At 37.0% G+C, this 144,179-nt stretch overlaps 6 protein-coding genes across 13 annotated transcripts; 4 read left to right on the plus strand and 2 right to left on the minus strand.

Moving 5' to 3' along the window:
• Window positions 1-9,291: 9,291 nt before the first annotated feature.
• Window positions 9,292-13,674, plus strand: LOC104106274 (GATA transcription factor 25-like). Its single transcript, XM_009614777.4, has 8 exons — window positions 9,292-9,910; window positions 10,716-10,799; window positions 10,876-11,009; window positions 12,032-12,112; window positions 12,483-12,588; window positions 12,924-12,983; window positions 13,083-13,268; window positions 13,363-13,674. The coding sequence occupies exons 1-7, from the start codon at window positions 9,641-9,643 to the stop codon at window positions 13,191-13,193; spliced, it is 846 nt and encodes a 281-aa protein (XP_009613072.1). The 5' UTR covers window positions 9,292-9,640; the 3' UTR covers window positions 13,194-13,268; window positions 13,363-13,674.
• Window positions 13,675-16,844: 3,170 nt separating this feature from the next.
• On the plus strand, window positions 16,845-22,429 carry LOC104105900 (GATA transcription factor 19-like). Of its 3 annotated transcripts, none has more exons than XM_009614328.4 (11): window positions 17,274-17,413; window positions 18,456-18,576; window positions 18,733-18,813; window positions 18,886-19,016; window positions 20,014-20,127; window positions 20,245-20,359; window positions 20,726-20,785; window positions 21,113-21,181; window positions 21,772-21,852; window positions 21,985-22,049; window positions 22,126-22,429. In XM_009614328.4, coding segments are annotated over exons 2-11 (756 nt in total). In that variant the 5' UTR covers window positions 17,274-17,413; window positions 18,456-18,537; the 3' UTR covers window positions 22,127-22,429. The 3 variants fall into 3 exon arrangements, with proteins under 3 accessions (XP_009612622.1, XP_009612623.1, XP_070056231.1); XM_070200130.1 differs by having other exon boundaries at window positions 17,276-17,413; window positions 18,464-18,576; XM_009614327.4 differs by lacking the exon at window positions 18,456-18,576 and having other exon boundaries at window positions 16,845-17,413.
• Window positions 22,430-26,246: 3,817 nt separating this feature from the next.
• Window positions 26,247-60,245, minus strand: LOC104099833 (protein SABRE). 4 transcript variants are annotated; one of them, XM_009606950.4, is made up of 23 exons: window positions 59,811-60,243; window positions 58,338-58,449; window positions 57,226-57,486; window positions 56,102-56,361; window positions 53,711-53,927; window positions 48,544-48,714; window positions 48,346-48,423; window positions 45,539-45,790; window positions 42,713-44,803; window positions 39,459-41,322; window positions 38,841-38,941; window positions 35,437-35,793; window positions 35,158-35,276; window positions 34,711-34,960; window positions 32,672-32,896; window positions 31,371-31,510; window positions 29,170-29,242; window positions 28,824-28,925; window positions 28,540-28,722; window positions 28,003-28,344; window positions 27,745-27,912; window positions 27,185-27,566; window positions 26,247-26,877 (listed from the first exon to the last, which is right to left on the minus strand). In XM_009606950.4, exons 1-23 carry the CDS (start codon window positions 59,879-59,881, stop codon window positions 26,768-26,770), a joined length of 7,929 nt encoding a protein of 2,642 aa, XP_009605245.1. In that variant the 5' UTR covers window positions 59,882-60,243; the 3' UTR covers window positions 26,247-26,767. The 4 variants fall into 4 exon arrangements, 3 of the variants coding, with proteins under 3 accessions (XP_009605245.1, XP_009605246.1, XP_009605247.1); XM_009606951.4 differs by lacking the exon at window positions 58,338-58,449; XR_011415583.1 differs by lacking the exons at window positions 26,247-26,877; window positions 27,185-27,566; window positions 27,745-27,912 and having other exon boundaries at window positions 28,117-28,344; window positions 28,540-28,718; window positions 59,811-60,245.
• A 4,306-nt stretch (window positions 60,246-64,551) lies between these two features.
• Window positions 64,552-69,216, plus strand: LOC104099832 (uncharacterized). The gene is made up of 8 exons (XM_009606949.4): window positions 64,552-64,731; window positions 64,829-64,916; window positions 66,976-67,155; window positions 67,260-67,433; window positions 67,615-67,788; window positions 67,872-68,026; window positions 68,220-68,343; window positions 68,842-69,216. The coding sequence occupies exons 1-8, from the start codon at window positions 64,685-64,687 to the stop codon at window positions 68,851-68,853; spliced, it is 954 nt and encodes a 317-aa protein (XP_009605244.1). The 5' UTR covers window positions 64,552-64,684; the 3' UTR covers window positions 68,854-69,216.
• LOC104099830 (transcription initiation factor TFIID subunit 7) lies at window positions 65,258-85,708 on the plus strand. Of its 2 annotated transcripts, none has more exons than XM_070200132.1 (6): window positions 65,258-65,263; window positions 82,076-82,189; window positions 84,086-84,219; window positions 84,321-84,440; window positions 84,688-84,757; window positions 85,242-85,708. In XM_070200132.1, the coding sequence occupies exons 2-6, from the start codon at window positions 82,078-82,080 to the stop codon at window positions 85,400-85,402; spliced, it is 597 nt and encodes a 198-aa protein (XP_070056233.1). In that variant the 5' UTR covers window positions 65,258-65,263; window positions 82,076-82,077; the 3' UTR covers window positions 85,403-85,708. The 2 variants fall into 2 exon arrangements, with proteins under 2 accessions (XP_070056233.1, XP_009605241.1); XM_009606946.4 differs by lacking the exon at window positions 65,258-65,263 and adding an exon at window positions 81,572-81,895 and having other exon boundaries at window positions 82,025-82,189.
• On the minus strand, window positions 71,148-78,752 carry LOC104099831 (protein CLT2, chloroplastic). 2 transcript variants are annotated; one of them, XM_009606948.4, is made up of 10 exons: window positions 78,311-78,751; window positions 76,302-76,447; window positions 75,975-76,012; window positions 74,716-74,831; window positions 74,362-74,461; window positions 74,243-74,278; window positions 74,046-74,096; window positions 73,183-73,306; window positions 72,024-72,149; window positions 71,148-71,907 (listed from the first exon to the last, which is right to left on the minus strand). In XM_009606948.4, the coding sequence occupies exons 1-10, from the start codon at window positions 78,703-78,705 to the stop codon at window positions 71,753-71,755; spliced, it is 1,287 nt and encodes a 428-aa protein (XP_009605243.2). In that variant the 5' UTR covers window positions 78,706-78,751; the 3' UTR covers window positions 71,148-71,752. The 2 variants fall into 2 exon arrangements, with proteins under 2 accessions (XP_009605243.2, XP_070056232.1); XM_070200131.1 differs by lacking the exon at window positions 71,148-71,907 and having other exon boundaries at window positions 72,104-72,149; window positions 73,095-73,306; window positions 78,311-78,752.
• Window positions 85,709-144,179: the final 58,471 nt, after the last annotated feature.

The following is a 144,179-nucleotide window of genomic DNA, read 5'->3' on the forward strand; positions in this document are numbered from 1 at the left end:
GTAGGAAAATACCCATTTCAAACCGTGGTAGAAATACTCGAGAATGCTTTGGAATCCATTTGCACATAATCAAGCCATCAGAGTTGAATCTATCTAACTCAACCAAGCCACGCAGGTCACCAAACCCAAGAATATTGCCACCAAAATATCTGTAAAGTCTTACCACGTCGTAATTACCCAAAGGACCGATCCTACCATTGCCATACTGGTCCAGTTTACTACCCAGTTATCCTATTTCTCCGAGTCCCTTCTGAATTTTCCTTCAAATTGATACTTCTCCTTGCTAAAACACCACGATCTTCAACCAGAACTCACTCCACAAACTTTAGCATAGAACTGCAGCGCCCTACGACCCATAAGCAACTGTATTCTTCTAAAACACCTTCAAAAATACCACAACTGTAACACTCACTCTGAGAATACCTTATGTGAATTGGAAATTGTTCTTCTTACCTTTCTTACACTAAAAATGTAGAATCCATAGTCATACAGAATTTCTGTAAGTCCAGGCACCATCAAATGTAAATCTCGGATTTCTATCCACACACAAGTCCGGTGAAATTCTCAATTACTATAAATAAACCTCGAACCTATTGGAACCTTCTCGAGAGTCATCCACTTTGCTCAATCCAAATTACACCACCCAAATGGGCCAAACGACACGTGCCCCAATAGCGCAATGACACTCAAAGAATTAACTCTACTTTTTAATACCACCGATCAATTTCATACTCCGTGGACACTACATCATTCACAAATAACAATTCACTCATCCTACGATTTTCATATACTCATAAAGCGCAATACAACCCGTATCCAGAAATTTCCTTACTCGAGTCATTTTCGAACTCCCCCTCTGCAAGTCATCACTGATTCCTAAGTATACTTCAGACCAAAACAAAAATTTCACACATAGTCATGAATTAAGTTGCCAATAACAGACTCCCCCACTTGGCTCAAAGCCATAAATCAAAACATTCGATAATTCACAATACCCATACTCTATTACTGTCATGATGCTACAGTCAGTTCAATAAAAATTCTTCTCAAGCTCATGTAACACCAACCATAAAATTCCTCGATCATCCTCTCAGCTCGCATTTATTCTCTTGACAGTCAAGTCAACTTTCTCAACCAGATTCAAATTCAAATCTCAACACATATAACTCGTTGGTAGAAAAGAAACTCTCTAATCAATATTATAAAGAACACACCTGTATAGATTACTCTGCAGGAAATAACTCACCTGCTTAGCCTCAAATTGGCATCTTGTTATACCCTTTCGCAGCCACAATTACTATAAAATTACTTAATCTTTTTGAGTCAAAACTCATTAACCAGATACGAGAATTTAATTTTCCCCAAAATTTAACAACGTGAAAGATCTTTCAAAACATTCACACACAAGACTGTACGTCACATCAAAATAAAAATCAAGCACCAAATGGCCTTCCTTTACACTTCAGGGAAACAGTTCTCGCCACATTCATATCGTCTTAACACATCATGCAGTTACATCATACTCATCACAAAGCCATTTCACCGCTCATCGTGTCACAAATTTCACTCATAGGAACATTACCAGACATATGAGTCCAAATGCACAAGTTACGACTAAAGCTATCGAGCTTAAGCTGCAGTCTAAACTTGGCCTCAAGTCCTCCAGATTGTCCCATCACCAAAACACAGAATACACATCTCGTACCTCGTTCATGAAATCACAAGATGACGATGCATAGCTGATACCGAGCACTCATTTGCGCATACGAATGCGTGGAAGGAATTCAAAGAGTTATGTCTCAAGCTGAATCAATTTCGCACGATAAGGAAAGAAATATTGGAAGTATATATCCTAAATGTCGCCATCATACCGATCCGCAAGACTCTACTAGACACTTGCTCATGACTTGTAGAACCTATGAACCTAGAGCTCGGATACCACCTTATCACGACCCAAAATCTATCTAGTCGTGATGGCACCTAACCCAACCCGCTAGGTAAGCCAACTTTCAACTATCCAATTCCAATAATAATTATTAAAGCAATTTAAGTAAATAAAGATCTTAATCTTATACAATCTCCAAGAACTGGTAGTACAAATCATGAGTTTCTAAGAATATAATTTACAAAGCTGATATGAAGTAAATACATCTTCAGTTTGAAAAGTACATAAACCGAGTTTTTATAATCTAAGGCTACCATGAACAAAAGGTAGCAACCATAAGAACGTAGGTACATCTTCAAATCCGACAACCCTCGAGCACAGAAACAACAACAGCCAACATCTGCACGCAATGTGCAGAAGTATAGTATCAGTACAACCGCCCCCATGTACTGAGTAGGTAACAAACCTAACCTTAGGTTGAAAGCAGTGACGAGCTTTTACCAAGGTCGGGTCCAAAACTAATAGACCACAACAGTCCATAACATCGTAAACAAGTAAGACCAAAAGTAACTCAACAATCAAAACATGATTTCTGAAAATAGTTCTGCCTTTCAAGTGCATCAATGAAAACCCAAATCGTTTACCGGAGTTGCCAAAAATATGAATAAGTTTGAAAACAATTATTTTTCCAAAATCCTTTCAATAATAAATGAGATGTTTCATTTTCTTTTCAGATAACCCGTGTAAAACAAATACATCACTATGCCCATCTGTCAGCATGTGTGAGAATCATGAATGATGTGATACTGTATAGCATAAGGAAAATACATCTCTATGCATATATGTCATGTGTGCATGTCAATGCGATGCAACTCAGTGATAACATCATATGCATACTCTCAGAGTATCATTTCACTCAATCCTCCCAATCATTCAATCCTCCCAGTCACTCAGTCCTCACATTCACTCAATCCTCTCAATCACTCGGCACTCGCACTCAGTAGGTACATGCGCTCACTGGGGGTATGTACAGACTCCGGAGGGGCTCCTTCAGCCCAAGCACTATAATCTGCACGGACAACTCACGTGCTGCACGGATAACTCACGTGCTATAATTATATCTGGATTCGTACGGACAACTCACGTGCTATCATAATATCTGGATCCGCACGGACAATTCACGCGCTATAATAAGCCAATCTGGCATGTTACGGCGTGTATCCCAATCCCATAATTATCCTCACAATCAGGCCCTCGGCCTCACTCAGCCATCAATCTCTCCAATGTCTCTCTCACGGGCTCACAATGTCATGAAAATAGCCCAAAAATGATGATATGATGTATCAATAATTAACAATAGAGACTGAGATATGATATGTAATGACATGAATATGACTGAGTATGAATTTTCAATTTAAAACAAATAATTCAAAGCAATATGATCTCTGTGGGTCCCAATAATACTGGTACCTAGCCTCAACATGATTTTTAATATACTTTTCAGCTCAATTTCTTTAACACATAAAACCGCATGGAAAATGCCAAGATTATTTAACTACAAAATTCCACAAAAACAATTATGTCATAATTTTTATAGTGCACGCCCACACGCCCGTCACCTAGCATGTGCGTCACCTCCCAATAATTCACATAATACATATATTCAGGGTTCATACCCTCAGCTCCAAGATTAGAAGAGTTACTTACCTCGAACAAGCCAAATCCAATGTCGAGCAAGTTAAGCAATGCTTCAGAAATTCTATTCTACGCGTATCAACTTCCAAACGGCTCGAATCTAGTCACAATTAATTTGATTCAGCCCATAAAAACTATAGGAATTAATTCCATATCAAAATACTAATATTTTCCAAAAATCTGAAATTACGTCCCAAAAATCACACATGGGGCCCATGTCTCAGAACCCGACAAAAGTTACGAAATATGAATGCCCATTCAACCACGAGTCCAACCATATAAATTTTACTCAAATCCGACATCAACTCGACCCTCAAATCTCCAAATTAAACCAAGAGGGTTTTCACAATTTTTCAATTTAATTCACCAATTAAATGTTAAAAACAACCATAGATTCAGGTAATTTAACTAATATTGAGTTAAGAACACTTACCCCGTTATTTTCTCTCAAAATCTCCCAAAAATAGCCTCTTCCCGTGCTCCAATCCGTCAAAAATGGTCTCATTTTCAGAACTTAAACTCTCTGCCCATTCATTTGCTCTACGCGATCGCGAACATTCCCACGCGATCGCGAAGAACAGTTTGCCACAACTCAGATTTAACTCTACTCGATCGCGGACTTTCCCACGCGATCGCGATGCACAACATCAAAGACCTACGCGATCGCGGACCTAACCACGCGATCGCGAAGTACAAACACGTGATTTCCATTTCTGTCCATTTCCTCTACGGGAACGCGGCCTTCGTCACGCGTTCGCGAATAACAGACTTCCACTGCTAAGCGGTCGCGGCCCTCTTCGCGCGATCGCGAAGAACAAATGTCGTCACTGTCTCAACAAGCCTACGCGATCGTGGTTGCCTTCACGCGATCGCATAGAACAATTTCACATCCGCCCAAACAACCCTATGCGATCGCGGACCTTCTCATGCGATTGCATAGAAGGAAACCAGTGATAGAAAAACCAGCATTCTTTATTTCAAATGCCAAGTCCAAAATTGATCCGTTAGCCGTCCGAAACTCACCCGAGGCCCCCAGGACCTCAACCAAATATACCTACAAGTCCTAAAATATCATACGAACTTAGTCGTGTCTTCAAATCACATCCAACAACACTAAAAATACGAATCATACCCAATTCAAGCCTAATGAACTTTGAAATTTCAAGTTTCCACAAACAACGCCGAAACCTATCAAATCACGTCCGATTGACCTCAAATTTTGCATACAAGTCATAAATGGCATAATGGACCTATTAAAATTTTCAGAATCGGATTTCGACCCCGATATCAAAAAGTCAACCCCCCGGTCAAACTTTCTAAATTTTTAACTTTCGGTATTTCAAACCTTATTCTACTACGGACCTCCAAATAATTTTCCGGACACGTTCCTAAGTCCAAAATTACCATACGGAGCTACTGGAATCATCATAATTAAATTCTGAGGTCGTTTACACATAAGTGAATATCCTGTCAACTTTTTCAAATTAAGTTTTGAATTATGAGACTAAGTATCTTATTTCACTCCGAAATCCTTCTAGACCCGAACCAACTAACCCGATAAGTCATAAATTAACTGTAAGGCATAAATTGAGCAGTAAATGAAGAAACGGGGTTATGATACTCAAAACGACCGATCAAGTCGTTACATGAGTAAAAGATACTTAATTCATATATTTATGCATAAAGTCTTAGTCAAACCCTCAATAACTAACTCAACACAAATCTTTTTTGCGCAATTTCGAATTTTCGATGTTTGGTAGTAATTGGTTGACTCAAAAAAAAAATCTTGGAAGCAGTAACATATTTAGGGCCCGTTTGGTTTATAGTGCAAGGTAGTATAATATGGGGTCGTTTGGTAGGATGTATTAAGGAAAATAATATGTGTATTAGCTTTGGTATTATTAATTTCTTGTTTGGTAATATTTTTCAACCTATATATAACTAATACTTGAATTAATTATACACCCTATTCAGTACTATTCTTATACAGTCAAACTTCTCTATAGCAACATCCCTATATAACAACCATTCACTATAAAAGCCAAGTTTTTCTCGTAACTGATTTTTTAAGTTATATTTTACCCCTCTATAACAACATTTTACCTATAACAACAACAACCATATTTATAGCAGAGCACTCTTTGTAAAATTACCCCTCTATAACAGCCATATAGAATAAGATTACTAATAATAATTCTAAAAATATGCACAACCTTTTTTATTAAACAAAGTTTCTATCTTGCATAAAATATAAGATTTGAAGATTTGCACATGATATCTTTTTCATTGAACAAATTCTAAAAAATATTTAAATAGAAAATTTACCGTTAAACTTTTAGATTGTCTTTAAGAAAAATCTATTGGATACTTTTTTGCTGAAAATATGGATACGAATATTCGCCAATTCAAGCGTTATCGCCAGTAAGAGAATGAAATATACAAAACAAGCTATAATTACATAGTTCTTTCATCAATCTTGAAAGAATTTATTTTTCTAGGTAGCTTTAAAAGGTCTGGCTTAGAGTTTAAATCTTTATACGTATAGTAATGAATTTATTGATAATGTATTAGCTTTCTTCAATATTTAATTTGTGAAATATACATATCTTTTGAGATTTTAAATTTGAATAATTTTCTTATCTTTTATATGTAACGTTAAAAAGAAAAAATAATTAATTTTTAGATAATTTTTATTTATAACAGCCAAAAAATATTTAAACGTCAAATGTTGTTATAGGTGTATAACAATCATTCACTATAAAAGCTAAAAAATATTGGTACAAATGAAGCTATTATAGAGAGGGCTGACTGTACACAGCAAATCATCGCATTAGCAATACCATGGTTTTTAATACATGAATGAGCATGTATAAAGACAGAATTGCCCTTTCAAAACCTTTAATCCACCAAATCAAACAGTCGATAAGAAATAATCTCAGTATTACTAACACACTATATTCAGTATTATTCTTATACACTCTACCAAACGATCGCTAAATGTTTTAAATTCAACATTAGTTATCCTTTTGTTTGGTTGCTTTTTTAGTATCCTACAATATCTGTATTAAATACAGCATTAGTTATTCTTTGTTTGGTTTGCTTTTTTGGATGTCCTCATAGATAATATTTACATGTGTTATACAGAAATTTATGTATTATTTTACGGGGAAGAGATGTGGAATAAGAATGTGGTTATTAGTAATAGTGAAGAAACTTTTATTTTGCTAAGAAGTAAATAAATATTTTAAATTGTATAGTATATACTAAGAGCCCGTTTGGATTAGCTGATTGTAAATAGCTGATAAGTTTGAAGTGCTGAAAAGCATTTTTAAGTGCTGAAACTGATTTTTTAAATAAACATTTACGTGTTTGGATAGACGTGCTGAAACTGATAATAAGCAGTTAATGTGTTTGGTAAAAAAAGCTGATAAGTAATTTTTTTTATTAAAATTACTCAAATATCCTTAAATACTTTACAAAAGATTATAAATTAAAAAGTTTTTTTTGTAAAGAAAAAGATGAACAACGAATATGGAATGAAAAGAAAGTTAGAAAATTTATTTTGGGAAAAATATTTTGTGAATTAAAAAATATTATTAAGGATAAACTAATAAAAATTTGGTCAAACTAAAAGTGCTTATAAGCTAAAAAACCATAAGTTGGGGGTGACCAACTTATGACTTATGGCTGATTTTAGTTTATAAGTACTTTTGGTATTTACCAAACGCGTAGATAAGCCAAAAAGTGCTTATAAGCCAGTATGACCAGCTTATAAGCTTAGCCAAACACCCTCTAATTTGTATATATCAAACTAAACATCCAACAAGAAATAATCTCTACTTTACCATCCTGCCTTACTAATCCAATAAGGAGATTAGAACTACTGATGTAGATGAATAAGAAAATTGAAACTAGTGATGATGAGTTATATCAGTTTTATTTTTCATCGTTTTTCCTCTCCGCTATTATTTATTTGATTAGCAATTTTTAGCCGTTTGTTTTCTTTACCAGTTATGGATTTTCGCAACAGAAAACTTTAAAATCTGAATCTTGATTGTTTTTGGTAAAGAGGACTAAGGAGACTGAAAAGGTTCATTTTCCAAATATATAAGACATACGTAATACCTCTCTTGACTATGTGTATTATCCTCTACAGTATTATAGAGGTAATTTTAGGCTATCTTTTTTCGCCTTTTGTATTGTTGCTGTAGCTTTAGGGATTGAACCTTCAGTCAATTTATTTTTTTGTGAAATTTTCTAATCCAAAATAGATATTGAACTAAGTTAAAATGTGCAAACCTGTGAATTTCATTTTAAACCATGTTTTCATACTTGATTACATTTAATTATTATTTATAATACGTATCTCTTTATTAGTGATATGAACTTTATTATCATAAAACTAACGTTTCAACTTCCATTTTATAGATATTTTTCACTATAGCATACTTACATAAAACATGAGGTAAATTAATAGCTTAGAGTTTATACTAAATCAAATGGGTCAAATAAATTGGAAGAAATGAAGTAATTAGTTAGTCTTCCTAGTTTCAAACAATTTGTAAACAAAGCTCGAATCGAGCAAGTTTGAGACTGGTTTATGTTCTCTTTCAACTTCACCTTTAGTTTTTTTTTAAATTTCAATCAAATATTTTTTTTTTTGGTGCAAATAGTATGCCCAAACGAATAATAGCATAAAACTGTTAGGCTGAATTTCGGCTTTTGGATCCAAATATATCAAGATCGACAGGTAGCAAACTATCGTTTAAGATAATATATCTAAAGTTATGAATGTAATTTCATGATTTGGCATGTCACGACGCTTGACATATGGCATGATTTTGTGGGTTATTTCGTTTGTTGTGGCCCCAATAAAATTTATCAAAAGTTATTTTTCATCTCATGCAATTGAAAAATAGTGCCGATACTATTACTACTATGGCGCCACGAAACATTTGACATGCGATTATTAACTTGGACTTTAAGATGAGTTAATAATTATTTGGACATTGGGCTTAGTGAAATAGACTCATATTTGGGAGTTCGACTAAATGAATTAGCCCAAATAAAATCGAATTTCAACTTAAAATAATGACGGATTTAAAATAATTAATCTTGATTTAGGATCAATATTTCTTGAATTAAAATTATTTTCAAATTTAATATGGACTTTAATCACATAAACTTCATATGACTACTAAAATATTTGCATAAAATTCAGCATTAGCAATGTGCTTCAGTTACTTGATACTTGTATAAAATTCAGCATTACATTAACACCATTTGATTCTCATTTTTGTTGCTTGCGTAAGCAAAGACACAATTGGTTTTTTGGCTTTTTACAAACTTGTTTTTAGTTTTATGATCCTATTTTTTTATTTTTTTTTACACATTGGAGATTTATTTTTACACGTAAGAGATCTAAAAAGGTCATTTTCTTAAATTCAAAATTATAAAGGGGCATGATTTATAAATAGCACTTAAATAAAACCTACTAGAATGACCAAATTAATTCTCATGTTTTAAATAATAATTTCTAATAACTAAAAAAAACACATTTTAAATTGTACATTAATACTCGTGTAGTATTTCATGTGTTACAATTCATGTATTATTAATACTTAGCATTACAATTGCTACATTAGCAATTTATATATTTCAATCCAAGTTAATATAAAGTCACTGTGATACTATAAAGTATTCTATTGAATTGAAAAGAAAGAAGGAAGTAAAAACAAGCGCGGAAAGGCACTCTGTTCTTTGCAGTACGGAAGAGAAGAATTTTCCGTTCACGCATTGTTCTCGAATTTCCAAAAATATCCCCATTTTCCCGCTCTAACAAGTTGGTCAATCTCGTAATTATCTTCAAATTTCAGGGTCAAATTCTTTCCTCTCGCTTCTCACACTCTTCTCTTCTATTCTTCTCTTTCCCACACAGCAACCAAGATACACACACACACACACAGCAAAAAATAATGTCTGTACGAAATCGACATTTGTATATAGTAATAAAGTTTTTTTACGAATAGGTTTCATTACATTCTGTAAAGTGCGAAAAAAATGAATTCTCATATTCAAGCTATGAATGTGGATAACCATTTTTCCGCCGCCGGCGAGGAAGTTCCCGCCGACAGGGATAAGGCGGTTGACGACTTTCCGATTGGGTATGAAGGTGAGGTGGGTGGTGTTGAGGTTACAATGCATCATAATTACTCAGTTTATAGTGCTTCTGATCATGTTGCTTTTCAAAATGGAGAGGCTAATTTGAACCAGCTCACACTATCGTTTCGTGGCCAAGTTTTCGTTTTTGATGGCGTTACTACTCACAAGGTGAGTACTTTAACATTCTTCTTTCGTTTTATTGTCTATTCGACGGGTACTTTGTATAGTGTCTATGTATAAGTTGACGGTCAGTAAAAAAAATACTGTCGTTAAAGACTTTAGAGTATGCACAAAGGATTTATATATGACACAAACTAGTTTGGGATTCAGGGGCAGTTAGATTTGATATTCATTGATTTTATTAATCTGTTTTCTGATGTGTTTCAGTCTTTTTCTCTGTTTTATTTCATAGCGATTGAACTAGTGTACTTAGGGCGTTTGATGTACTTAAATGTGTTTGAAAACCGGTCTCATTTTGATCAATCAGATTCAAGGAAGCCAAAATATGAGATCAATAATCAATGTTAGCTTATTCTTGCAAATGTAGCTTGATTGTCTCAGCCTGAGACAATCAAAGCCCTAAAACTCTCAGGGCTTTGCTATTCTTTTGATTCAATAAAGGAAAGTTTTTATGAGCGGGATTGATATTGAGGATTCATATGACGACTTCAATTACTTTCGATTAAGCTGTAGTAGCAGTTGGTGTTGTTGGACATGGTGGAGAAGGGCGGTACTGGATGAACAAGAAACTTCTTTGATGACCCTGCAACAGTTATACCTATAGCTAATTATTCCTCTATTGGGTAGTTTCTTGGCTTTAGCCTCTAATGGCAATTAGAAAACTCACTAGTTGCATTTGGCTGAATATCTGTTTAATTTGATCATGAAGCTTTTGGCTCCCCAACTTTGTTCGGGACTGAGGCGTAGTTGTTGTTGTGTGAAGCTTTTGGCTAACGATGATTCATTGTCATAGGTCCAATCGGTCTTTCAACTTTTAGGTGGATTTGAGTATTCTCCGGGCATGCAAGCTGTAGGTTTGTCAAGTCCAAATCAGGAGGTATCCTTTCCCATGCAAGTTTCTTCTTTTGGTTTGCTTCTGCACCCTTGTAATATTTGGCTTCCTTTTGCCTTAGGACTCTGTGGACTATCCATTGCACTGTGCAGATCCAAAAAGACTTGAATCCCTCATTAGATTTCGTGAAAAGAGGAAAAGGCGATGCTATGGAAAGAAAATCAGATATGACGTCCGCCAAGAAGTTGCATTCAGGTAAATTGACTTATTTACTGCCTAACTGGAATTTCTATCTCCTCTTTTTTGTTTCAAGAAGAGCAGAAATCTTAGTAGTCTAATGAACTTATGCACAAGCTTGCTCTTGACATTAAGCCCTAACTGGGCCAGTCAAATGCGATCAACAAAATCAAATTACCACTGATGGAAGTGAGGTCAATCTCCCAATACCTGGGTGATGAATAACATGTTCAAGACTGCAAAATAAAAATATGTTGCAATCACTCCATGACTTGATGAAGCCATTTTTTGCAAAATTAGTGTCCACGAAACCATTATCACTATATAAGTCTCCCTTTACCTTTGTGTTTATATGGGAGTGTTCTTGTGGCTATCTTCCTTATTTCTCATATTTTGTTATTGGTAAACCATGATTCTGTCTTTTGCCTCTAATTTGGACGAAAAAATAGTAATGTATTTCTGATTCAATGCTTGGAAACTTCTTCATTCCAAAATTTTCTGTTTTGATTTTGATTTAGGAAAATAAAATGGTCAAAGATAGTTTTGCCTGATTCAATTAAGTGGGGACATCCATCTTGAGCCAAAACTATTTGAACTGGCTGTGTAGTATTCTAGGAAAAATACACTGATTTACTTCTGTAGCTGAACCGAGTCTATTGATTGACGAAGATGTATAAGTGATATGGTATTCTGCCACGACACTGGATTCATCAAAGAATAATTGTTTTAGAAAATTGATTATCAAAAGTAACACTCTGATGATTATGACATTTCTGTTCATTACATGTGTTTTAGTCTACAAGATGATGTGCAAGAATTTCATTGTTCTAAGAAGTGAAATGCTGCAATACGAGGCAAAACATTTCCTAAGTGACAATTGCTCTTGCGTATGCACACACACATATCTACCACCTTCTGCAGTATTTTGTCCTTGTTTTAGTAGGTTGTGGAGTGTTAACAAAATAAGAAAGGTTTAACAGCTGTTCTACTATTTCAGTTTGATTTTCGTCTGCTTCTTATTCACATTTATCAATAATCAGGATGCAGCGCAAGAATGGACAATTTGCTCGAAAAGGTTCAGGTGAACCAAAACCGGATGACAACCCGCCAGAAGAAACTTGGTATGTTTTGGAGTATGAGCAAGAGTCCTGCTTTTTTCTTGAAGAATAGTCTCCTCTAAAAAATTAGTTGATGTGTATGGTTTGGTTAGTGTTTAACTACTTTGTATGCAAGAAATAGTTGGTTGATATTGGGTGAGTTATTTTGCAAGCTATAAGTCTCTGCTCTTAAGAGATGTTCTGGCTTCTACTTAGTCTTTTAACTATAACCTTACTAGCACTATTCTTCTCTTAATTTTGATGTTTAATTGTTTACCCAAAGCAATAGTGTTTTGGAAATGTTAACTCTCTCTCTCTCTCTCTCTCTCTCTCTCTCTCTCTCTCTCTCTCTCTCTCTCTCTCTCTCTCTCTCTCTCTCTCTCTCATTTCTTAGGTGTGTCCATTGCGGAACTAGTTCAAAGGATACACCTATGATGAGGCGTGGTCCTGCTGGCCCAAGGACTCTTTGCAATGCATGTGGCCTCACTTGGGCAAATAAGGTTGGCCTCACTAAGTGTAATGTTCTTTTCCCTTGATAATAGTCAGTTATATGCATCTTAACTGCCAGACTTCCTGTTAAATTACTAGGATTTGGTTTATATGGAAAGAATGCTGTCCATATCTGGTAGGACTAGGAACTAGATCGTGACTTGTCTTCCCATTACTCAGTCTGAAAGTGTATTAAACCAAATCTAATCCTTGTTCTATATGTTTTGACTTTTGCCAGCCTTTCTTATGATACATGGCTCCTCTAGCATCCTTTGGAGCAATTTCTTGTTAGGAAGAAAATAATTGCAACCTATTGCACCTTACTTGTTATTGTATCACTCTGCAGGGGATCATGAGGAATCTCTATACGGCATCCTATGACAATACTCTGCTCACAGAACTGGAGGTGATTGGTTTATTGGTTGCTGTATAGTGGTCCTATGTTGCTGTAAAAATTGATTCTTTTTAAAGCTATTTTGCATGGCCTAATTCTTAATCCATGTAGGATGAAGATCATAGAAACCATGACTATGGAGCTCCTCCCTGTTCCCTCTCTTATCAAGTTTCTTCCTCGGCCAGTGATTCCTCCGTTCTGGCAGCTCGACAAAGACTTTGATGCCTTAGAAAGAGAGTCAGTACATCAACATGCCATCTGATCATCCGACTGAAGGATTTCATGTACTTATTACAGGTAGATTTCTTCACTATAACTTCTTAAACAGCTTGACCATACCGTTGAGAACTTTCACTGACTTTCGCCTTTCTTTTGAATTTCATATTGACAGATTAACAGCTTAGCGAGAATTGTTGGTGAAAGCAAAGGATTTGTCATGCCCTTGTAAACATACCAGTGTTGTTTATCTTAAAGTCCTATACTGAGTTGTAGTTCTTGACATCAAGACCTGCTATATTAAGCTGTCTGTTCATCTTAGGTTAGCTCTTGTTACGTATGCAGCATCTAGATTGAACTTCTCACTAACATTAACAAACGTGTTTTGACCTTTAGTATATATAACTTTCCTTCTTTGTATAATCAGAAAGTATTGGCTACTAACTAGTGATGAATGGTCATATTATCTATCCTCTCCTCTTATATGTGATGTATATTTTATTTTCATATCCTCAACTCCCCTCCTCCCAAAGACCGAGTAAAGGAAAAGAATACTCTAAATCCCTACAGTTCCCTTTCATTGTATTGTATATATTATTTTAGTAGCCGGGAGTCTATTGGAAACAACATCTCTACCTTGAGGGGTAAGGTCTGCGCTATATACTACCCTCCCCAGACCCCACTTGTGGGAATTCACTGGGTTTGTTGTTGTTGTGTTATTATTGTTATTGGTGTATAACAAGAGGAATTTAAAGTACCAGAAAGCAGTCAGTACATGAGATGTTCCCAAGCATGAGAAGTCCAGATGTCATAGGAAATTCTGTTGGGCAGTTCCTTCTCTCTCAGACTGCATTTGCTGGCCCTTTTCCACCTTTTTTTATACTTGTTTTCCAGTATCAACTTAAAGAAGCTAGAAAATGTGTTTTATCAAAATCGATAAGTTTAAGCATTTTCGTCGAATTAAGTCAATAGAAAGAAAGAAGCAAAACTAGTTAGAAGCACATCTTGGATGATTTTAATCAGGTAAATAGATGTTCTTTTAACATTAGGTTTATTGGATGTCATCAAATAATAGTCCCTCGAACTTGAGAATATTCAATTATCTCTCAAGAAACATACACAAAGATTATATATTTTTTAAAATTTATTAGTTTACAAACACATTTGTTAACTATCTCTTCCTTTGCTTTAGATCTTCGGTAACTAGACCATCCATAGTAAAGCGGTTGTAGCATACTTAAATATAGCTCAAGCTTACCAAGCTTAATCTACTAAAATAAGGTTACAACAAGCAAACTAAGTTTTCTCCCTTCGTTTGTTGCGCGCCGCAACTCATAGCAAGAACTGAATAAATGAAATGAGTGGAGATCTTCCTTTTCCCTTACTAATTACCAAGAAATTAAACAAATATTTAGTATTATAACTTTTCAGAGTTTAAATACCATCAAATATTACTTTTTCTTTTAATTCGTTTTCTACTTTTCACCACAAGCCATGCACAGAGGCATATATGACCATAAATTGCCACTAACTCAAATATTATTTTATCTATTGACTTTTGTTGTACAAATATTATCGTTCGACTATAGAAGCTATACACCTTGTTAGAAGGTTGGTGGAACTATACAGAGTGAGGAAGAAGGATCTGCACATGATGTTTATTGACCTAGAGAAAGCGTATGACAAGGTTCCTAGAGAAATTCTCTGGAGATGCCTGGAGGCAAAAGGTGTGTCGGTTCCGTACATTATGGCGATTAAGGACATGTATGATGGGGCTAAGACTCGAGTTAGGACAGTAGGAGGCGACTCTGAGTATTTTTCGGTTGTAATGGGATTACATCAAGGTTCTGCGCTCAGTCCGTTCTTATTCGCCCTGGTGATGGACGCGTTAACACACCATATTCAAGGGGATGTGCCAGGGTGCATGCTATTCGCCGATGACATAGTTCTGATTGATTAGTCGCGAGCCGGTGTTAACGAGAGGCTGGAGGTTTGGAGACAGGCTCTTGAGTCTAAGGGTTTCAAGCTGAGCAGGACGAAGACGGAATACCTGGAGTGTAAGTTCAGTGCTGAGCCAGGGGAAGTGGGTGTGGATGTGAGGCTTGATTCGCAGGTCATCCCGAGAAGAGGCAGCTTCAAGTACCTTGGTTCGGTTATCCAGGGGGGAGGGGAGATCGGCAAGGATGTCACACACCGTATTGAGGTAGGATGGATGAAGTGGAGGTTAACATCTGGAGTCATGTGTGACAAGAGAGTGCCACCGATACTCAAAGGTAAGTTTTATAAAGCGGTGGTTAGACCAGGCATGATGTATGGGGCTGAGTGTTGGCCCGTTAAGAACTCACATATCCAGAAGATGAAAGGAGCAGAAATGAGGATGTTGCGGTGGATGTGCGGGCACACTAGGATAGATAAGATTAGGAATGATGATATTTGGGAGAAGGTGCATGTGGCTCCCATTGATGACAAGATGCGTTCGGACATGTTCAGAGGAGAAGCCTAGATGCTCCGGTACGGAGGTGTGAGCAGCTGGTTGTGGAGGGCACGAGAAGAGGTAGAGGGCGGCCTAAGAAGTATTGGGGAAAGGTGATCAGGCAGGATATGGCGAGACTCCAGATTTTCCGAGGACATGATACTAGATAGGAAGATGTGGAAGTCGAGTATTAGGGTTGTAGGTTAGGAGGTAGTTGAGCCGTGCCTTACTTCGTACCATTGTGGGACTAGCCATATAGGGTTTTTGTCTAAGATAGCTAGTGGCAATGTTGTGGCTTACTATTTCGCTTTTCAGTGCATGTCCTATTTACTAGCTATCGCTTTTTCTTTGCATCTTTCTTCTAGATTTTATGGTGTTCCTATTGTTCTTATGATTATTGTGGCGATACTAATATTTACTAATATTGTCTCCCTTTGCTTTGCATCCTTCTTCTGGATTTCATGGTATTTCTATTTATCCTATGATTGTTGTTGTGATACTAATAGTCTCCTTTTTGTCCTTTTGTCTTCTTTTTTTTTTTTAGCCGAGAGTCTTTCGAAAACAGCCTCTCTACTCTTTTGGGGTAGAGGTAAGGCCTGCCTACACACTATCATCTTCAAACCCCATTAGTGGATTTTACTGGATTGTTGTTGTTGTTGTTATTGACTTTTGCTGTAAGAATATTACTCTAGAATATACTTAGCCCTCTTATATACATAACATTGAAATTCAAACACATTTGATTCAAATTAACTAGAAACTAAGACTTTGCATCTTTTTGACACATAAAGATGCCTTAAATAGTAAATTATCATAGTTTAGCATAGAATAACATAGAATATTATAATTTCTGAAACAAATCTACATACCTAATTGAATCCAATAGTATAACTTATGCTTCCAAATCCAATCCAAGATCTCCGGATAATCCTATAATATATTATTCCACTACAACTTTGATCAGCTACACAATCCCCTACAGCTCTACTGCATCACAGCCACAAATTACTTTTAGCCAAACAAACGACGGCTAATAATCAACTTAGTGTCGAATTTAGCTACACCCTGCTGTACTGGATCACATCTAATTTAATCAATACTCAAAGTGGAAAACTAAAAAAATGCTAAATAAAAGTCTCTTTAAGGAAACGTTAATGGCAGAAGCTGTAATATTTTCCATTTTAGGGTGCTTTTTGTTAAAACGGCCATTGTCTCCTTCGCACTTTCTTCCTCTTCGTCTTCGTCAATATCAACATCATTTTATTCTCTGTAGCTGAATTTTGGTCATGAAATTCGAATGAAATCAACTTAAGAATGCATATTTTTCTTATAAACGAAGATAATTCGGAGATTTTTTTTTCTTGTTTGTGAAAAAAAATGATTTTTTTAATTATGAAATTAGCGTGATTTTTGAAGGATTAGGTTTTCAATTTCATGGTGTATATATAGATATATATAGAGAGAGAATATCATGATGTCGGGGAATCCACGGCCACTGCAGGCGCGTCCGTACGAAGATCACGGGCCGTTACAGTCGATACAGATGGAGGAGGAGGAGGAGGATGACGACGGCACGTATGAGGATTATGGAGGTGAAGAAACTATGGATGAGGCGGAGGAAATACGGACGAAGGTTTTAAATCACCATCAATATGGAGGAGGCGGTGGAGTTGTGGAAGTTTCTAGAAGTAGTGAGCTTACTCTTGCTTTTGAAGGTGAAGTGTATGTTTTCCCTGCAGTCACTCCTGAGAAGGTACCGTAGTTTCTACCTTTAAGAAAGAAATTTACTTTCTTTTCTATTCTCTTTTTGGAAGTTTCCATCAAATCATAGATTCAGTGCTTTAGATTAATGCTTTAAACAAGTGATTTGTCGTGTGCAAATGTAGGGGTGTATACTCTTAGCCACTGACACGATGGGAACTTCATACCATATTTTGTGCTCGATGAATTTTGCCATAATTGTGTTACTGCTATTTATTGATTAGTTAAGCCGGATTAAAGAATGATTTGGGACAAAAATTGAATAAGTCTTATTTATTATTTTTGGAATATTGTGGACTTGTGGTATCTGGCTAGTTTGCACGGACCTTGACTAACCCATAGAGCAGCATACTACAGCCCACGAGGACAACGGCTTTGCTTGTGATTGATAGAGCAGATGGCGGGCTCACACTAAGTGTTGTAGCTGGGATCCATACCTAGGATCTTGTATGCCTTAACCTCAAATCATTCCCTTCAGGACATCTTTATATCTAATTTCCTTTTAAGAAAAACATTTTATTTTAAATTTCTACTTTAGTTTTCTAAAATTTTAGTGACATGCAAAGCATCCGAAGAGAAGAGCTTCTTTATGAGGCATCTGCGTTCATAGTTACTTGGTCATCTTCGCTCTTTCAGTTCTGAACAATTACTCTTGTTCAATATGTCTCTTAAAAGTGGCCTAAAAGAAGTCATTTTTTGTCTTGTAATCAGTAGGTTATTTCTTTAAGGTATTCAGATATTTCTAGTGAATTGTATTTTTCTTTAAGTTTTCCATCCTCCTTTTGGTCCTTTGTCCCTTTGCCACGCCAACTACAATGAGACACTTTATAGAAATGGTGTCTAGCTAACTCTACATCCTAGGATAAGTTTGGATGTAGTAACATGGCTGAGAATATCCTTCTACTGCGCCCATTTACTAAGATGTTACTTAACTATTACTTGAGAATATAGTTGGAAAATTTTATGTCATTGCACCTTCTTTCCTGCTATATAAATTTATAAACTGCTGCTTCCTGTGATATGACTCTACTCAGCTCCTCAGATGAAAAGAATCAGAAATAGCCAAGAAATCTTGGGGTTTCATTTTTCATAAATGGTGCTTCTCATCCAGAAGGCATGTTTACTGAAATAATAATGGTGTCTCCATATTACATGGTATGGCGTTTTGCTTCAGCTGTCCGTGACATGTAAATCATGGTTCTTTTCCTGTATTTGGACAGAGTTGATACAGCTGTTGTCAATCATGTGTAGATGTTGCATTGCGGCTGGCAAAGATCTGGAAATTGACTCTGGCTTATTTGGTGAAAACAGGTGCAAGCAGTGCTCTTGCTATTGGGGGAATGTGACATTCCTACTGCCGTGCCCACTGTTGAAGTTCCTTTCGACAACACGGTATTCTAAACTAATACTATAACTTGCACTATAGTTCGGCGATACTCTTGGATGACCAGTATAATGTTTTAGGTTGAGGATTTTCCAAAGCAAGTTAATCTTTCAAGAAGATTTGCCTCCTTGGTTAGATTCCGAGAGAAGCGAAAGGAGAGATGTTTTGACAAGAAAATTAGATATAGTGTCAGGAAGGAGGTTGCTCAAAGGTAAAATGATATGCCTTGTTACTATTTTGGTTTTCTTTGAGATTTTAACCTGGCAATAATATTTAAAAGGGCAGTTCGGTGCACAAAGCATCCCGCATTCACGCAGGGTCTGGGGAAGGTTGCCCCCCAATGGGGGTGTGATATATACAACCTACCCTGATGCAAGCATCCACGGCTCGAACCCGTGAGCTATAGGTCACACTGAAACAACTTGACCGTTGCTCCATGGCTCCCCTTCCTGGCAATGATATTTGATGATGTGAAATTGTTAATAACAAAAATAATAAATAAAAGATGATATTGGTTTGTCAATCATAAAGAATGGGAATTGCTGTTTGCATGCTTTCTTTTGATGTTCTTTTTAAACTCTTTTTCATGTCCAGGTGTTAGTAACATGGTATCAATGTCATTTACAGATGCTGTTTTTCCAATTTAACATGATGTCCGTTTGTCCTCAAATCGTCTTCATCTTTGGTTTTCTAGACTACTTCTGTGATAGAATTCATATAGCAATAGTGTATTTACAAGATTATGCAATCAGCCAAATGCTCGTCTCTTAAGTTTTGGATTAGGGTCCTGTCTGTGTCATTGGTTTCTCATGCAAAGATTTTGCATATATTGGAAGCTGTAGTATTCATCCAAACTGAAAATGAAAAGGACAATAATTTTGATCTGAACTGGTAGCGTGTCTTTATGATAGGAAACATGGATTCTGGTCGATTTGCTTTGAAAAAGTAGAGCTTAAAAGAATGTCCCTGAAAGTGTCTGTTTACTTGAAAACTAGAGTCTGATTTCTGTCTCATCATATCCTGAAAAACTGAAACACAGTGGCTTTTCTTCTCATCATCCCCCCCACCCCACCCCCACCCCCCCACAAAAAAAAATAATAAGAAGAAGAAGCTTCAAGCAAAATTTAAAGCAACTTATTTTTTTAGTTTAACAAGAAGCAATTTAATGTCGAGGTTTTGAGTATAACTTACTTGGCGATGTATATTAGGATGCATCGGAAGAATGGTCAATTTGCATCTTTGAAAGCAAATTCTGGATCTTCTAGCTGCGACTCAGCCAAGAGTAGCCTTGAAGGAGATGGCACTCAGCATTCTGAAACTGTGTGAGTTTACATCTTTTTACAACTTTTATTGCTTCAGCCTCTACTAACTGATCTGCTTCTGCTCTGACCGCAAAAGTGCCAATCTTTTTTCCTGCTTGATTCTTTCTGAATTATTAGTCCTGGAAAGTGTCACCATTGTGGTGTGAGTGAAAATTGTACGCCAGCAATGCGTCGTGGGCCAGATGGACCAAGGACGCTCTGCAATGCATGTGGACTAAAGTGGGCAAACAAGGTATGCAAGACAATCTTTTCTTTTTCTTCATCTTAATGATCATGAAGTTTCCTGATCTTTTGGTTCTTTGCACAACACAACATTTGCTATCTCTCTCTCTCTCTCCCACCTCTTCTAGGGACTGCAGTTGATGATTTTCTTCTCATTTCTTTTGGTAGAGGGAAGTTCAAATGAACTGCTATTTTCACCTACATTCTGGGTCAATACTTTAAAAATTACACCAAGCACCAAATGGATTTGTTTTCGCTTAATCAAATCAGCTGATTTGTACTTTTTTTATTTATTTATTCAAGATTTGTACATTCTATTTTATTGGATCTAAAATTATATCAAGCTCTTAATAACCCCATATTGTTGGATGTATAGGGAACATTGAGGGATCTAAGCAAGGGAGCGAGGAAAATATCTGTTGAACCAAAAGAACTGGTATGTTTCATCAGCAAGAATGAAAAATTTGTTAGTGGTGTGAAGAACTATATTCCTATATGCTATATCTAGTATACTGTTATTTGGCTGTGCATACATGCTATTTCCCCTTCACAAAAAGGACCTCCTGAAAATGTTAACTCATTCATCCACCTTAGTGTTCCTGATACATTAGAAAATTGAAGTTTTGTTTTTTACATGCGGGAGACATCCATGGATGTCACACGTCCAATTTAGAAGGTCAAAACTTCTCCAGTTGCTAGGATGAACACATATGGAAGCACTTTATTACAAAATACTCTCTCAGGCATCTTATGCTGCATGCAGGGAACTCCTGACAATCCCATGAAGGCATTTGCTGAAGGATCTCTTGATCAGTGTGCTGATGTAGAAAAGGTATATTTTGATTTTGTTCAATTATGTGTACGATGTTAAATATTTTCTTATATGCTATATTCTAGCACACACTTTTTAATAGCAACGATTGAAATACTTCCTCATAGGTTATATCGTAGTACACATTAAATTCAGATTGGAATTACACTGAAATATAATGATAAAAGAAAGGTTGAACGAGAAAGAACAACGAATTCACTTTATGAGTTTCAGTAACAAAAATTTAATAAGTTTGTTTTGTTCTAATTCCACTGACCCAATCTGTCAATAAAAACAGGACACTGTAGCGGTGTTTTTTTTTATAGTATGCTTTCACCAATTGTCCAACTGATTTTCTTTTGTCCAACTGATTTGAAGCTGTCATCATATGGCTTAAATTTCAACTTAACCAATTATCCGTGTGCTAACCAGATGGTGTCTATTTAATGATTTTGTTGCAATGATGCTCTACCATTTGGGTGTCACATGGGAGTATGTTACTGTCTTGACACTGGATGAGGATCTCAACATGAATATTTTGAATGGCAATAGGCAACTCTATTTTTAGTTAAATGTTTTTACCTTACAGTATTTTTCCGTTTTGGTTTCAGAATCTATTCAGCGCTGGGAGCAATCTTGCAAATGAGATACCTGTGGGTATCATTAGTCCTTCTTGTAATCTTGTTGAGCAGGTAAGAGTAGTTTGAGAGTTATCACAGTTTTATTATCACTGTTTTCCTTAATATTATTCATGATAGATTTTTTAAATCTTTTTAGTCGAAATGATTAGAATGCATTTTGTCACTAAAATTTTGGATCTGCAGGAAACTCTAGTTGATATTGGAAATGCTTCCAAAACTGAAATTGACATTCCTGCAAATTTTGACTAGTAAGTTTTGATTCTTTAAGACACCATTAGCCGAAATAAAGTAGCTTTCCTTGCTAATATTTGAAACCTTGCACAGGTTGACAGCCCATAATTATTGTTGTAACATACCCCGATTGCAGTGACATCTCCTTTTCCAGAGATATATATATTACCATTTCAAACTAACCCTGTTAATTTGGAATGGATCCATGCAAGTGTAAGTGTTGATGCTTGTAAATGAGTAAGTAATACTATATATTGGTGCCTAGCCAATACATACTAGTGTGATTAATTGCTTCCTGTACATCATGAGCTAGATATATATTATATATAGTTTCACTCCGTGTACAGTATAGTTTAACAGGTTTGCTAATGCTGATGATCTCATGTTTCTTGCAAAATCCTTTCTTTGGTGCATGGTTTTACTTGGTACTTGTGGGATTTAATAACCGAGTAATACTTGCTTCAGACCTCCTGTAAGGACTGAGAGACTACTACTACTACAACTTGATTATCTAAAGAATCGGAACATTCCTTGTTCATATAGGTGGAATATAACTGTGTTTTCTGGCTGAGCTGCATCGTACCCAGATCACTGAATGATCATCTCGTTTTGGTTTTAAAAATTGGGTATGCCCCTCTTCTCCCAGATAGAAAGGAAATAAGAAGTTATTTTTTCTTTTTTTTTGAGATGGTAACATATTTATACTTAAGATTCTCTTTTTATTTTTCATCCAATTTACCTGATTATCAAGCAGCTACTCCCATAATTGTTTGAAAGCTTCTTTTTTTTCCTCTTATAAGAAAGCTTCTACCTCTTTTTAGCTAAAATTTATACGTGCACACGAAATGGTAGTGTCCACGTTCTACTGATCTAAAAAAATGTGGAAACGGTCTCTACATAAGGTTTAGATATTTTTGGGGTGAAATTCAAAAATAGTCAGATTTACAAGTGATAATTGAAAAATAGTCACAATTTCAAAAGTAATTAAAATTTAGCCACTTTTCATGTAAAGATAAATCTGAACGAAAATATTATTCAAAATACGGAAAATATTCCAGCATAATATACTGGAGTTCGAATTTTTTACATGTGAACTTCCAGCATAATATACTGGAGTTCCAGCATAATGTATTGATCTAACATAATATGCTGGAAGTTCATATACAGATGCTCCAATCTCCAGTATATTATGATGGAACTTTTTGTGTTGCAGCAAAATAGTGTAAAATTTGGTCGTCCATTTTTAACTTATACCCGTTTTATTTTTTCGTTTGCATCCGTACCCATTTTTTTTGTTAAGTTTTTGTCCTGAAATTTTAGCAAATAAACTAAAAAACTTCAGCTTGTTTAGACAGAAGTTTCGGATAAAACTCGGGACAAAACTGTAGAATGCGTTACAAAATTTCAGTATGTTTTGGTATGAAGTTTTAGCAAATGAACTAAATAACTTCAGCATGCATTAGCAAAAACTCTTTAGAAAATTACATACTGCAAGACAAAAACTTAACCATTTTTAGTCTGAAATTTTAACAAATGAACTAAAAAATTTAAGCACGTTTAGTCAGAAGTTTTAGCAAATGAACTAAATAACTTAAGCATGTTTAGTCTCAAGTTTTAATAAATGAACTGAATAACTTAAGCATGTTTAGTCTGAAGTTTTAACAAATGAACTAAATAACTTAAGCACGTTTAGTCTGAAGTTTTAGCAAATAAACGAAATAACTTCAGCACGTTTAGTCTGAAGTTTCGGATAAAATTCATGACAAAACTATAGACTGTAGGATAAATAACTTCAGCATGCATTAACATGAAGTTTTAGTTTCAATGTGAAACAACTTCATGCTATATTAGTATTAAGTTTTAGTTTCAACATGAAACAACTTCATGCTACATTAGCATGAAGTTTTAGCTTCAAGGTGAAACAATTTCATGCAAGTGTGATTCTGAAGATGAATCTGGACAAGTTTTTGATTTTTTTTATAAAGTTGTTGAGAGGAGAGGAGGAGATCATTTTATATCTTTTGTCAGGGGTGTAATTGTCATATTATTACGGATTTTTTGTGAGATGGCTACCAAATCAATAATTTTAAAAATAGGGTACAAGTTAAAAGGTGGCACAAATATAGGGTACGGCTGCAAACCCCCCCCTTCCCTCCCCCCTCCCCCCAAAATAATGGCTATTTGTCAATGACTTTGCAAACGCTAGCTATTTTTCAATTACCAGTCCGAAAATTATTTGGTGTTGTTTCTACTGGGTTGAAGCTTCATGTTAAGTCCATTGAGCCCAAGCTCCTTGCATTTCTGAGCAACATGGCAAGCATTGCATATCAGCTTTGACTGAGGGATGGGTGGAAAAAAAAATTGATTGAGGGAATTCTTTTTTTTTTTTTCTTCTTCCGATGGACATTTTATTTGTTGTTTAAGAAAAATGCTTTATTCCCGTATTTATGTACTTGCACTTTACTAATCGACTTAGTGCCGAAGTAATGCAAATAACGAAATTGTCATTTAAAAATATAACTACAATATACTACAAGTTGCTATTCTCTTGCGTTCTAAAATATTACAAAGTGTTAAAATTTTGTGGTCAAAATTGTAGTTGACTCAAAAATCGTCAAATGACAGTATTAAAGGAGCAATAAACTCCAATAAAATCAAATTTTGGACATGGAATTGTTTTTTTCTAATTCCTCAATGACTTGAAATCGTGGTTATTGTACCAAGGATGAGATTAGGAGTCTTTGTGATAGAATTTAGAGGGATAGAAGGATAACGAGAAAGTGAAGCTATGTTACTTTAGTGTGGAAGTGATTTGATCATGTAAGTATTATTTACACCGTGCATAGAACTTAAAACTCTCTGGAAAAATGCATGGGGTGGGTGAATTGTGTTTGTATGATATAAACATTGAAAGGCTTCTTTCTAATGGGACACTAGAACAAGCAGTAAGATAAATAAAATGATCGGAAAAGGCCCAAAAATGCCCCCATCCTATTGGATTTGGCTTTAAAATACCCTTCTTCCACCTATAGGATCACAAATGCCCTTAACGTTATATTTTGGCTCAAAAAATGCCCCTAAGACTAATAGTTGACTAACGGACTATGTAAGCCTTTATAAAGATCCATGTGGCACTCTTTTATTGGTCCATGTGGAAGGATATTGATTTTTTGAAAAGATGAAAAGAATGTAGTGCATCTTGAGCAGCAGTTCTTAGAGGTCCAATGTCCGAGATAACTCGTCACCAGATCAATGAAGGGCTCTTTCTATGTATGCTGAGTATATATACAGCATTTTCTGAACTTTATAAGCTTTGACACCAAACTTTTATCTTACTCGGCTTTGAGTGATTGCATTTTCATAACCTTTTTAAGATATGGACAATCGCTGAAGTCTTATGCATCAAGAAAGTTTGGAAGATGGTTCCTGCTGCTATCTTTTGGAGTATCTGGAAGGAAAGGAATAGCCGATGTTTTGACGGACTATCAACTACTTTTCAATCTCTTAAAGCTAATTGTATTATGTTTTTATTTACTTGGGTTTATTTATCCCCCATAGATTCCCTTGATAGTTATTTGAATTTTGTTAGCTCCTTAGTATTAGCCTGAACATCTGTATTGGAGCTGACATTATTCCCTTTTGCTATAACTCTTTTGTAACTATTATGCATCTTCCTGATGCCAGCAATGAAATTAATTACTTTATCAAAAAAAAAAAAGGGGGGGGGGGGGGGGGTAGTCACGTGAGTGGGAACGGGGGTGATAACAAAAATTACGGTCGGATCCAGTTAAAGGGTCGAAATTAAACCCAAGTTTAATTTTTGGACAAGAGTGGCACGTGGCCCATTAAAAAGATGTCAATGCATTTCTACTTAATTTGAAGACCCACCTGGTTTGCTGTTAAACGTAAGGGTATTTTTAATAGTAAAAATAAAGTAGTGTGTATATTTGGACTAATAGATGGACGTCATGTGCATTTTTAGACTGATAGATGGACGAAGAGCATCTATAAACCATTTAGCAAATAATAAGGACAGTTTTGACCCTTTTCTGTTTAAATAATGACTGATAGCTTGTATAAGTGTTATTTTCTTTCGACTCGTGAAAGAGGGAAACATTTCAAATGAAGAACTTGAATCAGCACACAGAAGTCTGTTAATAATGCAAGAAAAGCAAGCAGAGTAGGAATCATACACTATTTCTTTGCTCGGATAATGAGACTGAAGAGTTGGAATTTCATTTCCATTCTATTTCCACTATTACAATGCAGAAAACCTTTTTCAGGGAACACATATTCTAACTCTATTCTGTGTCTACTGTACATGTAGTAGCAACTATTGATTACAAAAATTATGGACTCTTAGTCTCTTACGAGTCCTAATGTTGTTTGTGTTGGGTGCTATAATAATCTATAAATACATACAAGGTTAAAGAAGAAAAGAATGACTATAACTAAAGGGACTCACCTTTGCTCTATTTCCAGGATGAATCCAGAGCTCTAAGAAGGCATTGAAATGTTAATAATTGTAGACTTATGCATATTCTCGCAATTCTTGCCTGTTCTTATTTTGGAACAACACGTAGGCATCTCATATTGTCTAAGCAGGAGACAAGGATCTCAGCAAATCCTAATCAATTGGAATTGCTATAATAGCAGAATGTTGCATATAACCGAGGATTGTTCCAATCCACTTTGGATCCCATAAAATACATGCTTTCAATGTCTTCAAGTTCAGCTACTCGTGGAAATCCTCATAAGGCGAAGATTCACTTGATGAATCACTTTCAAATGGGGTGGTCTCTCTTGGTGATGAAGGAAGTGATTCTCTTTGTTGAGAAGATAAACCTGGAAAGAAAGACTTGTGTCAGTAACCAATATTACTGATACTTTGTAGCATAGCTTAAAAATAAAACGATCACACTGTCAGCCCAAACTGGCCCAAAACCAAAGGACTAAAATATCAACTGTGACTAAGCAATCTAGACATCATAAAATGCTAGGCCTATTAGAAAGCTATTAATGCTGGGTTCTGCTGGCTTTCGCACAACAGAGAGAGCAGAATGGCATCCTACATTAGTTCTTCCAAGAGGAAAACAATAGGACCATAAAAGAGAGAACAGGATACTTTTTACATGGAAAAAGCTCTGCCAACCTTTTGGTCCTCTTGAACGGAACTTCTTTGTATGCCGTCTAATCAGCTTCTTGGCTTTTGTTATGGTTAGTTGTCTGGCAAAGGGAGAGAACTCTGCCTCACTTTCACTCCAGTCACCAGGTATCTCATTTTCTGCTTCACCCCTCATTGTCCGAAGCACAAAAGCCTTGGCCTTTCTGCGCTGAGAATTGAAAAGGCCTTTAATAGAGGTGACAAAACCATCACCTGCACCCTCAGGGGGGCGCTTAGGCCAGGATAAAGGGTTCTGCTCGGATTTTCCGGCTGAACCACCATCACTATCACTGAGATTAAGATCAATATCGGGGACACCAGCAGCACCAGCTTCCCTTTGATTATGTGCTTTATCTTTAAACTTCTTGCCCTGCATTAGTATAAAAGACATGGTCACTGAAGTGTTCGTCCTCTTGAGGTAGTCGATGAGTCTGGAGATACTTATTACCGATTATCATACAGCAGCGGATAAAGATATTTAATGTGGTCAAATATTGAATAATTACAGATCATGGAACTTGGAAAAAGATAATTTCAAAGGAACTAACCTGCATTCCTGTTACTGATTTTAGGACTCCCCAGATGATGTGTTTCTTAACTCTTGAGAATAGCCTTCGCCAGGTTCCAGTAAATTCAACACGATGGAATGTATCCATCAGCAATCTTAAATCACTCACAGCAAATCTTGATCCTTCATATGTAACAAGTAACTCAACCTAGTTCATGCATATTAAACATGTATTAGTTCCGAAAACAAACTAACTGACGAAACTTCAATAAGTTATTAGCCCACATAATGGACTGACCTGACTAATCTTGATATTGTGGAACTCTCTCATTCTTCGAGGCCTAGATTTTTTCTCATCCTGTGCCTTGCCCACCTTTTTCTCTTCATGAGAGGAGCGGCCAGACTTAATTAGTTTTGATTCTTTGGATTTGTTTCTGTTACCTTCATCTGGCTGCTCAATACCGGCAAAGGGCTCACTTGTTGAAGAAGTAACACTTGAGGAGTGCATTTGCAGCATAAGTTCATCAGTAACAGATTCAGCAACATTTTCTTCCCATGTTCTATCAAAGGATGATGTTCGTCTTAGCTCAGGGGTTGAACCACAAACAATATTAGCCTTTAAGTTCTGCAACTTTGACACCTGCAATATTCAGGCAAGATAAACACATGTTTAATTAAGAGAAAAATGTGAGAATTTTGATAAAAGAAAATTATGCATCAATGCTGGAGAATTTGCCAATCGGTAAAATAAACTTTAGCCCAAAGGGATATAAAGCCACCCTTCACATATCTAGCTAAGAAGAAACTAACAGTTAATGGAGGATATGGGACTCACTTGAGAGGAATCGCCAGAAGAGGGAAACTGACTTGCAGATGTAACTGGTAAAGCAGAGTTGCTTGATTTGGCGCAGATCTGAGGATCTTTTGTTAGATGGTTACTTGACACTGGTGCTTCCTGAATTGATGAGCCTTTCTTGGCACGCCTCGAACCAGCAGTAGTTGAAAACTTCCACACTTCCTTTAAGCAACAAAACATTTAGCAACAATATTTGTCAAATGGTTTATTTTCTGAGAAAAACTTATTAGCACGTATTTCTGATAAATGGACATTAGACACACCTGCCTGCGCTGGGAGTCTTGCTCTTCTTCTGGGAAAAAGTACTCCCACATCATTCTGTACATTGTCTCAGTCAAATGTATCTTTAAGGGGTAAATCTCCACCTGTGCAACGGAGGAATTTAAACAGGTTATAATGTATGATAATAGAAAAGTCAAAAATTTGAGAAAAGGGTTAATCTCCCACTCAACTGCCAGAAAATATTTTTGGCATGTTATTCAGTGTGAAGAATGCAATGACCAGCACAGTGCTCAGAAGTGTAAAGTTCCCGAATCTGACAAGTTATCTTTCTCAAAAGGAAGAAAAAACCTAAAGGTTCAAAGTATTTATCAAAAGAAGCATTACTACCTGGAATAGTTCAAGAGGATAGTTTCCATCTTTTGGAGCCCCCTGCTTAGCATCTACTCGAAGCATCACTTTTCTGTAGCCATGACAAGTGAAACTATATGGTCAGAACTAGCCACTGAAGTAAATACTTAAGAAGTGAACAACTGACAATTCAAAAATTTCAGTGATCATGCTAAAGAAATCAATTGGTAAACTATGGAGGTAGAGGTAAAGCTGCCTCATAGCACATTTTTACTCCCCTGGTCATGCGGTGTACAGTCCCACGAGTGGCTGCCTTCTTATGGGTCTTCTCCAAAAATTTGATTTCATCTGGTTCGATCATTTTCTTAATTGTGTTATCCATACCCCTAACTCACTGGATTAGGACTACAACATACTATGTTTCACTCACTCAGAAGTTTCAGTTGGGTACCTGATACAACCCAGGGAGAACCACACCCTAAAAGCTAGCTATTAAGGTGGGAGAGCCCAAGGCTATATAAAACCCGCATCAGCACATTGTCATACCAATGTGGGACTCAAGTCCCATACCTTGCAATGGATCATAACAAACCACCACGCTCCGCATCCGTCGTCCCCGACGGCTGTGTGCTAGACTTTTCTAGCCCCGGGCGAACACTGCAATACCGGCGTCACCATCCATGGCACGTTGGGCACGGAGGGCGGTGGGTGGCTCTGATACCATAATGTTAGATGCGGAAAATTTATGACACAGAAATTGAGAAGAGAAGGAAATTACTATTGGCAATAGATTGTGCAAGAATCTTAAACACAATTTACAACCAACAAATCTGTCTGTATGGAGTGGACAAAACCCCCAGATACTAATATTTAGACAAACATTCAATGCCCTTAAAACTAATCCTGACTAGATATTTATAGAATACATATTCTTTAAAATAACTAGAAAACTGTAAAGCCTAATCAGATAGTAGGTTGGAATATTTGGTAACTGCTGGAGAGAATTAATGAGGCAGTTTCTTCCTAAGGCAGTTTCTTCCTACTGGAGAGGAGTTGGACTTGGTCAAAGCTGCACAAATCTTATTTCCTCTTTCACGTTTTCTTCTAAAATAAGTCTTCAAAGGTGGGATTGTATCAGTACCTTATAGAAATCCATTTCAAAGTGAAGTTCTAATACTCAAGTATGTAGTCTTGAGTGTGTGACTAGGAAATTGTCTACAGAGACATACATTATTAACATGTGTAGTTTGACCAAAACCAATTGCCTAAATATGAACAACTGAGTACTTGAATGATATCACATGATAATTAGGAGAGGGAAATCAATGACAAAGCAGATGTTAAAATGTGTGATCCGTTTCATCTAAAAACTTAGACTCTTAGACAGGGATTACTTTATTAATTTTAAGTTTGTAACACGTCCCCTAACGTGGGGGCTCGATTCTTTTATGACCATGCATGTAGAAATTTTATGTTGATGGATGGGGTTAAGACTTGGGTCAAGGACCTCTGTGACTAGATTGTAAGATTCTTTTTTTTTTTGATAACCGTGGTGTCCGGGCCAGTTTGCGCGCACCTCGACTAATTCCACGGGATACCTGCCACCTCCCACCAGCAACATGTACCAGGTAACTCAATCCACCAAGGCTTGGATAGATGGGAAGAAATCACCTTGTATTTGCCTCCGCTAGACTAGATTGTAAGATATTATGTTGAATTGTGTGAATTATCTCATCTAAAAGCTTGAACTTTTAGAAAGATAATATTTTTATTTCTCTATTTATTTTATGTCTGAGATAGCAGAGACCAGCAGTTTACTAAAAAGATGGGTTTAAGTGCAGAAGGCCACTTTTAAAAAGGAAAGGAGCTAGCTAAGTGGACCAAAGAAATAGAGTCTGGTATAGCAAGCTGTGTCAAGGTACTCAGAAATGGTCGCAGATGCGAGGTTGTCTCCAACACAATCAAATTCAACTTTTGCAGTTTGTAGATGTACATTAGAGGAGCCAGTAGAAGTACCAACATCTATGGTTGCCAAAGATATTTAGAGAAATAATCCTCACTATTGCCAGTTAATAGAGAATACCAGTACAAAACTTTAAAGGACAAACATGGATACGAAGAAAAAATGGGACTCCACCATGGTCCCCAACCCATATAAAATGGAAGCAGAAACACTATACAGTTTAGATGTGTAAAAAGGAGCAAGAGACAGCAGGAAATAAACTTGAATTGTTGCATACTTTCCCCATTCAGTAGGAGGATTCCATGCTGATAGAAGCATATCAGACTTGGCATTTGGTAAGCAGTTTCTCACAACAAAATATTTTGTTGTGAATTTAGCAACCCCAACATCTTTGTAATCACGGTCAAAATCATATATCTGCATTAAGAAACACCAGATTATATTCTTTACGTCTGACTCAAGTGATTCCACTTTTAAATAGGAAAAATAAATTTCTAAAAACAAAAAGAAATAGGACGGTTAAGGGGAATTCCGAAAGTTATTAAACAATAAAACAGTTTTCTGGTCGCAAGATAACTTATTAAGCACCTCTAGGATTGCATGAACAAAGACATGGTACCTTTTTTTCTTTTTGAGAAAGGTAACAGTATATTCATCAGCTCAAAGATTGTGCTGGGAACCATATTTACAAAAAAAATATAAAATAAAATAAAAATAAAAAATCAAAATACATCCTGTCCAACAAGGCATGGTACTTTACAGTTCCTAAACAATGAAACAGTTTCTGTAGGCAAGATACTTGTTTAAAAGGGATTGCATAAAAAGGAACACAGTACTTTACAGTTCAAGTGCCAGTGTCCTACTGTCCTGTACTGAAGTTTACTGTCATGACTTTAGTTTTACCATGTAATGGTCTTAGACAAAACTGTAGAAAAAGATGACCCTATGTGTTAATGGAATCTATTTCCATCTAAAATGACTAGGACCAGCAACACATTATCTCATCAAACCCCAACTCTGACACTAAAAAAAAGCTTTGGACGATGAAACCAAATTCGAAAGATGCGAAATTCATGGATTTTACGGCTGATCTATTTCAGAGGGTTCACCCTGCAATAAAAGTTCTCCAACTTAGGGAATTATTAGCATATTGTTTTCAATTTTAACCCCTTCAAATAGATGAAACTTTAGCTGCAGTTTACTCCAGGATAATTTTCTAGTTATGTATACCTTCAACTGCTAACTATTCTGACTCTTGTTTTTCTTTAATTGCTTCTTTCTGTTGGAGAAAATAAAGCTGTACCAGAACCAATATGAGATCACAAAGGGACAGCTTAGAAAAAACCATGAACTTTAACCTATGCAAGACCTAAAAGCCATTAATACATGTATGTTTATATTTGTTTCCTGGAAGAATATCAGGAATATTGCAGCAGCTACAGCTGCTAGTTTGATATAAAATCCTACTGATAACTGATAAGCATTATCCTTCAACAGGTGTTACCAAACAAGAACTCTTTACAGGAATTAAGCCAAGCAAGGATATACCAAAAATACTGAAGCCACGTAGAGACTCACCATATCATTTATCTCAGCTTCAGCAAATGATCTTCCATCCACAAGCATGCTCCAAACCACTTTATTAATTTGCAAAGAGATGCGCATAGCACAAGAAGGACTTTTGTTCTTTTCTTTCTCCATCAATCGGAGCTGTGCAGCTTTCTGTAGAGCCATCCTCAGAGATGCAGATGCTACTTTTCTGGATTTTTGAGCATTTACTAGCTCTTTTTTCAGTCTTTGCACCTGCAGAAAGTTGCTTTTAATAAGCCTTCAAACTTGATACACCTTTTATCCCTATTACTGTAATGAAATCTACACATTTCAAAGCAAAACTCCACGAAATCTGTTAACTTCACGGCCTTCACTACCAAAGTGACACAAGTTGTGCAAACTATCAGAAGTAGGCCGTGTTTGTCAAAATAAATGGGCAGTTGGGCTGCATACTGGGCCATATAGGGGTTTTAGAACATGGAGTCTAAGCAAAACACACCCACTTTTGTTTAGGCTTGGACAGGTTAGGTTCAAGTGGGTAGATGGTCAGCATCTGCTTGGAGCTACTTGCAAATACCTTTTTTTGGTATCAATAGAAGTTACTATTTTGACCCAAAAAAGAAGAATCTCTTACCTTTGCACCACAAAGACTTCTATTTCACCAAAAAGACAGTAAAACTGTCAAAATTCTTTACCATCTTTACATACTTACTTTCTTTTAAATTACACTGTTAATTGAACTCTTGAAAAACAAAAGGAAAATAAGGCAAATAACTATAATAGAGGCTCTCTAAACACCATTCAAGAAATGGCTTGAGACACTGTCAGCATTTAAAACATAGACGTATGAGAATGACAGCACTCCAAAGCAAACAAAAGGTCATATCCAGTCACTTTTCACCTGGAAATAATCCATGTGAATCATCAAAAAATTGAGAAGAAAATGATAGGCATATGCAACTCAACAATAACTTTTCAATGAAAACTTAACAGTAAAACTAAAATCAAGAGAAGAAAAGCCTTGAAATCAGTATTTCTTGGGCTTATTACACAAAACCACATTTGCATCACTATAGCACATAGGAAGATTGCTTTAAACCCCTCTAAACGGAGAAGAGAAATCTCAAAGCAACCTGAAACTTGAATGAGAGAGGTGAAGCAAGCTTATTTCATGGCATAGTACTCACAAAAATTGGTAAATTGAAGTTGAATTGCTTATGATATGTGGAGAAAGTACGGTAAGAAAAGTTCAGCATTCATGTTTATTTTTTCATCTTCGGCAGGTTTTCACGATTCATCATCATTAATATTCAACTCAGACAAATCATTTTTAGCCCATATGCACACATAATGTATTTTATAGGTAGTTGGACCAGTCAAGGCATATAATCAAATGAGGTCGTGATTGTTATCATTAATCGCCCCTCATATTACTTAAATAAGTCTAAAAAATGATAGTGCTCGAGAAAAGAGAAAATGTAAAACCCCTTGATTCAACTGGAAGAACATTGGAAATTGGTAGAATCACGTAGTGATGGGACTGAGTTACTATTGCAAGAGAATTTGTGACCTATTTGCCTGTTCTCACTAAAGACCATGGAAGACAATAAAGGGATCAGCCTAGGTGAACGATAAGTATTTAACTCTGCCCCAGGATCACCCGATTGATAAGCGTCAAGGCCCAACAAAAAGGACACGACATGAGAACCAAGGTATGTTGAGGAGGACAGTTAGTTAGCCCTTTCTGGGCCCTAATTCTCAATAGCTTCCAACGTGGGATCTCAACTTTTCATTTCTAGCTAAACCATGGGCATGGATCTCAAATCTTGCCAAATTAAAACACGTAGCTATCCTACAGAAGTCCAATGTCATTTTACCAGTCGATGGCACTGAATGATATTCCATGCTATAGTGGCAACCGTGCCAGGTAGAAACAATTAGTCGAGTACATATCATAGGCTAAGGCTTATGCAATCATTTCAGAATCAACTTGTCAAACAGGAAAAGGACTTATGTCATATTTCACATCTAACAATCTTAAAGTACTTCAGAAAGTGCTGTCTTACCAAAATGGACCTTCCCCCACTAATAATCCAAAGATCGCCTTCCTTTACTGGGTTCCTGTCCACAGATGCATCATTATAAAGAGATAATTTCCTAATATCATACTGGATCAACTTCTGCGCTCTTTCTTTCTGTTCAAGGTTCACTCTTGCCAGTTCTACTTCTTCAACACCATCAGGTACAACTTCATCAGCCTCCTCTTCAACATCTTCATCGTCACCTGCCGGATACGACAGGCTAACTTTTCGAGGCCTGATTTAGGAATCTCAATTAATTCACTCAAAGATTTAAGATAAAGCTATGGAGATGCAACTCATCACATCCAAGTATAATAATAGAGGCTTCTGAGGAACAAATGAGGGACGGGTTGCACTTATCCAAAAGCATGTTAAACTCAATAATAGGTTTATAGTAATTTAGTGATTAGAGATCTTAAAAACTGTGCTTACTTTGGAAGCCGGGCAAATAGAAGATTGGTCAACACATCTAGCATAACTTGGAACTGGCGGGATGTCATTGTTGCTGTTATATTATGTGAATTGAATGAAAGCTCTTTCAAAGGTTTCACCTGTGATAATACATAATCACAATTGAGAATCAAGCGATGAAAACATCGTTATCAAAACATACGATGCAACAAAGAATTGGTCTAATAAGTCAGATAGAGTTCTCACAACATAAACCAATATGACTAGGTTATCACAAAATTAGAAACAACGCATACATACCTTCAAGTCGGCGGTTGCACCTTTATGCCTAGTATAGCGGAAGTACATATCACAAGGCATAAAAACTCTCTCCAGTAAAGCTCCAGTGCGCTTCACTTTCGGTGAGCTTCTCCGAATTTTAGGAAGCCACTGCAGTCCAGCCCCTGGATCTACGTCAGTTGGGGCAACATGTGCCTGCACATGTTCTAACATCACAGAGTACTCCATGCGATTCCATGTCATTTCAGGTTGAGATTCACGAATTTGAACATTTCCTCCACCTAGAGCTTGTTCAATCACTTCATAGCCAATGGAAAGAACTGAATGGAACGAACGAGCCAAAACACGGCCACTGACAGCAGCTAACAGAAATCTACCCTGTCAAAACAAAAAAAGGTGCCAATGCATTAGCATCAATGAAAAAGTAAAGCATTTCAATAAAGTTGAGACAACTAGTTGTCCGATTTCTTCTGCATTTAGGAATTAGGATTACTGGTAGACATGATCTTGGATTACCACTTTCAATTTGACATGGCTATGAAGTTAGAGACATTTAGTCTTACAAGACTAAGGTACTTCACACCTTCAAGCAGTCAATACTGCAGGACAAAAATAACTTAAGAGACACTAGGTAAACATGATGTGGTCATGAAGATAGTGTTGTCCCTCAATATTGTGTATCTTTTTATCACAACCTTCCATTTTCCTTTACGAATAAATTTTTTTTTTGTTTTATCTTTATCAATTAGTTGAAATAGAGATATCGTACCTTAGAGATAAGGTTTTATGTAATCTCATATTTTCCGTTAAATATAGAGTTCTTTGAGAGTTCAAAATTGTTAAGAGGCCGATCTTATATAAGTAGGACCTTCATGTACTCTGTGCAGGAAACTTGATGAATAACATCTGATATATCGATTTGGTATTAAAATCCTACCCCCCCCCCCTCTCCCTCCCCCTTCAGATTTATTTCTGTTGACTTTCTCCTTCTCCTTTACTGGTGCTGCATAAAAATAGTGCGCACTCGTAAACCAGTATTATTCTTCATATTAAAATCCCAAAATCAAGATGCTTTTTCCCTGAAAATAATATCCTCATCTGGTGATGTTCACACTTCCGCAAGTTGTTTCCTCCTTTTCTTAATTAGCAAAAGCAGAAGATTCCAAAACCTTAGGCATGAAAAGCATCTCACATATTCCAACTTGACCAAAATTTCAACACATTCTATGGGGTCTAGCTCCATGCTTAAACTTGAATCAGCAGAATACAATAAGTGTATGCATAATGGTAATGTAAATATTAGTGAGAGTTGCAACACGAGAAAGAGAAAAATTCCAAAAGTTAGTTGAGATCTACAAGATACATTTACTGCATGCAGAAAGATGAAAGAGATGGTCCATGTTGCTCTGGACTGAAACATGTTTCTGCAGACGAGGTCTCAGCAGCGGAGTACTCAAATAAGATATATTCATGTTTCTTTCGGCACATCTTGATTTTGTTTTATCCATGAAAATTATATCCAGAAGCTTCAAGAGAAGGGCATCTAACATTCACCAAGAGCACCCAGTCTAACAAGCATACACGACACAATTTTACAGTGTGTATAAATCGTACCCTTCTCACCAGAAAAAGTAGAATAAAGAATATAATTTTACTTGTAAACTGTTCAATTTTCTCTCCTAATCTCCCATAGTCGTTGCTACTTTCTAGACTCCAATTAACCTTCTGGAAGGGACAGTGAAAGTGTAGAGAGAAGTACACAAAATCCAATCAATTATATGACTTGCAAACACATCTTGGTTTTGAAAAGGTTATGAGAACTGCTTTAGCAGAAGTTGTTGTGCAAATGGAAAAAAACAATCAACCTTCGTAAACATGGGAAGCATAAGTCTGATAGAGATCAAGGAAACGGCAAAGGGATTTATAATGCTTTGGGCTACTCCACCCACTGACTTAAGGTTTAAGTTGGATGCTCAGATTCTTTCACATGATACCAAAGCCAAACTTTGGTGAATCTGTCTTCATAACTGCTTTCTTTTTTCATTTTCATTTTTTGTCACTCTGAATTTCACTCTCAACTCACCCCACTGAGCTGTTCTAGGCTTCGCTTTACCAATTCAGCCTATCAAGCCACTAAAATTGCTCTAAGCCCACTCATTAGCTTATTGAGCCTAATCCATTTCCCTCTACTCCAGGAGTGAGCCTGCTGACCTCCTCTCTGTCTACTTTACAAGGAAAAGGCCCAAATAAAAAGAGAAAATCAAATCTGTGTACCCTTGAACTGGGTTACACGTGTAAGAGGGTGTTATTGTTAAAGAATATGCTTGTCCCTCATAGGTTATATAAGGGTTTCAAAGGGGTTTATAATATCCGGGCTACTCCACCCATTGCCTATAAGGTTTTGGGTTGGATGCTCAAATTCTTTCACATGCCTAACACTTGAGGACACAACAAGGGACTTATGAAAAGTATTTCTCCAGGAGAGAATTCTTAAGGTTAAATTATTTTCCTTTCATTGATAATCAAGAATTATTTACCCTACATGATAGCACTTTTTTGCAAGAAAAGATAGAGAAAAGGAGATTTTTCCTACGTATAATGCTATAGTGCTTCCTATATATGCACTATCTACTTATTTCCGTTTAATTTTAAAAAAGAGTTTGAGATAGTAAAGCGAAAATTGTTAATATCTTAGGTTGCAAAAAATAAAAAAGAGAAAGTAGGTCAAGACTGGTCCAGATTGTTCAACAAAAGAGTAGAGAATAAGAATGCCTAAACATAAAATTGAACAAAGCAATACAGGGAGATGACTTCTGTAAACAGTTAAATAGAACAACTAGAAAACAATAGGACCTAAAATAGATGTACTAACATAACTAAAACATTAATCCAACCTATTGGTATCGCCTATATAGATCCTTTTTTCTTCCATTGTGCCCTATTTTTCACTAGATCTGCAAGGATTCCAAGAGATTGTAGGTCATTTCTAGCAACTTCCTTCCATGTGATATTAGGTCTACTTCGTCCTGTTTTAACACCTTCACTCATGGTCTTACACCTAAGCACCGATGCATCAGAGGCCAATGCAGGACATGACAAACCTAAAGTGACCTCTCATCCTATCCTCAATGTGTGCTGCTAACACCATTTGCCGCATATGATAACTTTTTATTTTGTCAATGAAGGAAAAAATTTCATGTAGCTAGAAGCTTACAATGAGGTACAGAGATGACTTCTGTAAACAGTTGACATTACAGATGAATACTACAAGCAAGCATAAGGGCCATAGGATTTCAATCCAAAAGGAAAAAGAAACAAATATCGATGACATACAGTGAATAAGGATACAGTAAACTAGGAAAGCTATGACTCAGAACCAATCCAATTAGTTACAGCTCTGAAATATTAACAGATAATTAACTTACATTTGCATCTTCTGAGTGAAGATTGAATTGTGGTTCAATGACATTGACCATGAAATGGCGAGTGCCCTCCCCTTCACAGTCTTCAATGTTGGCAAGCTTTGCTGGTAATAGAGATAACTTATTGTGGTGAGGAGTTTAAGCAGTGAGAATGATAATAAAGATTATGACCCATATCTCAAATATCATACAAACATTTATATAGATCACAAGCAAATGCAGCCATGTCAAGCTACTACAATTAATCGATTGTCAAAAAAAGGGGCTAGTCAAGAAGGTAGATTGGATATGCCAAATATGCAAACTAGAAATATTGATTTTTAGTGCTTAGGCAGTAAAATATTAGATCATAAAGCACAACTCCTTATGTATAATAACTAACAACTATCCAAGAGAGTGCAGCGTTTTTAGAACTATGCTAGGTTTCACTAATTCTTTCTTCTTATATATATATATATATATATATATATATATATATATATTTATTATTATTATTATTTTTTATTTTTTATTTTTATTTTTATTTTTATTTTGTTTGAAGTTTCACTAAATCTCAAAGAAGAATACACATATCTAATGCTCTAAGTCAAGATAGAGAGTCAGGGTCCAATTAAAGCTTACCAGCGGAACTAGATGGAAGAGTTTCCACTTTAACTTCACTTGATGGAGGTGATTCTACTTGTGCTTTTGATGGCCTCACGTGTTGTGGAGAAGAGGAACTTGCACCGTGACTAACTGGAGACTTCTGGTTATCATCTTGAGGTAATTCAGTTCTATCAATCACCTCACTATCCTCCAGCAACTTTCTTTGGGCATATTGCCTAGAAGGAGATGGCTTTGGAGATTCAAAAGCCTTAGATATTCCACCTACCCAAGACCAAACTGCATCCCTATTCTCAAGTGTCCACAAAAGCTTTAGACCATAGACAAAGATACGCTGACAATTATCAGCGATCACTACATTATATCCATCATCGTCACTTGGGTCAGATCTTGTATGGTCATCACTTTCACTCCCATTTTCAAACTCAGATCTCACATATGTCATCTCGAGATTTCTCCTACCAGCTTCTTGCCACGCCAACAACCTATCTGGGTCAGCTTTTGGGGCTTGCCTTCTGATTGTAAAATATTCAGATGATAAAAGAAACCCATCATCACGCTGTCTCTCCATGCTGCTGCTCATACTGCTAGTTTTATCATTAGAAGACCTTTCTGTTGATGCAGATTTTGATGTTTTCCTAGTCATTTTAACTACTTTTGCAACACTGCTATCATCATCTCTATTTATAAATGCCTTAGGCATGTGGAGGTCAAGACCCTGGTACACAAGATCAAGAGTGTCACGCTTGCTCTCAAAGGTGTATTTTTGCTTTCCCCGGCCATAATAAAGTTCATATTTTAACTTATTCATAGAAAATGTCAGCCCCTTTGCTGGGTCATCATCGTCTAAAGGCATATGCCTTATGCATGCTGGTGTGGCATCAACTCTGAACATAAATTCTGTCATCACCTTGTCTAATGAAAGATTGCCAGATCTAGGAACTCTCGGTATTCCAAAACGTGGCCACCTAGAAAAAGACCGCAATTTGTGAGGCGGATTATAATTTAAGCTCCAGAATTTCAGTATCCATGCCAAATCATGAGGACCAAGTTTTAGTGTTGGAGAAACTGACAAGCTATCTGGCTTCGTTGCACCACAACCAGTTGCATCCAAGGCACCCTGATCACCCACTGAACATAAGCTTGACTGATTATCATGAATGGGAAGAGAGGGCCTAAGCAACAAATTCCACCGTAGTGACAGAGAAGTTGATCTAAATGGATCATAAACTTTTTCACGAGGCACTCCTTCACTGGGAAATGCAAATAAGTAATGGTTTAGAGGGTTTCCAGATTCACATTCCCACTCCATTATCACTTCAAGACTAAAGGCCGGGGCCTCTATGAAAGTACAGGAAAAGCCAGGTGGACGCTTTAAGTTGGAGTTCTTCAACAAGCTATCCAAGCTGCTCACTAGAATCTTGAAGTTCTTTGCAAAACAATAAACGCGACCATCTGACTGCTGGAGTTCCATATACCCAGATCTTATCTGAAGCTTGTCAGACTTTTCATAAGGATCAGTACTGGCAAGAATATTCCATTTGGACTCAGAAAAATATATGGAGGTGTTTCCATGAATGTAGTTTTTCATTTCATCCCACCATGGCAAGCTCTTTTCCTTTTTAGGCAACGGAGGATCTGGACTTGGATTTCTGATGCTCAAATTGGCCCTACGCAGCGCCACTGTAAAAGCATAGCTAATATCAGCAAGAGCTGGTTCGAAACCAACTCCATAGGAAATTTCTGCTTTCTGAAAATGTAAGGGCAAATCAGAGTATGTTTTCATTGGTGGTGTTGTCCCACTAGCAGAACGGAGCAAATGGACCTTCCTCCATCTCCCAATGTACACATTTTGGTGGATTTGAGGCTGAAAACATGTTGCCTGCACACGACATGGATAAAAAGGTTGATTTTGTGTTAACAAGTCTGTTGTCAAAATTCAAAACATTCTAAAACAAACTAAGATTACATCTCAAGAATAAAATACTGTAGAATGAGGAATATAATATATCTTGCCACTTTAACACGATACTCCAAAGCAAAGAAGCAAAGTTAAACATAATGCTATCTCCAATGAAGACTTACTGCCAATCCTAACTTGCACAAGGTAGCATTTCAGTCACTTAATTGTAGAATAGGAAGAAAAGATTGGAAACAACGGACAAACTTGAAAGTTCCCTCGAGTATGGAGTTTGGCTAGGAAATTATAGTGATTACATGTTGCAACTTTGTAAGCAACTGATTCTAGAAAACATTACACCCCTAACCTGTACATAATTATGACAATCAAATCGAATTGAATCAAACCACACCTGATCAATCTAGATCTACTCAAAATAATCATATTCAAACAATCCGAGGCAAAAAATTACTGAAAGTTTCAGGAGTTTTTAAAAACTAGAGATAACAGAGCTTTTGAGTTGTGTAGGGAGAATGGGAAACTAGGAAGATACGGATGTCTGCTTTGGTACTGGAGGAGATGAAACCAAGGTGATACTGTTCAGGCATGAATTTTTTGAATTGAAGGTGGTACCGACAATGGAATGAGTATGGACGAGAGGTGAGTCAGTGGAGATAAAATGGAAAATGTGGCTATTTTCTTGTGAATGGAAGGAGCTATTGAGCAAATTTTTACGGAGTCAGGCATGAAAGGAGGTCTGGTGCAGTGTGGTGAAGCGGAGGAGAAGTGGAGGGACTTTATGATGAATGGGACGTCTGTAAGTGGGTGTTAATGGTGGAGACAGCTGGTGGAAGAAGGGTCTCCTGGTGGCTGTGCATGCAGGAGGTAATGCGATGGTTTAGGATTTATGATTTAGAAGTTGGGAAAAGATCCAAATTTGCGCATAAACTAGGCGAAATGGCCTAGATTTTCCCCTAAACTATGGGTTAATGGTGATTAGTCATAATAGTTGACCATTATTCAACAAGGGTAAATCAAGCCCATTTTTGCAACTGCAATGGTAGATCTGACCTCAACTATTAACGGAGGCAAATTTGAACCTTTTCCCAAATTAAAAATTAAAAAAGAACTGTTTGAATTGATCCATATCTTAGCAATGGTAATTCAGTGGGCCTTCTTACAAGATACTAGATGGTGCATCTACCTGCTTCTTTTTTATGATGAGCGCCAATTTAGCTGTCACATCCTTCAGAAAGAAATCATTTGTATAGGTTTCACATAATTGCAAATAGTTCTTGTGGAAATATTTTCGCCAAAAGATTTGTTTAATAATTTAAAGATGAAGAAAACAGGAAAAGAGCAACGATCAGACCTGCTGAGCTAATATAACACGTCCTTCACATCTGCCAGAAGTTGCAGCAAATAGTGGGCACGTGTAATTTCTTATCCAAACAGCAAGGGAACCCGTCTGCAAATTGATATTACTACCATATAATCGTGAAAATGGGATGCTATGTGCACGGCATACTGGATCAAGCTTTTGCAGAATCTCTATCATCCCGAAATCACCTCCTTCAATTCTTGTCAAACTTACATCCAACTCTGTAGCAGAAATTGAAAAGAGAGAACTTCTGGCAGTGCTAGGCTTGAAACCCCCTTGAAACCCTTCAGTACAGGCTCCAGATCCTTCCGATTGCACAAGATTTTGGCATGCCTGGTAGTATGACCTGAATGACTGCTTATAGATCTCCTCTCGCAGTTTCTGAATGGCTGAAGCGTCATCCACGTCAATATCTTCTCCATTGAAATGGATCTTACCATCTTCAAGAGAATCATTTTTCTCCGCAACACCAAGAGATTTGGTACCTTTCACAATAAGCTCATCAATAAAGTTTAATCTGACAGCTAATTCACAAGCCTCCTTCTTCAACAACTGATAATGTTCATCAAGCCATCCCTGTATTGGTTGTTCTTCAATATCAGCAGTGAGTTTCTTTATGCAAAATCTAACTCGTCCAATTTTTGATGCGCTAGTTGCTTTAGCTTTTGGTTTCTCTTCCTTATTGGGAAACAAAAGTTTAGTTTTTGCAGCAGTAACAAGCTTTAAAGCTCGAAGCATTTCCTCAACAGAATCATCGATGGCCCGCAATTCCAACCTGTATGGCATGCATATGTGGACATCAAGGGCTTGAATGACCCAATCCCATGCTGTGCCTATCTCGTGTTTTGCAGTTGATGCACTTCCAGAGGCCTTTGGAATGCGAGAGACTTGCATTCTACTGCTTCTAAACACTCTTGCATTATTAAAGTTGAGCATTAACCCTTCAAGAAGCACACCTATCCGAGCATTTTCGGAAAAGATTGACTGCACCTGGACAGTTGTCTCAACACCATCTCCAACTTCTGCAGCTATATGAAGCATTTCCACATCAATAGCAAAGATGGATTCTCTTTTCTTGTGTTTCTCCAATGGTACTGACTCCATTGAAGTCTCAGTGCCCTGCCCATTATCTTTACAGTCACCTTCAGCAAGTTCCTGAAGCTTCTGATTGTGCAGAAGTAATTTCAAGTGCAGCCCAAGTTCAACCAAAGCTATATGTACATCAGGCTCCCATCTGACCGATATATCAGTGGCACTAAAGAGTGAGCACACTGCAATCTCTTTAAGACCACCAGATCGCCTCACAAACTTTGCATTCTGCATGTCAAGCAATGTAACTCTTGCTCCATGGAGGTTACTGTCTTCCAAATGTTCTTGATAGATTGATCTGGCTCTTTCAAGCTCCATTTGTGTAGATTTTTTCTCCTTGTTCATGGATAGACTTAGGTGGAAAATATCAAGGGACACAGAATACTTGAGTTTTTTAAGTTCAATTGGAGCCGTAGATCTTATAGTTGCAGTGCGGGGAGTACCATCAGCTGAAACACTAATTACAATTCGACCTCCCTGAGATCCATAGTTGGCACGTTTGTGATCAGGGACAACAGAATTTTCCAAACCCACTTCTCCACAAACATTTAAAGAACATCTTTCTAGATTGAATTTGATGAGTTGAATCCCTTTCCCAGATGGCTTGGACGATTTCGTCACCTGGTTATGTGGTTTCTTACCAGAACCAGAGAGACTCTTCAGTAAACGCTTGAAAGACAAAGCTGTAGACATCAGAGACCCAATGCGCCGGAAGGTTAAGTGAACACCCATCCCAGTAACATCAACAGAGAGAACTGTTTTATACTTGAGACCATCTTCAGGTGAATCCATATCTTTCTTGCCCCAGTCAAGACTGACTTTTGCTATATAAATAAGTGAACCCATGTTTGTTTCAACCCCAAAGAGGCTCTCTTTTAAGCATTCCCGATACTCATCTGACATGTTCAGATTAAATTCACCAAGTTCCATGTGCACCACTGTACCTGTACTTGATATATTATTGGCAAAGACATGTGAGGACTGTGAACAACCCTGCAATTTACAAAGGAGCATGACATCACAATTTAAAATAAAAGTTGAAGTAACATGGTTCTGGTAAACAAGAATTTTACAGACACAAGCTGAACAGTTCACTACCTCTGTTTATTATGACGTCTAACTTCTAGTAGTTCGCAACGAATAAAAAATTTGTCATTAAAAGGAAAGAATGAAATTAAAGGGCAACAAATTACAAAGAAAAGGCCCAAAAAGAATCGAATCAAGCAAAGTCCACCTCCTTCCTTGTATGTTAAGAAGACATAAGTTGTTAGAAAGAATTCAAAAGCAAATAGCTTTACATAATGGTTAAGTCAAAAACACGAACTTACCCCACATACTCAGAGGTAATATACTGTTTCAGAAATCCTACACTGCTCTCAAGCTAAATTATCCAATTAGCCAGATTAGAAAGCTCATGAAAAGAATTTTCTTTCTTAGTTGAGCTCGGATCACTTTATGATTTTCTGTGCGAAGACACAAAAGATCATAGCTATAGACAATAGAGAAACTAAAAAAAAATAAAAAATCACCCCACACATTCGGCAAAATGTACTACCTCAGATACCCAGCATTGCTCTCAGGGTAAAATGAACAAGTTTGAAACATAGATTACGTGCAAAAACAAAAGGTTAAATCTGAGCTTAGAAAACTTTTTTCCAGTACACAAAAAAAAAAAAAGATGCCTTTAACAAGAGTAAAAGATGTGGATCTGATTTCAAAGGGTCTTACATGATAGAGTGGTGAGCCATCCAAATCATAGAGCACTACAGTCATTTCTGGCGCCGAAATAGTGGAGGTCCACATGAATGCTTTATGATCAGATGAGGGTGATTTTTCATGAGTAGAACTTTCTCCTCGAAGAACCATTTTCCTTTTCCTCAAAGCATGAAGTTGCATCCACGGATGTAATCTCGTTATCACCAGGTTGCACTGAGTACCCCCAAGCTTGACATCAACTTCTGATCTGATGGGTGAAGCAGGCTGTAAAGCAAAGAATCCTCAGCAATTAAATAGATAAAGGAGAAAGAATAACATAAAACTTGAAGAAAAAAATGAATGCTATGGAGAAAGCATCAAAGATGATACAGACTCAAATGAGAACATGCCATGAAAAGAACCAGTTCAAATAGCAGTCTGGGAACCAAAAAGATTTTGTCACATGTGTAAACTAGAGATATACTTAGATGTAATAAATTGTACATTTTTAAAAAAAGTTATTGCTCATAGTAGTTTTTCTTATCATGGCTAGAACCAACAATAACAGACTGTTTAGCCAAATTTTCAACAGCCAAAAAAAAAAAAAAAACTGCTCATGTTCAGAAGCACTTTTGTCAAAATAGCTTTTCAGAAAAGTATTTTTGGAGAGTAACAGTTTATTGCTCATAGTAGTTTTGCTTAACAGTTTGGCCAATTCATTTGAGATGTGCCTTTTTAATTATTTGACAAACAGATTATGTTTGTCCATGTGTTTCTGCGTGTAAAATTACAAAAAAAAAAAGACAATATCAAGGTTCATTTTACAATTGTATTATTTATACAGAGAACTAGTTTAAAATTTATATTATGAAAAACTATAATTAAGCTTTTTCTATTTTTTTTCTTAAGAGTTTATTTTATTTAATTAAATATTAAACATAAAACAAAAAAATATAGTAGTTTAAAGCACAAGAAAACAATATATAAGTGGAGAAAGTCAAAATAAAATCAAAAATAGAACTACATACAGAACTCTGAAGATTGTCCTGACAATGATTGGTATTCATTGTCGGTTTATTCACTAGTTGGAGAAGAAATCATACCTTGAGAAAAAGATATTAATTGATTCAAAGAGCTTGTGATTCTGTGATGCACTTTGTTATTCCAAAAAGGAACAGGAGAAGAGACGGTAGAAAAAACTATAAGAAATGAGGGGAAGAGAGTTGTATTTATAGTTGAGAGACAGATAGATTAAATTGTTGAGGGATAATTTGAGAATACGAAGTTTTGGTAAGGATACTTTTGTTTTCAATTAAGTCAACCCTATGTATCCTTTCTTCTCCATTCAAGTCCATTTTAATCCATTCACCATTCATTAAAATTAGATAAATTAGATTATTTAATGTTGATTCTCAACCTATTGATCGTCAGCAGCTATTTAAATTAGAAATTTTAACGTTGCTCGGATATGGGAACAATACACTGAGAATTCCAGTTTCAAACATTTATAGAATTCATGTCAAAAGGAGACAACAGTCCAACAGGCTCTGGAGACTACAAGGTGGAGGAATCATTCGGGACTTGAGGTTATGGAGAAACTTTCAAGAGTGAGAGGTGGCAGAATTCTGAAGCCTTGTTGAATTGATTCAAAAACAAAACATCGCGGATAGCCATGATGTACGGAGGTAAGCGGCCAATAATAGTGTGTTTTCTAAAGCCATATTGTGAGAAGCTTGTGACCATGGAAGGAGGCAACCTTTCCATGTCTCTCCATCTGGATCCTAAGTTACCGAGAAAGGTGTGTTTTCTCACTTGGCTAGCAACAAGGGGGTGATCTTGACAGATAAGAATATGAAGAAAAGGAAGATTACTTACACCAATTGAAGTGCTCGAGTGAAGACATGGGCCATCTCCTTCTACATCGTAGGGTAGCTTCTCGTTTATGGCGGAAAATACTGAGATGGATTGGACTACATTGGATGATGTCAGGCACTATGAAAGAAGCAATGTTCAGCTGAAGTTTTGGTAGATGGAAGAGAAGACAGGGCATGAGATGTTGCTCCACTAGCACTTAAGTGGGTTGTATGGAGAGAGAAATAAGAGAGATTTTGAAGGAATAGAGAATGATTTCACACATTTGAGAAATAGCCTCTTATCCCTTATTTCCTTTTAGTGCACCCATAAGGCACCTATATGTTTAAAAAATTGGGTGTCCTTCGAGAAAACCACATCTTTTTCTAGGTTTTCTACCTTTTTGGTATATTACATGTATGCAGGTGTTTTTGCCCCATCATAAAAAAAGTTTTACCACTTAATCAAAAAAAATGTTAGTAGTATAGAATGTGTTTAAATTCTATATGCTTCCCTTATTTATTTTACACCAAAGTTTCTTTACAATAAGTTAAAATAACACCCAGGATAGACACTAATCCTTGCATGTAAGGTAAGTCATCGAGCAAGTAGAAAAAACAAGAAAAAAATATACCAAGACCCTGATCCTAGGTATCATTTAATAAGTTGGGGTTGGGGGCTACTTCTCCAATCATGCTAATTGTAGGAAAAAGCATATATAGCAACCAATAGCCTGACCTAGGTATTATCTAATAAGCTTGGGGGGAGGGGGCGCTAGTTATCCAATAATGCTGATTGTAGTATCTCAAAATTTAAGAATCGTGGCTCAGAGGACTAGAGTATGTCCAAGTTTGCCTTCTCAAACAGTGAACGAAGCAATTGTACCACTTTGTATTTTATTTCCTGGTGCAGCAGTTTGCAGAAAATAGCACAAGGTAAGAGACAGAGAGAATACAAAATGCTGCTGTCAAAGTAAAGTTAACACACACCTGAAGTGGAATATATACTGAAGAGACAACATCAAGTTTTAATATCTCCACGACTGATATGCCACCATCTTTCAGTAGCTACAGTATAACAAAGAGGCACTTTTATTTCGCACAAAAGAGTACAAGAAAAGGAGAAATATCTGAGTAATAGAAATTTTAGCAAAAAAAGTTGGAAAGAACTGACTAATACAAACATACATGAATCTCACTGAACTCCATCTGAATATCAACCCGCGTACTTTCTCCAACATCTTCAAATGATCGAGTTTTTGTGCCTTTCAGTTGGATGCCCATAATGTTATTCTCAACCATAAGGCCCACTTCACGGTGCACAAACTTCATATCCAGTTTGGGTAACACGAAACTAAGCTATCAAACAAATACATATGTCAATCAAACTATACATAACTTCCCAACACTATGCTATGCAGTAAGCGCAAAAAAACTGGGAAACATAAAGGAATTAGTTATAGAATTGAAAGCTTTAATTTGTGTCAAACGTAAAATGAAACAGGTAGAACCAATCATCAGTGGATTTTGCAAAGTAAAACATCAACATAAATTTGTGTGGTAATTTAATTTCCAGGTGTTGCACATCAAAAGATTTGTCTAAGAAAATGATGCATATTCACATTCAGTCCTGTTTAAAAGCTCGATATACAGCAATCAGCCCGTAGGCAGTTTTGTCCTCATAGGTATTGTGCCAACTTTGCTCTCCCATGATCGCCAGTTATCTAAGCAATCAAAAAAGGAACAAATAAAAGCAAAAGTTCCACAGAAGGGATTCACTGCCTTGTGCAAGAGAGATATCATAGATCCAGTATACCCAACTCTTCCCAAACTACAGGAGGAAGAACCAGTAAACAGAGTAAATCGTCAGTTGATCATAGAAATACCCAGTCCAAATTAGATCACAAAGTTTGAAACAGAGAGTTTTGACTATGTTTTACTTATCAAAAAAACTTTGACCATGTTAAACACAATATACTCAGCCCCATTAATGGCAGAGTATTCCACATGCAAGGGGAGCTCGTAAGGACCTTAACAGAGCTGGAAATTGAGCATTCAATTGTCAATTTTAGTTAGCAATTGCTCATGATTTTCCAAAACAAAAACTGAGCAACAGCATACGCTCTGTAGAAATGAAGAGAAAGGGATATAAAAAAGAAGAGGGGAGACGTTTTCAGGAAGATATCAGCTTGTTATTAGGGTTCAGATATTGGTTTATACGGTCCTAGAAATGGGAAAGAATCATAACTACGGGCATGGTATCATCCTAAATGATTCCTAGTCGATGCAAATCATCTATTGATTCCTAATTGATGTACACTTTAATAACATGACATCCAGTGCTCCACATTCAGGTGGAGCATACATATCATTAGAGGCGAATGTAGAGTGTTGATGACGGGTTCAATTGAACCCATAACTTTTTAAGCGGAGTAAAAATTTATGTGTAAAAATTCGTTAAAATTATAAAAATAGTAGATATGAACCCATAGCTTTAAAAATATAATGGGTTCAATACTAAAACCTTAAAAATTGAACCCATAAAGTGTTAATCCTGGATCCGCCTCTGCATATCATAATGTTCCTAGCTTGATGCAGATATATCAATCCCTTATGTAGCTTAAGATTGAATTCCATAACAGATTGCTCATCAACCTTAATCCGCGCTACTAGATAACAGGCTGGAAAATTTGTTGAGTTCTTGAGCAAACGCATCAAATTCTGGCCTGAGAACCATAACTCTACTGAAGCTGTTGAAGAGACAACAATTACTACTGTCCTGCAACCTTACAGCAGTAATTGGCGGAGAGGGGGGTTAAGCAGAAAAAGATCTCCCCACAATTCAATTTTCAGCCATATTCTTCTCCTTTTTTTTCTTTTTTTGCTTTTGTGGCATCTCTTTTCTTTCCTTCTTTACATGTTTGCCATTGTTGCCTAAATAATATATGCAATAAAAAAAGGATATCAGACACAAACAAAGAAGGAAGAATAGAATAGAAACTACTAAGCAGAACTTGAGTTCTGAGGACGATGTCACCGGTGCAAACCTCAGAAACTTATTGGTTGAGATTTAGAGGGTGACGACACGGTTAGAGGGATATAGAAGACCAGCGCAACCTAGACAGAGTCCAGCAATGAGACAGTTGTCTGGATGTCGTGTCACCGCCAGCAAACAATTTCAGCAGCAATCAGAGTAAGTGGCACCGGTACGTGTGCTACACACATGCTGCCACCCAATCGACTTCAAACAATAAGGTCACCATAAATGAGCACTCTGCTTATTTAGGCGTTGAGGTGGGAGGATGCTTTGACAATGAGAGGTTGAGAACCAACACTAGTTTCACTGGAAGAGTGATTTTCGTCGTGTTGTTTAAAATACGTAAAATAGAGAGAGAAAGAACTTAGAGAAGGGGCTCAGTACCCTAACTCTGATTTTATATAGAAAAAAAGAAAATAGAGGATGTCAAAGAGAAGGAAGATTTTTGGGAATACATCAGCTTGATATTTCCGCAGGCATTGGATTTTATGTAATGTTTACACCTATTCTAAAAGTAGGAAAGAAACATAATTGCATGCATGTAATCATCCTAGTTTAGTCTAATTAATACAAAAAATCCTAATTAATTCATAATTGTTATACACTTTATTTACAAGATATTCACAAATATATCAAACTACTTTTTTTGTGTTGACTTCGGTCTCTGATGAACTCTTTGCTATTCTCTACACCTTATCTATGTTTTCACCTCAACCACCTCATAACTAACAGCCCTAGCACTATATAACAACTTTAATCTGTTCCACGCTCTATTATAATTAATAATCTCAGGATGCACTAAATTTTTTTATCAATTGGAATTATCAAGTACTACATTTTCTAAAATATTACTGCTACCCTAATTACTTTGATGACTCCATAGATCTTCATAGGAAACTCCTTTTTGGGCATGGCACAAAAAATATTAGCCATTACAGTTGAATACAAAATCTCTACTTACTACAGGCACCCTAAATTATTGGACCATTCCATGGAAAATTGCAAACAACTTCTTTTGCCATATGTTTTAGCATGTTTTCATCTTTACATTACAAAAATGAATAATAAAACAAATTAAGTATAGAGAATCCTAGTACGCCATGACCTTAAACAGTCTTTCAGAAATGAGTGTTAGCTACTATCTTTTTGGAAAATTGTAAAAAGTTGAAGTGCATTCCTATTTCCTCTGAAACAAGTAGAAGAGGAATTTACTTTAGATCAATCTATTATTAACTCAAAGACATGGAACCAATGTGATGGTAGGCTAGAAATAGCCGTAGTATTGCACTCAAATTACTGCATTTTACTTGTGTTTGAGCTTTAATGTTAGTGTATTGCACTTATTGTGTCTTTTATGCCTAGTAGGAATTGATTTCGAGTAAAAATGATATTCGGAAGCTAAATCGAACAAGTTGGAGATTTGAAGTCTGAGTAAAAGCCCAAGGGATTAATCCAGGATCACGTTCGGGGGTTGAAAACCAAGTCTGGATGTCAAAAAAATGAGAAAATGAATTCACTCTGAGAAAATTGCACTACCGCGCTGCGGGCCTCATAGCGCTAGTGCAATTTTCCTGCAAAGTGAAGAAAAATCAATACTCTGCAAAATTTGCACAGCCGCGCCGCATGGGGCGCGGCAGTGCAAAAAGTGGCCAGAAATGATTTTTTGGCATGTTCTGGAATTTCCTACATGCGCGCCGCATGGGGCGGTAGCCCAAAAATGTTAGAGTGACGTCCCATTTCGGCTAAAAAAGGGTAATTTCGTTCGGAGTTTATTGGAAGATGGCTTAAATACATGAGAAAACACCATTTTCGGGACTTTTGACATATTTTCGACCTAAGGAGGCTAAGAAGGCTTGGGAAGAACACAAGCACAAGGATTTCATCATTCCTTCCTCACTCAAGATCCGGATTTGGATTGAATTTATGTTTTCCTATACTTTAGTTATATTTGTGAAGAACTTTTCAATGTCTATGGAGTAGTTCCTTTTGAGTTTTGATGGATTTGGTGTATTGATGATTGTTTGTGGATCCCTTATCAAAAAAAAAATGATTGTTTGTGTATTATAACTCCATTTTTATGTATTTGAATCGTTTTGGAAGATTTAATTGTTGCATCTATAGTCACTAGTTCATGTAATCGTGAAAGGCATAACTTGTGATATCTTTGCATTATATTGTTGGTTGAGTTCATAGATTCTTCTAAGTAATCGAAGGAGGCTACTTGAATCATTGATTAAACCTAGTTAGGAAAATAATCGAAAGAGGTTTTCCTAAAGACCGATCCACTACGCATTCTTGCACATTTTCACAGTGCTTAAATTGGTTCATGTCGTGAGGTTAAGACTTAATCGAGAGAGGAGTTTTTGTTGAACGTTTGAACTAATAATAGAGTGAATTCGAGAGACTCACTTGAATATTATAAGTGAATTATCTAGAGTTAGATCCCGAACAATTATCCTGCACCTATCCTGTCAAAACCCTATCCTCCCCCACCGATAACCTTCGTTGCTTATTCCTTGTTTCGATAGTCACTAGTCAATAGCTGTAGATTTTAGATTCTTAGTTAAATTTTATTATTAATCATATAAATCTCAACTGTTGACCCTCCTGGATAGCAATCAAGCTAGAAACTACGAGAATACTATTTAAATCCAATCCCTGCGGACACGATATTATACTATACTATCTTTAACTAGCGAGCACAATTTTAAGTGTGTGTTTTGCGCTCGTCACAATGTTAGTTCCAGGGAAAGAAAATTATTTAGAGGAAGTAACCATCTACGGTAATTGAAGTCAAATATGAGCAAACCAAGTGCTCTCGAGAGCGATATATGATGATAAAATGAGACCGAGATATAGAGAGGGTCCTTTCATTTTGTTATCTTGAAAAGATAAAAGCACTCATATGAATGGTGCTAATTCACATGTTCTTTCTAGTTGCGTTTGGTTTTGAGAGCCTCCCTCTCCCCATCTCTCACTCGTCTTTTGATGCATTATATATCATATCCGGCTACAACGGTTATTTTCTCCCTCCTCCATTATGCACTATTTCGATGCATTTTCATTAATTTATTCCTGACAAAAGGAAGACCATTTCTATAATCTAAGACCCTCTTCCCTTTCATATCCTTGTACTTCCAACTTCTTTATCCTCAATCATTCTAGAGAAAAGCTTAAGATGCAATTATTTCAAACTTAAACCAAATAAACACTCAATAATAGACAAGTCAAACGTGAGTTTGACGAACACAAAGCTATAAAGGGACAAAATATATTGTCAAGCTTGTTGCAGAAGGGGAGGATAAAGAAATAACTGACCTTTTCAGGGAACATTGACGCATATTTCATAACAGCCAAATTAGCTGGTTTTTTCACTGGCTTTACAGCAGTACCAGATTCATTGACCACCTTTTCAGCTACATCTGTAGAAGAAAAGGCATCTTCACCTTTCCTTTTAAGTAACAGCTCCTCATTCAGATTAATGGAAACATCACCGGTGGCAATATCCATATTCCTAACAACCACTCCTTCTTCCCTAAACGAAAAGGAAAGAACACAGCAGAGCAGTAACAACACACAGTCAAGTTCAGATCAAATATCAAAATCTGCTTGCTTTCAATTGAACGTCACAGTTGCAAATAGCTAGTCCTTTTTTCCCATATTGGGAGAAGTAAGCAAGCGACAATCTAGTTTACAGAAGAAAATATCTGCAAGTACAAAGCAAAATAGTAGTAGAAAAACAGGTCCTAGCAGATAAAACTCTCCAACTCATCTAAAAATACAGAATTGAGGCTATATTTTAGTGGATCAAAAATATTGTTCTATAAAGCTTAAACAAAAAAATATGGTTGTTCTAACCACAACCTGCTCTTCGTCCAGCAAAGCTAAAAAATTGCCTGTTCCATTTATGCAGGAGGAATTAAGCAAAAGAACTAAGCCAGATGACAAAGTCACTTTCGTGTGCAGTGTTCAATTGAAGCCACTCGTCATGCTACAGCAGCTCTAGCCCAAATATTAACATCTTCATATCATGCTTCCTAGTTGACATGAGATATCTATCATTATTACAACTCCTAGAATTTATGGAAAGGATATTATATCCTTACGAGTAATTTCTTGATTGATATGACTAACTCCTAGTTACTAAAAGTTGGGATTTGTAGAGTCTCCTTTTCCTAAATAAATTTATCGGATCCATCTTTGTAATCATAAAGCTCTTCTGATCATTGATGAAAGTTTGCTTCTAACTTTAATGTTTCCCAAAAAACTATCAAAATTGCTAAAGTCAGCCACTTCTCAGGTTCTCTCATTATTTCCCTAAGAGCTAAGCTTCGACATGATCAAATAATTTCCTAACTCAGTCTACCATCTTAATCTTCAAATGGTCTTTCATTCTCTACCTCAATGTAGTTGAATATGGTCAGCAAGCTGGAAAATCTAGTACTCCGATAGTCTGATGTACGTTGCGATTCCAACTGTTGCTCCTTTTTACGAATAAAGAATTTGGCAAGATTCGTTCGTCTGATTGACCAAAGATGATGTGTTTTACATGAGGAGGGCGGAAAAGATCTATTTTAAGATGTTTTTATCATTCATCTACAGTATACTCAGAGTCAAGGCTCATCTTGCCTACATCAAGGCACCTCCATGCAGTTATTAATGAAAATCGTTTCCCCTCTTAGAAAAATTTTGGTCCTATAAAGACACTTAAGGGAATTTTCCTTTAAATATTTTTGGGCCTATGGGAACTTTAATAAAGGGAGATTCTACTTGTTTATACTGTTAGATAGTTATGTGTAAATAGTCCTAGTCCCATATGTAATAGGAGTAGAATATGTCCTAGTCCCATATATAGGAGTGGAATATGTCCTAGTCCCATATGTAGTAGGAGTAGAATATGTTCTAGTCCCATATGTAGTAGGAGTAGAATATGTATTATATATAGGGCTCATTGTATCATTGTTAAAAAATAGATTTTTCTCCCGTGCATTCTTGGTATCAGAGCTTCAGTGAGAAAATTACTGTTGTGCGTCATTCCAGCGACATCCGGAAAGAAAGATCCCGTCGCCGTGCAATTTTCCGGCAACTTCGTCTTGCTCCCCGGGTTCATCACTACTACAGTGGTACTGTGCATATACCAGTACCACCATCAAATCCGAAACCCTTGTGCGATCAAACCCCAGAAATCCTAGTCCCGTCGGAATCACCATGCCATCATGAATTGGCAAGTTGTTAAAACTTGCCAATTCATGATGAATCTGAAACCGGAACTTGCCAATTCATACAACTTTCATTACAGAATAGGAACGGATTCTGTAATAGCGCATGATCAAACCTACTGACGAATGTTCAGATGTGGATATATTACGCTTATTTAGAGTTGAAATATGGTGGAAAAGAACATGCAGAAGTAGACATGATTCATCTGATTATTCCAGAAGGAAAAAATGCTGATGCATTAGAAAATCAAATGCTTGTGAAAGATTCATGCTGTTAATGTTTGGGTGTGGAATATACAAGTGTTTCAAAAGCTAGAATCAAGTGACAAAATTCTACCAGCAAATACATACCAATGAGAAACACCATATATGGACTACAGTAGAAGTCAAATTAGAACAACTAGAGAGGACGAGTTTTCAATTACCAAAGAAGTCAATCCAATTACACAAAATAATTGAAACAAAATGAAACATTTAAAAGAGGGTATACCTATCATGGCCAAACTCACACATGATGGAAAATTCTTCACAGCTGAAAGGAGCAGAGACCCTCTCTGTCATGCCTAGTAATGTATGGTTGGAAGGTAAAGATCCGCCATGCATTGATGATTGATCACAACTGACTCGTGATTCACCAAAGTGAACAAAAATAGGAGCAAGCAGCAACTTGACAAATAATTCTGGCTTGGATCCACCATCTTTAGATAAATCAAGCGTCAATTCTTTGACCTCAACGGTAGCTTTTAGTGTCTGCATAGTTTATAAAGATAATCAGCAGGGATGCTAAACCTGGGAGAGACAACTAAACAAGATAAGCAAGTTAAACAAATGCACCGAAAAGCAATTAAGAATGTAACACAATGTCCACCAAAGAACAATTTCATTTAGCCATTGCAGTGAGATACTATACAAAGACAATAAGCAACTGCAGGACATTAATTCCTCCATTAAGTTCACTTAGTCAATGTGCAATAATTTTCATGCACCTAAAGCAATAAGCATGTATATACCATGTTTGCCAACACCACTATCAGAAGAGTCTCCCAAAGTATTCAGTTGTTGATTCTTCATAATATTCACGACCCAAAACACTTTAAGAAGAGTGTAACATGTCTCCTTCCATTTTTCTCAATATGAAATTATTTAAGGGAGAGAGAAAGAACAAACAAGAACGTTTAAAATCTGAAATTCTGAATCTTAAAGCTAATTAGATCTTGTTTGTATTTACATTAGTAGCATTAGTATGCGATAGATCACTAGTTTGGCATCTTTTGTCATTATCAATTAACATGGATATACGTGTGTTATAACAAGTCAATACATACTTTAATGGAAATGTTATTCACATCAACCTTCAGTGCAATTCTGACATGTATAAGTTAAAAGAACTTAGACCGCTGCCAAGCACAAGCAGAAGCAATGCAGTACACTGTTATTCGACATATGAACTTGTACGTGAAGAAACATTATCCCAACAAAACAGTCATAAAATGTAAGAAGAGCTGAAAGCAACAACCAGCAGTGTTTTTGGGTACATGAGTAAAGTGATGCAAGGACATTCAATCAATCATGAGCACTCATAAGACCAAGTTTAATGACCAGAACAATGGTTACCTTCACAACCATCTCAGTCACTGAAACTGACAAAAATCTAGCCATATTAGCTACAACCATCCACTTCCCTCTACCTGACTTGCGAGATTTACGAGATCTTGCTTTTTTTGAGATTTTACTGGGAGACCTCATTACAACTTCTAAATCACATATTAACACCTGTAGTTTTGGATCCCTGGACATAAAACCAACCCCAAGCTTCACCAAGGATTGACGAATACTGAGTCTAATTTCGCCAATGGATACACTTTCAACTGCACCCTGCAAATTATTATTCATAGTGACATGAGAACAAATATCAAAATAATTGAGGAACCAGAAAAAAGAGAAAATCTTGCATCTAAATTGTTGCCTTATAAGCCAGTAGTCAAAAGTTGAATCTAAGATAAACTGACTGCAGCCTAGTCACTCCCTTCAGCAAATTCACTAAATGAGGGACCTCCCAAGTCATTGTGCCCTCCGGTGCTTGGTGTAACTACAATGGCAGTTTTACTTTTGACAAGACATACACACACACAAAGAAAAAAGAGAGAGAGAACAAAAAGATCCCAATGCACACAAATTTCTATACTGGCACTCAAAGACCTGATCCTGAGATACCAAAAGAATATGTGGAACTTCAGAATGCCAAATTTCTAATATAAATATGTTTGTTGCTATTTCTTTTGCAGAATCTCTCCTAACTGGGACTCTTTTTCAGGTCAGTTCACATTACAGGAAAAAGAGATGACATCACCCCAACATGTGGCACTAAACTCTGAAATTGGCCACCCAGACATTTGACCAAACTGGATCCAAGTTGACACTGCTCTTTTTGCTATTATGTATTATCTGGTTCTTCTGATCCTCCACATTCCCTTACATACACTTCAAGAATGAAATATTATATATAATGTGCCTCGAGAAACAAAGTTGTAAGTCGTAGGTGTAAGATTGGATATGTCATACAATGCCTATAAGCATTCTCTTAATCAGATGCAGTTGACCAAACGATAATGTACAACTAAAAAACGTAAATTTGATGGACCATCGAACTGTTCCTTAAACTACACAGCATAAAACAGATTAAACCACATCTAAATTGTAGCTCAAAGTGAAAAAGAAAGAGCGACCTTGTTGAACTTCACCACCACATCTCTCAGGCATTTCCATCCTCCAACACGGAAGGAAACAGATGCTCCCATGGCTCGGCTTAGAATCCAAGCCAGCATACTGGAAGCAAACCTGAGACAGGAAAGTGCACAAAATAAACCAGACTGTAAAAGCTCAGTAAGAGAAATGGCTTGATTTTAAAAACATCGTTTCTCAATCATAGTCAATGATATAAAATAGGTATCATATTATGCACCAAACCAAGCAAGGAAGATAGTTATATCATAACAACATGTGATTTTTTGGGGGGGAGGTTATGAAGTCAATGATTCATTGATGTGATTGGTTAAACCGCAAAATACAAGGCGTACATAAACTACAGAACACTTACGAGAAGATGTAACTCTTCATAAAGAGCATCCACTTATCTTGATGAGGGTACCAAATGTGCTGCAAACGATATTTTTTTTAAAGGTTCTGACTGACATATTCATATGTTTCTCACTATCCATATGTTTGCATGAGCACTAGAGGAATTACTTCTCATGCTCTTCTTCTCCACATATTTCTTAAGTTTCAAAGCCTGCCCAACAACAGAGTTTCCGGCTCATCTGTACAACCCTATACGTAATTGGAAGGAAAGCATAAGCTAATTGACGCCCCCCCCACCCCCACCCCCCCGGGTTACTTAAACATGAAGCACCAACTGATGTGAATTTTCATTTTTCTTCTCAGATTTTCCATTATTCAGGTGGCTCCCCATATTGCTGTCCATGTAAATAAGTAATTTAAAAAAAAAAAAAAAAAAAACTTTCTTTTGTGCTCTGGAGACTCGTAAGAGGAGTGAGGGAAATCCATTTATTTTATAGAAATAATACACTGTGACAATCATCCTTCTGCCCTCCCCATATGGCCCTATCTATCTCAGTTCTATGAATAAGATTTTTCCTGTAGAGTAATTCAAGCAAACTGTTAATTTCTTCCATTTCCTGGTCTTATTTTCTAGCTGGAGATGCTGGAAATGGATCAAAGGCTTCACCATGAACTAATTATCATACTTTCACATAAGATATTCTCTTCTTTGTTTTTTATAACGGTGGTATGAGGCAGCTTACACGCACCTCGACTATTCCACCGTATACATGCTACCTCCCACCAGCACAAGCACCAGGTAATTCTGCCCACTAAGGCTTAGGCATATGTGAATAGTAGCTTATGCTTTCATATTCTTTTGTTTTCCTAATATGGAAAAACATGAAGAAATTGCTTACTCTAATCTGTTAAAGCCAAAAAATGCTAGTTCAAATGGAACCTATAAAGTGCGGTTAAGACAAATCGTGTCACCTCATTTCCATTGTACAATTCAACAAAACAACATATTGCACATATCAGATCAATCAATCAATTCAATTACATTATAAACAACACATGCTATACATAACATATCCACAGTCAACTGATAATCAGTAGTAGTTTGACTGAGATTGACTTACACGAAAATACTCCATAGTATTATGGAAGCAAAGAGGAATCCAAATAGAAACTTCGCCGGTGAAGCATCCATTTCGCCGCGGCCGGCGGCAATCCCAATCGCGTGGATCCTCTTAAATTTCGCGTCTCACTGTTCTATCATTGCTTAAATAATTGAATTACTCGACGAAAATACAGTTTTACATGATGTTCATGGTGTGGAAGTGAAGATCAAATGGTGAAATTTGAAAGAGAAGATTTGAATAGAAGAAAGAGGTGAAAATGGTCAATAAGTTGAAACGAAGTGAATGGGTTGGATCAGGGGAATAATAAGATATTTGAGTTGAAGGAATTAAGAGGAGAAATCGGGAGAAAGTGGTGTATCACTCTTTCTGTGTTTTACTCCGATAAGCGGAGAAGACTATTGAGTTGGATCTGGTGCGGTTGGATGTACGGGGAACCTTTGTGATTTTATTTTTTCCTTTATTTTCTTTTTAATTAATTATTTTATTGGTTTTCTTTGATGGACGTGCATGAAATGTCTTTGTTCTGTGTTAATTGACTAACCTAACCCTTTTGGGATTTGAGCTCGTCCTTAATTCAATAATGCTGGATTTTCTAGCTTTCAAATGATAGGAAATTGTAAACTTGGAAAGGAAAAAATAAAAAAGAGAAAGTTTGATGGAAACATTTGAAACTTTTAATGGATGCATGTATCTATTAGGGTGAAATAAAGGTGACAAAGGGGGTGGGGCGGGCCGGGTTGAGAAAAATAGTGATTGGCCGATCATCAATCCAGGCTGATTACCGGGTTTTACAAACCAGGCTTAACGGGTCCGGACCTATCCGGTAAAAAATTGAACCGGAACGGTTCCGGACCTAAAGGGGCGGGGCGGGTTTATGTTGTTTTTTTTATTTATTTTATATAACTATCGTAATTTATATTAATATAAAGTAAAAATATAAAACAAAAAACAATCTTATAAAAAGAGTGTTTGAATAAAAGATTCAAATTAAAATTCTAATATTTGAATATTTCATTAAGAATTTAAGATAATAGAATATAATGAAGATGAAAAAAAATTGCACTTATAATTCTTATTTCAAACTTGCAAATTAAAATTTACATTTAACAACAACTAAATTAACGAAAAAAGAGTAAATTCAAAGTTTAATTATTAAGTATAAATCTAGAACTTCAAAGGTGACCGTCAAATGAATTTAAAAAAAATAAAAATTAAAAAATAGTTGTTGAATCGGGCCGTGTCGGGCCAATTAATCAGTTCAACGGTACTTTTTATTGACCGGGTTTGACCGGTCCGATTAACCGATAAAATATATATATACGGACCAACCCCCTAACCCTCCAAACCTAACCCTACCCGCCCCCTTCCACCGGACCGGGGCGGTTCGGTTTACTACCGGTTTGGGCCAATCCGAAACGGGGTCAACCCGGCCCGTTAAACAGTTTTAGGGTGAAATGTGAAATACAAATTTTCTTTTACTTTATTTTTTTATAACATTTACATCAGGGCGTATGTTTCAAATATTAATTATAAAAAACTTATCATAATTCAATAATTTTCATAGCTCAATCATTGAAATTGTTACTAACAATAAAAATACCACTTCCATGATAAATTGATCTTTGTTTGAAAAAATGTTTTGATAGTAGAATCAATTTTTTTATCATGCTATGTCAAAATTATATACAAGACATTTAAAATATTCTAGAGAATATAAACTTTATTTAGGAAATACGAGTTTCTTCTTCCTTTTAAAATAATTGTTGTGTTAATCTTAAGCATACTCAAAAAGTAAAAAACTTTTATTTTTCTACAATATATTTGAAGTAATTATCCTTAAGGAAGCCTATTAAATAGATTTGTTGTCGAGCTAGCTCATGTTTTTTATAACAAATATATTCAATATTCATTGGATTCAAGTAAATTGTATTAAAAATAAAGTTTCTAATACATTAATAATAAATGAAATATCAAATCACATTTGATTTAGAATTTAAAATCTTTTACCTAAATTATATTTAACTTTTGAGGTTGGTTGAATTTCTAAAAGATTACAATAAGACATTAGGGGCTATAAAAGATAAAAATAACACTCGTAGGCGCTTGTACCGTGCATATTTAAAATATATACAATTCTTATAAATTATTTAGAATTTAGTTATTCTTTGACAAACTTTAAACTTCATATGTTCTTTTTTTTTTTTAGACTTTCAGACATTGGGTAGAAAGCTGCGTTATGTCAAAACCTAACTTCATATATTTTAAAAGTCATAATTGAAATACAAACTTTCGGATCTGAAGTTGAGCTATGCTAAGCCTAACTTCAGACTGCATATATAAAATTAGGATTGGACAAAGTTAAAACTCAAACCCATAGATCTCACTATGGGTGTTTACCGAACGAGTTGGACCGGACTGGTCAGGGAAAAAAATAGCCCGTCTGATTAGTGGAGCGGGCTAATTGGTGGGCGGGCATATCGGGCTGTTAGTGGGCGGGGTAATTTCGGGTTCTAGTGGGCATGTCCGTGTTCGAGCCTATGCGGTTCGAACCGGGCTTTTTTTTAGTGTATTATGCTTTCTTGTTCAATGTAATGTGATTGATATTTAAGTGTTTGCAAACTTCTAAATAATAAAATAAGTATTTCAAGACAAAAAATTAATTTTTAAACTTTAAAGTGTTAAATTTGAAATTTGAAATTTAAAATTAAGTGGCTATATAAAATTATTTAATAAGACCAATATGTAAGTATCAAACTTCAAAGTCTTTTATTTCATGTTATTATTGCATAATAATACTTCAAATTATTTTTCAAGTTCTATTTTTTTATTTTTTTACCTTGCAAATTAAAAGTTTAGTATTTACTACCGTTAAATGCGAATAAGAGCAAATTGTCTGATAAACTAGCATGTTAAGCTTAAATAAGTCTAATAAATTCAAAATAATACAAATTATCTCAAATCAACTTGAATACGAATTCCTGAAAGACACTTAAGACAACCCTTGATATGCTTCCTTAAAACCATATGTGCCCTCCCACTTTCGATGAACATTAAAGACTCAACCACGGTTCTTGCACTCTACTTTGTGAACTTCTTCATTTTTTTCTATCATCTCAAAGTATTCCCAAATATGTGAGCGCACTCTAGAAGCACGGGGCATGATTGAACTTAAACCTAATAAAAATGGTAACCACACTTCACTTGATAATTGTAATTTTGTAGTGGCTACTGTAAATAATTAATAAAACTTGAAATAATAATTAATTGAGAACTTGAGAACAACAAGCAATTCAATAATCAAGAGGGAATCGAGAGAGAATTAGAGTATAAGAAGATAGCAAGTTATGAGAAAAAATGAAGAAGAGGGGGTTATTTTTAGTTTTTAAAATACTAAAAATATAATTTATCAATTATTAGGGGTTGGGAGACTATTTTAGTAAGGGGTGGGCCGAAATGGCTAAAAGTTTAAAAAATGACCTTTGTCTAACGGTCATTTAATTTTGATCGTTGGCAATGGTCAGAATAAAAAAAATAAAATTGCAACGTAAACCTGGCTGGAACCCGGTTAAAACCCATGCACAGGTTACCGGGCTAGCCAGTTTTCAGTACCAAAAAAAATCCACACCAGTCCGGAACAACCCTCATACCCTAGCCAAACCGTCCCATCCCTTACCGGACTGCCCCGGGATGAATCGGGTCAAACCGGGTTGTTAGTGAGCCGGCCCCCGCCCGACCAACACCTTTAGATCTTACATTAGAAACTTTAGACCATATATTTTCAACTTGATTTTGAGGTGATTAAACTTTAGAAAAATTATAAATGTTGGTAAATACGAACACTATTCCGTTCTCAGCGGAAAACTGCCTTAAAGATTGAATAGCAATAAAATAAATCAACATTCAATATAAGACAATGTTTATCACTGATAGCTTGTAGTGAACATTCCCATTATGAAACCAACCGAAAGCAACCTTTGGTACTTAAGTAGTTAATGTTTAGAACCCTTGCAACTATGATAGATAGTCATTTGCTTGTTGCCAAACCCTTCGCTTTCTTATGAATTAAAGTAGGTTGCGATTGTTGTATTTTAGTCGGTCGGGGGGAAGCGGTACCTTTGTGCTCCGCTTCTCTCGCGCTTGCTTGCGTGAAGACTTAAAGCCCTTTTCGCTACCCGATCCCATTTCGACCTCGATATGTGAAATCGTCTTGCGACATATGTACTGGGATTGTTCGGGAGGCATGGATGCGACACAGTACAATACGAGATGACGGAATACAATGTGATTGATGGTAGAGGGCTGCCTATGCCCAAAAATAATGATTCACTTGTCCCCTTGTCCATAGGGACCTCGTGGCATACAACCGAAATGACTCCCGCTAGATAGCCGCCCCTTTCTCTCTTTTTACAGCCTCGTGGACGAACAAAAGAAGGGAAGTTACAGAACGGGCAGTGAAGGCTCGCGAAGTAGACATCAAGCAATAAGACTATTATTTAAAGTGATTTTACACAAATAACCGACCATATTAATTATTTACCTTTTACAGCCATATACATAGATTATAAATTTATTATACATAATTATATATATGTAATATATAAATTATGCATATATTATATATTTATCAGCTATTTTTAGTTTAAATGGTAGGGTGAACGGCTATTTGGGTTAATTCTTTCTTATTTAAATATGGTTCCTTAAAATGGCTATTTGTGCACTTTGGCCCCATAAAAGGATGGACAAGCCCAATTTACATAGTCCCAATACAAACCTGCTTCGCCATCAAAAACCTGCTTTTAAGCTTCATCTCCTCCTAACGGAAACCGCCATTGTTACCAGCGGATTTTTCACAGCAATAGCGACAGTGAAATATGGCAGAGCCTAATACATCTCTTGAAACGAGTGAAAAAATAAGCAGGTGACTTTTTTTGTTGTTGTTGTTTTTGTTGGTATTTTAGGATTCTGGTAATAATGGAGCACATAATATTGAAATTTTTGAATGTGAATGAATACAGGCAAGCTCCTCAGTTAGTTACAGTATTAAAGGAGATGAAAGAAGGATTGGATACAGTGAGTTCAAAAGTACAAGCTTTAACTGCGAAGGTTGTTTTTTTTTATTTATAAAAAAAGTGTATATTCAATGCAATTACTGCTGTTTTTATGCCGATTTCTCATCTGGGTATGTTTTATTTTCTGTAATTTCATTCATATAGTTCAATCTTGATATTTTAGCTGGTGTTGTGATCATGGTGTCTATTGCTTTTGTGTTCCTTCATTTCTTTTTCTCGTAATTTTCAGGTTGGTTGTATTCTATTTCTTGAGGGGGTGTATTTTATTTTTCGGTTGAGAGCAGTGAGGATTCATATACAGAGGACCTTAACATGTTTGGGACTAAGGCGTAGTAGTAGGTGTTGTTGTTTGTGTTTTGGGTTCAAGTCTTCTGATTTTAGGAATTAAAGCTTTTGCTTTCTTTGTTTTTCCTCCTTTTTTCCCTTTCATTTTTATGCTCTTGGGGGTTGAGAGGTGAAATGGAGGAAATAGAAAAAGCTAACGAGGCTGCAGTTGAAACTTGTCATAGAATTATTAGTCTTTTATCTTAAGCCCCATGATCAGAATCAGTATGGGAATTTATTAGTTAGAAAAACTGGAGAAGCACAAGTTCAAGAATGTTTTCACTCTTTTGAATTCAACTTTAGGTCATGCAAAAGTGAGGAAAGTGAACAACTTTAAGACCCTTTACCTCATAACAGCATTGTGGAAAACCCAAGCTGCAAAATTGGTGATCAGCACAAAGCTCTTCGGTTACTTCCTATCGACTTCCTGTAAACCGAGTCCTAGAGATAGGTGCTAATGTGAAAAGCAATCTAACTTTGGGAAGCCCTTCACTAGAATTAAGCTCAAATAGTAGAGATCCCTCAAATCTAGTCCAACTAACGCCTTTGCCGAGCTATAACTATCTTCAGCAACAACAACAACAATGGTGGTTTCTTGTTATTCATGGATATAGTTGATTAAATATTGATAGATAATTCGTCAGAAAATAACAATTTATAGACTTAAAAAAAAGGGTAAGGTTACAGGCTGTTTTAGGGATGTGCTGAAATCATGTGAAATTACAAAAACTGTTGATTCTTTTCCAACATTATAAGTATTGACGGACGGAGTTACCCAATATATGTGCCGAGATGCCTGCAAGTTGGCCCGGACACCATCGTTAGGAGAAAAAAATAATCTAAATGGGTTACCAAATAGTAATGTTTAATTAGTTATTGTCAATATACTTACATTCTTTTAGGAAAAGGTAAGTTTTATTGATGAAATCAGCACTAAATTGGTGCTGTAGATTACATCCGAAAAAATAGAAACCAAAACATAGCTCCCTTCTAATTGTGCAGAGAACTAATAAAGTCTACCAAAGTTTCAACATCACTTACTAGCTCTAAATTACACCAAAAAATGATCTGCAGCAGACATTAGCTTTTGTCTTCAAAATATGATTTCCTTTCTCTTCAAAGCAGCTTTGTATTATCTTCAAAATCAGCTAATAGCCTAATACACTTACATTTGGTTTATAATTTGTCTGGATTCTTTTTGTTCTTGCTATTGAGATTTGTATATAGTTAGGATAAGTGTGAAATTTTGATTACTTCTAGTTAGTTTACCTTATTTATTTTTTGAATGAAATGGACTTAGAGCCTGTTACACAACATTTTCCCGTTTAAGCAACTATATTTGTTTGATCCTCTAACTGTATGGACTGGCCACGTGATAGATGTTAGCACCGCTTATAAATGATCTTCCCAGTTAGTACTCATGTTGGTTTTATGTTACTTCTCGTCTATGTCTAATCATTCCAAACTGCCTGTATCAATAAACCAACTCTTTGCTATATTGCAATACTTGCTTGGTTTTCAAATGACATATAGCGCTCCTGTAACTAGGTCAACTAGGTCACAGATAATATTGAACTGCTGGGTACTCACTGATTAAAAAAAAAAAATCAACCCCAAAAAACAAAGAAAATAAAATTGTGAACTGCTGGATCAATTTCCGTCGTATGCCTTGTATTTATTCTCGTGCTCTCTGTATAGGAAAGAAAATCACTATGTCAAATTGATATGCTTGTTTCTTCTTCCAAAATCCCCATGCAATTTGTCTTCAGGTGAAAGCGGGTCACTTTCCAACAGCAGAAGGAATAAGTTACCTTGAAACGAAGCATCTGCTACTTCTGAATTATTGCCAATCACTTGTCTATTATCTGCTCCGCAAGGCAAAAGGATTCTCAATTGAAGGGCATCCAGTTGTTCGGAGTCTAGTCGAGATAAGATTATTTTTGGAGAAGGTATGTTGAAGCTCTTCCCACTTTTGGGTAATCCTGTCTCTCCAGCTCCTCTTGGTACTTTTCTGCCCCTAATTGCAGTGTCCTTACCGTGATGCTCTGTGCAGATTCGCCCCATTGACAAGAAACTACAGTATCAAATTCAGAAGCTCACAAGAGATAGTGGCGCTGCTTCTGAGAAGTCAGTTTTAAGTGAGAAGGGAACAGATACCCAGAAGGAGGACCTGTTGAAGTATCGTCCAAATCCTGATTTGCTTGTTAGTAAAACACGTGGCACAGAGGTGGGTGATTGGTACTTGACCATGAATGACCATTTTAGTTCCTTTTTCCTCTTCCTGTTCAAAGAGTTGACTTGATCATTAGCAGTTCAAAAAGTTGAAGTTATGATTTTACTCTCTCAATCTCCCATATGATTTCCTAAAGTAAAAGAGATGGTTGAATGTTTCTTGTCTTGAGCTACAGGATGGCAGCAATGTATATCGACCCCCCAAACTTGTACCTGCTCCTATGGAAGAAGATAAAATGTCGAGGCAGGAGAGAAATAAATTGAGAAAGGAGACAATGGACTTGCGAAAGGCTAGACAAAACCCGTTTATGATAGATTTGGTGAATAATCTTGAAGGAAGACCCGAAGAGGTAATTCACTATCTGACTATTAATACTGATATATTTCAATGACCCCTCCTGTATTTTACTATTGCTTTCGGTGAAAAATACAGGTAAGGGAAGTTGTTGGAACTGAAAGTAGAGAACTCAGAGAGTACATGGCTAAAATGGAAGAACGTGCACGACAAGAAGAGGAGACATTTGCTCGTGCCCCACTCACAAAATTGGAAAAAAAGAAAATGAAACATCTGAAGAAGTCAAGAAATGGGTAAGTTTAGTAGGAACTGTATGGTCAGTCTTACTAATTAAAAAGAAAAAGCACTGTTTGGTCAGTCTTATGATCATTTCAGGTAGAAACTTAATGTATGCATAGTCTGGAGAGTGTCGGCAGATTAGGTGGAGCTCTGTTTTTTGTTAAATGGACTAAGTGGATGCTAATCTCTTCCCTTTAATTGTGCTAGGTTGCTTGGGCTGACAGATAGTTTCTATGACGAGATAAAAAGTTTGCCTTTAGGGGATGCTTCTGAACAATCAGCAAACTTTGATAACGGCAGCGCTGGAATCAAACAACAGAAGAAGCGTAAGGTAATTGCTTAGGGAGATTGGATATATCTGGTTTGTCTGTCTTTCAGAATATGAAGTTTAGATCTGCTCGAGAGAGTTATATATGAATCCTCGCCGTTGCTGTGATGTAATTGCCCTAGACATATATAAATCTTGTGCATTCCCATTTAGGTTATGATCGAGCTAATGCCCGAAATGTTGATATTCTGGAATGGTTGCTTATTATCTTGTTTGTTACTCGGCTCAATAATTTAATTGGATGGAAATTGTTGGCCCCTGAGTTCTGTGGTTATTTCAATGCTTCACAACCCTCCACTCTTCCCTGACTTTGTATGTATAGTGAACAACCTTGTGTCCTGAAGCAGTAAAATTGTTATAGTCGCGGTTAAAATGGAGCTTATTTGTCCATTTAATTTATAGTAGCTTATAATTTAATCTCTATCTTTTGTTTATGTACATGAGTTTATTTTGTGAGGGAAAACTTGCTGTAAATTAACTTCTAATATCTGTGTACTGCAGAGGAGGAATTGAACGACTGCAAGCTTGAGTACATCAATATCCAAGAATATAGAGACTTAGGTTGGAATGATCAGAAGTTCCTTGGCTCATGTAAGATGTACAACTTCATCATGATGTTAATTTTTGTGACTTTTATCGCGCCAAAATCTTGCACCATATTTGTTATTGTTGTCAGCAGTTAAAACTGAAGTTTCTGGCTGCAAGGCTGATGTGGTTTGGTTTGTAAGTTTCACTTTCGAGGTAAAATGAAGCCTCTTATGTTTAGTTGTATAATCCGTTCACAAAATCGAAAAGGAAATTGTAGTTCTTTATTAAGTAATTCTGATCGGTAGGGGAACCAACTCTTTCTTGAGATGTAGCTCTCCATTACAATGAGATTCAAGACCTCTGAATACAAGCTACTTCACTGGGGTCTGCATTACCCTAAGGGGTCGTTTGGTAGGAGGTATAAGAATAGTATTGAATATGGTGTATTAGTAATTGCCGGTATTAGTAATGCTGGGATTACTTGTGCTGAGATTATTTCTTATCTACAGTTTGGTTTGGTGTATTAAAGCATTATATAATTTCTAAAAAAAAATGGTTGTTTACAAAATTACCTTCAACATTCTTTAACTTGTACACTATTTTTATAATTTCTAGGGGGTTGTTTTGGCCCTTTTTTTTTTATTTATTTTATTTATTTTTTTATTTTATCATCTTCTTTATTTTAACATTTACCGTTAAAGCTGCCATTTTTCGGCAATGATCATAAAAAAACTTAATTTGCACAAATGTCATATACAGTGGTAAATCTCATTTCCTTTCTCATCATCGTAAGTTAATCGAAGAACCCATGGTTTATTTAATTGGGGTAATGGTTTAATATTGGACCTGTAAGAAGTTGCCACATGTAATTTAAATAAAAAAAAATTCTTTGGTGTTGACTGTTAGTTGGGCATAAGTGAGCCGGAAAGATAACAATGAGAACATTTTTTGCTCAATAGGTGGACAAAGGGCATATTTGTGCCAAATCGAATAGTCTAAGGGCAATTTTGGCTCTTTTCCGTTTTGATTATAGTAGAATGTTAAATGAAAAAAATTAATTAAAATATCACAATATTAAAATATATAAAATATGGTGAAAAGTTTTCGGAATAGGTTTTGAGGGATTTGAGGGCAATTATATCCTTAACCATGTTTATGTAAGTATTAAAATTTCATACATTGCTAATACCATGGTTTGCTATGTATTAGTTATACATATGATAGTATCAAATTATTAGTTATACATAGGTTAAAAAAATGTACGACACAAGGGATTAGTAATGCATAAAGCTAATACTTGCATCGTTTTTTCTAATACTTCCTACCAAACGATCCCTAAGTTCTGTGTGTTTTTAAGGTCATGGGGGTGGGTCATTGCGATGGTGGATTTTTGTTAAATATGGGATTATATTTGATAAGTATGGTAATGGTAGGAGTATTTTTCGTTTGCAAAGTATAATGTATGGCAGATGTAGATAATATTTAAAAGTAGAGGAGTAAAATCTCACACATTTCCAAATACCCTTTTCCCATTGGGAAATGCTAATGTTTTCTGTGCTCATACAATTGCACCTTGTGTTTCGATTACAAGAAACATTTTAAAAGCAGCAATGGAAAGTCATGCATTGCTTAAATGATAAATCCACAATTTTCCTGTAATAATCAGCGAATTTGGTATGATTATTGAAACGGGAAAAAATGGTAAGCTAGAAATACCAAAAACAAAAGTGCGCACGCATCTCATTATCTCCAGACTCCAGAGGCATGTTTAAAAATTAAAATAATCCTATTGAGGTTTTAAATAATCATGAATTTTATGAGCAGTATTTATTTTTTAACGGGCAGCTGCAAACTATATTTCGTACTCTTCCATAAACAGGAAACACTGAGGGCTGCTTATCAAGTCGCTAATTTTTGCGCTCACATTTACCCTTCTCTGTTGTTACAATTTATACATATTGCTTTTCCATTGAGAGGAGTTTTGGAGCGAGAGCAACACAGAGACATTCAAGATGGAACAGCTAATGAAAGTGAGTTTGATTAAATTCAATATCCATGAATCGAGAAGAGAATTGGGGTCTATTCTTTTTCTTTTTTTTGGGTGGTGGGGTGGTGGGGGGTGGGGTCTTTCACGTGTAACTTTCCGGTGGATGAATGGAATAACTAATCTCCACAAAAGTTTGTGATTGGTATTGCTCATACCCCAAGTTAAAAGGCTGCGTAAACTGTTCATCAAACAGGATACTGGAAAGTTAACATAATGACAGGTCGACATAGCATTCGCAGATAAATGACATTACGTAACTTGTTTCACCATTTGCTGAAGACTTCACTGGAATAACAGAAAAGGAAAAGCTGGCAATAGATAACTCGCTTCGCTACTTGACAGTCTAAATTTCTCTCTTTTTTTTGCAATCGAAATAATTACTTCGAATAAAATTTATTTCTGGAATCTTGTGCCTACCCAAAAAAAAAGGAAAAGAAAGGGAATGCACAAATGTCTCTTCTGCGGGCAAACCTAAGCAAAAAGATCTAGCAATTAAATTTCTTTAATCCGCCGTAGTCATTTCATAGCAAGAGTCCTTTGGTATTGTGATCCACTTGTAATGTAAGACACTCTAACAGTGCAAGTACAATCCAGAATACGTCAATGCTTGTGGTGATTAACTATACCTTAGCATGTGATGACATCCAGTAGTAGGATTAGTCAATTAACCATGACATTGTTAAATCCATTTTGCTGGTAGGCCGCACCGTTTGACCAGGGAACAATGCATCTTAGAAGATGGAGATTATACCCTTGTGGATCGATGACTTTCCAAGATGATGACTATTAAATCCAGAATCTTGATAGAAGGACATCAGTTGCAATGATTTGAACGAGTCACAATTCTTTGTCCTGCTTCTGAGCCCGTGGTATGTTATACATGATAAGACCAATGAGAAGGACAGCACTGCCGAGAAGGAAATAGGGGCTCAAAACTGAACCTTCTGGGAGATATGGCAGCGGTACGGAGAGAAGATACATTGATAAAGGCACTACAAAAGCAGAGAGGAAAAAAGATGTAGTTGGTCATAGGACTGCAAAAAAATTAAATATAACCAACACCTCTAAGTATTGTGTTCGGAGCGTCTGTGAGAGAGGGAGAGAGAACCTGATGACATCACAACAAGGGATGAAATCACAGCAGTCGAGATTTTCACAAGATTGAGAATTGATATGTTGAAAGCAATATTTGTAAATATGTAAAGAAGGGGTAGCAACGGCGCCCCATCACAACCTGACCAATATAAGTGCCAAAAGGACAGTTAGTAAGCCTCATCAATCCATGATTTAGGGAAAAAATGCTTCTAACTTGATAATTCTTTTATGGAGAAAAAAATCACGCGTTCATATCTACTATGGGAAAAAACTTGACATGAACAATATGCTTTGAAGATTGAACTTCTTTTATAGAGAACTAGGTTTTGATGTAGGTTCTCTATTTTTTTGGTATACGGCTTTTGTATACGGGGTTTCACCATTTTTTATAAAATTATTTACCTTATTAAAAAATGTAACATTATGCCAGCAGTAAATGGCCAATTCGAGCAACTACCAGAAATTTGTGCTGTCATTCTTCTTCATGTTTTCACTGATAAAGTATAGCTATGGACTGAATCCTAAGAGACATGTACTAATATGCAAACAACTAGGCACACAACTAGCTTATATTTCCAGAATACCTTATGATAGCAAGATTTCAGTAATACAATTCACGTCGAGTCGCAACCGACATTAAGTTTTTAAATCCAGTTTCTGTGCTTGGTTTTTATTATTCCAGTACCCCAAGTTTTATGTATATTTTCACAATGTAAGAGCAATCTACTAACAACTAACAAGTAGATAAATCCATACTACCCAAAATATCTCCACCCTTGTTTCCGATGGGTGCACTTATAACCTTGAAATCTCGATGTGATTGACTAAGGAAAGTGGGTGCCTATAGTAAGCAACATTTCCTGCCAAAATATTCTAGGTTCAAGTCTTTTCCTTCCTGCCAGCTTCCCCAAAAAAGAAAATTAAGGTCCTCATCAAACTCTGAACTCAGCAGGATTGCAGAGGTCACATCTGGGGCTAACCTGTTAAAACTGCTATCTACAGGGGAGACATGGGGAGCTTCTCGTATTGTGCGTAAAACATGCGGAGATTAAAAGCAAATATGTTAACTGTAGAAGATCATGACCTTCGCGAACTCGCTTTACAAATCCTGAAATGATGCCATTGTCCTTTTATGCAAGCCACATATAGGTCCAAGAGAACAGAGATTGTACCTGAAATATTGTTCCCTATGTTGAAGAAGCAACCAGCACCGCTCTTAAGAAATGAAGGGAGCTCAGAAAATGGTATCCCCTTCAAGTTTGAAAGAAAAGGCAGAAAAAGGAGAACAAAAAGAGCCTACAAATAAAACACATATTACGAAAAGAAACATTCAGAATACAGCATTGCTGAACAGTCAACAGATCAACTCACTCTCTGATATATGTGTGTGAGTGTCTAATATATATGTATATAAGAAGCAATTCTCTACTAACATATCCATTGTCTATAAGTGCAATGTCATTTTAATACCTATAATTGATTCTGCAATAACACTTCAGCAACAGCATAAATTGCAATTGAAGAGCATAAAGGGTTAGAGTGGCTCGTAAGTCCATGAAAAACATCTCAGGATCCAGTCAAAACTAAAAAGAGATTTTGCATATTGTACTGCAATCTTTCAAACATTTCTTCTCTCTATCATTAAAACCGTTAGCCATGAGCTCTTGCATAGCTGCAAATGAAACTTCAGCGAAAGAACTAGATTTCATGTTCAATACAATGCCTGGGCAAAAAGTATTCTTTATCTTCCAGTTGACTGCTGGAATTGAAGAAATGGTGCTGAATCTGATTACTATTATGTCATACAAAAGCCAGCAGTTGGTATTTAGTTCCACTTGACTTCTGGAATTGAAGAAATGGGGCTGAATGTGAATACTACCAAGTCAACAGAAGAGCCACTAATTGGTATTTGGTTAAGGCTAATTAAATCAGTATATATGTAAGCATTCAACTCTAAACTCTAAAGTAAATAACCCTGAAGAATTGTCAGAACGAAAAGTTAGTGTATCAAAATTTCTCTTACTCATACAATTACCTGGAATGCAGATCCAAAAGAATTGACGACAAAAATATCAAGAACCTTCCCCTGTATAATTTGTAAGATTTATCAGGACTGTGCATTATACATTACCAACAGAATTGAAAAGAGACCAATGGAGTATCTTTGGAGCATCCCGTATTCAAAGCTAAGTGAAGGCACACAAAACGAAACTCTGTACAAGAGCTATGCACCTTGAGTCTGCTGGCAGCATCAATAAAAACGAACTCCTACACATTCAAAGCCCTTAAAATGATTATCTAAGGATCCAGACTGCTACTGGTAATTTGGTATACCATGATTTACTGAATACCTTAATAACAGACGCAGCGGCTTGGAATGCACTCGAAGCAACCATCAATACTGGCCAAACAAATGCGATTCCTGCCAGCATCTGATTGGAGTCTGGTCCACTGCATTCCACAAGGACAAAAGCCAAAGGTAAACAAAAGCAGACTAGCATACAGAAATAGTGAGTTGCTTGATCATGCAGAACCAATTTCCTATCACTATCTATAACGGCTCATTTGCCGAAAGGATCAGCCATAGGAAGTAGCTAAGTCACGAGAAAGAAAACAGGAATATATGTTATAAGCTCTGCATGTTCCCAAACGACTCTGTCAATAGAAGTAAAATATTGTAGGTTCCCTCCAGCAGAGTGTTGGACCTTGTTACGGCTAGTACCACTCCAGCAGCCACCAGTAAGCACCCGCCTATCTGATTCATCGAGTATGTTCGCCCAAGTATGAAAACAGAGAGAGCCAACTGCCACACCAAGAAGGTCTGCAATAGAAAGGTCTTTGCTAAGCAATCTTGTTTTGCTTCTTCTATGGACGAGTGAGATCTTTGTTAAGCGATCTTCAGGACGCAATTATAACTCTACTTGTTGAAGTTGGTTAAGACATGAATTTTCAGCCAGTTACAGAACCTATTCCCAATCCATGAATCAATTAACAAGTAAGAGGAAAAAAACAAAGTGTTTCCATCAAGGCATTGAAATGAGTAAACTACTACCTGACACTGTGCCGGCAGAATCCTTGGACTCCAAATCATAACCGTAGCGTCAATTTATTTAATACTTTGCTGATCACCTCCAGATATCCAGTTTCATAGACTGATAAACTAGATAATTTCATACAGACCCTGTTTTCCTAAAACATAAGAAATCCTATTTACTCTCTCCCTCTCGTTACTTTTTCTTTTTTTTTTTGGGGGGGGGGGGGGGGGGGGGGGGGGGGAGGACTGCAAAATACATATATCTGATGCAAGTTACAAGGAAACAAAGAAAAAGATTTAACAGTCTGGGTCATCTTCTGGGTAATACAAAATTCTCAGTTTACTAAGACAATAGCTTGCTTCATTAAACAATAAATGCTGATAACAGTTACTTATCTCTAACAAAATGCTCCCAAATACGTGACCTATATGGATAAACCATTATGTTTATATAAGTTATTTTTCCTTTTCCTTTGGGACTTTTTGTTTAAAGGTATTTCACGACTTCTTTGATATTGAGGTGTAGTTAATTGATTAAATAGTGCATATGAAATGTTGAACTGATATTCCATCCAGAGTTCTGGTGTTTTTCAAGAAAAGCTCTTGAAGTGGAGGAGCCTAATACATATTCAAGACAGCTTAAATGCTATATTCAAGTCAAATGCTAATTTTTAACTATCTATACATTTAATCCAAGTCACTGGGCATGCATTTAATCCTCATCCAACAGCTACTATAATGGAGTAATAAGTTCTAATAGCATTTTGTGGATGCTAAAGGAAAATCAAGGATGCATTGAATGTGTCATTCCACCAGAAAAGGGTGTCCCACTGTCAACCCTCTAGGAAATATACTGTAAATGGAAAGATAAATTGGGAACCACTCATGTGTTTTTTGGCAATAAAGGGAAACTACTATTGTTAACATTACCTGGTTAAGTATCGGTATGGCTGGTCCAGGAAGCATTGCTGTAAAAAACCAAAAAGCAAGCCATCAGAAATGACTTCATAACTGATTGAATCATTCATATTCATTTCTCCGTGGAGCTTACTATTGTTTTTCAGGTTCATATCAAGCAGCAAAAAAAATGAGAAAAGTCTAACATTTGTGGGAAGACGAGAGTTTAGAGTAAGAAAGCAGAACACATAAAGGATCTAAACTAAATGTTTTTCCCAAAGCAGGCAGAACATTAATATAGACAGGGAGGGGCAACAGTTAATTTATTATCCTAGAACATTCCTAAGTACAACGTAATACCTCCAGCATACATTCCAGAAATAACCCCCAGGGCTTCAAGGAAACCAATGAGCAAAAAGCGTGATTTTGGATAGGCCACCATCTCGTTAGTTACAATACCAGCACGATATCTCGCATACAATATGGATAAGTAAATAGTCAAGTACCTGAAGTTAATGAACCACATTAACTATCAGCCTCTACATAGTATAACAAATAGCAATTAACCAGGATCAAAAAGCTCAATTAAATCATGGCATTTCCGAATAAAAGTCAAAGTTACATGTTTCTCAGAACCTGTTTTGACAAACATATTTTAGTGTTTTAATTAAATCATCTTCTCAGCTAGTCATCGACTTGAATGTAGGCAAATGCTGCCCCTGAAGACTCAAATATTCACCTGTCATTTATTTGCCTACCCATCTAAGGTAGGTCCAAACCTGTTGATAACTTACATTATTCTGACATGCTAGAATATGAGACATGATGGCATAGAGCCATGTATTTGCACTTGTGCAACTGCATGGAAAGTTGGTCTCTAGCAATCAATGATCGAGAGATATAACCGCTATTACAGTAGTTATTCAACATTCCAATCCCAGCATCTTCAATGCAGAAGAAGTTTACTAGGAACAATGTCCAGTTGTAATTTTGGGCTTCGAAAATGCAATAGGTGATCAATTGCTAAATCAAACGGGTCAAGCAAATAGTGTCGCTACTCACAAGCTAAGGTTGGAACAGTTTTTTACACGTAAAAGGTAACAAACTTATTACATGTCACCTCATCCTCTTCCTTCTTTGGTCTTAAAATGATTTTTCAAAGTGAAACGTAGGACTAAAGATGTTAGTGTTACTCCGTTCCAATTTATCTGACACTCTTCTCCATTTGAAAAGTTCCAGAATATTTGTCACAGTTCCTCTTCTAAAAAGCTGTCACAACTTTCAAGAATTAAGAAATTCACGCATCCAATCAAAATTTCAATTTTGATGTTATGTTTTCTCTATAAAACTATCCTTCAACCATTACTGTGATGTTTTTCTTCTACCATCACTGATATGATATATAGGTCAAATTAACCTCTTAAACTCCGCACCCTGCCAAATACCTCTCTATAAATGGTAACAAACGGAGTATTCTCCATTGTTCTTAAGGTACTTCAAAGTGGAACTTTTTGCCCTAAAGACGTTATTTTCATTGTTGGGGGAGCTGATTATGGAGATCTCTGCAAGGTCATTTAGGGACAAAATGTAGTAATTGCAAATTTACTGATTATATTTCTTGACTAGCTACCGTGGACACTATGCTATAGTTAAAAGAAAGCTTGTACCATCAACGATTTATATCTACGATGTAATTGCAATTTAATTTAACCTAAGGTAACTAGGCATACATTTCATAAATACATAATACAAGTCATTAAGTGGAAGTACAATTTCGAAGTCAAACCAAGAGATTCATACAACTTACAACTTCTGGCATTTTCTTCACAATACTCATAGCCACGTTGAAGTCTAGGCTGAAAAATACCTCTAGGCAAGTCTACAATATACTCTTAAAGAATCCAGTATAAAGTTATATTTTTTTATCCCAAATCAAGTATAGGTTTAAAAATAAAATTTACAGATTCAGAAAAAGAAATATTATACGTCACAATCTTTTATCATTAATTTTATAAAATGAATGAAAAAATTGAAGTCAAAGGAAGAAAAAAATAATCACACTCTTCAAATACTAAGTGCTGTTCTTTTTAAATTGGAGAAAATATTAAGAGCCCGTTTGGGTTAGCTGATTGAAAGTAGCTAATAAGGGTTAATATTGAAAAACACTTTTCAGCGTTAAAACTGATCTTTGAAATATAAACATAAAAGTGATTATAAGCGACCAGCTTATAAGCTTACCCAAAGACCCTCTAAAGTAGTTCTGGAAAGAACTCTAATTTTGAAGGTACATAAACCAAATCATATCACACAGGTAAATGAGGTATATACGTGATCACACTATAATTGTAAGAATAAATTATAAAACTCACCCAAAAGTGGTAACCTGAGCTAGAAAAAACGGGTATTCCTTCATAGGAACAAGGGCAAGTTTGTAAAGTACACGATTCGCAACCCCAAGCACCAGAGTTAAAGCAGAGTTCAAAATGATTAGCTCTCTAGACACATTTGATTGGCGGTCAGAATCACTTCCCACGGCGCGTGCGATAAACTTTGAGCTCGAATTCGAAGACTGCCGTGAAAAAGAGGTCCTTCTGCGGTGGATTTCAAGTCGCCGTGAAGATGTAAGAAGAGGCATCGGAGAAGAAGGTAATATGAAGAGAAATTTAGGGTTTGGTATATTGATAATGGCCAGACGAGGAAGAGATGATGAAATGTGGAAATGGTTTGGGAATTTGGCGCGAATGGTTAGAGAGTGAGACTCCATTAATTTGCTGTGAATGAGGAAAGCTCACTGATATCTTACCTACCACACGAGCTAATATAGGGAAATTCAAACCTTATAACTAGAATTTTGGGTCCCATTTGTTTTGAAAAAAAAAGAAGTGAAATTATATACGGTGAAAATGTTTTTCGAAAATTATTCTTAACAAGAAATTCTGTTTTACTATTCAATAGATTATTGGAGAAAAATATAAGCGAAAAAATCATATTTTTTCTTTTAATAAAAAGAATCATACCGTTTGAATGCAGAAAATGACTTATTTTCAGAAAAAAATATAATGACTTATTTTTGGGGGAATTTATTTTAGAAAATAATTGGCATCATTGCCAACTGCCAAGTGTACGCTCAATTTGTTTGTTTCGAAAAAGAAAAGAAAAATGCTTCCTCCATCCCATATAATTGTCATATTTTGCTTCTCAAAAGTCAAACTGGTCTTGAATACTTGAAAAATACTTCCTCCATCCCATATAAATAGTTTTTGAATATTTATATTTTAATTTTAAAATATTAAATTAAACTAATTTAATTTAATTTTAAATATTAATTAAACTGACTCTCGAAAAGTGAAATATGACAACTAATTTGGAATGGGATTTACTAACATTGTTTTTCTCTTCTTTTTAATAAATAAACAAGTATCAAATGACAGGAAAATCTTATTAGTCCATTGATTGGTTAACTGTACTTGCACTTGATTGAGTTCAATTCTCTACTTTATAATTCAATTTCCACTTTATAATCCCCTATCTATTTTTCCTTCTCTCCCCATGTATAATAAAAATAATAATTAAAATATCTCAAATGACCAGGGACCACGTCAAAAAGTTGACAGAAAAATACAAATGAATCAAGCAAATCTAAAAGCATATGGAAAATGTGCACTTGTATTTCATTTTTCATAGAAAACCGTCCCTTTCTGGCATGTTTGGTGCCACAAAAAAAATAGGAAAATTGTGTTTGATAGTTCCAAGGAACACATTAATGACACGGCAAAAAATAATTACTCTTTCCGGTGCACAATATGTGATCAATTTGCTTTGAGTACAACCATTAAAGATATATAAAATTCTAGACAAAAATAGTTAGTGTGACTAAACTACCCTTAATTAAATATTGCAGCATAATTAATGTGAGCAGTAAAGGAATTTTTAGGGATACGTACATAGGGGTAATTTTGGAAAAAAATTGAATTTTTTCTTGATTATATAAATGGACACTTATTTTGAACCAAAATAAAAAAAATAAATTGGTCGCTTATTGTGGAGCAGAGGGAGTATTTCACTTGTGGATGAAAATTATTTCTCTTTACAACTATCTCAACTCATCTCATATCATTAATTTAACGGCAAAGGTTCAAATATACCCTTACACTTTCGAAAATGGTCTAAAAATACCCCTTGTTATACTATTGGGTTATCTATATCCCTGCAATCATACTTTGGGTTCAAATATACCCCTAATTTAAACGGAGGGACACGTGTCATCGGCCTGTTGGCCAATTCTAAATATCTCCTAATTAATTAAAAAGTAATTTTCTAAAGCAATTTTTTTTTGTTTTGTAAAAACTGAAAAAGTGATTTTTTTACTAAAAACTGAAAAACTGAAAATATTTTTTTTTCAGTTTTTACAAAAAAACTGCTTTAAAAAAACTGAAAAATATTTTTCAAAACAATATTTTTGTAAAAACTGAAAAATAATTTATAAAGTAATTAAAAACTGAAATTAACTGGAATTATTTTCACTAAAAACTGAAAAAAAGAAAATATTTTTTTTCAGTTTTTACAAAAAATTTAATTTTCAGTTTTTTTTAGTTTTTATAAAAATAATTGCTTTAAAAATTATTTTTTATTTTTTAGTAAAAAAAAATATTCAGTTTTTTTCAGTTTTTATAAAAGCATTGCTTTTCAGTTTTTTTTCAATTTTTGGAAAAATATTATTTTAGAAAATATTTTTCAGTTTTTTTAAAGCAGTTTTTTTGTAAAAAGTGAAAAAAAAAATATTTTTATTTTTTAAAGTTTTTAGTAAAAAAATAATTCAGTTTTTTTTCAGTTTTTTTAAAAAAAAAAATTGCTTTAGAAAATTACTTTTTAATTAATTAGGAGATATTTAGAATTGGCCAACAGGCCGATGACACGTGTCCCTTCATTTAAATGAGGGGTATATTTGAACCAAAAGTATGACTGTAGGGGTATAGATAACCCAATAGTATAACGAGGGATATTTTTAAACCATTTTCGAAAGTACATGGATATATTTGGCCCTTTGTCGTTGATTTAACCGACACTCATATATTATTATTAATTTTTAGTATTAAAGTTACATCGAAACACCGATTTGCCAACATTAAAATGAAGCTATAATATACCAACCCAACCCAAGCTTCAAAAAAAGTGAATTAGTTTACCGAAAATTATCCTCTTAAAATTGTTTTGATCAATTCAAACTGGTGCCCGGTGACATATTATATGGAATTCTTTCCCAAGATGTATGCTTTTTGCTCCAAATTTCAAGCGCCAGCAAACAAGTCAAATCACACTATCCTCACTTTATTTATATCGATAATTTTTTATTTTATGTTATACCCATAATATTTATTATTTATTTTAAATTATTTTTTTAAATCAATAAAATATATATCAATTAATATAAATATTATGATAAATTATATATTTATTTATTATTTTTTAAAGGGCGTGAAAAATGTTGATAAATAAAAGTGAAACGAGGGAGTATAAATCACATTAATAATGGAATTTAATGAACGAACTTATACTTATATTGTCGGATTATACAACGCACATAGCGCAATTGTAATGCGACTTATAAGTTGCAATTTGAAAATTGACTTATAATCGCAATTGCCAAATGACACTTATAATTAGCAATTATCAAATTCCACTCATACATCGCCATTGATGCGACTCATAATTCGTAGGAGTAATTGACTATATTGTATTTTACGAATTGGACTTACTAGAAAAAAGGGAGTTTTCTCCTGTTCTTCAATTTCCCCTTCCTCCGCCATCAGAACCCATCTCCTCGCCCCTTCCGAGTAACTTTCGCCATTTTCGGCGGTGGAACTCCATTTCGGAGCTTCAACATCAAACACCAGTTCTGGGCTTCAGCAAAGGCAACCTGTATTCAAACATAAAATACCAGTTCTAGGCTGCAGGTTCGTCCAATCAAAAAGCCCTAACGGTGCCAATTCGCGCTTCCCGGATTCCACTCCACCAATTTGTAATTTTAATTTTTAGATAAGTCATTAACTAATATATTGATATTCTTATTATATTGATTTTAGGACAATATATCTGAAAGTTTGCCTCTTTTGTTCCTCTCAATTTATCTGCAATCATGGAAGAACAATTTATTCTGAGAGTTCCACCTTCTGTTGCTGAGCGAATTGACCGCCTTTTAAGTGAAAATGCTTCTTCTTCAGAGGACAAACTGGATTTGTCTTTTTCTGGTAATTTTTTTTCTTTCGAGTTCTAAGTTTTGTTGCTCATATAATTGTGACGCATTTTTGGTGCCTTTATTACAGTTTTAGAATTTTGCGATGAATTTGACATGTAGGCATTTAGTAACATAATCCGAGCTAGGATTTGAATTTTATAGGTTCTAAATTCTAGGATAGTGACATAGAGTGTTAGTAATGGGGTTTTGAATTTAATTTTATACATATTTAGTGAATTTTTAAAAATATATACAGGGTTTTTAACTAAAGCTGTTGGGTTCTGTCAACCAGTACCCGCCCTTCTAGCTCCACTCCTGGCATTTACACTTTCAGATTTAGATAATTCTTCCATATTTCACTTTCTATGGGTTCATATTTGGTCACTCACTGATCCTTTTATTTTCCCTCAGCCTTCTTGTATTGTCAATGGTTTCCCTGAGCCTTTAGGTTTTAGAGAATCTGCGATATGTCCTTAAGGTAAATTATGTAGCATTGAAATGAAATTGAGTTCAATAGAGCGGAACGGATATAGGTATTCATGCAGCGGATTCTAACTTATTTTGGATTGAGGTGTAGTTGATTTTGTTGATTGAGTGAATGGTTCTCAAAACAACTGTTTTATCCTCTGGGGTTTTCTGGAAAATTTATACAAATGATGTTCCAAAATATCGCGCTGTCTATAAAGGTTATCTACAGAGCAGAATCCGTTGTGTCATGATTTGATTTCCTGCAACTTCAAACCAATTTTGTGTCTGCATGTAACAAAAACACCATCTGATTTTGTGATTTATGAATTGTTTTACCCATTGTTCACTTGCTATCTCAGCTTCTTTCGCTTATGCTGATGAGTGAAATCATTTAGATGTACTCATTGTAAAGCACAATTGATGTCTTGTCAAATCTGGTTTCGTATATATTAATCCATGGCATGCTGGTTGTGTTTAAGTCCGTCTGCAATGTGTTAGTGAGGTGGAGTAGACCTAGGTAACCTAACAACAGCAGCCTTTCATGCTAGCTGAACTCTTTTCTCCATTTTGTCTGTAGTATTAGATTATACTAAGATATGTTGTCACTGATGTTATATGGATTTTTCATCTTCTTTATCGGAAAGCACTAAGGGTATTTTGATCATAACACAGTGCATTCATTCCATTAAATCATAACATAATTTTATTTCACTTATATTAATACACATTGATGTAAATCCCCTCCTTTATTAACAGAAGTTCTCTTACCAATCAAAAAAGAAAAAAACACATAAGTTCTCATCTAAAGTTTATCATTTGAAAAAAAGATTGACCAGTTTTTATTTGTTTGGTTGTTCAATGAAGTAATGCACTTTCAGTAAATAACAAATATTTTGATCGATACAAGAGTTGGACTACTTTTATGAGTTTTATCTGCTTTGAAAGTTGGAGCTTTCACCTTCATGTGCTTGAAGCAAGCAATACTAATGCAGGGTATTGATTTATAAATTTGAGTTGCTAGTAGTCTAGTACTACAAGTTTCTAATAACCAAATCGGCAGTTAATTGATTTGAAACCGTGACTTGCACTTCTTTTGTACCATGTTGGTGTAATAGAGATTAATTAATGTCTTTATGTTTGACTCGGGCTAAATATGCTTAATTTAGTAATACATCAATGAGCTCTAGTTTATGGGAATGAAGCCACACTCAACTTTTCATGATATGTTCTTGTCATTGTCCTAGAATTATACCTTGAATGCTTGGCTTCTTATACTTACCTTATCAAAAGAAAAGGAAAAAAAGGAAAAAGCTTGGCTTCTTATTGATTTTGCGACATTACCATTCTTTTCTGAAGGTGGTATATATATATATTCTTAAATATCTTTAAGCATCTTATTGCAGTTCATGCATGTGCTTTATAAAAAAGTTGTGTTTTACAGAGGATGGAAAGACTGGCACTTTTGTCATAGGCGATGAGCACTTTCCTGCATCACTATTGAATCTTCCTTGCATAGTGGAGTCATACAAAACTTATGATGACAGTGTGCTCATTAAAACAGCAGACGTTGGTCAGGTAGGGTCGTTGTGGTTAATTTTTCCTTTTTTCTTCAGTTCTATGAATATGGTTTCAATAGTCATCGCTTTCCTAAAATGTAAATTTTGTTGGTTTGGCAGATGATTATGGTGAGAGAAGAAGGTGATCCTGCTCCAGATGTGGTGGAATATAGACATGGCCTCACACCTCCAATGAGAGATGCTCGAAGGCGAAGATTTCGGAGAGAACCAGATCTTAATGTAACAATGTCCTACTTTTCTGAAAAGACCTCTCATTTTTTTACTTTCTAATCCGTCCTGACATTTGGTGTGTTGCCTCCACTGTGTGTGGAATGGGGTTAATATTATTGATTTTTTGGGGGAAATCTGTTAGTTATATAGCGGAGCTCTCCCTGTCCCTTGGCCCACCCTCCCTTTTCTAGTTTAATACATCCCTTTTTCTTGTTGAGTTCTTGAACTAACAATGTGTCTGTTGTATGTTTTGCAGCCTGAGCTTGTTCGGCGCGTTGAGAGAGACTTGCAGAACATAATGGCTGGTGGAACAGCTGAGAATATTGATATCCTCTCATTTTTGGTTTTCTTTACTAGTTTTAAAAAAGAACACCACTTAGTCACTATACAAGAATGAAAACAGCCAAATAGACTTATTTAAGGTCATAATGGGCTATATCCGGACAGTATTCATGTGGTAACATAACTAGAATAGCATTAGAACCATGAACTCTGATGAATTCTAGCTATCCTGTTGATAAATTGACATTTATCAGCTTGTAGACCACTGTAGTTGAAGAACTTCTGCCAGTGAAAAAACTTGTAAATTTTTATCTGTCCATTTACCAGGAAGAGGTTTGCGGTAATGTCAGGGAAAATTTAGTGCTTTGAGCTTTCAGAAAATTTTCTGGAGGTTCTGGGTGCATATGCCCTTGTACACAAGGACAAGTTTATGTGCTGTAAGTATATATCAGAACTTCATTATCATTACAGAGGACTTGCTAAGCTTCATTTGTTGTCATTTTTGTTACTCCTTAACTAATTGAATACATATAGAAGTTGCTGAGCAAGAGGAAGGAGGTGAAACAAGTGCACGCCATGTGAATAAGAAAGTGGCACAACCTGCAACAAAGCCTGACATTACCGAGCCTGGGACTGCAGGTGAGGATCCTGATAGAACTGAATCTGAGGATTCTGATGATTCAATATAGCCGAGGACATTTTTCAGCAGACAATGATTAGTTAGCTACAAAAGCTGTTTTTGGCAAGTGGTTACCAAGTCTCCGCCATTGATATAGTTACTTCATGGTTAATGGCCTTTGTAACTTGATAGAAGTTTTAGCTCTTGCATTTCAGTACAGTTTGCTTGTTGATTCTATGCTTTTGAACGTCGATGTAGTATAACAGTTTGCAATGTCTACTCGAGAGACCTGAGACGATTGCAAATTACATTTTGTACAATGATGGTCCTGTCTCCTGTTAAATATATTGAGTTTGCTTATTTTGTTCTAAGAAAATGTTTATTGCAAAAGTGATTAGCTTCGACATCCCTGAGAGGCTGGAGTCGGAAAAATTGCCACCTTGATGTGAACTAGAATAGACATTATCGAGTAGCTACTTATATTTGGTGTTTGATGAGAGGGTAGATGGAAGTATAGAAACGTAATCAAAAGGATAAAATGGCAAGGCGCGATCAATAGAACTTTAGGTCACCTTCTTGTGAGGATGTCAGAGGCAGAATTGTAACAATGAGTGTTGATTTAGACCTATATCTGTATATTTTGAGTTGTATTACTTTACTAATATTTAGAAACGGCAGTTGGGGTGTACCAACAAGGGACGAACAGGGGTACTATGGGTATTATATTCACTTTCAAGGTTAAATTGGTCATTTGGGCCTAATGTCTTTCATTAGACGCGTGTAATGCAATTTATATGAGCAAACCACGTAATATACTACTTCTGGTCAATGTGAATTGACAACCCCCCAAATATTTCAGTTAAAGACATTTTTCCTTTGATACAATTTCGTAAATATAGTGACATTTGAGGACATTTAAATGCGTCAGAAAGGCTGACGAAAAGTTACGGACAAAACTTGGACACCCGCTGCACCCTTTTGTTTCAATTTTGACGCGCGCTCGCTAATTCCCACTGTTACCATTCAAGACCTCTAACTTTAGAATGTGAACACCGTCAAATCTTAGCTAGCCTTCTTTGGTTCAAATTTTCGAGCTAATGTAATTTTTAAGTATCTATGCTAACATAGTTTAAGTTTTATTTTCGTCCTTTTTGATATACACTAAAGTAGTTATGTCTATGTAATCAGGCTCGGATTTCGATTCCGAAAGTTGGAATAGCTCCGTTATGTCATTTGGGACTTACCTGCAAAATTTGATGTGATTCCGGATTGATTTGACACGTTTTGGCGCAAATTATAGAAGTTGAAAGATTTCAAAACTCATAATTCGATTCGAGGTGCGATTCGTAGTTTTGATGTTGTTTGATGTGATTTGAGGCATCGAGCAGGTATGCGTTATGTTATGGGACTTGTTGATCGGGCTCGGATTTCGATTCCGAAAGTTGAAATAGCTCCGTTATGTCATTTGGGATTTACCTGCAAAATTTGAGGTGATTCCGGATTGATTTGACACGTTTCAGTGCAAATTATAGAGTTGGAAGATTTCAATACTCATAATTTGATTCAAGGTGCGATTCATAGTTTTGATGTTGTTTGATGTGATTTGAGGCCTCGAGCAGGTCCACGTTATGTTATGGGACTTGTTGGTATGTTAGGACGGGGTCCCGAGGGGCTCGAGTGAGTTTCGGGGTGGTTTCGGACAATTTCTAGGCCATTTTTAGGTGCTGTTTTTTTGCCATAGGGGTATGCATCGCGATCGCGGACAGCCGGTCGCGATCGCAAAGAGCACTTTGGGAGCGTTTTCTTTGAGCGGAGAGCTTGATTCCGTGATTGCGGAGTTTTGCCTCCGCTACCAAGTATGTTTGGCACAGGTAAGTCTTTCAGTGTGGAGGACGGTTGCCTGCCTTCGACGTCTGTGCCTAGAAATTGGAGAGGAGCTAACCCTAGCTCATATGATGAATTTTTATTCCCCCAAAATCTTTCGCGGGGGAATGATAAACCTTTGCAAGCGTGACCACCATGCTTTGCTATCTAGCATGGATGACAACAACGACCGTGGGTGGATGGAACGGTTTGTTACAGTTGCCACTAGTGACATTATTCCAACACCGTCATCATCCTTTCCGGTTACTTAGAACCGCTCTCGTAAGTTCACTTTAATATATCTTTTCTTACTAAATATTCTTTCTTGCTTGTATTGATCCTTCAACCTTCGTTTTTTATAGTGACTCGATGGATCCCACCGGTGATAGAAGGCTTCGACCGGTGAGTTTAGAAGATCTTGGACATCACAACGCCCGAAACCCGTTTGTGAAAAGAACTGTCTATTAAATATGGGTGGAAGGCCAAAAATTATGGTAACTTTAATTTACCTCGTTTCCACTTTTTGTATATGAAGAATTCGGTTGAACCCTTATGACTTGCTCACGAAATTAGGTCTACCTGCGGGCTCAGTTGATGTCCCCGAGGAGAATGTTTTGGCTGATCCTGCTGATGCGGCGAGGCTGCTTCAGGAGGCACTTACTTGAACAGGCGTCTCCGTGCCTGCTTCGGGCTCAAGCGTTTCTTCACGGAGTCCCCGGCCAGCGAACAAGCAACCAAAAAAAAGACGTTCCTCTGCGGTCGAAGAAAAGAATAAGAGGGCAAAGGTTGATGCCCTTGAGTTATCTCATGTGGCGATAGTGACTGGTCCTCCTTCCGGGCCGGTCATAGACACTGTGATGATCGATGATGATGAAGAAGCTAATGATGATGGAGCTTCTTTACATAGAAGGATACGATCCTCATCACCTCAACATGATGCTCGACCTGTTGAGACAATTGCAACAGTTGAAGATGACGTCTCAGCACTTTGGGGAGAATTTGATTTGGTAGATAATTTCAATTCCCGTTCTCGGGCCCAATTGCTATAACCGGTACTGCGAGGTTGAGTACCGGGTCTATGTCGTCTTTGGTTGGCGAGCATCAAATAACCAGCACTGCATTAGATGCAGCTCTCACTCTTCCACTCCATCAGCTTCAAATCTACCTTCACCATCACCAACAACTGCTACATCATTCCCATCTTCATCCACTCTTCCAACAACGGCTGCTACATCATCTCCATCGGTCGTGCCTAACCATGAAGAAGGTGCCCCTCCTCCATAGTCCCCAGTTCATGGGAATTTGGGGCAAAATTATGATGCCCCCTCTGAAGATCCACAAAGGAGGAGGAGTGTTACCCTTTCGGTCTCCACATGGTGCAACTTGCTTTCGAGGTAGGCGTAGCTTGCTAACTATCTGAAGCCTTTGGCTTCAGAAAAAGACTGGGAGAAGATTCAGACATTCTCGGGGGAGTGTTTGTTGAACAATGCTATGCATAACACCGCAGAGCGGTACGTTTATTTCTTCCTCTGTTATTTCCCCTACTTTTAAATGAATGTATTTTGAGTTTTACCTCTTCTTGTTTTGCAGTCCAATTTTCTTGCTTATGAGGGACTTCAAAGGCTGATTTGTGAGAAGGAAGAACTTACTTCTGAACGGGATTAACTTTTGGCGGAACGGAACCAGACTGTTCTCCGCCTCTTGGAACTGGATACTAGAGCCACCAAGGCCGATGTTTTGGAAGCTCGTTTGTAGTAAAGCGAGCAAAAAGTGATAACCCTCAGTCAAGAAGTTGGCCCGCTAAGGGTTAGATTTGATGAAGCCAAGGCTAAGTGGGCTAAAGTCCAAGACGCCATTCTTGCTGCAATCGAGCGCGAGGCTGCCTCCGCTGAAAGAGTGATTAATTTGGAAGCAACCTTAAACTCCAAAAGTGAAGAGCTTGCTGTTGTGGTGGCGAAACATGCCCAGTTGAAGGAGAAGTACAGGAAAACTATCGAGCATAATAGGCTCTATAGTTCAACTGTCCGTGAGCTTGATTTCATTCTCAAATCTGTTAGGTCCGCTCGGGAAAACCTTTTTGCCGAAATTACTCAACTCAAAGAAGAACTCAAGCACCGAGCGACTTCCCTCATTGTTGAAAAAACTTATTCCATGTATAGCATGAGGAGAAAAACTTTGGAAGATGCCAAGATTTGTATCATTAACATTGATGCCGAAATTGCTAGAGCCCGAGAGCTTGAGTTGGCTGCAAAAAATGGACTCCCGGCGCAGTCTGACTCTCCAGGTTCTTCTGATTCTGGTTCCGAGTTTTCGGAAACTGAAGAGGGATCGGAAGGTGATTATGCCGAAGACCAAGCTAGGAAAAATATTGAGTCATCGGTGGAACCAACTCCTGGGGATGCAAATACTTCTCTTCCTCTTGATTCCGGAGACGCTGCAACTTAGCTTTTTCTTTCTTTTTCTATTTTGTACCTTTATCACTCTGACGCAAAACATATTTTTGCTCAAGTATCGTTTGAGTCTTATTTTCGTTTTGAATATTCATGCAAGTCTTTAGCTTTCGTACTTGTTTAAGTATTCTGTGCATGTTGTTCTGTTCACGCTTTATTATGTGTAATCTCAGATGCTTTTTCTTTGAAGCATTTTGGTTCCGAGAATTATCCCTTTTACATGAGGGTTTCAATAAGTATTTGCGCAAGTTTCCTTTTTACGTCTTTTTCGTATGCAGCTTCGGGTGTATTTTTTCCCCGATGGCATTATGGATTCTGGAACCAACCCTTTAACGTGAGGGGTTTTATAAGTATTTGCACAAGTTTGCTTTTTGCGTCTTTTTCGTATGCAACTTCGGGTGTATTTTTCCCCCGATGGCATTATGGATCCAGGACATTGATTCTTCCGGAACCAACCCTTTAACGTGAGGGTTTTTATAAGTATTTGCGCTAGTTTGTTTTTTGCGTCTTTTTCGTATGCAGCTTCGAGTGTATTTTTTCCTCGATGGCATTATGGATTCCGGGCATTGATTCTTCTGGAACCAACCATTTAACGTGAGGGGTTTTATAAGAGAGGCCCCTCTTATGTTTACGGTGCTCTTGAAGAGGATGTCTCATGTTCATTATGGCACAAACATTTGAAGTACTTGTTTAACTTTCAAATGGTAAAATTAATCATCGTTCGGACAAGAAACAAGATAAAAACAAAAAGATTTCATTTCATTTAATTCCTTATATTTTCAAAAGTACATAAGCATTTTGCTATGCAGAAAAGAAATTGCCATGACTTGTGGCTATAAAGAAATTGCCATGACTTGTGTCTATCTTGTACAACTTGTTTCTACGGGGATGGCTGCGCAGTCCCTGGTCCTGATGATATATTTTGTTCCGGATTTTCGTTCCCCGGTTGACGTGGCATTTAGTGTTTCCTGGCATTCAGTGTTTTCGTATCCTCATATCATCCCCCCTAGTGTTCGAATACGAAGAATGAGAATTAGAACACTAGAAGTCTTGTGTCTATGAAGATCCCACCAATGAATTGCTTGGTAATCCTTCACTCGGCAACATATCTTGTTTCCCATTAGGAACCCATGATATTGAGTGAAAGAATACCTAACAGTCCTCTAGTGGTTTGTGCTCGGGAACGATCAGGTAACCTCCGTTCGGTATCAAACTTAACTTCCCGGTGGAAATTTGCTATCGAAGTAAAGATTATCTAATCGTCCCCGAGTGGAAACTTGTTTGTTTGCCCTGTTATGAAAGTTTTATCACCGCTTTCTTTGTAGTATGCTTTCCGTCGCTGCCTCATTAAAAACCTTGCCAGAAAAACTCAATCGAGACGAAAACTGAACGAAGGAAAAAAGAGCGCAACATATACTTTCCGTTTGACTGTTGTTCGTCAGCAGTAATATCTTTTGAGGTGATCCACGTTCCAGTTATTGGGCAACTTGTCTCCGTTTTGGTTCTCCAACATATATGATCCTTTCCAAGTGATAGTTGAAACTCGATACGGGCCTTCCTATGTTGGGCCTAACTTACCCGCGTTGAGTTCTCGGGTGTTTTGAGTTACCTTCCTCAAGACCAAGTCTCCTACTTTGAAATATCGGAGGTTGGCTCTTTGATTTTAATATCGCTCCATTCTCTACTTTTGGGCCGCCATTCTGACATGCGCCAAGTCCCTGCGTTCCTCAAGAAGCTCCAAGTTGATTAGCATTGCTTCGTTGTTCGATTCTTCATTCGCCTGGAAATACCTTAAGGTTGGTTCCCCCACTTCTACCGGTATCAAAGCTTCTGCACCGTATACAAGGAAAAAAAGGGTCTCTCCCATGCTTGACTTGGTCGTTGTTCGGTAGGCCCATAGAACCCTAGGTAATTCTTCGGGCCAGTTGCCTTTTGCTTCTTCTAACCTTTTCTTGAGGTTTTGAATAATCACTTTGTTTGTTGACTCCGCTTGACCATTTGCGCTCGGATGATAAGGTGAAGAGGTAATTGTGAATAACTAATTTTTGACCCCACCCAAATTCTATACTATTTTAGTGTAAATATTTCTTTTAGATTTAATCTTAATATTTAAACTTTTACCTTACTTTTAATAGGTTTTATTTTAAAAATGGAAAACTACAAAAATACTCTCATTCTTAGAGTACAAATTTTATTTTTAAAAATAAATAAATAAATAAATAAATCTTAAGATATATATATATATATATATATATATATATATATATATATATATATATATATATATATATATATATATATATAATAACTAAGCTATAGAATCTTTCTTAGTATCATTTAAAGTACATGTAAATATTTAGTTGTGATGAGTTTCTATGAGTCGGACAGTTTACACTGATCATGCATCCAGTCCAAAAGGCATGTCATGTTCATTGAAGTCCGCATGTACTCCCAGATAAGCCCGTCTTTCTGTTCCCCGAAAGGGACAACTTTTGTTTTAAACTCATTCTCTATTCCATTGTTTTAAATTTCTTTTAATCCCTTTCGGTCTAACTTTGTTTAAAAAATAAGGCAAATAAAAGACGGCTAGACCGATTTACAGGGTTCTCGTTTGAAGCGAGCTGATATATTCAAAAGGCGCCCAACCTCGGCAAGGGCATCAAGTCAAACCCGACTGGCCATGATTGGCCGATGCTTTGAAATGGAAAACTTTGAAAGAAGCCAAAAGAAAAATGCCCACAAAGGCAAAATAAAGTTGAAAAAGGTTAAGTCCCACACGACCAACTGTCATGGCAAAGTTTGGAAATGCCAAAGGTTCTCCGGGGTCAGAAATGGAGTTGGTATTCAGGAAATAATTAGTTGCAGTTCAGAAGAAGATGGGTCGAGATCAAGAGATCGAAATAATCCACAAACCGACCTCCATTTTAAAACTAACAATTCTTTCTTTGTTCAGAACAAGAACATAACAGTTGTAGAAAACAATTCGTGAAAAGACGAACTCCACCAAGTGAAGTTCTCAAATCCTTGATTTTCTTCCAATATACATGTAATCATTTTATTTTTAGTTTTCTTTTAGGGAACCAAATACCTATCTTCAACATAAGGTACTACATCCCCTGGTTGCATTACTTTCTGCCAAAATAGGGTACGACATTCCCTAGTAGCATCCTAGAGTGCCACAAGCCTCATCTTATTGCCAACAGAGGGTACAACATTCTCTGGCTGCATTCCTTTCTGCCAACATAGGGTACGACATTCCCTAGTAGCATCCTAGAGTGCTACGCGCCTCATTTTATTGCCAACACAGGGTACTACATCCCCTGACTACATTCCTTTCTGCCAACATAGGGTACGACATTCCCTAGTAGCATCCTAGAGTGCCACAAGCCTCATCTTATTGCCAACACAGGGTACTACATCCCCTGGTTGCATTTCTTGTTGCAAACATAGGGTACGACATTCCCAAGTAGCATCATGTGAGCACCTAATTTTTGACTATATTTGAGTTTTTATCATCTTCTACTATTTAAATATTTTCAGAAATTTAATATATATTTTTTAGCTTTGTTACACTTATATATATATATATATATATATATATATATATATATATATGGTAAAAATTAATAATAATTTTAAAAGGTCAATTATTACTATTACTATTATTTTTATTATTATATTTATCTTTATTTTTAAATAAAATGAATTAAAAACCGAAAATAAATAAAAATTATTTTTTTAAAAATAAATTTCGGATGGGAATTAAAAAATATTAAAAGTAGAAATATAAAATTAAAAAGTAAAAGTAAAAGTAGGTAGAAATTGTTTAATAAAAAAAGTAAAAAAAAGTGGAAAATTAAAAAAATAAAAGTAAAAGAATGTGAAAATTTAAAAAATGAAAAGTAAAATAAAGTTGGAAATAAAAAATATAAGTAAGGATATCTGATTTTTTTTTAATAAAAGTAAAAGTAAGTGGAAATTAAAAAAAAGAAAAGTAAAATAAGTGAGAAATAAAAAAAGAAAAGTAAAAAAAGTGAGATTTTAAATATATTAAAAGTAAAAAAAGTGAGAAATTAAAAAATAAAAGTAAAGGAAAGTGGGAAATTATTTTTTAAAAAAAAATAAAAAAATGGGAAGTGGAAATTCTTTTTAATTAAAAAATAAAAAATAAAAATAAAAAATAAAAATCTGAAAATTTCGAATTTATTTTCAATAAATAGAAGAGAAATGTGAGAAAAAAAGGAGAAGAGAGAGAAAGGAAAAAATAGGGAGGAAGGAATTGAGAAAAAAATATTTTTTTTCTTCTAGGATAAGGAAATTTCTACTCGTGTCATTCTTTCTTCGTCTTTCTTTCGAAAAAATCAGCAGCTTCACCACCCAAAAACAATCTTTAAACCTCCATAAAACAACCCTTTTAATACCATAAACTACCATCCAAACCCAGTCGAACAATGAGGTTTTTAGTTGAAGTCGTCGGCGAGTTTCAATGCTCCGTTTGAGGTCTTGCGTGCGGTCTGAATGAGTTTAAGATTCAAAGCTGTAAAACCGTAAAGTTTCAGATTCAACTTTTGAATTCCACTTCTTATCTTGTTTTGATTAATGATATGAGTTGCTTCTTTTTCTTTTGGTGTTCTTTGGTGTTCATTTATATCTTGAATGAATGAAATTATTCTCTATTAAACATGCCAATTTTTGAGCTTCCTCTTTGTATATTTGTTTTAGTTCATTAGCATGTTCTCTTAAAAAAGAGGTTCATCCACGAATGATTTAATGAAATTTGCTAATTGATAAGTGAGTTGTGATTGTTCATTAAAAAAAAAAAATCTTATTGAAATGGAAGCTCAAGCAATGTTATGTCTCTATTTGGTTATTTAGTCCTTCACGTGTTAATAAATGAGCTTTAGTAGTTCCATATTTATTTTAAATTAAGCTGTCAACTGTCTAAAGTATAGAGTTAAGTTGTTAAACAAGTTTAACTAGAATTATGTCACTGGTGAAGATCCAATGTTTGGGCCTAGACACATGGGTTGTTGAAGAAAGTGGAGTTGTGAGGTTACTACAAGCTAATGAAGAAAGTTATTTTATTTTTGGGCCAAAACTTAAAATCTGCTAGGCCCATTAATCTCATACATTGACCCCTTTTTGTAGTTCTTGAATAATTAATTTAATCTATTTTCATGCTTTTCTACAATGACATACTCTTATGGCTTTACAACTCTCAAATTAGTTTAAGACAAATAATTCATAAACTTCGTAGCTTGCTTTAGGCGCGATTAATAATAAATCATCGTGACTGTGGGTACGGTTCCCGTGGCATGGTCACGATACGTAATCCCCAATTCGAGTGTGCGTTTCACGTGACTCGACCACAACTTCAAACAATAATAAATAAAATTAAACACGTTGTAGATTGCGGGTGCATTTCACGTGACGCGATTTGCGATGTGTATAAACAACGAGTGTACGACAATGTAACTCGTCTCATATTAATTCCATAAAAATTTAAAATGCAGTAATGTAATGAAAGCGGTAAAAGGAATAAAAATGTACATATAGATTTAAACACATGTATTAAATCAGATAGCCAGATCAATTATTAATAGTTGAGCGATCGTGCTAAAACCACGGAATTCGGGAATGCCTCACACCTTCTCTCGGGTTAACAGAATTCCTTACCCGATCTTCTGCGTTCGCAGACCATAAATAAGAGTCAATTTTCCTCGATTTGGGATTCTAAATTAAATCGGTGACTTGGGATACCATAAATTATTCCAAGTGGCGACTCTTAATAAATAAATAATTCCATTTCGAATAATGTCACTTAAATTGGAAAAACTCCCCTATCCCCTATCCCCCCGGGAAAAAGGAGGTGTGACACATATCAGAGTGCCAAGAGCCTCACCTTATTTCCAACACAGAGTATTGCATCCCCTGGTTGTCTTTCTTATTGCAAACATAGGGTACGACATTCACTAGTAACACCTGAGAGTGCCTTGAGCCTCATCTTATTGCCAACACAGGGTCCTACATCCCCTGGTTGCATTTCTTATTGAAAACATAGGGTATGGCATTCCCTAGTAGCATCCTAGACGGCCACAAGCCTCATCTTATTGTCAACACATGGTACTACATCCCCTGGTTGCCTTCCTTCTTGTTAACATAGGGTACGACATTCCCTATTATAAAATATTAAAAAATAAATTAAAAAAAAACTCATTTCTTTTTCATTTATTTTTTTTGCAATATAAAGATAGTTTATTGTATTTTCAATAACTCAAAAAAAAATTTCTAGTGCAAACTGGGGTAGAATATTTTTGTTTGTTTTATTTGTTTCTGATCGCTTGTAGGTTTTTCTGCAAAGCATGGATTGGATGTGTGAAAATTAAGATTCTAGCTCTTGCCAAAGAAAGTGAAATGTTTTATCTCAATACCAGCCACAACCAGCTTTGACATAATGCATGCAGAGACATAGGGTCTCAAGATCCATCTTCTCATCATCTGATCAAGAAACAAGCTTGCGAGAATATTTTTATAGTTTGTTGCATCGAGAGAATCAAGTTTCAGTCTAAAGTCAATGGGGGAAGCAAGTCAAGAATCAAGATAAGAGTCCAGATGGTATTTAGATTGGAATTTTGTAACTCTTATATTTCAAGAGTATGTAATTTCTTTTTCATTTTGATGTAATAGTAGGGATCGTGGATCGGAACCTCGACAGAACCTCAATGGACTCTCCATCTAAGCATACTCCATCACTCTTCTTTCACTTGAACTACACGTGACCTGATTCCCTTATAATTCGGGATATGTAGGCTGCCTAAAATCAAGGCTCGGTCACATCTTTTTCTTTTATCTTCTTTTCCTTTTTAAATAATAGTGAGGTCAAAAATCAGTCACCTTGTTCATTTTCTTTGCCTGAAAACTCTTCATGTTTCCAAGCAAATAGGGGCATGCTGTGAACAACTAATTTTTGACCCCACCCAAATTCTATACTATTTTAGTGTAAATATTTTTTTTAGATTTAATCTTAATATATAAAATTTTATCTTACTCTTAATAAGTTTTATTTTAAAAAAGAAAAACTATGGTTTCTATATATGTATATGTGTGTGTATATATGTATATATATATATATATATATATATATGGTTTCTTTTAATAAGTAAGCTATAGAATCTTTCTTAGTATCATTTAAAGTACATGTAAATATTTAATTTTCTTATATTGTAAGAAATGTTGGTTATTATTCATTTTCATAATTTAATTTTCTTTTTTTAAAAAAAGATTCAAAATGAAGTAAAATCACGTTAAAGTGATGAAGTTTGTCGTCAAACTTTATTTAAAAATCTGATTTTTACTTTTAAAAAAAAACATAATCCTCATTTTCCCCATATCCCCAGGTTCTCCACTTCCCCCACTCACACTCCCACATCCCCACCTCCTGAGATCAACACACACATGTTATAGAGCTAGGCTTGGAATATAAGTAAGACACACTTGAAGGATAAAAAAAGGAGGAGGAGATTTGGGAAAGGAAAAAGGTTTGGTTTTGGAGGAAAAAAGTTTTATTGAAAAGCAATTTCTTTCTGTGTTAGTTTGAGAGTCCTTTTAAGTCTACAAAATTAATTAAGAAAATTAAGACAGAGTTTGATGACGATGGAGCTTAACTGAAATTCAAGGTCGAAATTCGAGGTTCAATTCGTGATTCCGATGGTGGTTAGCTTTTGTCCGGAAGAGTTTGATCACCAGATTTTCATTTTTGAACCTTGCTCATCCAAGCAAAGAATTATATTCACTGATTTCCTTTTATTAATATTGAAAAGCTTCTTAAGGTTCATTACTTCTTCTCTTTTCCTTAACATTAAGTAATTTAGCATTTGTTTATTTTTGTGATGTGGTAGAAGTAGAGATTCATGTAATGATTTGTTAAAATCTTATTAGTTAGTTCCATGCTTTTAGTCTAATGCATGAAATTTTTTATTTTGTTTTTGGTGAATTCAAAATCAACTGTCAAACATGCTAAATGGATATAGTTGTATACTTTTACTATTTGAGTTCTACCTAGAAAAGGCATCAATTTAAGAAGTAACGAAGAGAAAAACTTTGACATTGGAAAAGGTTTGAGCCTAAATCTAGTTAAAATTTTAAAAGATAAATCGGATATGTAATTATTTGAGGTGATTTGATCGGTTGAATCTTTAATTGGTTTTCCTACAAATTTTGGATCTCTTTTCTCCATATTAATTGTCTAGTATTAGGATTTTCTTTAAAGATTGTCAAGTTAAAAATAAAATAAAATAAAAGTCCATTACTCTATCTAAATTATATCGACCTTTATTTGAAGAAAAATTATTCCTAAACCGTACTCTATTCACTGTTAGAGTCAAACTAGTTTAGAGGTAAAAAATAGTTTTCTTGCTAAAACGATTAATTTGAAAGAGAATATTCACAGTATGCTCTTTTCTTTCTATTTTCCTCAACATATGTAAAGAATATATATGTAGATGTTTCCATTAGTCCTTTTTAAAATCATCAACTTTGCATGTAAAAAAAAAAAAAAAAATTCAATGTAGAAGTTCACGTAAAATTTTGCATAGTAACTTTTGTGCACATTGCAAGCTGTAGTAAAGGATGAAGTAGTTAGTAATTAGTATATAGTTGTGGTGAATTCCTTCTAGTATGATAGATTGAATATTATGTATGTGCTTTAACTTTAAGATGATTCAGCTAGTTCGTTTTACTTCTTTGTTTAATTTTTACTTTTAAATCTTTAAAAAATACTAAAAACATACAATTAAATATCTCAAATATAAAAGAGACAAAATAATTAAATATTCTTAATATGCTATTAGCCTATATGTTCATGCCCGAATTTTAGATTGATATGCTTAAAAAATAAAAGGACCATGTGCACATTCCGCGTCTTGATACCTTTAATTTTACAATAATTATGTTTTAACCATGTGTACATTCCTCTACCTTGGTTTAATGTCACGACCCAAATTTCATTAAAGGTCGTGATGGCGCCGGACACCGCTATCAGGCAAGCCAAAAATAGATACTTAATTTGGTTCTCATTTTTAATATTTCTGAAATCATATTTCCTTCAATTAAATAGTAAAAGATGGAGTTTACAAAATAAATAATAATATCTTTAACAATTCCAATACAGTGAAACACATAATCGCCCTAAAATCGGTGTCACAAGTGCATGAGTATCAACTAGGAATATAAAATAAAATATAGCGTCCGTCCGGAATACAAATTGGACAGGAAAAATATAAATACTCTGAGGGAGACTCTGTTGGCTGCGGGTCGTACTATGGGAATGCAGTTCACCTAAGTCTCTGCATGCCTACATGTCTCTGCTCTCACAAGGCCGCTAAACATAAATGCACCTCCACAAAAATATGTGCAGCAAGTGTAGTATGAGTACGTAAATCAATGCGTACCCAGTAAGTATCCCGCCTAACCTCGAAGAAGTATTGACGAGGGGTCGACTTCGACACTTACTATGGGCTATAAATAAAATATCAATGATATAATTAAGCATGGATTACGTAGAACGACTGTAAGCTCAATATCATGAAATAAGTAAATAATTCTTTTGTTCATAAGAAATTTCCAAATTTATTTTCGTCATTTAACATTTTTGTAGCTCGGGCCAATAAAAGCAATATCAATTATCATCAATTCCAAAAAAACATATCATGCGCAAGTCATGCCGAGGTCGTACGGCCCGATCTAACATAATATTTAAACTGTGTACTACCGAGGGTCGAACGGCACGAACCATAGATGCATCTATGTAACCTACCGAGGCGTTCGACCCGCTCCATAAAAGAGAAAATACAATTTAAAACAACCAAATTCAAGATTTATTAAGGGGCAAATATTCCAAGAATTTCAAATTCTTATTTAACGGTCAAGTAGATGAAGTTAACTTTTTTACCATTCCTTTATCGAATTTCTAAATAGTTTAAATAATCAAATTAACAAGTATGGCGCAACATCGCAAGTACAACATGATATGAGTCCTAGACTACCCAGACATAAGCGTAATAGTAGCTACGCACGGACTCTCGTCACCTCGTACGTACATAGCCCCCCAAAAATAGAAGCACATAATAATTTGATTCACCTATGGGGTTAATTCCCTCTTACAAGGTTAGAAAGAAGACTAATCTCGTCTCAAAGTCTACTTTCCGGTTCAAGAATGCGCTCACACCCTCAAGTCGGTGCCGAATCAATCCAAACTAATCAAATAATATACAAACTAATCAGTACATGCTCAAGAGTTCGTATTCCAACTATTAAAGAGGTTACCCAACCCTAAATGCAAGATTCTAAAAATTCAACCCCGGGCCCATAACCTTAGAAACATAAATATATGATTTTTACTAAGTTCCATAACCATTTTCGTGGTAAAATTTCCTTTTTTATTAAATCCTAGGTTTTTCATCTAAACCCATGATTTCTACCAATTTTCATGTTAAAATCTACCCATAATCTATGTATTAAACTCACATTAAGTAGAAATTACTTACCTCACAAAGTTAGGTCGAAATTCTCTCCTTGAGAACTCTCAAATCGCTCAAGAGTGGATGAAAATGTGATAAAAATGGCCTAAGTCCCGTATTAAATGAACCCTCACTGCCCAGCGACTTTCGCACCTGCGGTGCTTTGGGCCGCATCTGCGGTCCTGCACCTGCGGCAAATGCCTCATAGGTGCGCGTTTCCCTCACCTGGCCGGCCTCCGCATCTATGGACAAAGAGGGCCGCTTCTGCGAGCCTAGCCGCACTTGCGACCATGTCTCTCACACCTGCGCTCACGCAGGTGCGCCCAATCTTCTGCATCTGCGGATTCTGGCCTGCGGATTCTGGGCTGCCCAATTATGACAGATCTGGGAGCTTCAGCTGTTGCTCCAAGTTCCCGACTTGGTCCGAGCCTCGTCCGATTGACACTCAGGCCCCCCGGGGACCTGCCCGAACATACCAACAAGTTTAGAATCATATAGCTGACTCGCTCGAATGAAAGGAATGCCCGAAACAACATTAAAACTAAGAATCGCATCTCTAAACCAATTGAATCAAACTTATGAACTTCAAGTTCTTATATTCACTCAAAATGCGCCAAAACATACTTAGATTATTCGGATTGACACCAAATTTTGCGTGCAAGTCTTAAATGACATTACAGAACTATTCTTGATCTCGGAATTCCATTTGGACCTCGATATCATAAAACTCGCTCCAAACCAAATTTAAAGAACTTCTAAACCTTCAAAGAACCAACCTTCACTGTTAGGCGCCGAAACGCTCCCAGGTCATCCAAAATCCGATCCGGACATACGCCCAAGTCCAAAATCACCATACAAACCTATTGGAACCTTAAAATCCCAATTCCGAGTCCGTTTACTTAAAAATCATACTTTAATCAATTACTCCAACTTAAAACTTCCGAAAATAGAATTTTCTTTCCAAATTAACTCCAAACTTCCCGAAATTCAATTTCGACCACGTGCACAAGTCATAATACCTGAAGTGAAGCTGATCAGGGTCTCAAACCGTTGAATGACACACTAGAGCTCAAAACGACCGATCAGGTCATTACATTCTCTCCCACTTAAACATACGTTCGTCCTCGAACGTGCTAAGAACTACTCTGGAGTGGTTCGAAATCATTGTTTAACACTTCGTGCACCTACCCGTACTACCACAACCCAGTTGAGTACATTTGCTTGAGCAAACCTAAAAATCCTCCCTTTTATCCAGTCAAGTAAGCCTTAGAGCCAAATTCCAACATCTGAAATTATCTACCAGGTCTGTTTCCAACATAGGAACACCGTATCCATCACTGCACGATGTACCAATACATGATTACATACCTTTACCGAATTCATACCATGCACCGTGTAACCCACATGACTATAATAACATCCTCTAACAATGATAGTCGAAATCCCACGAAATTGATGCCCACACGCACCTCACGAAACATATAATTCCCATTTCAACTTTCGCAATACTGCCACAATAAAAAAGATGTGTAGAAATTCATAACTAACTTCCGAGTCGACAAATCATTGTGTCCCTCCTCTTGACAAGGACTATTACCCCATTATGAACCAAATAACGATATTTACTATTTTAATATGCCTCATATAATCCGATCGCACTGATCCCAGGTCCAATAATCTCGTCTCACCCAATATAAGTTGTTCCGGCAATACGCCACCACAAACACTACCAAAGGTCTCATATGATGCCATCATGCGCCAACAATCCACAAACTCGCATGTGATACATAAGGAAAAATGAACTCTGGAAAGAACTACTCAACCCACGTAACTAGTTAAACAACCGAAAGGATGTTATGAACCTTCCTCAGGAAATGAGAAGCAAAACACACAATAATAGATATGGGAAACTGTACTCAATAACACACTGTTGCGGTGTGCAACCCGATCCATACATGATATCGTTGCGGCGTGCAACCCGATCTAACCATGATACTCGTGGAGGCGTGCCACCCGATCCAAACAATATATCCGTGGCGGTGTGCCACCCGATCCAACCATAATAATCGAAAGAAACGCTTATACTCACAAAATGCCCGAATATCAACCATAAGCACGCCAAGTGCATAATACAAATCCTGGGGAGACGGGTAGCGTCATATGCTATAAAACTCAAGAACAACTAAGGTACAATAAATTACCTGCATCTCGAGAGCCATCCTGCTCATATAACACCACAAACTATACGGGATCTCAATACGAGTGCGAATAATCAAACCGCCTCACAACCCACATGGCACAATAGAGACTACACGGAAAGGCCAACAACAGAAATAACATCCAAGGCCTGAAGACCCCTCCGAAAATAGCGGTATGCTGAAATGAACACATCCGGTCTGATATAGAGCCCACATTCACATTTAGATCCTTCCACAGACCTCAAGTCGATTCTAATCGTACCGCACTGGGCTAATAACCTTTTAAGAATCCATAACAACCTTTTTTTCCCATGACACATAAGAACATCCGTCAAATTCGGAATAAACTTCCACAATTCACAACCAACTGAATAGAGCGCCTTTCGGGCACAAACTCTCACATTAGCGATAGTACCAAATCTCCATACTTGGTTCCAATCTTTAATCAATCAAGTGACTACATGTCACACTTATACAATCTTCCCGTGGGATACGCTCCCACGACCTTCCGCACCAGGTAACAAGTCTGCACATCCATACCACCGGCCACACTAATGCTGTAAAGCAAATCAAGAAGCCGCAAATTAGTACACCAAACTTCTTACACAGGACACCGATCTCAGGTGACGCTAAAGACAATACCAACTCACTCTAAACATCTAAATTCTTCCCTGATCATCCGAGCTCGTGACATTCTTGTCAACACCGAACCGCAACCTTGATCCTCAACTTCCAAATCCCATGCTACTCACTGCACCTAATCATGCCAATGCGCAAGAGTACAAGAATTTCATCAAACTCCTGAACCACTAATAAAATACACACTTCATCATATAAGAACCTCTCACTTGACCCATTTCAGGATAACCATTGCAAAATGTGATTGAATTCTCATAACCGCAGAAAATACAACCCCAAGTAGTAGTCTAATCCACCATGTCCCTTCCGGGATCCATTTTCATAGAACAGACCATATGAATCGAATACCTCCCAAATCAACCAAGTTGTGGTGGAGCTCAAGCCCAAGTGTACAACCACAAACCATATGTATAACTTAACGCTGGAGAAACTGGTCACTGCCATAACCGTGCTGATTCAACCATTACCAACCGAGCCACTTCTTCTAATTTACTTCGGACATGCCTTCGGAATAATAATAGCTCCATTCAAAACACCATGAACCCAAAATCGCACTCATCCTGAGTGACCTTATTTCACGAGACCACGTTGTATCCAAAACCCACGAACCATCTCTTACCCTCCCTATGCGCATATTTGCATCTTCAACTGGTATACCCATTCTGAAAATCCCTCTATGAATCCGAAGTTATTTCCTCCCATTCCTCCAATGCCACACCGTAGACCGAAGATAACGTAGAACACTCCAAGCCACTTTTCATAATCCACTGCAAAAGCTCAATACTTAACCATACTACTGGCTCGGAATCCTTAGGCACCGCACTTTGAACCCACTAGAACTATTGTTGAGAGTCACCTACTCTGACTTGTTCCCAATTATGATCAAACTCCAAGGCCTTGCTGGCACATGAACACCCTCTCAAAGAAGCACCCGGCTGAATCACGTTCCTTGTAACTTACCTCTACACGAAGAATAAATCATGAGTCTTCCCAAAGCCTGAACATGAATCGATAAGGCTAATTGTAGCGTACATTCCTCAAATCCTTTGCTCAAATTTCCACTGATGTTCTCTTTCCTTAGTCGTAATAACCTATCAATATACTGCTAACCAGAACCCTCACAAGTAGATAACCATGCAATCAAATTGTAGACAGTGGGGCTCTCCCACTTAGCTCGAAGCTACCATTGCATAACTCTAGAACCCACCAAGATTCCTTATCCCCTATTGACATGATCTTGCGCAGTAAACCCACCAAATATCTCGAAACCTTTCTATTAAACACTTCATGGCCACTCTGAATCACTATCCACATGCACATATTCGACCTCTTCCTGAATAGTCAGTAGAAATTCTTTGTAAGAGCTTTGTCAATACCACACAACCGCTAACCTGCTCACAGGAGATAACCCAGCTGTGGAAACTCCATGCCGACATCATCCAGTGCCGCTGCACTAGGTACAATTACTACGAAATCAGTAACCCATCCCGAGCCCATGCTCATTCACCAACTGTACAAGTCCGTTCACTCCTCATGGATATCAATTTGAGGTGCGACAATACATCTCAATCCAAAGTCCTGTTGTATCCTTCTTCATATCAAGCAACTTCTTTCTGTTTTATCTAGCCTTCCTCCGTATAGCAGCCAATTTTCCAAATTAAGCCTGTAGACCGAGTCACTGTCCACCATGAATCCCAAATCACTCTAAACTTTCTCAAGGCGTGTAGTCATCCTACCACAAAACCTATATACTGCTCTGCTACTCCCCCACTTTGGTCAAACCCTCTCCTTTAAGCAACTACTCGACTTCTGTTTCTCACACTTGGCCTTCTAGAATTTTAACCACCGCAAGACATCTCCCACATGTTCTTCCTCATCCTTCACTGCCCAGTTGTTGCCTTAAATCAAAATTTATCTCTGTAGCACTTGAACCAATCTATTGCTACCAACTTTAAACCTTTCTGAAGATCATATTTCTCGAGCCATCAACACTAGAAACACCGATTCGATTCCAAAATTGCTACACCCCGTTATTTCTGACAACCGCTTCTCCGGCACAATTTCACAATACCCTGCCCCGAAGGCGAACTAAAGAAGACCACAACACCGGCGAACTTAACGCATCCAATCCAGGATGATGATACCACATCACAGATGAAAATTCCACCATACTCGAAAATACCAAGTCTCGTTACTCCATCAATCCAACCCGAACATTTTTAGTCCGATTGCCTTTCCTCTGCCGGAACTAAATGTTGAACCTCTAAGCCGTGAAATGAGAAGTCCTTCTATCAAGTCATTTACTGCCACAATCCATAGATAAACACCCTACCATTACACCAACACTATGCGATAGCAATACACGAATCATCATAACAATCAGTGCCAAATCTCAAACCATAGTCAATACTGATACTGAGCTGAAATGACAGAACGACCTTCTGCAAGGCGACGACAATAGCCCAATCAAATACGCAGGGAGAAATATCCCGCACCACCTCTGCAGTACCATTAAAATTCCTCGATTCCAAATTTATAACAAGCGCTTCACGTCGCACAAGATTGAATAGGAAGGAAATGAAGGCATGGGCCTCAAAGGAATCAAATCGCACGATGGGAAATCAAGAAGGGAAGTGATCCTAACAGTCCTGTAGCCTCTCGAAGATACGTACAGACGTCTCTGTACCGATCCGGAAGACTCTACTAGATTCGCTCATGACTCGTGAGACCTAAGTGAACCTCGTGCTCTGATACCATATTGTCACGACCCAAAATCCATTAAAGGTCATGATAGCGCCGGACACCGCTGTCAGGCAAGCCAAAAATAAATATTTCATTTGGTTCTCATTTTTAATATTTCTGAAATCATATTTCCTCCAATTAAATAGTAAAAGATGGAGATTACAAAATAAATAATAATATCTTTAACAATTCCAATATAGTGCAACCCATAATCGCCCCAAAACTCGATGTCACAAGTGTATGAGCATCAACTAGGAATATAAAATAAAATACAGGATCTGTCCGGAATACAAATTGGACAAAAAAAATATAAATACTCCGAGGGAGACTCTGTTGGCTGCGGATCGTACTATGGGAATGCAGCTCACCTAAGTCTTCACATGCCTACAAGCCTCTGCTCTCACACGGCCGCTAAACATGAATGCACATGCACAAAAGAATGTGCAGCAAGTGTAGTATGAGTACGTAAATCAACGCGTACCCAGTAAGTATCCCGCCTAACCTCGATGAAATAGTGACGAGGGGTCGACTTCGACACTTACTATGGGCTATAAATAAAATATCAATGATATAATTAATCATGGATTACGTAGAACGGATGTAAGCTCAATATCATGAAATAAGTAAACAATTCTTTTGTTCATAAGAAATTTCCAAATTTATTTCCGCCATTTAACATTTTTGTAGCTCGGGCCAATGAAAGCAATATCAATTATTATCAATTCCAAAAAAACATATCATGCGCAAGTCATGCCGAGGTCGTATGACCCGATCCAACATAATATTTAAACCGTGCACTACCGAAGGTCGAACAGAACGAACCATAAATGCATCTATGTAACCTGCCGAGGCGTTCGACCCACTCCACAAAAGAGATAATACAATTTAAAACAACCAAATTCAAGATTTATTAAGGGGCAAATATTCCAAGAGTTTCAAATTCCCATTTGACGGTCAAGTAAATGAAGTTTAACCTTTTTACAATTCCTTTATCGAATTTCTAAATAGTTTAAACAATTAAATTAACAAATAGGGGCAACATCGCAAGTACAACATGATATGGGTCCTAGACTACACAGACATAAGCATATTAGTAGCTACGTACGGACTCTCGTCACCTCGTGCGTACGTAGCCCCCCACAAATAGAAGCACATAATAATTTGATTCACCTATAGGGTTAATTACCTCTTACAAGGTTAGAAAGGAGACTTACCTCGTCTCAAAGTTTACTTTCCGGTTCAAGAATATGCTCACACCCTCAAGTTGGTACCGAATCTATCCAAACTAATCAAATAATATACAAACTAATCAATACGTGCTCAAGAGTTCGTAGTCCAACTATTAAAGAGGTTACCCAACCATAAATGCAAGATTCTAAAAATTCACCCCCAGACCCATAACCTTAGAAACATAAATATATGATTTTCACTAAGTTCCATAACCATTTTCGTGGTAAAATCCCATTTGTTATTAAACCCTAGGTTTTTCATCTAAACCCTTGATTTCTACCAATTTTCATATTAAAGTCAACCCATAATCTATGTATTAAACTCACATTTAGTAGAAATTACTTACCTCACAAAGCTAGGTCGAAATCCCCTCCTTGAAAGCTCTCAAATCGCCCAAGAGTGGATGAAAATGTGATAAAAATGGCCTAAGTCCCGTATTAAATGAACCCTCACTGCCCAGCAATTTTCGCATCTGTGGTGCTTTGGGCCGCATCTGCGGACCCGAACTTGCGGCAAATGCCTCGCAGGTGCGCCTTTCCCTCACCTGGCCGGGCTCCGCATTTGCGGACAAGGAGCGCCGCTTTTGCGAGCCTAGCCGCACCTACGACCATGGATCTCGCACCTGCGCTTATGCAAGTGCGCCTAATCATCCGCATCTGCGGATTCTGGGCTGCCCTCCATTTCTCGCTTCTGCGGCTCGTGGCTCGCACCTGCGGCTGGCCAAGCGCAGATGCGATTATGACAGATTTCGGTGCTTCAGCTGTTGCTCCAAGCTCCCGACTTGGTCCGAGCCTCGTCCGATTGACACTCGGGCCCCCCGGGGCCCCGCCCGAACATACCAACAAGTTTAGAATCATATAGCAGACTCGCTCGAATGAAAGGAACGCCCGAAATAACATTAAAACTAAGAATCACACCCCAAAACCAATTGAATCAAACTTATGAACTTCAAGTTTTTCTATTCAATTAAAATGCGCCGAAACGTACTTAGACTTCTCGAATTGACACCAAATTTTGCGTGCAAGTCTTAAATGACATTACATAACTATTCTCAGTCTCGTAGTTCCATTTGGACCTCTATATCACCAAAACTCGCTCCAAACTAAATTTAAAGAACTTCTAAACCTTCAAAGAACCAACCTTCACTATTAGGCGCTGAAATGCTCATAGGTCATCCAAAATCCGATCCGGACATATGCCCAAGTCCAAAATCACCATACAAACCTGTTGGAACTTTCAAATCCCGATTGCGAGGTCGTTTACTTAAAAATCACACTTTAGTCAATTGTTCAAACTTAAAGCTTCCGAAATTAGAATTTTCTTTCCAAATCAACTCCGAACTTCCCGAAATTCAATTCCGAACACGCGCACAAGTCATATTACCTGAAGTGAAGCTGCTCGAGGTCTCAAACTGCTGAATGAAGTGCTAGAGCTCAAAATGATCGGTCTTGTCATTACATTTAACATTTAACTTCAAAGAAGAATACCTTGTGTGCGTACTGCATCTTTGTGAAAACAGTTAATAAAATATAATAATTAATTAAGAGGTATTAGGCAAACCGCAACCAATAAATTACAAGAATAGCCAAAAACTGATTAAGTCTTATATTTAGTCAATAAAGCGACCGTGCTAGAACCACGTGACTCGAGGGGTGTCTTACACCTTCCCCTCGGTCAACAGAATTCCTTACTCAATCTTTTATTTTCGTAGACCATAAATTAGGAGTCAAACCTTCTTTTTGATAAGGGATTCAATATAAAAGGTGACTTGGAACACCAAAACTCAATTCCAAGTGGCGACTCCAAATAAATAATCCCTTTTCAAAACTTCACTTCAATTAGTAAAACTCTTCTAACTCAACCTCGTAATAAGGGTTGCGTGAAAAAAAAGAGGCGTGACAGTTCTGGCGACTCTACTAGGGAACTACTAATAAGAATTCGAGCTTTGTATATTGATTCTTGTTTGGCTTTTATCATGTTTTGGATATTATTGTGTTTGTGAGCCTAATGTGCTATTTGTCGTTTATTTTCCACTTTAATATTTATTTGAATTGTGATATCAATATATCCTCTCTCGCACCCCTCTGAGTGTTCTAATAGGTAGTTATGTTGTGTTTTCCTACCAGCATCACAAAATTTCTGTCTTGAGATTAAGCTAGTTAGCCTACCAGCTTCTGGTGAAGGATTTAGTCACACGTGTTAGGTGGGAGAGTCGTTATCTAGCCAGTGCTGTTCTACTACTGGTGATGCTTGACGCTCCTCGGCTCGGGCCATCCGCCCGGGTAAGCCAGGTCTAGATACCATCTCCTTTAGGGTTTGAAAACTTAGAAGAACAATACACAAGCAATGAATAACCCTAGTAGGCTACGCTTTATTTGCATCATGTGCATTGGACTTAGCGGGATTCGGCACATGGCCCGGGCCCGTCTAGGACATGTACCAATTTTTCAGACCAACATGTTCATTTTTTCTGTGCTATATGTAATATTATTTGGTAGGCTTTACTCAAATATTGACCGGCTTTAGGATAGACTGATTGAATAGAGGAGAGAGAAAAAGAAAAGTTCCTCCATGTTTTTCATAAAGTACCCATTTTTTTTAAAAAATAAATAAATAATTTTTTTTTGAAAAGGTTCTAGTGTGTAAAATTACAATTTTCAAAATATTTTTTATTTATTTTAACCGAAATACGCGGGCCTGATTCTCACCGGATGTGAGATACGTAGGCAAACCTCATCGGTTTCGGCCCCTAATTTTCAAAAATTTCAAAAATATTTTCCCTTTCCTTAATTCCTTCTTAGAATTCTTTCCTTAGAAAATTCAAAAAAAAAATCATTAAATCCTAAAATATTTTCCTTCTTTCCGAAATCTTTCATTCAAAAAAAAAATAAAAATTTGCAAATCAAAATGCAAAAATATATTTTTTCATTCTTTAGAAGTCTTTCTTCCAATAATTCAAAGAAATATCAATCAAAATCCAAAAAAATATTTTCTTTCTCCTTTAAGAAGTCTTCGTTTCAAAAATTCGCCGATGAAAAAAAAGAGCTAGCTTATATACTTTATTCCTGGTATTTCCGAACTACGCAAGATCTGATTCATGCGGCGTCATGATACGTAGGAAATTCCCATCTCATTCGATCATTGCCATCACATAAACTGAGTGAAAAAAAGAGAGAAGAAAGAAAAAGAAAGAAAGGAGTGACAAAAATAATAAAGAAAATAAAGAGCGAAAAACAACCCAAAAAAAAAAAAGCAAGAGTGAAAAAATACAATAAGAGAACTCTTTGTCTAATTTAAAAAAGAAAACTGCGGAAAGTTTCCGTGAATGCTCCAAATGGCGCAAGCAAGCCGCCAGGGTAAAACCTCCAATGGATGAAGCAGAAATGGTTACGGTCTTTCTACAGGCCAAGAGGCTGACTACTTCCAGAACTTGATGTCCGTTATGAGTAATCCGTTCGCCGAGGCTATCAAAATTGGGGAGATGGTCGAAAGTGGTTTAAAAAGGGCCAAATATTGAGTCATGCTGCCTTTAAGGCCATATCACAAACCGTTCAGAATGGTTCGGGGGGGTTTGATGAACAGAAACATGAGGGAAGAGGGAGCCATGATGGCTTTGAGCTCGAGGGGGGCCCGCAGGTCATTCAACCAATCATATATGCTTCCTAAGGTCCCACAACAATATTATCCCCATCAAGATGTTGTTTATGCCATTGCACTACCTCTCTATGCGGTGATGAACGCGCAACCTTACATGCGGCCACAATATTATACATAAAACCGAGCTCCACCTCCCAGAAATGCCCGTCCCTACCAAGCTCCATATAATCCCCAACCAAATGTTCCCCAATACAATCCTCGCCCAAGAGAGCTCCTCAGAAGAAATCAGTTCACCCTTATTGGTGAATCATATTCATGTTTGTTTCAAAAGCTAATCGGGCTAGGTCTGCTGCATCCAGTGGCCCCGAGCCGGCCAAATCCGAGTCCCCCTCACACCAAATTGATGCTAGATGTGAATACCACTCTGTAGCAGTGGGACATGATACAAAAGATTGTTGGACCCTCAAAAGGGCAATTGAAGAATTTGATTAGGCTCTGAAAGCCATTATAGCCATTGTCGCAATAGAAAACAAAACTAAAAATGGGCGCCAAACCTGAAACTTTTCGTATCAGACGGGAATCTCGGTAGCCGGTCTTGCTATCTTTTCTGTATTTCGGGTTATTTCAGGGTGTAATCCGAATTCTTTTACTTTACTGTCTTACTTTCTGATGTAAACCCTTCTATTTTTTTACATATAAAATACAAATAAATGAAATCAATATTTCATCATCCATGAATGTCTCTTTTATTAATCTTGTCACCTTTCTTATTCTCTTTTCAGTTTTGTTAATGCAGATTTTAATAACATGATATCACGATCCAAAATCCACTAGTCGTAATGGCACCAAACCCAACCCGCTAGGTAGTCCAACTAATAACCATCCAATTTCAATAATATTAATAAGACATTTGAACAAAAGGAATTATCTGAATCTTATACATTTTCCCAAGAACTGGTAGTACAAATCATGAACTTCTAAGAATAGAGTTTACAAAGCGGAAATGAAATAAATACACAGTCTGTATGAATAGTACATAAACAAAGTTTTACAGATTTAAAGCTACCACGAACAAGAGGCAGCTACAGCCGGGACGCAGGTACATCTTCAATCCAGCTCCCATCGAACACATCAACATCAGCATCCAACATCTGCACGCAAGGTGCATAAGTGTAGTATGAGTACAACCGACCCCATGTACTCAATAAGTAACAAACCTAACCTTAGGTTAAAAGTAGTGACGAGCTTGTACAAAGGTCGGGTCCCAACTTCAATAACCAACAATAGTTCATAACAACATAAAACAAGTAATACCAGAAGTAACTCTACAATCAAATGCACAACAAAAACATGATTTCTGAAAATAATTCTGTCTTTCAATTACTTCAATGAAAACCCAAATCGTTTACCAGAGTTACCAAAAATATGAATAAGTTTGAAAATAATAATTTTCCCCAAATCCTTTCCATAATAAATAAAATATTTCATTTTCTTTCCAGATAACCAGTGTAAAACAAATGCATCACTATGCCCATCTGTTAACATGTGTGAGAAATCGTGAATGATGTGATACCGTACAACATGAGGAAAATACATCTTTATGCCTGTATGTCATGTGTGCATGTCAATGCAATGTATCTCAGAGATGAACTCATGTACTCACACTCTCAGAATAGTCAATCTCACTGTCTCGCATTCTCTCTCACTAGGCTTAAGGCTCAGCACACTCAATCACTCAGTGCTGTACAATACCTGCTGTGGCGTGCAAAAGAGGTTTATTCCATATATATATAATCGACTGCGCTCATTGGGGGTGTGCAGACTCCGGAGGGGCTCCTTCAGCCCAAGCGCTATATTACTGCGGCATGTAACCCGATCCAATATTGTTGCGGCGTGCAACCTGATCCAATTATATATATATATATATATATATATATATATATATATATATATATATATATATATATATATATATAGAGAGAGAGAGAGAGAGAGAGAGAGAGAGAGAGAGAGCCCGAAGACTCGTTGCGGCATGCAACCCGATCCATATAAAATATAATCAATATAATATGCTGCGGCGTGCAGCCCAATCCCAAAATGTCACTCTCATTCAGGCCCTCGGCCTCACTCAGTCATCAATATCTCCAGTCTCACTCATGGGCTCACAATGTCATGAAACTAACCCGACAACAATGATATGATGTATCAATTAATAATATCTGAGGCTGAGATATGATATGAATACATGAATATGACTGAGTACGAAATATCAATGAAATCAGTTAGATGACAGTAAGAAACGACCACTATGGGTCCAAACAATATCGGCATAAAGCCGAAACATGATATCTAGCATGATTGACAGCTCAATTAATTTATTACATGATGAAAACACGAATATAAAAAATATGGCCACTATTCAGTGGCATGGAAACAATAGAGTCCCAATTCACATGGTGCACACCCACACGTCCGTCACCTAGCATGTGCGTCACCTCAACACAAATCACATAACACGTATTTCGGGGTTTCATACCTTCTGCACTAAGATTAGAAGAGTTACTAACCTCGAACAAGTCAATACCAATGCCGAGCAAGCCAAGCGATGCTCCAAAGATGCCATCCCGCGCGTTCCGACCTCCGAACGGCTCGAAACTAACCAAAAATAACTCAAATGCATCAAACAATGCTAAAGGAACCAATCTCGATCGAAAAAGATCAAATCTTGAATCAAAATCCCAAAATCAGCAAAAAGCCCAACCCGGGCCTGCACCTCGAAACCCGACAAAATTTACAACATCCAATAATCCATTTAATTACGAGTCCAACCATACTAATATCACACAAATCCGACTCTACTTCAATGTTCAAAACTCAAAAATTCATATTATGAAACTTTAGGCCAAAACCCCCAATTTCCTCTATAAAATTTACAATCCAATTACCAAAAACGAAGGTAGATTCGTGATATAAGATCAAAAATAAGTAGAGAACACTTATCCCAGTCCACAAGATGAAAATTGCTCCAAGAATCTCCTCAATCCAAGCTTGGAAATGTTAAAATGAAGCCAAAATCGCGAACCCTTGTATTTATCATTCTGCCCAGCACTTTCGCACCTGCGACATCGCATTTGCGACCAAAAACATGCTTCTACGGAGAAGCACTGGAGGTCTGCCTTCGCACCTGCGGTAAAATACCCGCATCTGCGCACTTGCAGGTGTACGCCCACTTGTCGCTTCTACGCTTCCAACCGCTTCAGCGCTCAACTCACCGCATATGCGCCTTCGCAGATGCGAAGCAATCTCTGCTTTTGCGGAACCCTGATCCCAGCAATATTTCCGCTCCTGCGACCCTTTCCTCGCTTCTGCGACCATCGCACCTGTGCAAACCAGCCGCAGGTGTGATCACACTAGAACCAGCAATAGCAACATTGAAGAAAATGATCCGAAATCAATCCGAAACACGCCCAAGCCCCTCGGGACCCCGCCTGAATATACCAACAAGTCTAATAACATAACAAGTACCTACTCGAGGCCTCAAATCACGCATAACAACATCGAAACGACGAATCGCACCTCAAATCGAAATTTATGAACTCTGAACTTTCAAATTCAATAACTCGTGCCGAAACATTGCAAATAAATCCGGAATGACTTCAAATTTTGCGCACAAGTCCCAAATAACATAACGAAGCTATTCCATTTCCTGTAATCACAATCCGAATAGGATATCAAAATGTCCACTCCCGGTCAAACCTTTCAAAATTTTAACTTTCGCCATTTCAAGCCAAATTCCACTACGGACCTCCAAATCACAATTCGGACGCGCTCCTAAGTCCGAAATCACCCAAGGGAGCTAATGGAACAATCAAAACTCCATTCCGGGTTCAAATTCACAAAAAGCCAAACTTGGTCAACTCTCCCAATTTAAAGCTTCAACAATGAAATCAATTCTTCCAATTCGATTCCAAATAACCTGAAAACCAAAATCGACGATTCATACAAGTCATAATACATCATACAGAGCTACTCATGCCCGTAAACTACCAAGCGAAGTGCAAATATTCAAAACGACTGGTCGGGTCGTTACATCCTCCCCCGCTTAAACATACGTTCGTCCTTGAACGTGTCCAGAGTTGTTCTCAAAGCCATCAAACCATCGTATAACCTTGACATGCACATACCCGGGGGTGATCCCATGTCACCCTATACCATACAGGTTCGATAACACAACATAACTAAAATTTCTCAATTCAACCTAGCCCACAAGCCTTCGAATCCAATTTCCAACATCCGAAATTTCTTATAAGATCTTAATCCCACAACCTACACACTGTGTAAGTCTAAACAAGTTGTACCAAAAGCCATAACCATAACTCAAATACTCAAAACTCAAATACCACATAGCTCATACGCTCGAAGCAAAGATTTCTAATCACAGTAGTTGCTCAAATCAACCCAATACGAGTAACAACCTCATATCACACAAAGACTCGTTCTAAACCTTCGTACACTGCCAATGATAAAAGAAACATGCAGAACTCATAACCCTTCATCAGATCAACAAGTTATGGTACTCCATCTCCTTTGATAAGAACTATAGCAATTTCTAAGCCGACTTTCAATATTATCCTTCCAACCATGGTGTCATTAATTTGCGATAGTAACCATTCTAGGTACAATGACCTTATCTCATCAAATACCAACTACTCTACTGACATGCCACACAAATACTATCTAAAGCCACAACCCGTGCAATTCATGCACCAATAAGCGACATTCCAGATGTACTCAATCACGAAAATGACTCAAACAAGAGAACTGTCCCACAAACTCGACGGGTACCACCCCGGCGCAATGCTAAGAACCCATCATATACACCGTAGAACCATGACACATGAATCTAACACCAAGAATCATATCGCAACATTTCTCAGCTGCTATGCGCGACCCCATCCAAACACTGATCCATCTGAAATACCTCAGCCACCATGCTCAAAATCAATAACCACGCGCAATCCGACATCAAGTACTCAAAGTGCATTACTATAATCACGGAGAAGCAGATGACACAATGCCACGCAAAATCCGAAAGAACACAACCCATACTCCATCAACCATGCAATACCCAATTACTCATCTCGCTTAAATTTTGCTATAAAGCCCAAATAGAACCGCATCAGGTGTGCTTATAACCAACGGATCATAACACCTCGTAGCATAGATGAGTAACTCACATATCATCTCAGAACGCGAATAAGCTCAACAATAACCGAATGGCACATCCCTCAATAATAGCAGTATGGAGCCAACCAATCCGGCTCGGTGTAGAATACACATCCTAATTGGGCCTTCCAATGGACCCCCAAATCAACTCCGGGCATCCACACATGGATAAATAACCCTCCGAAAGCCCACAATGATCAAATCATAACACATACTATCATCTGGATAGCTTCGGCCACAACCTAACAGTCCACAACCATGAAACAATCTGCTCCTGAGAACTCCTAGCCTCCAAATCCATAAAACACACGAATCACCATATCTGATTCCATCTCCATCGCCAGAATGTCTAACACATTTCTCATACACGATCACCCCACGAGAGATACTTCAAAAATTCTTTCGTGCCACATAGCAAAATTTGAATATCAACAGTCGATCAACCAGGAGAGTGCCGCAATACCAATGAAGTATCCATAAATCAAAACACATTTTCCCTTCTGAAATGCGCACCGTTCTCAGGCAATACCAAGTAGTAATATCATTCACCTAGTCATTTGAATTCGTCCATGTTGCCTACGAATTTATGTCCTTCCCTTCAAAACTGAATTGTGACCTTGCACAAGCAAATCTCAATCCCACGCAATACACTGCGTCTACCATGCCATCATGCGAAGAGTACAAGAATCTCATAATCAACTCTGAGTCACAAGCAGAATACCTACCCGATCAGTTAGAAATCTTACATTTGATCTCATCCCGGAGAAAATTTCAATACGCAACATATTCCTCACGCTAGTAGGAAATATACTCCTCGAACCATGGTAAAAGCCATTGAGAACTCTTCGAAATGCATTTGCACACAACCAAGCTATCTGAACCGAATCTCTCTAACCCAACCCAGCCACGCAGGTTGCCAAAACCCAAAAGCATTGCCACGAGACACCTGTAGAGTCTAACCACGTCATAAGTACCCATTACTGTGCTAACCCAACCTACTACCACACTGTCCTATTTCTCCAAGTCCCTTCCAAATTGCTTTCAAGTTGATACTTCTCCTTGCTGGAGCACCACTATCCTTAACCAAAATTCACAACACAAGAGGCCCTAGTATAAAACCACTACGCCCTAAGGCCCATAAGCTGCAGACTTTCCTCGTAAGCACCCCAAAGCACCACAACCGAGATACCTACTCTAAAGAGACCTTATGTGAACCTAAAACTATTTTCTTCACCTTTATGATACTGAATTGCATAATCCACAATGATATAAAAATGCCACAAGTCTCGACACCATCCCATGCAAATATCAGATCCTAGCCATATACCAATCTGAAATTCTCAATTTCTACATATAATTCTTGAATCCATTAGAACCATTCTCGAGAGTCATCCACTATGTTCAAATCTCAATTGCACCGTCCCAAACGGGCCAAATGACTGGTGCCCCCTTGGCACGACGACACCCAAAGGAGTAACCCACACTCCTAAGCAATTGAGCAAATTCTTACTCCATGTACACTACATCCTTCACGAATAGCCACTCAATTATTTTATGATTCCCATATACCCATAGAGTATAATACGACTTGTATCTAGAAATTCCTTTACCCGAGTCATCCTCGATCTCGACCCCTGCAAGTCATAACTGATTCACCATTATACCCCGAACTGAAACCAGTACAACACATAACCGTGCAATCAACTCGTCGATAGCAGACTCCCCCACTTGGCTCAAAGCCACAAAACAAAACACTCGATATCATCACAATACCCATACTCTATTAGTGCCAGAATCCCGCACTGAAATTCAACTAAATCCTTCGCAAGCCCACATAACATAAACCATATAATACCTCAAATCATCTGCAAATCTCTCATTCACCCTTGTAATAGTCAAGCCAACTTTCACAAGCGATCCAAACTCAAATTGTAACATATATCATTTACTGGTAAAAGAGAACTCTCTACAAAACATCATAAGGACCACACAACCTCAGGACACCTCGCAGGAGATAACCCGCCTGCTCTGCCTCAAACCGACATCTCTATATACCCTTCCACAGTCACGACTACTATGCAATCACTTAATCTTTTTGATTATAAACTCATCAACAAGACATGAGAATATACTTCCACTCCACAACTAAACAACATGAGAGATCTCTCAATACTCCGATAACACGAGACCATACGCCAAATCAAGACCAAAATCAACACCCCATAGTCCTTGCTACATCTCAAGTAAACTCTTCTCGTCACATTCGAACAATCTGAACACATTTCGCAGTCTCATCATACTCACCCTATAGTCATCAAATTACAAATTTCTCTAACAGGGACACCACCAGACATATAAGTCTCACAAACACGTGTTCATATAACTGAAATCTCCGTGCTCAAGCCACCATCAAAACCCGGCCTAAAGTCCTCCAGACTGGCCCATCATCAGCATGCCAAAATCACATCTCGTACCTCAACCATGGAATCACAAGTCGTTGGCGCACAACCGATACCGAGAGCTCACATGCGCATACAAATGAGTGGGAGGAATTCAAAGAGTTACGCTTCAAGCTAAATCAATGCCGCACGATAAAGAAAGAAAGATGGAAAGTATATCCTAAATGTCCTGTAGCCTCTCGAAGATAGGTATGGACGTTATCATACCGTTCCGCAAGACTCTACTAGACACTTTCTCATGACTTGTAGAACCTATGAACCTAGAGCTCTGATACCACCTTCCACGACCCCAAATTCACTAGTCGTGATGGCTCCTAACCCAACCCTCTAGGTAAGCCAACTAATAACCATCCAATTTCAATAATATTAATAAGACATTTGAACAAAAGGTATTATCTGAATCTTATACATTTCCCCAAGAACTGGTAGTACAAATCATGAGCTTCTAAGAATAGAGTTTACAAAGCGGAAATGAAATAAATACATAGTCCGTTTGAATAGTACATAAACAGAGTTTTACAGATCTAAAGCTACCACGAACAAGAGGTAGCTACAGCCGGGATGTAGGTACATCTTCAATCCAGCTCCCATCGAACACATCAACATCAGTCGTCAGCATTTGCACGCAAGTTGCAGAAGTGTAGTATGAGTACAACCGACCCCATATACTCAATAAGTAACAAACCTAACCTTAGGTTAAAAGTAGTGACGAGCTTGTACCAAGGTCGGGTCCCAACTTCAATAACCAACAATAGTTCATAACAACATAAAATAAGTAATACCAGAAGTAACTCAACAATCAAATGCTCAACAAAAACATGATTTCTGAAAATAGTTCTGCCTTTCAAGTACTTCAATGAAAACCAAATCGTTTACCAGAGTTACCAAAAATATGAATAAGTTTGAAAACAATAATTTTCCCAAAATCCTTTCCATAATAAATAAAATGTTTTAGATTCTTTTCAGATAACCAATGTAAAACAAATGCATCACTATACCCATCTGTCAACATGTGTGAGAAATCGTGAATGATGTGATACCGTACAACATGAGAAAAATACATCTCTATGCCTGAATGTCATGTGTGCATGTCAATGAAATGTATCTCAGAGATGAACTCATGTAATCACACTCTCAGAGTACTCAATCTCACTGTCTCACATTCTTTCTCACTATGCTCAAGGCTCAACACACTCAATCACTCAGCGTTGTACAATACCTGCTACGGCGTGCAACCCTATCCATATATATATAGTCGACTACGCTCACTTGGGGTGTACAGACTCTGGAGGGGCTCCTTCAGCCCAAGCGCTATATTGCTGCGGCGTGCAACCTGATCCAATATCATTGCGGCGTGCAACCCGATCCAATAATATATATATATATATATATATATATATATATATATATATATATATATAGCCCGAAGGCTCATTGCGGTGTGCAACCCGATCCATATAAAATATAATCAATATAACATGTTGCGGCATGCAACCCGATACTAAAATGTCACTCTCACTCAGGCCCTCGGCCTCACTCAGTCATCAATCTCTCTAGTCTCACTCACGGGCTCACAATGTTATGAAACTAGCCCGACAACAATGATATGTTGTATCAATAAATAATATCTGAGACTAAGATATCATATGAATGCATGAATATGACTGAGTACAAAATATCAATGAAATCAGTGAGATGACAGTAAGAAACGACCACTAAGGGTCCAAACAATATCGGCATAAAGCCTAAACATGATATCTAGCATGATTAACAACTCAATTACTTTATCACATGGTGAAAACTCGGATATCAACAAAATAGGGCCACTATTCAGTGACATGGAAACTACAGTCCCAATTCACATGGTGCACGCCCACACGCCCATCAGCTAGCATGTGTGTCACCTCAACACAAATCACATAACATGTATTTCGGGGTTTCATACCTTCAACACTAAGATTAGAGAGTTACTTACCTCGAACAAGTCAATACCAATGCCGAGCAAGCCAAGCGATGCTCCAAAGAAGCCATCTCGCGTGTTCCGATCTTCGAACAACTCGAAACTAAACAAAAACAACTCAAATGCATCAAACAATGCTAAAGGAACCAATCCCGATCGAAAAAGATCAAATCTTGAATCAAAAGCCCAAAATCGGCCAAAAGCCCAACCCGAGTCCGCACCTCGGAACCCGACAAAATTTACAAAGTCCAACAACCCATTCAATTACGAGTCCAACCATACTAGTTTCACTCAAACCCGCCTCCAATTCGATGTTCAAAACTCAAAAATTCATAATATGAAACTTTAGGTCAAAACCCCCAATTTCCTCTATAAAATTCATAATCCAATTACCAAAAATGAAGGTAGATTAGTGATATAAGATCAAAAACAAGTAGAGAACATTTAACCCAATCCACAAGATGAAAATTGCTCTAAGAATCGCCTCAATCCGAGCTTGGAAATGTTAAAATGAAGCCAAAATCGCGAACCCTTGTATTTATCATTCTGCCCAGCACTTTCGCACCTGCGGCATATTAGCCGCTTCTGCGGCGTCGCATTTGAGACCAAAAATATGCTTCTGCGGAGAAGCGCTGGAGGTCTGCCTTCGCACCTGCGATAAAATACCCGCATCTACGCACTCGCAGGTGCGCGCCCACCACTTTTCGCTTCTGCACTCAACTCACCACATCTGCGCCTTCGCAGATGTGAAGCAATCTCCGCTTCTGCGAAACCCTGCTCCCAGCAATATTTCCGCTCCTGCGACCCCTTCCTCGCTTCTCCGACCATCGCACTTGCGCAACCCAGCCGCAGGTGCGGTCACACCAGAACAAGCAATAGCAACATTGAAGAAACTGATCCAAAATCAATCTAAAACACGCCCGAGCCCCTCGGGACCCTGCCCGAATATACCAACAAGTCCAATAACATAACACGGACCTAATCGAGGGCTCAAATCATGCATAACAATATCGAAACGATGAATCGCACTTCAAATCGAAATCTATGAACTTCAAACTTTCAAATTCAATAACTCGTGCCAAAACATAGTAAATCAATCCGGAATGACTTTAAATTTTGTACACAAGTCCCAAATAACATAACAAAGATATTCCAATTCCAGGAATCACAATCCAAATCCGATATCAAAAAGTCCACTGGTCAACCTTTCCAAAATTTCAACTTCCGCCATTTCAATCCAAATTCTACTAGTGACCTCCAAATCATAATCTAGACGTGCTCCTAAGTCCGAAATCAGCAAACAGAGCTAATGGAACAATCAAAACTCCGTTCCGGGTTCAAATTTAGAAAAAGTCAAACTTGGTCAACTCTCCCAATTTAATGCTTCAACAATGAAATCCATTCTTCCAATTCGATTCCGAATAACCTGAAAATCAAAACCGACGATTTACACAAGTCATAATACATCATACAGATCTACTCATACCCGTAAACTACCGAGCGTAGTGCAAATGCTCAAAATGACCGATCGGGTCGTTACACATGACATATTTGCGGACTTCATGCCTATATCCTAAAACGATGTCAGACCTTGAAATAATGAATCAAGAAGTAGAATGTGCCAAAGATAAGGCTTGTAAGAAAATAATCAAAGAAGGGACAACAAGACTAAACCAAGTCTAAATGAAAACTGCCCTTACTTGATTAGTTTATGGTACTGTTGCCATGATATCAGTAGAAGTTGAAATTCCTTCTCTTCGGATCATTGTTGAAACCGAGTTCGAGGATGAAGATTGAGTCAAGAACCGATTGAAGAAAATGCATTTGGTTGATGAAAAGCGATTGACTGCAGTTTTCCACAAGCAGTTGTAACAACAAAGAATGGCCCGTGCTTACAACAAAAAAGTGCGGCCCAAGAAATTTGAAGTAGGGCAACCCGTTCTGAGGCGTATCACGAGGAAGCTAAAGGAAATTTTGCCCCGAATTGCAAGGTCCATACATTGTAACAAGAGTGCTGCCAAAAGGGAGTACTGTATTTGGGAGACATCGAAGGAAATGTTCCCGATACAACCATCAATGCAGATGCGGTCAAAAGGTTCTATGTTTGACCCTTTACGCAGCTTTAATGCTCTATGATTGGGATAACAGAGGCTTTCATTCTCACTACCCAAATACTATTAACCCTTTGCTAACCCTTTGAGCCTGATACTTTTTCCTTGGCCACCCTCTTTGGAATCTTGTATGTAATGAGAAAGAAAAAGAAAAAAAAAAGGAGAAAAAAAGAAAAGAAGCAAAAGAAAACAAAACCGAAGAAAAACAAAACAAAAATCAAAACAAGTTCAAGTTAATTGAACTACGTTCGACCTGATTCCGAAAGGATACGTATGCATCCTCACTCTGGGGTTCGATCACACCAAAATAAAAATTCACATTCCCCCAAAAGTGAAAACTGGGGCAGATGTTATAATGGTTTGACGATGATTTTGCCCGAAAGGTTTCAAAGTTGTAATTTAATCCAAATTCTTTTTAACCAAATCCTTTCAAGTCCTTTCGATCAATTGGCGAGAATATTCAAGAGTTGGAGGATACGATTACTAGGATCAAATGCAACCAAATTAAAGAAATAAAATGAGAGATTCATATTGGTGAAAACCCTCATGGACACTGTAGGGCGATTGTGAGTAGAGAAAATAAAAATAAGAGAGTCTTGTTAGTGAAAACCCGCAAAGGGCACTATAAGGCGATGTCGAGAAGAGAAATATGAGAGATCAGCTAATGAAAACCCGCAAAGGGCATTGTTGATCGAAAAGAGGAACCACGCAGCCATGACATCAACACAGTCCTGAGCAAGATTTTTCGGTTTCAAGTCAAAAGTTGTGATGAGTTTCTAAGAGTCGGGCAGTTTACACAGATCAGGCATCCAGTCCAAAAGGCATGTCATGTTCATTGAAGTTTGCATGTACTCCCAGATAAGTCCGTCTTTCTGTTCCCCGAAAGGGACACCTTTTATTTTAAACTCATTCTCTATTCCATTGTTTTATATTTCTTTTAATCCCTTTCGGTCTAACTTTGTTTAAAAAATAAGGCAAAGAAAAGACGACAAGATCGATTTACAGGGTTCTCGTTTGAAGCGAGCTGATATATTCAAAAGGCGCCCAGCCTCGATAAGGAAATCAAGTCGACCCCGACTAGCCATGATTGGCTGATGCTTTGAAATGGAAAACTTTGAAAGAAGCCAAAAGCAAAATGCCCACAAAGTCAAAATAAAGTTGAAAAAGGTTAGGTCCCACACGACCAACCGTCATGGCAAAGTTTGGAAATGCCAAAGGTTCTTCGGGGTCAAAAATGGAGTTGGTATTCAGGAAATAATTAGTTGCAGTTGAGAAGAAGATGAGTCAAGATCAAGATATCAAAATAATCAAGGCCACAAACCGACCTCCATTTTAAAACTAATGATTCTTTCTTTGTTCAGAACATGAACAAAATAGTTGTAGGAAACAGTTCGTGAAAAGACGAACACCACCAAGTGAAGTTCTCAAATCCTTGATTTTATTCCAATATACATGTAATCATTTTATTTTTAGTTTCGTTTTAGGGAACTAATACCCTATCTTCAACATAGGGTACTATATCCCCTGGTTTCATTACTTTCTGCCAAAATAGGATATGACATTCCCTAGTAGCATCCTAGAGTGACACAAGCCTCATCTTATTTCCAACAGAGGGTACTACATTCCCTGGCTGCATTCCTTTTTGTCAATATAGGGTACGACATTCTCTAGTAGCATCCTAGAGTGCCACGAGCCTCATTTTTTTGCCAACACAGGGTACTACATCCCCTGGCTGCATTCCTTTCTGCCAACATAGGGTACGACATTCCCTAGTAGCATCCTAGAGTGCCACAAGCCTCATCTTATTACCAACACAGGGTACTACATCCCCTGGTTGCATTTCTTATTGCAAACATAGGGTCCGACATTCCTTAGTAGCATCTCAGAGTGCCAAGAGCCTCACCTTATTGCCAACACAGAGTATTGCATTCCCTGGTTGCCTTTCTTATTGCAAACATAGGGTATGACATTCCCTATTATAAAATATTATAAAATAAAAAAAAATCTCATTTCTTTTTCAATTATTTATTTTGCAATAGAAAGATAGTTTATTGTATTTTCAGAAACTCACAAAAATCTTCTGGTGCAAACTGGGGCAGAAAACTTTTGTTTGTTTTGTTTGTTTCTGATAGCTTGTAGGTTTTTCTGCAAAGCATGGATTGGATGTGTGAAAATTAAGATTCTAGCTCTTGCCAAAGAAAGTGGAACGTTTGATCTCAATACCAGACACAACCAGCTTTGACATAATGCATGCGGAGACATATGGTCTCAAGATCCATCTTCTCATCATCTGATCAAGAAACAAGCCTGTGAGAATATTTTTATAGTCTGTTGCATTGAGAGCATCAAGTTTCAGTCTAAATTCAATGGGGGAAGCAAGTCAAGAATCAAGACAAGAGTCCAGATGGCATTTAGATTGGAATTTTGTAACTCTTAAATTTCAAGAGTATGTAATTTCCTTTTCATTTTGATGTAATAGTAGGAACCGCGGATCGAAACCTCGACGGAACGTCAATGGACTCTCCATCTAAGCATACTCCATCACTCTTCTTCCACTTGAACTACACGTGACCTGATTCCCTTATAACCCGGGATATGTAGGCTGCTTAAAACCAAGGCTCGGTCACATCTTTTTCTTTTATCTTCTTTTCCTTTTTTTAAATAATAGTGAGGTCAAGAATCAGTCACCTTGTTTATTTTCTTTGCCTAAAAACTCTTCATGTTTCCAAGCAAAGAGGAGTATGTTGTGAACAACTAATTTTTGACCCCACCCAAATTCTATACTATTTTAGTGTAAATATTTCTTTTAGATTTAATCTTAATATTTAAACTTTTATCTTACTCTTAATAGGTTTTATTTTAAAAAAGGAAAACTACAAAAATACTCTCATTCATAGAGTACAAATTTTATTTCTAAAAAAAAAAATTAAAATATATATGTACATATATATATATATATATATATGTATATATATGCATATATATATGGTTTCTTTTAATAAGTAAGCTATAGAATCTTTCTTAGTATCATTTAAAGTACATGTAAATATTTAGTTTTCCTATATTGTAAGAAATGTTAGTTATTATTCATCTTCATAATTTAATTATCTTTTTTTAAAAAAAGATTCAAAATGAAGTAAAATCACGTTAAAGTGATGAAGTTTGTCGTCAAACTTTATTTAAAAATCTGATTTTTACTTTAAAATAACATAATCCCCATTTTCCCCATATCCCCCACGTTCCCCACTTCCCCCACTCACACTCCCATATCCCCGCCTCCTTAGATCAACACACATATGTTATAGAGCTAGGATTGGAATATAAGTAAGACACACTTGAAGGATAAAAAAAGGAGGAGATTTGGGGAAGGAAAAATGTTTGGTTTTGGAGGAAAAAAGTTTTATTGAAAAGCAATTTCTTTCTGTGTTAGTTTGAGAGTCCTTTTAAGTCTATAAAATTAATTAAGAAAATCAAGACAGAGTTTGATGATGATGGAGCTTAACTGAAATTCAAGGTCAAAATTCGAGGTTCAATTCGTGATTCTGATGGTGGTTAGCTTTTGTCTGGAAGAGTTTGATCACCAGATTTTTATTTTTAAACCTTGCTCATCCAAGCAAAGAATTATATTCACTGATTTTCTTTTATTAATATTGAAAAGCTTCTTAAGGTTCATTACTTCTTCTCCTTTCCTTAACATTAAGTAATTTAGCATTTGTTTATTTTTGTGATGTGATAGAAGTAGAGATTCATGTAATGATTTGTTAAAATTTTATTAGTTAGTTCCATGCTTTTAGTCTAATGCATGAAATTTTCTGTTTTGTTTTTGGTGAATTCAAAACCAACTGCCAAACATGCTAAATGGATATAGTTGTATACTTTTACTATTTGAGTTCTACCTAGAAAAGGCATCAATTTAAGAAATAACGAAGGGAAAAATTTTGACATCGAAAAAGGTTTGGGCCTAAATCTAGTTAAAATTTTAAAAGATAAATCGGATATGTAATTATTTGAGGTGATTTGATCGGTTGAATCTTTAATTGGTTTTCCTACAAATTTTGGATCTCTTTTCTCCATATTAATTGTCTAGTATTAGGATTTTCTTTAAAGATTGTCTAGTTAAAAATAAAATAAAATAAAAGTCCATTACTCTATCTAAATTATATCGACCTGTATTTGAAGAAAAAATATTCCTAAACCGTACTCTATTCACTGTTAGAGTCAAACTAGTTTAGAGGTAAAAAATAGTTTTCTTGCTAAAACGATTAATTTGAAAGAGAATATTCACAGTATGCTCTTTTCTTTCTATTTTCCTCAACATAGGTAAAGAATATATATGTAGATGTTTCCATTAGTCCTTTTTAAAATCATCAACTTTGCATGTAAAAAAAAAAAAATTTTTTAAATGTAGAAATCCACATAAAATTTTGCATAGTAACTTTTGTGCACATTGCAAGCTGTAGTAAAGGATGAAGTAGTTAGTAATTAGTATATAGTCGTGGTGAATTCCTTCTAGTATGATAGATTGAATATTCTGTATGTGCTTTAACTTTAAGATGATTCAGCTAGTTCGTTTTACTTCTTTGTTTAATTTTTACTTTTAAATCTTTAAAAAATACTAAAAACATATAATTAAATATCTCGAATATAAAAGAGATAAAATAATTAAATATTCTTAATACGCTATTAGCCCATATGTTCATGCTCGAACCTTGGATTGATATGCTTAAAAAATAGAAGGACCATGTGCGCATTCCACGTCTTGATACCTTTAAATTTACAATAATTATGTTTTAACTATGTGTACATTCCTGTACCTTGGTTTAACATCCAACTTCAAAGAAGAATACCTTGTGTGCGTACTGCATCTTGGTAAAAATAGTTAATAAAATATAATAATTAATTAAGCGGTAGTAGGCAAACCACAACCAATAAATTACAAGAATAGCCAAAAACTGATTTAAATCTTACATTTAGTCAATAAAGCGATTGTGCTAGAATCACGAAACTCGAGGGGTGCCTTACACCTTCTCCTCGGTCAACAGAAGTCCTTACTCAGTCTTATGTTTCCGTAGACTATAAATTAGGAGTCAAACCTTCCTTTTGATAAGGGATTCAAGATAAAAGATGACTTGGAACAACCAAAACTCAATTCCTAGTGGCGACTCCAAATAAATAATCCTTTTTCAAAACGTCACTTCAATTAGAAAAACTCTTCTAACTCAACCTCGTAATAAGGGTTGCGTGAAAAAAAAGAGGTGTGACAGTAATCCTCTTTATCTTCAAGTCTCCAAGGAACTTTGTAACTTTTGCGCCGATAAACTGCGGTCCATTGTCGCATGTAATCTCTTTTGGTATTCCAAACTTGGAAATTATATTTTTTCACAGGAAGTCGACCACTTCACGTTTTCCAATCTTCTGATAAAAATCTTACCTTTCCGGGAGTCGGTGGTAGCGGTCCGACGATGCCCATCCCCCATTTCATGAATGGCCACGGGGACAGAACCGAATGTTGGGGTTCTGCCGGTTGTTGTACTAGTGGTGCGTAGCGTTGTCACTTATCACATTTTCGTACGAAGTCTTTAGCATCTTGTTCCATACGGGGCCAGTAATACCTGCCCGAACTAATTTCAGCACCAAAGAATCTGCACTTGAGTGGTTGCCGCATATCCCTTCGTGGACTTCTCTGAAGACATAGCTAGCTTCTGATGCTCCTAAGCACCGGGCCAACGGGCCTTGAAAGGATTTTCTGTACAATTGGCCTTTCTTGAAGCTATAATGTGCAGCTTTGGCACGCAACGCTCTTGATGCTTTGGGGTCTTCGGGAAACTTTTCATGCTCGAGGTAATCGATTATTTCATTTCTCCAGTCCCAGACCAAACTAGTCGAATTCACCTTATAGTAACCATTTGTGTCCAAGGTTGAGTTCATCAGTTGTACTACTGTCTCTGATTCCGATCCTTGGATTTCTGTTGATGAGACCAAATTTTCCAATGCATCTACTTCCGCGTTATCTTCCCTCGGGATATGAGTTATTGACCACTCCCGAAATCGTTCCAATAGAGCCTGAACCTTTACCACGTATTGTTACATACGTTCTTCTTTGGTGTCAAAAATTCCGTAGACCTGATTTACCAGCAACTGCGAATTACATTTCATTTCGATGACCTCAGAGTCAAGTCTTCGGGCCAATTCGAGCCCCGCAATCAAAGCTTCGTACTCTGCTTCATTGTTAGTTAAAGGAATCGTTATGATGGCTTGCCTTAAGGTTTTCCACGAAGGCGTGATTAAGAGTATTCCGAACCCGAACCCTGTTACTTTTGAAGCTCCATCCGTAATTAAGGTCCAAATTGCCGATGTCGATTCTGACACCATTATTGCCTCCTTAGCTGCCACAGGCAATTGTCCCGGACTGAAGTCGGCCACGAAGGCAGCCAACACTTGAGACATAATTGCAGTCCTCAGTTTATATTCTATATCGAATTCGCTCATTTTGACGGCCCATTTGGCCAACCTACCCGAGATCTCGGGTTTATGGAAGATATCCCTCAAAGGGAAAGTAGTTACCACCGCTATTGGGTTGCAATGGAAGTAGGGCCTCAGCTTCCGAGTGGCGACTACGAGAGCTAAGGTCAGCTTTTCCAGATGTGGGTAGCGAGTTTCTGCTCTCGTTAAAATTTTGCTAAAGTAATAAATGGGAGATTGCGTACCTTCATCCTCTCGGACTAAAACTGCACTTACTGCAACTTCTGAAACCGCGAGGTAGACTAGCAACGTTTCACCTTCTTTTGGTTTTGAGAGCAACGGAGAGATTGACAAATATTTATTCAACTCCTTTAAGGCTTGTTGACACTTTGATGTCCATTCGAAATTGTTTATCTTTTTGAGTAGTGCGAAGAAGCTATGACATTTTTTTGATGAACGGCAAATGAACCTGCTCAAAGCTGCCAATCTCCCTGTGAGCCTATGGACTTCTTTTATGTAGGACAATTGATCCGGGATGTCCTCTATGGCCTTGATTTTGTCGGGATTTACCTCAATTCCCCTTTGTGAGACCAAGAATCCTAGAAACTTACCCGAACTGACCCCGAACGCACACTTCTCGGGGTTAAGTTTCATATTGTGCTCCCTCAGGATGTCGAATGTTTCTTGCAAATATTTCAAGTGGTCACTTGCATTCAAAGAATTAACGAGCATGTCGTGTGTGTATATATATATATATATATATATATATATATATATATATATATATATACACTTCCATAGTCTTTCCTATTTGTTTTTCGAACATCTTATTCACAAGCCGTTGATAAGTGGCTCCGACATTTTTTAGCCCGAAGGGCATCACATTGTAACAATATATACTAAAATTTGTTATAAACAAAGTCTTTTCCTAATCTTCTAGGTTCATCTTGATTTGATTGTACCCAGAATAAACATCGAGAAAACTCATTAACTCGTGCCCCGCCGTAGCATCAATCATCTGATCGATGTTTGGCAATGGGAATAAGTCTTTCGGGCACGCCTTATTAAGATCCTTATAATCTACGCACATGAGAAATTTATTATTTTTCTTAGGTACTACTACTATATTGGCTAGCCAGCCCGGATACCTTACCTCTCGGATTGAACCAATATTTAGTAAACAGGTTACCTCTTCTTTGACGAATTGATTCCTTGTTTCAACCATAAAGCGCTTCTTTTGCCTTACTGGAGGTATGTTCGGATCCAATCTTAACTTCTGTATGGCTATCTCTATTGGGATTCCTGTCATATCCTCGTGCGACCATGCAAAACAGTCGACCATGGAGACCTGAGTTTCGGGTGCAGTCCCGTTCCCAAATTGAATTTCCTTTCTTGGAATTCTTCGAACAACGCAACCTGCTCCAGTTCTTCTGCCGTGGATTTCATCGCGTCCGTCTCTTCCGGTACTTGAAAATACCTTGGTACTTGATATTGTTCCAACTCTTCTGTCCCCGGGTTATTTTCCTCTGGTTCGGGGCAAGTGTCGGTTCCAGTACTTGCTATGCCGCACGTTCTTTTCCATTACTACTGGAAACCGAAATTGCATTCATCTCCCTTGCTGTCGGTTGATTGTCCCTTATTTGTTTGATTACCTCGGGTGTCAGAAATTTTAACAATTGGTGATATGTTGAAGGCACGACTTTCATCTCGTGTAGCCATGGTCTTCCCAGGATGATGTTATACCCCATATATCCATCTACCACTTTGAAGTGTGTTTTCTTCATTACTCCATCAATATTCGTGAGCAGCAAAATTTCTCCCCGGGTTGTCACGCTTGCGAGGTTGAATCCGGCGAGGGGTTTTGTTGCCGGGATAATGCTTCCGGTGAGTTTAGCTTGCTCCAGTACTCTCCATTGTATGATATTAGCTGAACTTCCTGGATCCACTAAAACACGTTTAATTTTAAAATCTAACACATTTAAAGAAATTACCAGTGCGTCATTCTGAGGCAGTAGTAATCCGTTCGCATCTTCGTCCATGAATGTGATATCGTCTTCCCTGAGCCTCTTACTATGAGTTATCGACACTTTTGTCTTCTTCGCTACCGAAAAGGTAACCCCGTTAATTGATAAGTGGAGATTTTGACTACTTATTAGCGCCTTTTAGCTTTTGTTTTAGTCCAAAAGCGTTTAATTGTGTTCCCGAAAACTGATAAAATGTGCTAAATTGAAAGAATATTAAAGATGGACTCCCGAGATGAAACCCAACTCAAAAAGGAGAAATATAAACTCAAGGCCATAAAATACAAAGAATCTTAGAAGTGTGGACCGTAGAATATCATCTGCGGCTGCACATGATGAAGAAAAAGGCAGCAGGTCTTTGTGCAAAGTGCGGTCCGCTCATGAATTGTGCGGCCGCAGAAGATGGCTAGGAATAAAAGTTTAGAGAATGTGCATTCCAAGTCTCCCAGAAGTGCGGTACGCACAGGAATTGTGCGGCCGCAGAAGATGTGCACGCGACCGCAAATGTTATTGTGCGGATCGTGGAAGAGCAAGATGCGACCGCAGTTACAATTCTGCGGACCGCAGAAAGAAGGCCTCGCGACCGCAGATCTCCAGCTCCTACAAGTTGAAGAAATCTTCAGACCGCACATGGAATTGTGCGACCGCAGAACCTCCCGAAGGGCATTTTTGTACGAAATTTCTAGCCTTGTGTAAATAGACAAGTTTTACAATTTTAGGTCAACCTTTGACATCAACAGCTACAGTAGCCGTTTCGCTTTACTTCTTTTAGTAGTTTTTCATATTTTGAGCTATTTTAACATAGAGTTTATCATTTTAATCTTTCAATATGAGTTTAATTATCATTTCTTTTTCTCCCTTCAATTTCAAGCATGAGTAGCTAGATTTTCACTAGGGGTGTGACCCAACCCTAGTGTGTAAACCTTATGGATGTTTAATTTAATGCTTGTTTATGGTTAGGTGTTTATTATTTAGCCTTGTTCATGCTTTAATTTGTGGAATTAATGCCTGCAAACATTAGTTCATGCCTATTTGACTTGGTCTCTACTTGAGAAAGAGAGACTTAGTCTAGGAAAACTTGGCTAACAAGAAATTGGGTCAATCGAGAGATTGATAATCCTAATGAAAGGGTTCAACCTAGATATAGTAAATTCCGACTTGAGCTTTTATCGATCATTTTGTACAATACCTATTTGGACTTGAGAAAGCCAAATTGGGCAAAATCACTCTCTGACCAAAAGGTATTGAGCGGGTAACTGAGTGTTGATAGCTATAATACACATCGATAAAAAAACAAGCATTAAGGTTTATATTCCATGAGGCAAACACCTGGGCGATGGTCATAGCCCTAGGCTTTTTACAAAACTTGAAAAAAAACAACAAAAATAATTTCTTAGTTTTATTTCTCACCTTGCACTCTTAGTTCTAAATTATACTTTAAAACAATTCCAATTTATGAAAGTGTAAATTGAGATAGTCAAATTCACGAACTACAATATATACTCCTAACTCCCATATATAGCTCCCTGTGGAAATCGACCCAGACTCTTGTTGGGTACTATCATTGCATTCGACCTTTTCATAACCTTGAATTGAGGTGTAAAACTGGACGAGATTAATTTTTGGCGCCGTTGTCAGGGAGCTAAAAACGGTGTTAACTATATATTTAGGTGTGTTTTGGGGAATATCTTCTTTTCCTTCCTTGTTACTAAAGTATTGAGAAAATGTAAGTGCAATCATGGAAAACAATGAGCTCGAAAACTTACCTTTGAGGGATGTGGATGCTGAGGATGATCAAATGGATGAGGTCCTTCTTGAACCTCAAGCCAATAGACGAGGCCGAGTTCCTCATGACAATGTGGCCGCTCCACCCCCACTTTCACCACGAGCGGCTCCACACCAGGTGTTGTCGAATGAAGGGTATGCAAGTGCTATAGTCCCTCCCCATATTAGGGCGGGCAACTTTCAAATAACCAACGTGATGCTCACTTTGCTCGAGCAACGAGGGTTCTTCACCGGTGCACCGGGTCAAAATTCATACAAAACACTTGAAGGGGTTCATAGATACGTGTTGGGGGAGTAAACAAACAAATATCTTCGAGGATGCTTTGAGGCTAAGGCTTTTTCCTTTCTCTCTACGGGGGAAAGCTTTAGATTGGTTGGAACATTTTCCAAATCATTCCATTCATACTTGGGATGAATTAGCGGAGAGATTTATTTCTAAGTACTTCTCTCCCGGGCATATGGCTATTCTTCGAGATGAAATTCTAGCATTCAAGCAAGAACCCAATGAGCCACTACACGAGATATGGGAGAGGTATAGAACAATGGTGAAAGAGTGCCCCAACAATAATATGACGGAGAATATGATTTAACAAACCTTCTATCAGGGGATCAATACAACCAACCAATGTGTAGTTAATCAACTTGCCGGTGGGAATTTTATGACTACACCTTATGCGGAGGCGTGTGATATTTTGGATGAGATGGCGGATACTTCATTGGCGTGGCAATCATGGGCTAATGTTCCACAAGGGGATCCCAGTGTGATTCACCTTCATAAATAATTGCATGATCATGGACAAGCTATAGCCGAGTTGACTACCACCATGAACCAATTGGCAAATGCTCAACTTCAACAAGTGCAAAACCCAAGGCAATTCAATGCAATGGAGGGAGTAGGTATAATGGTGAACAAGCGAAGAACAAGAAGTTCATAAGTGCAACAAAGATTGGACAATGTTGTGCAAGATGATAGTAGATTTGATCAAGATGAATCTTACAATGACCAAGAAGAGCAGGTCCAATATGTGAACAATTTTTAAGGGTAAAGAAACAACTACCAAGGCCTTAGCCAACAACAATGGAGACCTCAAAATAATCACAGCAATTGGAATTCTCACAACCAAGGTAATTGGAGTAGTGGAAACAATCAAAGCAATTGGAATAACAATAACAGTCAAGGCAATTAGAGTGGAAGCAATAACCAAGGGAACTGACATAACAATAATAAACAAGGCAATGAGGGAGCCAACAATCAAGGCAGGTGGAATAACAATTAAGGAAATCAGGGGTCGGGTTTTCAAAGGCTCCCGATGTATCAACAACCGAGAAACCCACTTCCTTATCTTTCCCATGGTCCTAGTTCTTCCCACAATGAAATGGGCCGTATTGAGAACATGTTCAAGCAAATGATGGAGAAGAATGTCGATTCCGATGCCCAACTTGCTTCACACATCACATCGATCCGCAATTTAGAAGTGAAACTGGGGCAAATCTCTCAAGCTTTAAATTCTCATCCTAAGGGGGCACTACCAAGTGACACGGTGGTGAACCCAAAGGGTGGGAATAATACGGGGCATGTCATGGTCGTTACTACAAGAAGTGGAAGAGGTGGGAATGCACCCACCTCTAGTCAAAGGCAACTTGTATATGATGAGCAAGTGGTAGAAGAAGAAGATATCCCGAACAATGTGGTGCAAGCAAATGATGAAGTGCGGATTGATATTGATGACACTATGTAAGAGACTCAAGATGAAGTAAACCCGTCTAAGGATCATGTTATTGACATACCGGAACCGGTTGTGCGAACGGCTAAGGCACCATTGCCTAAGCCACCTCCTCCATATCCCCAAAGGCTCACCAAGAAAAATGGCGAGAACCAATTCAAAAAGTTCATTGACATGATGAAGAGTCTTTCGATAAATATGCCATTAGTTGAAACCTTGAAGCAAATTCTCGGTTATCAAAGCTTATGAAGGATTTGGTGACAAAGAAGCGGTCGATGAATTTTGAAACTATCAAAGTCACTCATCAAGTGAGTGCAATTGTGCATTCGATGGCTCCTAAATTGGAAGATCCCGGTGCTTTCACAATATCTTGTACCATTGGAAGTGCCGAGTTTGCCAAAGCTCTTTGTGATCTTGGGGCGAGTATCAATTTGATGCCCTATTTGATTTTCAAGATCTTGGGAATTGGGCAACCAAGACCCACATCTATGAGATTAAAAATGGTCGATCGTACAATGAAGAAACCGTTGGGAGTGATTGAGTATAACAACCCGACTTGTCGTTTTGAACATTTATGCTCTTTCAACTATTTGAAGTCTTGAATAGCTTTGTATGATGTATTATGACGTGTGTGAATCGTCATTTTTGATGTTTCGGGGTGGTTTCAGACCATGTCTAGGTCATTTTTAATTGCTTTTTTTGTCTACAAAGGTGTGCATCGCGATCGCGAACATTTGGTCGCGTTCATGAAGAGCAAATAGCAGTTTGGGGCCTTGTGAATCGCGATCACGGAATCACTTTCGCGATCGCGTAGAACAAAATCTCTGTTGTACTGACCCGAATTTGGAAGCTTATATCTCACAATCTATAAGAAATTTGGAGATGATCCAAATTTGAAAGTTGTAGCCCTTGTTGTCTTGTTTTCAAAAAGTCAAACCATTTGTCATTTGGAGTTTTGTACAAAACGTTATGACCATTATACTAGAGGTTGTCTGGAAAAGATGGGGAGTTTATTCTTCGCGATTGCGATTGGTTTTTCGCGATCTCAAAGGGCAATTTTGGGGCTGGAAAATTTTGTGTTTCGCGATCGTGAAGGGTAAATACCTCGCTAGAAGCTATATTTTGAGGTTTCGGCCATTTTAACATATTTGGAGCTATGAAGCTCGGATTGAAGCGATTTTTGAGGTAATTTTCACCATATGGATTGGGGTAAGTGATTCTAGCTGGTTTTGGTTAAACTACATGAATATATTGTTGTTTTCATCATCAAATTAGTGTTTTGGGTTGAAAGTGATAGAAATTTCATAAAATGAATTTTTGGGATTTGAATGTTGATTCGGAGTCGGATTTGAGTGAAACTAGTATGGTTGGACTCGTAATTGAATGAGTTGTCGGATTTTGTGAGTTTTGTTGGATTCTGAGATATGGGACCCACTACCGACTTTTAGAACGGAGTTGGAAATTCTTATAAATTGTTAAATTGTAAGTATTTGAGTATATTTTGATTAATTTGCACGTTGTTTGACTAGTTTAGAATCGTTTAGCTTGGAATTGAGGATATAGGAAGGCGTTCGGAGGTTCATACGTGCTGAATGGAATTTTTGGTGTTTTATTTAGCTTGCTCGGCATCGGATTCGGCTTATTTGAGGTAAGTAACATTTCTAATCTTGGAGATGAGGGTATGAACCCTGAATATACGTGTTATGTGATTTGTTTGGAGGTGACACACATGCTAGGTGACGGACGTATGGGCGTGCACCGTAAAAATTATGACATTATTGAGGCATACCGGATATGAAGTAGTGCAAATGAGTAATCACAGATGTTGATTGTATGTGGCGGATGATTTACCAGACGCTTTCAATATTTTAGATTTTTGAGTGCTCAGAGAGGAAAAAAAATGAACAGTAGCCCTAGGTCTACTATTTATACTGGACGGGTCTGGCAATGGGACAAAGGTTGAGTGCGACCGCAGAATTCTTACTGCGGTCCGCACTCTGTTACCTGGGGCTCAAAAGTGCTTGTTGATCTGTGGTCCGTAGAATTTGCACTGTGACCGCAAATGTTTGTTGCGGACCGCCGATTTTGATGCGTGGCCGCACTTTGGCCATTTCTCTGACAAACCAACTTTAGAGAGTTTGCATTTTTCCCTTTTCAAGTTGTGCGGTCCGCACTGTGATTGTGCGACCGAAGTTCCCTTTTGCTATAGCAATCACAAATGTGCGATCCGCACAATGTATATGCGGTTCGCACTTCTTTCCATACTTAGCCAATTTTCTGGACACAATTCCTATAAAGTACATTCATCCCTGCAACACAATTCAAATCCAGTTAGCACACAAAGAATGTCTATCTACAAAAGAAGAAAAGAAAAGAAAAAGAAACATGGGTTGCCTCCCAAGAAGCGCCTGATTTAATGTTGCGGCACGACGCAGATTACCATCATTTGAAATGAGTAACTGCCACCGCGTGGCCATCATCAACCTTTCCCAAATAATGCTTCACCCGGTGACCATTGACTCGGAATACCTCATCATTTTTGTTCTTCAAGTCCAAAGCACCAAAAGGTGTCACACCCACAATTTCAAAGGGACCACTCCACTTAGATTTCAGCTTTTCGGGAAACATCTTCAACGGTGAGTTGAACAACAAAACAAGATCGCCCACCTTGAACTCCTTGTTCTGAATGTATTTGTCATGAGGGTACTTCATCTTTTCTTTTTTACAAGGACGAACTTGCATATGCATGGTACCGAAACTCATCCAATTCATTCAAATGTGCAACCAGCAAGTTAGCGGTTGCATTCCAATCAAGATTCAACTTCTTTAAAGCCCACATAGATTTGTGCTTAAGTTCTACCGGATGATAACAAGATTTGCCAAACACCAACCTATATGGAGATATCCCGATAAGCCCATAGTGCATCATATAGCTTCTTTGACCAATCCGTCCGGTTAGCATTCACTGTTTTGGACAAGATACTCTTTATCTCCCGGTTGGAAACTTCCACTTGACCGCTAGCTTCTGGATGATAGGGAGTCGTAACTTGATGAGTGGCACCATACTTGCCAAGCAAAGTGTCAAAAGCCTTGTTGCAAAAATGCGACCCCCCATCGCTTATGATAGCCCGCAGAGAACTAAATCTTGTGAAAATATTCTTCTTCAAGAACGCCATCACACTTCTCGCTTCATTGTAGCGTAGAGCAATGGCCTCAACCCATTTAGACACATAATCAACCGCGACCAAGATGTAGGTGTTTTCACAAAAACTCACAAAAAGACTCTTGAAGTCAATACCCCCACACATCAAAGATATCAATCTCCAAAATGGTAATGAGAGGCATTTCATTCTTATTCAAGATTCTATCGGCCCGTTGGCATTCATCACATCTTTTCACCATATCACTTGCATCTTTATAAAGAGTGGGCCAATAGAAATCGCAACTTAGCACTTTGGACGTCGTTCTTTCTCCGCCATGGTGACCATCATAAGGCAAAGAATGGCAAGCCTCAAGAATAATATTTTACTCTTCGTCCGGTACACATCTTCTAATTACCCCATCCGTACAAATTCGAAAAAGGTATGACTCATCCAATATTGGAATTTGAATATGTTTTGAGGTTGAGATCAAAGAAAAGTAATATTACAAAGCATGGAGAAATCAAATGGGAGAAAATGAATGTCATAAGCAAGAAATAGTGATGTTAAGTCTCTCTAGTTTCCCCCAAGGAAAAGAAAAATGCCTCAAATAATTGGCAAAACATGAGCCGAGAATAGAAAATGGAGTGCTTAAGGAAATATGAATCCTCTCTATCATAGCATATCCAACCTTAGTCCAAAAACCTTCATTGCATTTCAAAAAAACCCTACGTGATTTCAAGCCGAGTAATCTTACATTAGTGGTGAGATACATGAGGGGCAAGCCTATGGTACTTAAAGCCATACTTGCGATATTCTTTTGAGAGATATGAGTGAACCTTTCGAAACTGTTACACCCCATATTTTCGTACGTGGAAGTACGCCATAAGTAAATTGATATAAGCTCGGAAATGAGATATTACATTCCGCATTTCCGTACGTTAAAGTTTTGTCGTAAGTTAATCGACGTAAGTTCAGGAATGAGATTATAAGCATTATACTATTTCAAACAAGTGATAAGTAAATTCGTGAAGGTGAGAGGGTAAGCGAATTGAAGAAAACTAATTTCGTCGAAGTTTTACATTTTGAGATAAAATACGGTTGGGGCTATAAATACCCGGTATTTATGGACTAGTACCATATAAGATACCACATGACCATGATAGTAAGGTATAAAGTATATTAAAAGTGAGTAGTATTTTATGTAATTTGAGATAATTCTTAATTACGTGGATAATTAGGTAATTATAAATTTTTAAGTGGGAGATTAATTTATAAATTAAATTTTGTGGATAATTATTTAGTTGAATATTTTGGATAATTCTAAGAGGACAACCTTCATGTGGGTTTATGAAGACTTAGCCGCAAGTGAAAGCCAATTTAATGACTCTTAAATTTATGTGAAAGGTGATATTTTAAGAGATTTTAAAGTGGCTAAAGTAAGCCTTATAAATGGGGCCCACGCCACACTAATAAGGAACCTTTCTAATTCATTCATTCATTCATTTAGGAAAGATGCCATATGGATATGCTTATGGCAACGTGATTTTTTCTCCTGCAAACTTATGCTAAAGAACGTCCAAGACAAGCAACAAGAAGCCACAAAATTCATACAAAATTAGATGATAGCAACGTGATTTGCTACGACAAAATCTCATACGAACTTATACTACGTAATATCAATAATACTTTGTAATTCTAAGGGAGTACGGTGCAATATTTCTCAAAAAAAATTTAAATAATATTTTATGTATTGTAAGAAAAGAAATTACTTTCTCATAAGAAAAGTTATATTTTACCCATTTTAGAATTAATAGTACAAAAAAAATTGTGCTCTTGATATTAGGTTGAAAAACAATAAATGAATTTGATAAAATTACATAGGTGTCAGTAAGTAGTCATGTATTATTTTATTAATAAATCAAGTTATTAATGTAGTGTGACTTGTGTTAAACAGAAAGTAGTTATGTTTACGCCATTATATTAGGAAGAGAAATTGATTGTTTAATATGCTTGTGATATGTATAACTTGTTGTAGTAGACACCTGCCCAACTTTCTTATAAAGTTACACCTTTATCTAATTAGTCATGTTCCACCACCAAAGTTAACTATTGCATCAAATACTTATCTTATCTTACTTTCTTTATATATAAATTAATAAGCAGCAATTTACATTCCTCTTCTTTTCAATTCAATGAAGTACAAACGAAAGTTTTGTTCCTTCTTTCTATTTTTAAAGAAGAAGAACAATAGTCTTAATCGGAGGTTCCTTTTTATCAAATTATCTCAATTGAAGTAAGGTGTAGGGAAGCTTTAAAGAAGGCGATATTCTAAGCTCGTATAAGTAATTAAGGTATGTTAAGGCTATCCCTTATTTCTTTTGGCATGATCCATACGACACAAACGAAACGAGAAAATACACAATTTCCATACATGACTCTATTCATAGAAATATTAGAGATGCTTATGTTCTTGATTCCCCACATGTCATATTATTTTATTATCTATTCATGGGTCTCAAAAATACGTAAGTTGGTAAAGTTTATTTTATGATATTAATCAGAGGTATAATGGTCTTATGACGTACTGAGAGATTTTATTAACATATTTCATATGCATTTCATGCATTTATACATGCACATTGACCCATGACCAGATGGCATTATATACGCGTATATATATGTATATGGGATATGGGAAAGGTTATGGCGTTATATACGCACCACCTGATCAGCTGGTATACGTTGATGATTTTGCCACAGTGGCCGAGATGATATGATGGGATGCCCTCAGAGGCCTGATGATGTTATAAAACATGTACCTATGCACGACATGACATTCATACGCATATGCATGACACTATAATTATTTCATGATTTACAGAGTTATCCAAACTTACAGGTTGAGTCATTTACTCTATATTTCTTCCATGTCTGTTATGTACTTATTTATGTGCCTTACATACTCGGTACATTATTCGTACTGACGTCCCTTTTTGCCTGGGGACACAGCGTTTCATGCCTACAGGTTTCGATAGACAGGTCGAGAGTCCTCCAAGTAGGCCATCAGATCAGCGGAAGATGTTGGTGCGCTCCATTTGCTCCGGAGTTGCTTGTTTGGTCAGTATAATTTAGACGTGTATTGTTTGGTATGGCGGGGTCCTGCCCCAACCTTTGTGATAAGTATATACTCTTAGAGACTTGTAGACAGATGTCATATATACGAATGCTTGTATGGCCTTGCCGGCCTATGTTTAGAGTTTATAAATGATCATGTTGGCCTAATAGGCCCGTATATCACGTGTATATTATGATGTAATAAGAAATATACGTTACGTTGGTACTCGGTTGAGTAAGGTACCGGGTGCCGGTCGCGGCCCATCAGTTTAGGTCGTGACAGAAGTGGTATCATAGCAGTTCTATCCTAGGGAGTCTATAAGCCGTGTCTAGTAGAGTCTTGTTTATGGGTGTGTTGTGCACCACACTTATAAGCAGGAGGCTACATGGTATTTAGGACTGTCACTCTTTCTTCTTACTCTAGATAGTATGGTAGAGCTCAGCTGTAAGAAATTCAAATTCTTAGATTCTATTTTATTCGTTATACAACGACATCTACATCCAGAAAGACAGTTGGTAAGAGATTGAATGTGGTTGTGGAAGAGTTGAGTCAGAGGAACTCGATTTTGCATCATGCTTATGATGAGTAAATGTAAGGCCTTCAGTAGATATGTGTGTACTACGATGAGTGAGCCTCTTGATAAGGAGCCATAAGTCATGAATATCTATCTACCCCTATGGTAAAAAATCAACGAGAGAATCAGAAGGTAAATACAAGTTTCAACAAGTAAAAGAAGCTAGGTGAAGGAGGATACGAGGTACCCAGCTAGTGAAGATTATCTGTATTTATAATTCAGGCAGAGAAATATAAGCATTCTTTGTTACTTTCAACACTAACAAAGATATATTCATGTAACAACACCCATTTCAGTTATGCCATGTGGGAGCTAACAAATATAATTTAAGAGAAGGATGGCATATCAACATCTAGCTGGGGTTAGAGTAACCCACAATGGTGGATGGATTGTTATCTTTAGCTCATATTTTTGAGGGTATTGCAAACGTGGTAATGGTCCTCCTTGTGAGACACCCAGATGGTGCACTCTAGAATAGTACAATCAGATATGAATATTAGAATGTTCAGAAATTTCAGAAGATTGGCAATGGAATCCTAGAAGGGATAAATATTTACCTTTGTATGGATTTCGTCCCTAGTAGAGAGAGAACATTAGGCAACCCGAAGATCTAGTGGATGGAGCAATGGGAGGTAAAAGCAAAAGAATGTCTTGTTGAGGTTTTCAGAATAAAAGTGATAGACAGAAATGTTAGCAGGGAAATAAGAAGAAAGTAAATGAAGCATTATGAGTAAGATGTGATACACGGATGACAATGATAGATCAAAAAAATGATAGTATTACATAGTCTATTGTCAAGTAAAGGAAAAGACAAGAGGTGACAGGCCCTGAGACAACAAAAGAGTATAGGCCATAAAGTCATACCCTCATTTCAAGAAATAAGTTCATGACTCTAACGTGATTGCCAAAAGGAAAAGTTAGACCCCAGAGTAATAGAAATCAGTATGGATTGATGAACAAGATAAACTAAAACATGAACTAGGGACTGAATAATAGTCGGCATCATGAGAATTTCAAAGATTGCGTCCCGACGATAATAGAATGGACGACAGAAGAATATCCTTTAAAGGTCATTTAGGAAGACGCTTCCCTAAAGCAAGCAAGGTGAGTAAAGTTAAGCTTAAGGGACAGTATGTGCCAGTTACACTAAGTGTCACCCTCGCGAGTGAGGAATTTGGTTATCCTTGGTACAGAAGGATTACCGCGAAGCGAGTAATGATCATCGATGATGTGAAAAAATGCCAAAGATGAGAAGGTAAAACATCTATACGTAGATCATCATACAATTAAATGTTAGTACTCCCCTAAAGGGGGAATATGGTGTGATATGGTATTAAGTCAGAGTTATGTGGTTCATGTAACTATGGAATAGTAAAGGAAGAATGTGGTAGAAATGCGAAATGGATGGGATTGCATTTATTCAGATCCTACAGATATGATACGATTCCAGAACATTATGTAAGCATGAAGACGGGGAGAGGAAGTAAGGGTTCCATCACTAGATGTTATTGATAAATAAGTGCAAATGAACACTTGATACATAAGGAGCTAGTGCGCGGGGTAAGTTAAGACAAAGGATATAACCCAAGAGAGATTAAAAAGAACATATATATGAGAATGGACTACCGAGTAGTTAGTAGTTGATTCAGGAAGAGCCTAGTCATGGCTAAATAAGAGGATACAGATAAATCAGCAGGTTGTGCAAGATAAACATAGTGAAACTCAATATAGGGAATTCAGTCTCGCAAATATGATAACATTGTAATCCTTGAGAAATATTCAGATAGGAGTTGAGGTTATTAAAGGTACCGTATAAGTGTTACGAAAAAAAAAATGGTGCCATTAAGAAGATAGTCAAAAATTTCAGTTCAGAATCAACCTTACGAGCACAAAGGCGCGGAGGAAAGTAACTACGGATAATTATAGGTGAGGAAGGACATCAAAAATTTCGTCGAGTATATGATGTAATAAACTCACAGCTTTACAAGAGTCAGAGGATCCTTCCTAAGTACTACAATGAAGACTAGCTGAGGAAATAAAGAAGAAGGCTTCCACCTAAGCACAGTGACCTAAGAGGAAATGATCATGTAACAACAGTCTCACTACAAAATTGTATGTACTCCATAAGAAAGTGACCCCTATCGTGGCTATGAACGGGAAGAAAAAAAAATCAAAAGGTGATATTCAAGATCATATGTGTTGCACAAAAATTCAGACATGTGTGAGAACTAAGATAAGTTAAGTATACACTCAACAAGAGGCATAAAAAATAACTTATGTTTAAAGAAAGCTGAGATGAAACGAAAGGAATTATTCGATAAAAGATCTAGAGTTGGTTATGTTATGAACGCACTTAAGTTTTCAGAGTATTATCCCTGCAGCATATATGTTGACAATCATACAGATGTAGAAGACTCCGGTATAAGTTAAAAGAAAGAATTGAGTCCAGGTCATAGAGAATTGTTAGATGATGGTATCACGGATATTCCATAGTGTCCATAAACGGCTAAAGTAATAACTAATACCAGGAGCCGCAGATTGGAAGATAGCTTAAGCCTACATAAAGGCTGATCAGAAGAAAGAGGAAACTAAATAATTACATCAACCTAGTAAATCAGGAGTCTGATTATTGGATCCAGAAAATTATAGACCTCGTGATTGAGAACATCGTAGGATCACTCATAAATATCAGAGGTACAAGAGAGATAGTACAACAACCATATTCTATAACTGCTCTACGACAAATCCAATTAGAAGAGTACCAGCCTTATAAGAAATCAGTATGAAGCTCTCACCGGATTATGCATGCACCAAAGGTGCAAGTGTTATAATAAAAGCTTCAAGTTGTGGATGTGAATTGTACCTATGTGGAAGGGAGGTCATGAAAGAGATAGAAGATATGATGAGATATTTTAAGGCAAAGGTAAACAACGTACGAGATACTCAAATGCAGAAGATTGTGAATAGTTCATACTTCGGATTAAAGGCTAGAAGCGCGAGGATTTAGTATCCAGGAATGATAGCAGCGTCG

The sequence above is a fragment of the Nicotiana tomentosiformis genome, chromosome 4 (assembly GCF_000390325.3).
Source record: "Nicotiana tomentosiformis chromosome 4, ASM39032v3, whole genome shotgun sequence".
Classification (NCBI taxonomy): Eukaryota; Viridiplantae; Streptophyta; class Magnoliopsida; order Solanales; family Solanaceae; genus Nicotiana; species Nicotiana tomentosiformis.

What these genes read in the sequence shown, in the direction of transcription:
- LOC104106274 (XM_009614777.4), top strand. Translation starts at nt 9,641, where the DNA reads ATGAATTCTCATATTCAAGCTATGAATGTGGATAACCATTTTTCCGCC. An exon ending in ATGGCGTTACTACTCACAAG is followed by an intron (nt 9,911 to 10,715) that starts GTGAGTACTTTA and finishes TCATTGTCATAG; the next exon opens with GTCCAATCGGTCTTTCAACT. An exon ending in AACCCGCCAGAAGAAACTTG is followed by an intron (nt 12,113 to 12,482) that starts GTATGTTTTGGA and finishes CTCATTTCTTAG; the next exon opens with GTGTGTCCATTGCGGAACTA.
- LOC104105900 (XM_009614327.4), top strand. Translation starts at nt 17,132, where the DNA reads ATGATGTCGGGGAATCCACGGCCACTGCAGGCGCGTCCGTACGAAGAT. An exon ending in AAGTTCCTTTCGACAACACG is followed by an intron (nt 18,814 to 18,885) that starts GTATTCTAAACT and finishes ATAATGTTTTAG; the next exon opens with GTTGAGGATTTTCCAAAGCA. An exon ending in CTGTTGAACCAAAAGAACTG is followed by an intron (nt 20,786 to 21,112) that starts GTATGTTTCATC and finishes TGCTGCATGCAG; the next exon opens with GGAACTCCTGACAATCCCAT.
- LOC104099833 (XM_009606950.4), bottom strand. Translation starts at nt 59,881, where the DNA reads ATGGATGCTTCACCGGCGAAGTTTCTATTTGGATTCCTCTTTGCTTCC. An exon ending in TGGTGGTGAAGTTCAACAAG is followed by an intron (nt 57,487 to 58,337) that starts GTCGCTCTTTCT and finishes AATAATTTGCAG; the next exon opens with GGTGCAGTTGAAAGTGTATC. An exon ending in CCTCCTACTGAATGGGGAAA is followed by an intron (nt 29,243 to 31,370) that starts GTATGCAACAAT and finishes TCATGGCTACAG; the next exon opens with AAAAGTGATGCTTCGAGTAG.
- LOC104099831 (XM_009606948.4), bottom strand. Translation starts at nt 78,705, where the DNA reads ATGGAGTCTCACTCTCTAACCATTCGCGCCAAATTCCCAAACCATTTC. An exon ending in GCTCAGGTTACCACTTTTGG is followed by an intron (nt 76,448 to 78,310) that starts GTGAGTTTTATA and finishes CATTAACTTCAG; the next exon opens with GTACTTGACTATTTACTTAT. An exon ending in TTCTGGAATGTATGCTGGAG is followed by an intron (nt 76,013 to 76,301) that starts GTATTACGTTGT and finishes GGTTTTTTACAG; the next exon opens with CAATGCTTCCTGGACCAGCC.
- LOC104099832 (XM_009606949.4), top strand. Translation starts at nt 64,685, where the DNA reads ATGGCAGAGCCTAATACATCTCTTGAAACGAGTGAAAAAATAAGCAG. An exon ending in TACAAGCTTTAACTGCGAAG is followed by an intron (nt 64,917 to 66,975) that starts GTTGTTTTTTTT and finishes ATTTGTCTTCAG; the next exon opens with GTGAAAGCGGGTCACTTTCC. An exon ending in GTAAAACACGTGGCACAGAG is followed by an intron (nt 67,434 to 67,614) that starts GTGGGTGATTGG and finishes CTTGAGCTACAG; the next exon opens with GATGGCAGCAATGTATATCG.
- LOC104099830 (XM_070200132.1), top strand. Translation starts at nt 82,078, where the DNA reads ATGGAAGAACAATTTATTCTGAGAGTTCCACCTTCTGTTGCTGAGCGA. An exon ending in GGAGAGAACCAGATCTTAAT is followed by an intron (nt 84,441 to 84,687) that starts GTAACAATGTCC and finishes TATGTTTTGCAG; the next exon opens with CCTGAGCTTGTTCGGCGCGT. An exon ending in TGGAACAGCTGAGAATATTG is followed by an intron (nt 84,758 to 85,241) that starts ATATCCTCTCAT and finishes CTAATTGAATAC; the next exon opens with ATATAGAAGTTGCTGAGCAA.